The following is a 144,179-nucleotide window of genomic DNA, read 5'->3' as shown; positions in this document are numbered from 1 at the left end:
TAATCCACAATACATGCAAAATAAACATTGGTTACTAAATGAATGATCGATATCGAGTCTTAACCTAGAGCAGACTTTTCTAGGAGGGAAGAAAATCTCCAGAGGTGGATTGATCACACAGCTGGTGAAAGGTGAGCATTAGTGCCCCTCGGTTTGCTAGAAGGAACCCTATCTGTGCATTCACTTGTCACATGTTTTTGCAAAATTTGTAAAAGTCAGGTCTTTTAGTCTTGACAGGTCAGACTTCTGTCTCTTTCTACTCCAACCTGCTCTCCTAGCAGGTGGCATCAGTCACTTGTGGGCCTTCGAAGGGGGGCAGCTAAGGCAAGTAGACTTGGAAATACATTAGTTCTGGTGTGGCAGGATAAATTTATGTGATTCCCAATCACTTGTACATAACGATACTTCTAGCCTCCTCCTTGTGGGAGTGGATTTCAGGAATATTCCCACAACCTACTGGAAACACAGCTGATGTCTTCACATAAAGTGGCAGATCTAAATGTTGTGTCACAGTATGAACGTGTTCTGTGACCTAGTGGAGGAAAAGAAATGTTTGAAATGGAGCCAGAATTGAGTCTGTGGAAAATCTGTTGTAAACAAGGCATTCAGTTTTCATTGACATCTAGTCAAAATGGAGTTTTCTTTTATTGGGAATACACATGAAGATGCAGTATATACTTTTGTGGTTTTGTACCATATAACAAAATAATTTTTCATAATAGACTCAAAATGGATGAAGGACCTCAATGTGAGAAAGGAATCCATCAAAATCCTTGAGGAGAACACAGGCAGCAACCTCTTTGACCTCAGCCGCAGCAACATCTTCCTACGAACATCGCCAAAGGCAAGGGAAGCAAGGGCAAAAATGAACTATTGGGATTTCATCAAGATCAAAAGCTTTTGTACAGCAAAGGAAACAGTTAACAAAACCAAAAGACAACTGACAGAATGGGAGAAGATATTTGCAAACGACATATCAGATAAAGGGCTAGTGTCCAAAATCTATAAGGAACTTAGCAAACTCAGCACCCAAAGAACAAACAATCCAATCAAGAAATGGGCAGAGGACATGAACAGACATTTCTGCAAAGAAGACATCCAGATGGCCAACAGACACATGAAAAAGTGCTCCACGTCACTCGGCATCAGGGAGATACAAATCAAAACCACAATGAGATATCACCTCACACCAGTCAGAATGGCTAAAATTAACCAGTCAGAAAATGACAGATGCTGGCGAGGATGCGGAGAAAGGGGAACCCTCCTCCACTGTTGGTGGGAATGCAAGCTGGTGCAACCACTCTGGAAAACAGCATGGAGGTTCCTCAAAATGTTGAAAATAGAACTACCCTATGACCCAGCAATTGCACTACTGGGTATTTACCCTAAAGATACAAACGTAGTGATCCGAAGGGGCATGTGCACCCGAATGTTTATAGCAGCAATGTCTACAATAGCCAAACTATGGAAAGAACCTAGATGTCCATCAACAGATGAATGGATAAAGAAGAGGTGGTATATATACACAATGGAATACTATGCAGCCATCAAAAGAAATGAAATCTTGCCACGTGCGACGACATGGATGGAACTAGAGGGTATCATGCTTAGTGAAATAAGTAAATCGGAGAAAGACAACTATCATATGATCTCCCTGATATGAAGACGTGGAGATGCAACATGGGGGGTTAGGAGGATAGGAGAAGAATAAATGAAAGAAGATGGGATTGGGAGGGAGACAAACCATAAGTGACTCTTAATCTCACAAAACAAACTGAGGGTTGCTGGGGGGAAGGAGGGTTGGGAGAGGGGGAGGGGGTTATGGACATTGGGGAGGGTATGTGCTATGGTGAATGCTGTGAAGTGTGTAAACCTGGAGATTCACAGACCTGTACCCCTGGGGATAAAAATACATTATATGTTTATAAAAAAAAATAAGAAATAAAAATTCTAAATAATAATAATAATTTTTTGTAAATTTGCAAATTATGTTAATAGAGATTATTCTGGCCTCTAGACGTGAATTGTAACAAAAAAATAGATGATTCCAAAAGTGGTAAATCATTACGAGGAAGAGATAAATTGCTAATAGAAATAATAAATAGGCTCTTAGATTATTTAATGATCCAATTAATGAAGAGTGAGTTATGTGAACATATTTGAAAAATATTTAAATTTCTTTATGATTTGACAAGAATTTCATATTGACAATGATAACATAACTCATACACCACTATAGTGAAGACATTGACATTGACAACAAATTTTTTCAGAGTGAGCACCACTGACTCAAAACATTTAAGATTAGGCACCAAAGAACAAATCCTGGAAATGCTCTGAAATCTTGTAACTCTTATGTGACAAAATGTTTCCCCAAATTGACTATAAGACTGAACATTTCTGCAATGGTACCAATAATGAGATAAGGAGCTCACAGACTTTTCTAAATTATTAATGAAAGATAAATTTGATCAACCATGTACAGGAAAGATTGATTTACACTTTCTAGATAACAAATATTACAAAAATCTTTGCCATTTGAAGTGGTAATTCAGTGTAGAGAGTTAAAAAAAAGAATAAAAAATCATATAGGGGTTGTAGATAGTCAAGCAACAAATATGGTAGAATAGTATATGTGTGTTGAGCATGGAATTCAGGAACCCTCTTAGAGTTTCTAAAGTGGAAAAATAAAAATGAGAGTCACTGCCCTGAGCAATGGTATCTTACGGAAAGAAAACTGACTTTGGACTTCGGGTTTAAATCTCAGTTCCTCCACTTCCATAGTTGCGTGACTGCGAGCCTTCATTTCCACATTTGCAAAAATAGGCAGAATATTAAGTGCCTTTTAGAGCTTTTGTGCAAATTAAATGCTACTACTAAAATTAAATGAAGTTATAAAAAAAATAAATGAATAGGGCTGTCCTAAAGTCAGTGTGCTCAATAAGAGATGTTCTGTAAATGTTAGCTTCCTTTTGAAATATATAGAGGAGGATGTCAACTTATGCAAAGAATGTAAATTTGTTCTGGTTGTAAATGTCAATGCATTTTCTGACAAAGCCAGTGAATTTGTACAGACCATATGGATTATGTTTCACCTTTTTGCCTTATCCTGAAGCTAATACCAAATGGGGCAATGACATGTACGGGCAATTTATGAAAGAAGAAATAAGAATGTCTGGTAAAATATAGCAAGAATTGTTTGACATACCCGGTTATCAAACACAATGTAAACAATCAAATAGCATTTAATCACTCAGATTGGCAACGAGTAAGAAGAACAGAAAACCCTGCCCGCAGTCGATAAGGGTGTGAGGGAGGGATGCTCTCAAAGCACTGGATGGCTGGAGTTCAAATCGGTATAACTGTTTGGAGGCCAATTTAAAAGTACAGTTGACCCTAGAACAATGTGAGGGTTAGGGGCTCCAAGCCTGCACTTCCCACACAGTTGAAAATCATGCATAACTTTGGACTCCCCAAAAATCTAACTACTGGTAGCCTACTCTTGACCAGAAGCCTTACCCATCACGCAGGGAGTCAATTAACACACCTTTTGTATGTTGTTATGTATCATCTACTGTGTTCTTAAAATAAAGTAAGCTAGAGAAAGGAGATTTTATTAAGAACATTGTAAGAAAGAGAAAATATATTTACCTCAGACTCTACTACAAAAAATCTGTACATACGTGGGTCTGTGCGGTTCAAACCTGTGTTGTTCAAGTGCCAACTGTAGAAGGAAACAAACAAAACCCTTTAAAAAATATTTACCCAGCATTTAAAGCTAAGCATGCCTACCCAATGACCTACTCATTCCACTTCTAGTTTGCTTTGAAATAATATGTATGTATGTCCTCCAAAAGGCGAGTACAGAAGCATTCATGGCAACTTTATTCCTAATGGTCAAAATGTCCATCAACAGCAAAATGAATCAAATGTAGTATATCCAAAAAATAAAATACTGCACTACAATATAAAGGGTGAATTACTGCTGTAGACTACAGCCTGGATAACTATTACAGACATCAGATGCCAGAAACAACAGAAGTACGCACTCTGTCATTCATTTATAGGAAGTTCAAGGACACGGAGTAGCTACCGATAGGAAGGGCCCACAGGCGCAGTCTGGAGATCAACAAATGCTTAATACATCAAACCTAGGTAAAGGTTAGAGTTGTACACACGTATGTAAAATTGGACTAGCTATATACCGAAGATTTATTCATTTGGTGTAGGTATGTTCTGCTTCCACTGCAAAGTTTTATGAAAACATACCCTTTGATTTAGCAATTATGTTTTCATCCAAAAGGAAAAATCAGAGGAATATAAAAAAAGGTTTACATGGAAGAATGATCACCACAGTGTTTTTTACAGTAGCAAAAACCTAGAAATCAGTTAATAAGGAAGTAGCTCAATAAAGTATGTTACCTTCAAATAGTAGAATGCTGTGTAGTCATTAAATAAGATGAAATAGAGTAGTTAAAGATAGGGAAAGATGTTTGTAATATATTGTTGGGAAAGGGCAGGTTAACAAAATGGTATTTAAGGTTGAATACTATATTCGGTTAAAAATATGTGAGATAGATATATATCTCTATCTCTCTATACAGAGATCTCTATATGTGTGTGCATATAACGATATTCCCATGAAAATGTATATACCTACAGAAAAAGCTCTGTAATATACAAACCACACTCAAATCTCTAATGGGATTTTTTGCTTTCTTTTGCTTTAAACCATTTTCTACATTGATCATGTCTTATGTTTTGTAATATGCAAAAAGTTAAAATTTAGAAAGGGAAAGAAAAAAGCAAGAGCAAGCAAACTGTCACCTGTTACTTACATTCTGCATTCTAGGTGTGCTCTTTTTTTTTTTTAATTTTATTTTTATTATTTATTTGACAGAGAGAGAGAGAGAGATCGAGATCACAAGTAGGGAGAGAGGCAGGCAGAGAGAGAGGGGAAAGCAGGCTCCCTGCTGAACTGGGAGCCCAATGTGGGGCTCAATCCCAGGACCTTGAGATCATGGCCTGAGCCAAAGGCAGAGGCTTAACCCACTGAGCCACCCAGGTGCCCTTCTAGGTGTGCTCTTAACGAAAGTGGGTTAACCTCTCCAAACCCAGTTCCTATCTGTAAAATGTGGATAATAACAGCACCTGTCTCATAGCATTGCTACCTGCTTGCATTAAATAACCTATATAAAATAATCTATGGTGCTTAGCACCATGTGTGATGGCCACACCATCATCAACACATTCTCAATACTAGCCATTGCATTACTTGGGCCATTGGCCAAGATGCCTAAGTTACCAGCACTGACTTAACCGTTCTGTTTACCTCAGTTATCTGCTGACCTGATCATCACTTGCTCCTTTATTTTTGTTTTAAGATTTTATTTATTTATTTGACAGAGAGAGAGAGATCACAAGTAGCAGAGAGGCAGGCAGGGAGTTGGGGAGAAGCAGGCTCCCCACTGAACAGAGAGCCAGATGCGGGACTCGATCCCAGGACCCTGAGTTCATGACCTGAGCCAAAGGCAGAGGCTTAACCCACTGAGCCACCCAGGCGCCCTCACTTGTTCCTTTAAAAGGTAAGCAGAACACTGCTGGCAATGGGGTGGCAGGTCCCATAGCATCGTGCCATCTGACAGGCCCTGGGGAGACCCCGTCTGCTCAGGGGTGTGCATTCTGACAGCCCAGACTCAGCATTCTTGGGCAGATGCATCAAATCCCAACTGAGAGCAGAGCCTAGAGCCCAGAGCTCAGCTCGAGCTTGTGAGTGCCCCCCAGAGAGGTGTAGGGGCCCAGGTGCCTTAGTTAGGAGCCCTACTAAGGCAAGCAGAAAGTTAGGAGAGTGCTCATTGCTTTCTGTCGGGTTCCTCCCACCCCCACTCCCATCACCAGGGACTTGGATTGCACGGTCAGGTTTAATTTCCTTTTTCTCAACGTATGTCCTCTTTCCCTTACTCCTGCTTTCCTTGCTTTCTGTTTCTGTTTCTACTTTTTTTTTTTCTAAAACATTCATTTCCCAGAGCTGCCCCTGTGCTTTCTTCTCCCCACACCAATCCGCCCCACCAGTCTCCTTTCTCCCCTCCTTCCTTCCCTTTCTCTCGCTTCCTTTGCGTCTCTCTTGAGACAGGTCTAGTGGCCTGGTTGCCATCTGCTGCCTTTTTTTTATGAGGTTGAGATCAGATGGCATCTAATCGATCGTCATGGTCTCCATGGTTACCAGGGTGACAGAGCACTTGGGAGAGACACAGTCTCCAGCCTGAGGCTGTCAGACCATTCCTGCGAGGGGGAAAGAAAATAAAACCTCTTCCATCATCTTCACACATTTACATCTTTCTCAAAGGCACCAAAACACAGACCCTGTGTATGTTTCACATAGCTACCTAGTGGCTTGAGGCCAGGGAACGCAGAGTGACTTTTTACTGTCAAAAAAACCCCACAAAAAACAAAACACACAAGCACAGGACTTCACTTCTGGTAAAGATCTTTTTTTTTTTTTTAAACCCCAGGGTACCCCCTTATACACCTCCATATACACAGAGTGTCACCTTTTTTTCTTTCCCTTTTCAACGTTTGGACAGTAACTTAGTAATTCTAATGAGTTGTTATTCTTACAATAAATCACAGAGTAGGTCTGCAGCTAACCACTGACACCTATTTGCGTTAGAGAAAAGGAAGAACAGCTCCTCCTCGGATGACCCCATGTACTTGAACCTTTGATTAGGATCAGCGGTAACGTTTCCTGTGACTCGTTCTTTGGCCAGGAACCATTTGTAGTACAGGATTTTTGTAGTACATTGTAGTACAGCCATTTTTCCCACGAAGAGCGGTCACATATAATGAAATGTCAACAAAAATAACACTTCCTAAAGCAAAAATGGTGCGGGGCATGACTGCGGCAGGTAACGCTTTACTGCTCTAGGGCAGCCCATAGACAGAGATGCAAACGGGCCTTAGTAGAGTAGATACAGCCCAGGTCTGGTTGAAAAAGACAGGAGACGCGTCTTGGTCGTCAGGATGTATATAACTAATGGAACGTGTCCTAGATTTTTGGAGAAACTCAGAGAAAAGAAAGCAAGCAATCTGCATATCATTAAGTCATGGTAAAACCGCAAATAGAATCCTTTGATTTATTCACACACCTTGAATAGCAGGCACGGATGACCGGGGGCTATAGGCTCTTTTACTTCCTTTCCTGGTAATATTTTATGCTTCATACTGATTCTTAAAAATTCTGTTCTGTTTTGTCTTTGTCAGAAAAAAAACCAAAAACAAAACAACCAAACTTAAAATTATGGCACAGGGAGAGGGCCTCTCATTCTTTTTCATTTGCGGAAACGTGTCACCCCAAAGATGGGCAGGGCCTCCTTTCTGCTTTCTTTCCTTTGTCTCCGACGTCCCCTCAGACCTCCTCCACCTCCTTCTGTACAGTATCTTGGTAAGATTCAGATATACTCATCCGCAGTGCCTCTGGCTGTTAAGCAAATATCACACTGATATTTGAAATAGAAATGATGCCATCAATTGGAGGAGAGACTTTAATATAAAGGGAAAGTAATTTCTCATGAACATGAACCCTCTTACTCACTTTACACCTCGGCATCTTCGCTAATGCCTGTCTCTCCCCCTCGTTCCCTGCAGCTCTCTCCACCCTCCCCACCCTCCTGTCTTTGCTGGCTGGCACCTGGAGGGCTCCGTAAGCAGGGCCATGGGGGAATTGCTTTGAAGGCAAGTCCCACCTCCTCAGAAAATCTCCCTCCCACCCCCCAACTCCCCATTGCACAAAGGCCTGAACTCTGAATGTTCTTAAGGTCGACACCCATTCACAGCTCAGCTCTGCTGCCTGTACCCTTGCTGATACATTTGTTATGTGTATCTCTTGCCTGTCATTTCAGTGTACGCTCCAGAGGGGGAGAGACTGTGTCTCTCTGACTGTGTGTATAAGTCAGGGCTCTTCCCTGACTTTCCACCTAATCAGCTCTCACCAAATGTTTGGGAGAGGTGGTGTTACCTCAAGACAGCCTGTGGTGTCTACAATAGCAGGCTTTCCCCTTTAGGGAGTTGGTTCTTAGCGTGTCTTGACCCACCGGGTGTTACTTTGTGTCAGCCAGGAAGCTTTCTCTACCTCTTTGTCTCCCTCTCCCCCACTCTTGCGTACAAGCATGCTTTTCAGAGAAGGTGGGTTCCACCTTGGAATGAAATGAGTCATTTGTTCCCATCAGGACAACTGCCACAGCATGGTGTCAACTCAGTCTTGCCTTTGGTAAATTGAGTTTGTCAGTGCTCAGCCACACAGCTGAGTGAAGTGTTGTGTGATGCGAACTGTCTCCTGGGAGAGAGAAACTGGCATAAACCACATCCTAATGGGATCCAGAAACAAAGAAGCGTGAATGAAGTGTTAATTGCATTCATAAAGACATTAACAAAGGAATTAAAATGGCAGAAGCTTCCGTCCCCCACTCAAGATTCACAGAAAAACACGTTATCCAAAGAATGTTTTAACAATAATCACCCAAGTTTATTGCTTGCCCACTGCAGAGCTAACTCTCAATAAATATTAACTTTTCAAAGGACAAACATTTTTTGTTCATTATCTCGAGGATATTAACCAGCAGACAGTTTATTCTATCCCACCTCCAGTTCTTTTCTTGCTCCTTCCTGCCTTTGTATGATTTAAGTTTCCAGAGAATCGAGAGGTATTTTCAATGCTGCTTCATTAACCATAAGGATGTCTGTTAACAGTTTGAACCTAATCAATCCCACAGTTCTTATTAGAGCAAAATGCTCGTTATCTGGAAGCTTTTTTGCTTTTCGAACGAAAATTACAGGACTGGGGGTTTATTTTATAGTCCTTCAAAAATATTCCCCAGATAATCTGCAATGTAGGCAACCTGGGGCTCCCTCCGCCTGCCCTTTGGCAGGGCCCTCAGCTGCCGACAGCAGGGCTAAGCTGGCAAAAGGTCAGACGGTTGCATTTGACTGAAGATAGGTCACAGTGATGAATACCGCGCCTGCCTAATGAAGTTAAGGCCATGGATTTGGGGCATTGATGCTTCTTCTCATTTCACTCAGTTTCACCCCCACAGACTGCAGCACTAATCCCAGCCAGTCATTTTGCCTCCGGTGACAGAGGGACAAGATAAAAGTCAATGAATCTCATCTGGAAAACGGTGACCAGAAATCTCAGTCTCTACAGAATGGGAACTACAAAGTGCCTCATGTAATTCAGACAGCAACTCCATGAGATACAGGGAGCAGACACGCCTACCCTCATTCCACAGATAAGAAAAAGAAAACCCCAATTCAGCCAAATCCCAGGATTAGAATTCGGGTATTTTTGATCATCCGATGGCTCTTTCTATACAGCAGGAGTCTAACTCTCTAGGGATGTCATTTGACTCTTGCAAGAGTCCTGTGAAGTAAGGCAGGCTGTATAAACAAGCGGGTTGATCTGCCAGGAGCCATATTCATGCAGCCAGGGGAGCAGCTGCTCTCAAGTTCATGCCTGGAATTTGGTGGAAGCCTCTGGTGACCTAAAAAACTTAAATTTTCCAGTCTAGTCTAAACCATATTCATGGATAGTGGCAGATTTAAAAGTGACAAAATGCTAGTGACCCAACATGGGTCAGAGGAAGGGGGCTCAGGGGTGCTTACTTCCCCTCTTCCAAATCAGACCCACTGACTCGCCAGTGGCTTCTACTTCGTTGCAGATATTGGGGGCGCGTTCTCTCAGACATGAGCTGTGCGTTAAATTTCAGGACATCATAAAACTTAAAATAAAATGGTTTGGATTCAATGCTGCTTTGTATTAGTTGTGTTTAGTGTCCTATCACCATACCCTCAAGAGCTGGTTGTCTTCATTTCTTCTCATTAGAACACATCGACAGTACTTGACGCCGTAATTTTCAAGTAATGGCAGATTTAGTTCCAGTGTAGACATGTCATCAAGTTATTCAGGAGTCCAATCTAAACAACCCTTAAGGGTAATTATCTAGAAGTTATTACTATTACTTGTATCTACTGTATTTCTCTTTTCAGAATTTTTTGTCCTGGTTAGAGGACCTTAATGTTGCTTCTAAGATGGGAGACAAGTAAATTGCAATCTTACTTGTCTGTGGCTAGGCGTGGGAGACAAAGATGCATCATGGGGGAAAAAGAGCAAGTAGTTGGTCAGTTACATATTCAATCTAGACAGCTGATGTTAAAGCTTCACTTTTCTTTATCAAAAGCAGAAAGCCTGAATATTTTTCCTTTGAATTCCCTTGACCAGAATGCGTAACTCTCAGTTGCCTATAAATGCTGACCAAGGACATGAACGAGTCTAATGCTATAGTTCCCTACTGATATTCCAAACACCTAGGTAATCATGGGGTAAGAAATCTAGTCTTCTAAATTATTTTCTTTTTATCTTGATATTTGGATATTGAGGAGACACAGCCTGAGATGCCATCTGAATACTGGGGACAAAAAAATCTTTCAGACACTTATTCATTCTGTTTATGTCAAAAATAAAAGAATTAGTTCATGTTCCTAAGTCAAAGCTGTGTCATTGTCATAGGGTGGTCATTTATTTGCTTCTATTCATAGAAATCCAAGTAGATGAAGTCATTTTATAAGGGCCGTGCAGGCCATTGTGGCCGCTACTAGCCATAGGTGGCTATTTCCATTAAAATTAATTAAAAATAAAATTAAGACTTCAGTTCCACATTCCAGGTGCTCCATAGCCACAAGTGGTTAGCAGCTCCTGTATCAGAGACTGAGATATACAGAACATTTTTGTCACTGCAGAAAGTTCTGTTGAGCAGAGCAGTTCTCGAGTGAAAGCTCAGAATTCACACCAACCGCAGAGATACATCCCATATCCAATCATATAGTTATCTGTAAAACAATAAAGTTTCAGCCACAGTGACTTGCGGGACCAGGATGCTGGAGCATGGGCATCCAGGAGGGGGTGGCCAGCAGCCTTCTTGCCGAGTGTAAACTGGCCTTCTGTGTCATGGGAGAGGATGAGCCAAATCTCTGGAGAAAGGGCAGGTGCGGATGAGCCATTTCCATTTTCCACTCCTGCACTCCCAGAACCTCGAGTCCAGACCTGCCGCCAAGTCACACTTGCACAGAAGCCCAAACCAAAGTGCGTTTTGGATTAATTTTCTGGCGGATATTTCCTTGCAAAATCTATCTTGTGCCTTTGATTAAGGACTTTCCTTTTTTTTTTTTTTTTTGCCATGAATTTCAATGAATCTGAACCTAACAGTGTTTTCCACCAACCATGACTTTTAGCATAGGCACTGACCAATAGAAATAAGTCTTCGGACAAGCCAGAATTTTAAAAGAGACTGAACTAAACAATCCAGAGCTCCTGGACTGACCATCTTTACGCGACTGACATTCACTAGCTCATCATCATTGCTAGTCAGCGAGTAAACAGATCTATGGGCGGAAGAAAGGTCTCTTCCTAAGGTGGAGAAAGTGAGAACAATCTCTAGTGTTCACTGCATTAGCCACTTTAAACTTAAAACTACTGCATCACCAGTCATATATCCTTGTCTCCCATGTATCTCACTATCTCTGCGATATATATTCAGAAATCGAGTCACGGTGTTTCCATAAGATTGTTCAGTCATTTGCAGCAAGCACATGAGAAGTACAACGTTATTTTATCAGGTTATTCATCTGATTTGGGCTTACTAGGAACACGTTTTGTTATCTTTGGACTATAAGCCCCTTGAGGCTGCTGATCATACATATTTGCATCCCACAAGTACTTGATATGGTGGGAGGTGCTCAGCACCTAGGTTCAAACCCATCAATAAGTAAGTGTTGAACAAATTAATGAATGAAGGATTACCGATAACAAATGTGTCCAGCCCGTGATAGGGTAACCTTCAGCTGACAGTTATAGAAAAGAGGGCAGGGGTGCCTGGGTGGCTCAGTCAGTTAAGCGTCTGACTCTGGATATCAGCTCAGGGTCCTGAGTTCAAGCCCATGTTGGGCTCCACCATGGGTATGGAGCCTACTTAAAAAGGAGGGTGGGGGGGGTGCGCCTGGGTGGCTCAGTGGGTTAAGCCTCTGCCTTCGGCTCATGTCATGGTCTCGGGTCCTGGGATGGAGCACTGCATTGGGCTCTCTGCTCAGTGGGGAGCCTGCTCCCCCCCCCCCACCCCGCCTGCCTGCCTCTCTGCCTACTTGTGATCTCTCTCTCTGTCAAATAAATAAATAAAATCTTTAAAAAAAGAAAAAGGGAGGGTGGGGCAGGAAGCAGAGATGCAAAATTTGAGAAGAAACGCAGACTGAGCTGATTGAAAGTGGATCACTTCAAAGCTTCCTTTGAATCTCCGTAGAGATGCAGTGGGACAGAAAACATCTTTCTAAGGGCAACTGTGTGTTGCCGTTGTGCATTCGGTCTATCGTCTCCTTTACGGAATTTTTTTCTGACATTCTGCCTGAAAGAAGGGAACTTAAAGGTATCCTGTTAGCTTGTATGGGATTGTTTTGTATTAATGGCTGAATGGCACAATAATGGAGCTAGCAGACACTGAAAACACAGTTGAGCCCCAACCCCTGCATTTCCAGATAAAACCAAAGGAAAATGAACCCTGAAACAGAAGTGACCACAGGAACATCTGGTAATCTACCCCATATTTCAGATCATCCCTGAAAACCAAGGCCCAACCCAATCTTCAACATTTCCAAGAAAAGAGACCCAGAGTAGTATGTGTAAGGCCATAAAGAGGAGTTTTAAAAAATGTGTGTTCAACCTCTTTTGGGTTTAGCAATGCCGGTCACTAACAAATTTTGCGATGTAGCTTTTTAGGTCATGCATCTTTAAATCACCACGACTCCTATTTGTCTCTCGTTCCAACTGTTTTCTGGTGTCTCTCTTGCCGAAATGGTTTCAATTAGAGCCTGGAAAGGCTTGATATCGAACTCTTGCACAGTGCTTGCCAACATGGGAATTGGTTTTAAACATTGCTGTTTTTCATCCAAAAAAAAAAATCCCCCCTTCCTGCTTTTGAGTTAGAAGAGATTATTCTCAGACAGGCGTTTAGCTGATTTTTAATGTCAAAGAAACTTAATTTGCAAACTCGTTAGAAACTCTTTAGTAAAAGCTGCCTAGTAAAACAGATGATTAATATTGGTAAGCTCTTCATTTGCATATTAATTAGTCTCCATACTCAACTAATTAAAACTGCACTGCCTGTTGGAGGACTTTTCTCTAGACTGGTGGTCTTGTTTCAATGTATAAGCATGTCTCTTAACTAAAATAAGGATACTAATTACGTCTGTCCTTTTCTAATGTACTCATTTTCCCCTGTGTGATACTTAGGACTCATTGAGAGGTCAGAACCTTCCAAAGCAGCCATTTCATTGGCCCGATCACTTTTGGGCTAGAATTTGTGTTTTCCTTCAGGTTTTGGTGAGAAGAAAACAGTTAGATTATCCGTGACTGGTAATAATTGAAGATAAGTTAAAAGGCACCAAATTGTCGGGGCGCCTGGGTGGCTCAGTGGGTTAAAGCCTCTGCCTTCGGCTCAGGTCATGATCCCAGGGTCCTGGGATCGAGCCCCGCATCGGGCTCTCTGCTCTGCAGGGAGCCTGCTTCCCCTCCTCTCTCTCTGCCTGCCTCTCTGCCTACTTGTGATCTCTGTCTGTCAAAAAATAAATAAAATATTAAAAAAAAAATACCTATGTAAATAAGCAACCTTTAAAATGAACGTTAGGAGAAATTACATTAGTCCCAATAATCAAGTGACATTAGTCAAACAGCTGAACTTCTCTGTGATCTGTAACAACCAAAAAATAAATATGCATTGAGTGTCTATATCAGGCATTTTCCTTCGATGCTTTGTCCCCACACTGAGTTATGTGTCACTGCTAGGATCTTCCACAGCACCCAGAGTTTACCCTTCAGATAGTCCATAAGTCATAGTACTATAATCATATCTTTATTTTTCCATATCTCTTACTGAATGCTTCTCTATGACAGAGCCTTTTGTCTTGTTCATTTATATCTCCCCGTGGTATCACAGAGTCTGTGCTATATAGCATATGCTAATTAAATCATTGCTGGATTAATGAGTAAATAAGAAATACATAGATACAATAATAAATGAGTTATCTTTCAATATCTATTACGACATACAAACAGCCCCAAGGCTTAGAGACTAAAAACAATAATTTACTATTTCTTATGACTGTGAGCTGACTGGACAGTTCTTCTGCTCTTCTGTGTGGGCCCATTCATGGTGTGGCACTCAGCAGGGGGTCTGTAAAGATTGGGCTCAGTTGGGATGGCAGAGGGTCTGGAATTCTCTCTCTCCCTCAAGATGGCACCTTAGACTTCCTAACATGGGTTCCAGTGTTCCCATGCACAAAGCCTTACTGAGCTTGCATCAAGTGTGCAGACATCTCATTGGCCAAAGAAAATAATGTGGTCAAGCCCAGAGTTGGTGTGGGAAGGGATTGAACAAGGGCATGAATATTTGGGAGGCCCTGAATGTAATAATCAACCATAACATATCTCTACCTTAAGAGAGCTCTGAATCAAGGGAAGTGAGTTGAATATATAACTTACCCAATGTGGTAAATGATGTACCAGAGATACCAACATACTGCTAAGTATATAAGCACAGACAGCATTAGAGACAGAGGTATTAATTTGAATGTCTTGCCTTTTATGAACTGGTACACAACCTTCCTTGGGTAGGCTCTTTAACCTCTCAAAATATTTGCTTTACAAAAATGGGTATCATTCTGCTTGACATTTGTTGCAATTTCCTTCCAATATGGCTTCCTGATTTGCAAAACCTTTTTTAAAAAGCTAAAAACTATATTCATTAGACTCCTTGCAGCTAAAGATCTTGATGTGACTTGGCTGCAACCAGTCTGATGTGCAACCTTCAAGCCAACTTTGGGAATCACGGACAAACAGGCTTGAAGGGCTTCAACTCTTACTGCTGGGATCTAGCAGCTCCAGCACAGCCCTGGGGCCAACCATTGTTGGAGTCCTGTCCCAGATGCCCTGCTTGGATGGAAGGCTCTGAGAGTCTGCAGTAGGGGGGCAGCTTCCAGACTACTACTGCGGTCGAGAGAACAGTTCCCATGGCAGGTTAGTTCAATGATGGTGTTGGGGAGTCATTATTCCTGGTGGTCTTGTCTGAAGCTTGCTCACTGAGGCCTTCCAGTACTTTTGTAGGTACTACAGATTCCCTTTCTATTTAAAATAGCCAAAGAAGTTTCTGTTCTCTGCACCGAACCCTGATGGGTATATCTTCTTCGAGGATTATTATGGAGTTCACGTGAGATGTTTTTACATAGAAGTGACTGGCACTTAGTGGGTACTTAGTAAATACTAATTTTCCTTCTCTTATAATCTGTATACTAAAAAATGCAGATGAAACATCTGGATGCTTCAAAGATTTTGATAACTCTTCCTCTCTCAGTTTTCAGTTGATGGATCTTTATTCAAAAGTCTAAAGTCAGGGCATCTGTGTGGCTCAGTTGGTTGGGCATCTGACTCTTGATTTCTGTTCAGGTGATGATCTTGGGGTGGTGGGATAGAGCCCTGAGCATCAGAGTCTTCTGAGATTATTTCTCCCTCTCTCCTTCTCCCTCCCCCCAACTCGTGCCCCCCGCAAATAAATACTTTAAAAAAAACACCTAGAGTTGTGCCAATATAGAGATAGAGATGCAAACTAGATCCCTCCCTTACATATTCTTCTAACCAAGTCTGATTGACTATGTACTAAAATTAAGTACCTGATCTTAACCTTGGGCAAGTCATTTTATCTCCCTTGGCCTCAGTTTCCTCACTTAAAAAATTAAAGATTTGGACTACATAATTTCTAATGTTTCTTCCTTCCTTTCTTCAGTATCATGTGTTCTTTATATCATTAAGCAATCAACTCCCATTTCTGAGCTATACATAGGGATGTTTTCAATTATGTGAGAAGAGTTGTTACATCTTTATATACTCCTTATGTCTCAAACCAGTTAAAATAGCCATTCCCTTATCAATAATAATACATTTTCTTAATCAAATGGATTGTGGATCTGACTTTCCTAAACACAATTCCTCTCTCCCTTCCACTTTAAAGAAAACATTCCACTGAGCCTGGGTGGCTCAGTGGGTTAAAGCCTCTGCCTTTCGCTCAGGTCATGATCCCAGGGTCCTGGGATTGAGCCCCACATCGGGCTCTCTGCTTGGCAGGGAGCCTGCTTCCTCCTCTCTCTCTCTCTCTGCCTGCCTCTCTCCCTACTTGTGATCTCTGTCTATCAAATAAATAAATAAAATCTTAAAAAAAAAAAGAAAACATTACCATTATCATCACTGATAACATTTATTGAACAATTACTATTCATCACTTTATATTTTCTTATACCCGTGACTTATTGCTCATGTAACATCCACAGTGCTCCATGTACTTTTTTGATATCATGAAACCAAGGCTAATAGCAGTTAAGCAAGTTACCTGGAGTTGCAGAACTAGTAAGTGGCAGACCTAGATCTTGACCAGGTTTATTTGAACTGGAGCATTCTTTCTGAATGATTGCATTAGATGGTCTGTATAATAAAAAAAAAATAATAATAGTAATAATTAACAGTAGTAGTAGTTTTGAAATAGTGTTATTTTAGCTCCACTTTATTGAATATTTACTATATACCACATGCTCTACTCTTTTAACCATGTTCTGAATTAATTCTCATAATTCACAGCTGAAATTTTTTATGATCTAAGTAATTTACAATCCTATTATAACCCCCATTTTATAGATGAAGAATGGAGGCTTATTAATTTCAATTGTCTTGACTAGAGTTGTTCAGCTTGTCTTTGGTGTAGCTTGGCTGAGAGCTTAGGGAGTACAGAACCAGAGTATTCTTATGTGTCATGCCTTACTGCCTCCTGTTTCCTCCAGCAATGGCATTGCAAAGTACCTCGAGCTACCTTAATTTATGGAAAAAGAAAATTATCTGTATACTTAAAAGCCATATAAGTAACAAGTACACTTGATGCTCCCCACAGCCGACTCTGCCCAAGAGTGTGCGGTGACTGATGCCATGACACCACAGCTGGGAAGCACCAGCGGGGGGACTTGTGAGCACAGATGGAGGGAATGAATCAGTGACCAGTGTACGTGAGAAGGGCTGGGGTCTGGATACATTCTCCTTTTTCTCACATTGGTCGGGAAGAACCATAACAACCCTTTTCATTAACCTCCCAGAGCTGGAGTTTCTAACCCTGTTTCTATCAGGCTGGTGGTGACTATGGGACACCACTTTATATTTCTGTTTTAAGCATAATTTCTAACGTAATATAGATTGTGTGTTTAAAATTTATGTTGTTTGGGGAAAGAATATGGTTATTTTAAAATCTGAATCAATCCCTATAAGTGCCTATTAGATTTAATAAGGAGAAAAATTGTAAATCCAAGTAATTAATTATTAAACCCCTAACAGCCAAATATAGTACCCATGGGCAGAGAGGCCCTCTCCTTTGAGGAGGTAAAAACTAACTGCAAAAACAGAGTTGCTGAGAAGTCACACTGGGAAGCATGGGGTGCCCATAACTGTTGTTGCTTTCTGTGTGTTGAGCCACATTAGAAGAAAGGTGGAGATCTAAGAAAAAATATTTAAACCCTCTTGGAGAATTTATTCAATAACTACACATGACAAAGAATAGGTGATAATGAGAACCAATGAGAAAGACAGTAAAAGGATGTCTCCTTGGGTTGCAGTGAGCTCCGTGAGTCCTAAGGATTTCAATCCCTGAAAGAGCGAAGATCTGGCACTTAGTAGGTGCTCAAAAATAAAATGAAAATAACCAGCTAATCAACAAATGCATGGATGACCTTTTCCCCCCAAGTCTGAGAGAAGAGGAACAATGTTTATATTCTTAAACTTTATTGAAAGTGGGGCCTGTTATGTTTATGTCCCCCGTCCCCAGATTCATATGTTGAAGCCCTAAGCCCTATTGTGATGGTATTTGAAGATGTGGCCTTTGGGAGGTCGTCAGGGTTAGAGGTCATGAGCATGGGACCCTGGTCTAATGGGATGAGTGCCCTTGTAAGAAGACACACTGAAGCGCTTGGGCTCTCTCCCCATGAGGACACAGCCAGGAGCAGGTCATCTGCAAGCCAGGATAAGAGCTCTCACCAGGAGCCAGAAAGGCTACCCCCATGACTTTGGATTTCTCAGCCTCCAGAACGGTTAGAAGATGATATTTAAACATTCAGTCTGTGGTATTTTGTTATGGCAACTTTAACACCCAAGTTCTTATGCATTTAAATACTGCTCTACTTGGGGACACATATAATTATACCATACATAGAAATACATACACACACGCGTACGCATACACATGCATGCGCACACACACACACACATACACACACATGCATAATATATATATGCTATATATTGTAGACTATTTTTTTGTATTAATGTCTTATTTTTTAATAAGTTGTTAACTTTGAATGTAAAATAATTTCTTAATTGAATGAAAATCGCACTATTCTCTGACTTGGAGGTCCACATCTGAGAAGGAATTGGTATTTTAATCATGGGCCCCAACATGTAGGCAGCATATCAAGTAAAAAATTCAGATTTCTATAGTGTGGGTGACACCCAAACCCACACGATGCAGCTCACTTTCTCTTGTTTTCTCTCTTTTTCTTTTCTCTTTGTATTGGGGCTTTGGGATACATAATAGATAGAAAAAAGCAAAAAACACAGACCAGGTGGTCCCAAGATGGCATGTGCTGGGGGCACCATGGGGCTGCCGTAACAAGAGCTTTCAGAGGAGGTTCAAAGCCCTTGGGGCCTGCTTCCTGAGGTCAAGTTTCTGGAGCTAGAGAGCAGCAGGAGATATATTTCTCTCTCTCTCTCAGACCTCGCAGTGAATACAAACCACTTCCGAACGTCACATAGACAGAGTTCAAACAAAGCCTCAGTTAGGAGAGCTCTCCCTGCACCCTTCCTTGGGTATCCATCGCCAGGAGCGGATAGCTTTTTCAAAATTTATTGTAAAGGTGAGTCTCTCTCTGGGAGTATGGAAAATAAAAGACTAGCAGATTCTGGAGACTAAGGTCAGATCTAATCTGATTAACTGTGTTCCATAATACATTGCTTGGTCCTTCTGAGACTTTCTCCTTCTCTGTAAATGGGGCAAATAATTTCTTCTCTACCTGCTTCAGTGGGTTGGTCTCAGAAACAAGTGAGGTATGTTTGGGTATATGAAATCCTTTTGTGAAATCTAATATCGTACACCAGTGTGTGGCAACGTTTGGCCCACAGGCCAAATCCCTCCCACTGTATGTTTTTGTAGGACCTACAAACTAAGAGTGGTTTTTTTTACATTTTTAAATGGCTGAGAAAGAGAATAACATTTTATGATGTGAAAATTATATATGATTCAAATTTCGGTGTCCATAGAAATGAGCATAATTGCATATTATCTATGGCGACTTTAACACTAATGTCAAAGAGGAGTATGACCCACAAAGCCCAAAATTGTTACTCTCTGGCTGTTCCCAGGAAAAGTTTGCCAGCCTCTGCTGTATAATTCAAGGGATTATTATCTTTTTGTGAAATGTACGTACCTTCTTTTACATGATTTTCCTATCAACCTGGCCTGCCCGTCTTTGATCAGCGAGAGCTGACCTTCTCCTAGCCATGAACTGGGCTTGCCGAGCAGCTCCGTATGTCAGGAGAAGTGGTGTCATGTAGAGGGCAGGTTGAAAGACCCTAAAGATACGAGAGTCACAGGAACAGAACCTTTTCCACGATAGGTCTTTTTCAATCCACTCCCATGGTCTTGGATGAGGAGGGGAGGGGGAAAGTCTTTTTGAGAGACCGCTCTGCATGTTCCAGTGACATCAGTGGAAGTGGATGGCAAAGCATAACAGCCCTGTTTGGGGTGGTCCTAAAGGACAATTGGGAAAGAAAATCCCCATATTTTCCAGAAGGCAGAATTTCAAGAGGGACACCAGTGCACTTTTCTTAGGAGGAGATGTGGCCTGAGGTCAGGATCTATTGTTTTATAAACAGTAGTCAGTGATATGATTGGATGGCCAGGAACTAAGAAAGCACAAGATTGGAGGATTGATTACAAGAAGGTTTGGAGAAGTGGATGGTAGATCCCTGAGAAGGTTCCAGAAATGTGAGGCTATCAGTGCGCCCTGTAAATATTTACCCAAAAGTCCCTTCCAAAGAAGAAAATTTTAATCAGGTGGCTGAAATTACTTGCTCTGTGAGTTAGTCACCCTCCTCCCCTCGGTACCCTAGGGCTTGTTCAACAGGCTCCTGAACAACCATCACTGGCTATGATGGTAGAATCAGAAATATTCCTAAGCTTAACATCATGAGCTGCCCTTCTCTCCTGCTGTTGACTTTAGCCATTTCTGAGTGCCCAGCTTGCTCACAGTGTTCACCAACTTGGAGTCCTAATATGGTACCATATCCTCAGGAGCCCAAATGACACGTCCCTCTTCCCCCTCTGGTAACACCGGACTCCAGCCTTCAAATGCAGAATCAGAAATCTGTCCTCTCTGGAGTAGATCTATGCTCTGAGTTCAGAATTATTTCTCCTGTCCACCATGATTCTGCCCTCCTTGTTAGATACAAAGGTACCTGACATACTTCCATGGCATCCCACGGAGCATTGGTTCTGACCAAAGACTTTGCTCTTCTCTGAAAGAAGTAAGCAGTGAGACTCACAGGATTTATTTCCCATTACCCAGAAGCAGTTGGCCTTATAGAATAGTAATGACAACTAACATTTACAGATCTTCCTTGACTTACGACGGGGTTATGTACCAATAAACCCATCGTAGGTCGAAAATATCTTTAGTCAGAAGTGCATTTAATACACGTAACCTTCAAAACATCACAGCTTAGCCTTGTCTACCTTAAGCCTGCTCAGAACACTTGTATTAGTCCATGCTTGGGCGAAATCAGCCAACACACAGCCTGTTTTATAATAAAGTCTTTCATATCTCATGTAATTGATTGACTACTCTACTGAAGATGAGAAATGGAAGTAGTGTGCAGGACAGAATGGTGGTCGGTGTATTGGCGGTTCACCCTCGTGATCACGTGGATGACTGCGAGCGGCTGTTGCCCAGCATCACGAGAGGATCGTACTGCATGCCCTTAGCCCAGAAAAAGGTCAAAATTCAAATTTCAAAGTATGGTTTCTACTGAATGTGTATCGCTTTTGTACCATTGTAAAGTCAAAAAATTGTTAAGTCGATCCATCATAAATCAGGGGCCATCTGTACATTCCGGACACTGTTCTTAGAACCTCCCATGTACCAACTCATTTAACCCTTACAACTAAGCCCTCCGAAGTAATTACATCATTACACCAATTTCTAAAGATGCTTACTAAATTGCTTCTGGTCACCCGGTTGGTAAAGGGGGACTGAGATTTGAGTCCAGGCAGGGTAGCTGCAGAGCCTGTGCTCATAACCACGACCATATACAGTCTACAAGAGAGCAGTGGAACAGTACGGCAAAGGCTTGGTTATGGAGGACAGTGGAAACTAAAACAGGTGAGGTTAGAGCATCCCCTTGCAGGACAAAGTTTATTCTCTAAACCGGGTGCCATTTCAGCCGCGGCTAGGATAAACCTATCTGGGAATCGGGAAGGTAGGAGCAGGAATTACGCCTCCCTACCACTTGTAAAATTCTGCTTATGCTCCCCATAACTTAGGGCCCCACTGATGTAGAGAATTGTAAATCCAAAGAAGGAACAGCCCTGGGGGAGGAAGCAATAGTCCCACTGAATCAGACGCTGAGACTGTCACCTGGCCATTTTAAGCTCCTCATGCCAACGGTGAACAGGCAAAAAAGGGAACTCTGCTGTAGGCCAGTGTGCTTGAGCCCAACTATTTAAGGGGAATATATCAGGGTTCATCTGGTTCTAAATAGCAACGACGGCGGTACTCTTAAAAATGATTTAAATCACAACAACCTAAAGCATGGGAAGGCTGGTGGGAGGGCTCAGAGGGTGGATTCAGCCACTCAGCAATGTCATCGGAGAGTCAGTCTCTCTCCAGCCTGCCACTCCTCCAACCTCAGCTGCTTGGCAGCGTCTCCCCGCATGGCATCAAGATGGCTGCCACCCAGCCTGGAGGGAGGAAGTGAGGGAAGCAAAGCACCAGGCAGCAGGAGGCAGAACGCAGGGGATTTTCAGGGCAGTGAAAATACTCTACGATTCTGTAATGGTGGATACATGTCATCCTACGTTTGTCCAAACCCGTGGGATGTGCAACCCCAAAAGTGAGCCTTAGGGTAAACTAGGGACTCTGGGTGATAATGGTGTGTCCAGTGCAACAAATGCACCCCTCTGGTGGGGGGTGTTGGTAACGGGGAGGCTGCGCAGGTGTGCAGGTACGGGTTGACAGGAAATCCTTGTACCTTCCTCTCATTTTTTCTGTAAACTTGTAACTGCTCTAAAAAAGACAAAGTCTTGAAAAACAACAACAACCACCCCAAACCACGGAATAGAGAACCTATTTTGCAGCTGGCCCTCGCAGTTTCCAGGCCAGCAGGACTTTGTGGCTGCATCAAGGTCCAGTGCTGGTGGAGTGCTGGCCTAGGCACCCCCACTGAGCTGTGCAGGCGGTCCTTCAGGCTGTGGCTCTCCCTTCCCGCCTCTGTTCATCCCCTGTCATGACCTGATTCTCCAGCTTTCCCCGTGAGTCAGTGAGCTCCCGGTACCTCTGCGGGGTACCTTCTTTCTGCTTCTACCTGCAAGAACTGCTTTCTGTTGTTCGTAGCTAAGATGTCTCACTGATAAGCTGGCTATTTAATCAGTAGATTGAAAATGAAGAGAGGTTTTCTCTTTTGGTTGTTGTTCTTTCTGGTATTCTCAAGGGTTTTAAAAGATAGCCAGAGAATAAATATGCTTTACCGAAGTATAGACCCTACAGACTTTACCAAGTCTCTATTGTCATGGCCCCTCCGCAGTCAAGTTCAGGCCAAAAAGTTGTCCTCGGGAAAGGGGTATAGCTGCTGACAAACACCATTTACTGAGTACCGAATATGAACCAGGTACTACAAAAAGTACTTTAGTACATAAAAGTACTTTACTTGCTGGGCACCTGGGTAAGTCAGTCGTTAAGCGTCTGCCTTCGGCTCAGGTCATGATCCCTGACCTATGTGCATTCTCTCTCTCTCTAACTCACTCTCTCTATCTCTCAAATAAATAAAATCTTTTTAAAAGTACTTGTAAAAGGGGCGCCTGGGTGGCTCAGTGGGTTAAAGCCTCTGCCTTCGGCTCAGGTCATGGTCCCAGGGTCCTGGGATCGAGCCCCGCATTGGGCTCTCTGCTCCACGGTGAGCCTGCTTACCCCCCTCTCTCTCTGCCTGCTTCTCTGCCTTCATGTGATCTCTGTCAAAAAAAAAAAAAAAAAAAAAGATCTTAAAAAAAATCAAATCAGGCTTTTTTAAAAAAAAGTACTTGTAAAAAAGTACTTCTTAAGAAAAGTACTCCTAACAGCCCCATGAAGAAGACATACTGTGCTACCTATGTTTGCAGATAAGAAAGTTTGTTTGGAGACTGGTCACACTTGGTACACATGGCAAATGACCCAGGTCTGCCTGATGGAAAAGGCCCTGGGCTCTCTTCTGTGTACCAGACCATTATTTTCATCTCTTTATGCTCTCAGAGGGTAAAACAACAGATTTCTCCCTACCCATCTTCATAAGACTGCTCAGCCATAATACCAAAAGCATCTATCATGGAGTCCATCCAAAGGATTTTGTTCTGGAAGGACCATAAAGACACTGATCACCATTAAATACAGAGGGAGGTCAGCGACCCGGACACTGAGGTTACCGTGAAAGTGTGGCTGCAGGCAGTGTGCTCATTTTAACTCACTTCCCCTGCCTGTCCTGTACTGGTTTATGGGGCATGTCCACCCACACGCCCTTTAAGAGAAACTTCCCTCCACCATCCATCCCTGCAGCCCAGGCAGACGCATTTAATACTAATTTCCACCGCTGATGGGCGATGGACAACTGACCTAAAGGCCACCAATCTGGAGACAGACTAGCCTGTGGCTTATACAGCCTGTCCTGAAAGGATGGGTGTCTCAGAGCGCTCTCCTAGGAATTAGGAACGGGAAGCGGGAAGAGCGAGTGAGTTAGTGGAGCTGAGGTGAAGGGTGCTGGATGCCAAACAGATTAGAAAATTCACACAAAAGCTGATGTTATGAGGAGGTAAAGTCTATGCCCTGGGAAATAAAAGGCAGGGAAGCTGGCTGGCAGAGAGAAGATGACTGAGCAGATAGGCAGAGGCACGCACAGAAGCTCCGAGAGAGGACAGGGAAGGGGAGAGAAGGTGGAAAGCAGAGATAACAAAAGAGAGACCTGGCCCCAGGGCTTCTGGAATCTTCTGCATTTCCTAGGAAACTCTGGCGGAGATCTGTCGATCACAATCACATGATCCTGTTCAAAACTCTCATTCTATCTACTTTTAAAAAGGAAGCATACAAACTAATTTGTCTTTCCTCATTTTGGTTTTACTCCATTCTTCTTACTGTGACTTGCCTCATGGTTCCAAAGGCTGGAACCTGGAGAGAAGGGAAATGGAAGCAAGCCGTGGGGATTCTCAACAGACCTCAAAGCAGACTCTGAAGGGAAGAGCCTGATTATGTGGGCTGAGACCGGGGCTTTGATAACTCCTCTGCTCCCCTCTGGGGATTAAGGTAGAACTGAGAGCATTTTTCATTCTATATATTCTAAAAGCAGAAGCAAAATGGAATTCTTTCTTTCTCTTTCCATGTCACGACTATCAATTCAACACACAGGTCATTTCCTTATAAAAGGTATCTTTTTTTCTGATTCAGTATTACCTGCTGTACTCAGACTAAGGTGGTGCAGCCACGCACCCCAGATCATACCTCTGCAAAGCCAGGCGGGCAGTGGGTGAGAAAAGGCATAGCGGCCATTTGCTATATTTGTTACCTGAAAGACTAACATGTTCCTCTTTCACATGAACTTGCTTCAGAGCAGAGGCGTCAGCTAACAAAGCCCGGGGGCCTCTCTTGCTCTCTGAGCCCGCGATACTGATCCCCTCCCTGGAACAGCTCAGGAGTTGATGGAGACACGGAGGGTGGTGCCATCTTGGGCTGCGGGGCTTCCAAAGCTTCTTCGCCAGTCCACAGAGACAGGTCTCCTGGCTCCTCTGTTTCTATTCCGTCTTATAGGCTGTTGTCTTCCTTTGCCTGCGAGAACACAGAATATGAGTTAGCAAAGAGGGAAATTGGTGCAGCACTTAAATCCCCGGACTCTGGACACAGACTTCTCACGTTAATGTCTTGCCTATGCCACTTAGAAATAGATCTTTTTGAATCTCAAGCTCTTCATCTGGAAGATGTAGAACTATTATTAGTTTCTGCTGTAAGAGAGAGTTCATATTTGTAAAGGGTCTGAATAATGCCTAGTACATTGTACACCATACATTCTATGGTGTACGTAGTACACCACAGAAGTGCTTGTTAAGTCAATCAACAAACCTGCTCCAAGGAAAGGAGACTCCTCCCCAAGCAGAATAGCCAGGCGGGTAGAAACAGAGCTTGGCTTCCGAAGAACTGAATTGTATCACTTCTCGGCCTTTTGGCTAAGATCAAGTGAAAAGAAAGGAATTGTGTTTCTTATTATTGAGTGATTTTTTTTTCTGTGCAGGAAATTTCCATTTGCTAATTAATCTTCACTAGGCCAGTGAATATTCTAAAGTAAGACAGTGTTTCAAATGATAGGTAACTTGTTTTTAGAAAAAAGGAAATTAAATACAGAAACGCACCATTTAGGTTGAGGTTAATTAATTGGCTATTTAGAGCATGGAAATCAGTGATGCTGCCAAAGAATGGAGGACTTGAGGGAGTTGTGCCAGAAGACCTGGGCTGAATCCCAGCTCTGCAACTTTTCAGGGGACCCTTGGCAAGCCTTTTCCCTCCCCGAGCTTCAGCGTCTGCAAATTGGGACACTTTGACCCAACTCAACAGGGTGGTCCCAAGGATGAAGTTAGAAACGCAGCACAGGGCAGGCCACAGTGTACGGCACTTACCGACTTCAGTGTTTGGCTCAGGACCTGCGACTTCTTTAGACGCTCTCCTACCAAGCTGGGCCATCTCATTCCCTAGCCACAACCCACTCATGAAGGGGGGCAGCTCAAGAAGACCTCAGGGGAGGAAACACACCGACAAGTGATAAAGGAGACAAGGCCAAAACATACAGTTAATACACAAAGAAGGAGAAGACGGAACATTTTATAAAAATAAGAAAACAATTCCAAAGGGGAGTAGTCAGTCCGGTTTTTAGTGGAGACAAAAATAGCCTTCCAGACCAAAGTCACCTCTGAGGGACTCACTGCCACACAGCCCACTGGGATGATTGACAGTCACATTGCCTCAAGCCTGCTGGTGTGCACAAAGATACATAAAGGGTATCCCTGGAAGATCCTGTGAGGGCTGAATGTGACCTGCACGGCAGGGCAGAGGGAGCTGGAGGAGGCGATCCCCATATTGTCTTGGGTTATTTGAAAATGAACCTCGAGAAGACTAGGAAAGGGGCTGCTTGAAGTCCCAACACCTCACCACAGGACCATAAGAATTTGAAAGGTCTAGGAGGATAGGCTTTCCCTAATTAGGTAGGAGAGGAATCACTTGGAGCCTAGTTAAGTTGTGCTCCTATCTGCTAGATGGGAAACTGTTTCCCCTTGAAGAAGAAATGAAGTCCCACAACAGAAAAGACGAGCTGGAAAGCGAGGGGAAATGGTCAGACCACAGGGCAGGGCTCTGGGAGAGACACACAGTCCAGAAGGCAGGCAGCCCCTTGTCATCAGCTGCTGGAGCCAGATGCCTGAGTTGAAACCCAGCCCTGACTTACTGTTTGCACGACCTCTGGCTTGATCCCACTCAACCTCTTTTGTGTACTATAAACACTTTATAACATTGTTGTGAAGATAATTGTGTTAAGACACATGAGGCACTTAAAAGACTGCCCGGGACACTGCCACCATTTGGCCAGTGTTAGCTGTTGTCAAATACAACCCTCCCCTACCATTTACTTTCCTGTGCTTCTAGAAAGAGGTGATTGGGTTGCCTCGACTCGACTTCACCAAAAACCATGTTGTGATGAACAGCTTCAAACTTTCACTCAATATGCACTTACTGCTGAGCAATATTTCCTCTTGGTTGTGGGCAAGAGTTTCCCAGAGGCGTATACCCAGGAATTGGTTGCTTACCTGAATGTTGACCCCTGCACACACAAGGGCTTTTGTTTCCTTACAGTTATGTCAGCAGACCTTGTTGTCTCTTTTCATCTCTGCATAAAGTGAGATTAACTGTGTCTTCATCTATTTGTTAGCTATTCCAATGTCCTCTTCTGAGAATTGTCTAGACATACATTTGCCCATTTTTCTGTTGGGTTTCCTGTTTTTGTTGTTGTTGACTGGAAGTTGTTTCTGATTTTTTATAGGTATGGTGGACATTAGAAATATCTTCTCCCAATTTATCACCTTTTAATTACCTTTGCTTAGATTTTCTTTATTGAACAGAAATCCTGTGATGTACTGAAGGCAACAAACTCAGCTCAACTCCTGGCTATACTGACTTAGGCCTCCATCTCTGGGGACAGTCAGAAAAAAAGCAGCATACCTATTTCTGGACATAAATACTATTTATCTCAGTCTCGACTGTGTTTTTACACACAATGACCAGCATTCAACCAAAAATTATAATACATATAAATATCAAAGGGTAATAACATTTTCAGGACAAAGCAATCAAAGATCCTGACTCAGAGATGACCCAGATAGTCAACATCAGACAAGGAGCCTAAAGAACTACAATTATTGCCCTTAACGATCTAATGGGAAAGAAGGACAAGAAGCGGGAGGGAATTTCAGCAGAGATAGAAACTACGATGAAGCGTCAAAAGTCACACACTTTCTGTCTTTATTCTTATGTTTATTTTTTTCTCTCCTCTCTCCATATTTTTATTTGTTTTGTTTCTCTCTTAATGTTTTGACAGTGTGGCCAATTTGTCAACATCTCTCTCCCTTCTTTGGCTTCCATAGGGCTGAGGCTGAGAGATGAAACAAAGTTTTCCCTCTTGTCAGGGATCAGAATCCTTCTCCCATGCCTCAGCTGTGATCTTTAAGCTCTGAGAAAAGTGGTTTCAGTGAAAATACCAAGAAATCCACCCAGAGCTTAAATGGAGTACCTATATCATTTTATGAAAAGTGTTGATTTTTTCTGTTGTTCCAGTGGAATATCTTATTCTCTGATAAGGCCACAAAAAGGAACATTGCCTACATTTAGAATAGTATTACTAATAGGCAGTCACATTAGAAGAACAAAACAATATATAAGCAGCTCGTCAGCCAATGATTATTTGTCCTATAATTAGGTCCATTTTTTTTCTCTCAGTAATATCAAAGTCGGACACTATTATGTCCACACCCATGTGGACATATTATGTGAACATAAATATAAAACATAAAAACATAAATGTGAAATATTCAGATTTGGATCAGATATTTTAATGTTTACTGAGATTTCATTCTATTGCAATTTTTATATAGCTCATATTTCCATTCATTCATTTGCTGATGGTTTATATCCTAAATTAACTCTTTTTTTGTATTCTAACTACAAGGCAGGAACTCTTTGAAGCTAAAGAAAGGTTGCCAGAGGAAATGGAGGGTTGGACATATTGGTCAGTTCTGCTCCATCTTGTTTCATCACCAGAAATCAAGAAAATTGGATCCTTGGAGATAGGACACTGAGACACCTCCCCCAGGCCATTTATCCATTATAAGGTTTTATAGGCGAGATAAACATGACACCAGGTGAGGTAGGCACTGAAGGCATTCACAGTGCAATTAGCCTCTGAGTTTTTAGGGACTTTCAGAAATGTTTGAGATCTGAAAATATATATATATATATCTCCAATCCCAAGAGAAACTTACATGTTTGATATGCTATAGGATGGGGGTAATGGGGCTCCATAGGAAAAGTGCTTAGACCATTTGTGAGTCCCAAGGCAGCTTTGAACCTGCATAGATCCATCTACCTTGTTGTTGTCTGCTTTGTTCTTTTTCTTGTTGGTTGAGAGCATTGGCCATAGAGTACAATGGTGGATAATAGAGAATTCAAATGTTAATGCTGAAAGCTACAGTGAAGACCTTGTAGCCAGAGTTTCAAAACTGTGCTTCAGATGCAAAGGGATGGTTGAGGCAGGGGTCTCTGGTCCATCCTGCTCCTTTTGTACCCCCATCTCCTTCCATTCCCTGTTCTTCCTGCCATCAGAGTAGCTTCCCTTAGATGTATTTAATGTATTGAGATTCTCTGTAGAGCTGGAAACAGAGCTCATGGGTGCCTAGGTGGCTCGGTTGGTTAAGCGTCTGACCGTTCATTTCAGCTTAGGTCTTGACCTCAGGATTGTGATCAAGCCCCACGTTGGGCCCCACCCAGGGTGTGGAACCTACTAAAAAAAGAAAAAAAAAAAAAAGATTTCTGGAAACTGAGTTCACTGCTTAGTATGAAAATACCACTGACCTCTCTGACTTCATTCTGATTCTGATTCTCATTCTGATGAGTGCCCTGAGGCTCAGAGAATTTAAGTAAGTTACCCAAGATCTCCCAACCAGCTCTTATCGCCAGGTTTCCTGATTGCCAATTCAAGACTATTTCTTTAGGCAGAGGAAGTGTGTTCCGGAGCCTGACCTGTTGCAAAAAGGTGTGCCTGCTGCCTCGGGAGGAATGTTGGCTTTGCTGGAGTCCTGGTGAGGTAGTCCGTCACCCTCCCAGCACCCCTGTGCTGCCTTTCTGGGCCTACATCACATTCTGGACATTTTGTCTCTTCTGTAGTCCATGGCTTATTCTCCAGCTTCTACCCCTTAGGGGAAAATTCCCATTTCCCCATTGAAGAAAATAAAAACCAAGACTTACAGCTAACAAGAAATCCAATAAGCAAAAAGACAGCAAAACCAGAAAGTATAAAAAAGAGTCAAGAAGTGCATCTACGGTGAAGTGTCACTACTGACCAAGTACAGTTTTCTTCGTCACCCCAAAAGGCCAACACTGTAGCTGCTAGCTACACGTGGCTTACCAAACCCTCCAAATGTGGCTGGATCAAACTGACATGCACTGGAGGTAAAAATAACACACCAGAATCACGATTTACTGTGAATACATTTTTAAAGATTGTACAAATCCCTCAATAATTATTTTATTGATTCAAGTTGAAATAATGTTTTGGATATATTTGATTAAACTATCGTTACATTTAATTTCATTTGTTCTTTTTTTGCCCCCTTTTTAAAAAAGATTTTATTTATTTATTAGAGGGAGAGCACAAACAGGGAGGAGAAGCAGGCTCTCTGCCAAGCAGGAACCTGATGCCGGGCTCGATCTCAGGACCCCAGGATCATGACCTGAGCTACAAGTAGATGCTTAACTGATGGAGCCACTCAGGCGTTCCTGTTTTTGCTTTTCTTAATGTGGTTACAGGAGAAATTTAAATTCCGTATTTGAGTACACCGCTTAGGTCGTATTCCTATCACAGGGTACTTTACTGAATGTCACAAACACCTGTCTGTTGCAACCAGGCCGAGAAGACTGGGGTTCCTTCTAGGAGCAGCTTCCTCTCTGCTGGCCTGAGACTAGGGTCTCCTTCAAAAAGCAGCTGCAGGCTTCCTAACTCAGGCTGTCTCGAATTATGTGCCCTTGGAGAGTGATCATTTAAGTTAAGGATGATTTGCCTTTTACCTGGGGATATGTAGTTTAGCAGGTTTTCGGGAGTTGGAGATAATGGCCTGGAGCGACAACTCATTTCAGTTGATTTTCAAGCACCAGTTCAGTCAAGTCAACATAAAAAAGCACAAGATCCTCAGCAGCAAATTTTTCCCTCACCTAGGAGGAAGGAGGGGCTGGGTCGGCTAAGATCGAAAACACAAGAACGTGTTGCTCAGCACTTTGCCAGCCAGAAATCTCTGGGTATTTTCTTTTCTGACATCTCTAAAACAGATCTTTAATCAGACAAATGTTTATTTAAGGTTACTTTCACTTGCCTTTCCAAAGAGATGCCCAATGCAAAACAAGACTGTTGTGTTGCTGGTTTATGAAACATTTGCTCTTGCTTATAAAAATAAAGTTTTGGTCAATAAGAAATGAGAGCACTACCACTTAGAACCAAAGCTTGTTCAGCATTGAAAATCGCTGGAGATCTGAAGAATAAAACAGGTATAAAGAACCTGTTGAGTTCTAAAAATAAACCCCACACCAAGCGAATAGAGTACCTGCTTTTTAACCCACTGAGCCACCCAGGTGCCCCCTAGAGCACCTGCTTTTTAATAGATGCCGTAGGGTAGAAATTCAAATTTGAGATGGACCCGCCACAGGCTAAATTAAGGATTTTTAAAAAAATTTTTTTTAAATTAAGGATCTTGAGAAAGAAAGATTATCCGTGGTGTAGGAAGAGGATCCCGGGTTATCCAGGTAGACCCTAAATATAACCACACATGTCCTTGCAAGAGGAAGGCTGATGGAGACTTGACCACAGAAGGGAAGGCAGTGTGAACAGGAAGCAGAGACTGGAGGGGTGTATCACAAGCCAAGTCTGTGGCAGCTCCTGGGAGCCTGAAGGGGCTTGGAACAGACTCTCCCCTGGAGCCTCCAAGAAGGAGGCTGCTGACACCTGGAGTTTAGCCCCATTAGATTCTTCCAGACTTTCTGACCTCTAGGACTGTAAGAGAGTAAATTGCTGTGGTTATTCAGCCACTACCTGGGTGGCAGTTTGTTATTTGTTATTTGTTACATACAGCAATAGGAAACTAAAATAGGACTCCAGTGACTTCACAAAATTAACCAGGGCTGAATAATTTTTTCCTTCATTCACATTCGTTTTTGCAGGCTTAAGTCGCGGAAAATAGAAATCTCAAAGGGAAAGATCTTGGGAGAATACAAATCTAAGGCTATTTGCTCCCTCAGCTTTCCTGTCATTTCCATTCTCCAGCTCCGGGTTCTCCAGCCCCTGCCCTCCACCTCCCAGTACCTTCCACCCCTGGTTCCAGGGAACCACCGAAGTGCAACTTTGGGGTTACTTTTATGTCTGACTCACCAAACCTTTGCATTTTAACAAAAACATCCCGATTCTCCTTACGAAGCTCTGTATGGTATAAGAGTTAATAGCCGTCTAACTGTTAGCTTGTGGTTTATTATACATATCAGTTTTTTCATTTATCAAATACTTACTGAGTATTTGCCCAAATACTATGCCGGAGGATCTGGGCTAGATCCTGGCAGAACATAGGGAACAAGGTCCACGTGCTCCCTGCCTTCACTCACAGCTTAGTAGAGAACACGGGTCGAAGGAAGTAAATATACAAACGCGTAAAATCCCCACCCCACCCGGAGTCAAACGCCCCTGCAGAGACAAAGCGCTGAGGGAACTATGCACAGCGACAGGGACCAGCAGAGCCGGACAGAAACCACACTGGTGCTGTCCAGGAGCTCACTTCCTGAGGAGCAAGGTCGGGGAGAAGGGAGCATCCCGCAGAGAGCACTTGAGGACCTGGGTGTGGGGAGAGCTCAGTGGGTTTCAGGACCAGAAACAGAACCCCTGTGGGCTGAGCACCATGGGAGGGGAGGCAGGATAGAGAAGCAGGTGGACAAGGACCTAGGGATTCAGAGGTAATAGCAGAAGGTTGGCTGCCTTTCCTCCTAGTGAACAGCAGCCTGGAAGTGTCAGGGGCTCAGAAGGGTCTCCCTAAACAATATGCCAAGAGTCCAAGCTTTTCTAGGACAGACAGGCTCCTTTAAATTTATCAGAATATGCTCTAGGCCAGCACCTAAACACTTTGTTAATGCATTGGTGCGAATTAGCTTTCTGGACTCCTTTCCTTCACCCAGCATTTCTTGCAATCCTTTTTGTGCCAGACTGCCCCGTTTGGGGCATACCAAGTGCCCTGGGTATGGAGGGTAAAAGACCCCAGCCCTGCCCTCGTGGAGCACAGTGAGGGTCAAGCACAATGAGGTAACGGGGCAGGGAGCAAATGTGAGAGGCTCGAGGAGCCCCTGGACTGACTGGGACGAAGGAAGAAGCGGGGAGGAGTGGCCTTGGAGCCAGGAACGGAAGGATAGCGTATGTGTGCAGGGGACCCAGAAGGCACATTCCAGGCAGAGGGAGGCCTGTAAATTAGCACCCCGGAGGAGCTGGGAGAGGTCCAGTGCAGGAGAATGAAGGCGAGGTGCCCCAGGGGTAACTGGCAAGACAGTGCAGGGCCTCAAAGACCTGGGTAAATGGATAAGGACTTCATTCTAAAAACCGAAGAGAAGCTATTAGGATTCTTTTTTTTTTTTTTAGATTTTATTTATTTATTTGACAGACAGAGATCACAAGTAAGCAGAGAGGCAGAGAGAGAGAGAGAGAGGAGGAAGCAGGCTCCCTGCTGAGCAGAGAGCTCAATGTGGGGCTCGATCCCAGGACTCTGGGATCATGACCTGAGCCGAAGGCAGAGGCCTTAACCCACTGAGCCACCCAGGTGCCCCAGAGAAGCTACGAGGATTCTAAGCAGAAGAGTGATAGGGTCAGGTTTGCATACTAAAAAGATCACTCCTGTTTTGGTGTGGAAAGTGAGATTGGAGGAAAGCAAGAATTTAGGTGAGAGAATACTAAGGAGGTGATTATTGGTGTTCAGGCAAGGGATGACTGTGGCTTGGTTGAGGATGATGGCAATGAAGATTGCCTGACTGCAGAGCCTACTTCCTCTTTGCACTTACACTTGGTCACAATGTAGGGCAAACCGCAAGTCTTTATCAGCGATGTTGTTCATGTACTGGGTATGATTTTTATTCCTTTGCAAAGAAGGAGAATATTATTTGGCATATATGTGAAGTTTATTTCGTCGTCAAGCTCTCGTTCTTCTTGAAGTTAGAAATCTGATTTCAGTCAACTTGAGGGTCTTCCCACCTCCTTGGTATTGATCTGAATTTGGGGAGGAAGGTATGCTGTGATCTTGCACAAGGTGAGTGTAGGGTGTAGGGAGAACAATCTGGTCTCCTTGATTCTGTTGTACTGGGAAGCCCTTGGTCCCATTTGACCTATGGTCAGAGGTTCACCTGGCCTTCTGCTGCACCCTCTTTGTCCCATCTTGAAAACTCCGAGGGTCCCCTCTTCCCTATACCATGTCTAATCAGTTCTCCACGGATATAGAAAATGTTCTGCTCTGAGATTGTTTCAACCCTGCCGTATCAACACTCCTGTGTCTCCCTTCTGCTCTAGAACCACTCTTGGTGTGCAGGCCAACAGATTCTTGTGGGGTCTTGGAGACAGATTCAACAGATATCTAGAAGGAAAAAAAAATGATTGTATTTGGTATTCATATACATCAAGGGTAAGGCTATAAGGATGACTCAGGGGGTTTTTTTGTGTTTGTTTGTTTGTTTGCATGAGAAACTAGGTAATGCCTTTTCACAAGGGAGAATGTTGGAAGAGAAGCAGGTGTGGGACAGTGGGCTGGAATTATGAGGTCACTACAGTACATGATGTGTTTGAAATGTCCCAAAAGAGATACTGAAGATGAGGTTGGTAATGGGGAGTCTGAAGGGTGGAAAAAGTCAAGGATTGAGAACACACACACACACACACACACAATTTTTTCCCCTGTAAGCTAGATGGGAGTGGAGGTCATGGGGCAGCATGAAATCCTCCAGAGAAAGAGAGAATGTAGAGTGAAATGGGAAGGGGGCTTCAGGGAAACACTGAGGAATATTGAAAGATTAGGTAGAAAGAGCACCAGCAAAACTGTTGCAGAGCTAAGAGCAAAACAAGTAAGGTATGGAACCAAAGTCTCAAGAAAAGAGTGTTTTAAGAAGGTGGGAGTGGCTAAGAGCGTTCAGTGGCACTACCAAGAGATCAAGTAAGATGCAAACAGAAAAGTCTCATTTGGATGTCAGAGTTATTGGCGTTCCATTAAAGACCATTTCCAGGATATAGGAAAGGCAAAGCCCAATTGGTGTGAAGTCACTACAATGAACACCTGGGGTAGGACCAGACACTTCAGAGGAGTCAGGCTTTTGTTGGAGGACTAAATTAGCCCTGTGGTAAAGGCTACTCCAAACCCGCTCCGACAAAGCTTAAGAAAAAGCTTCAAAAGGTCAAGCTGATGCACAAATAGATTAACTGCCTGCTAGAATAAAACCTAATATGCTTTAACTAAGACAAACTCCAGGGCTCAATGACCAAAATTCACAATTTTCAGCATTCAGTAGAAAAAAATATATACCAGAAGCAGGAAATTAGGACCTACAATCTGGAGAAGAATCAGTCAATACAAACACACCCACAGAGTAAGAGATAACAGAATTGGCAGATTGTCAGAAAAGGACTTCAAAAGTTATTACAAATATGCCCTTGTATTTAAAGGAAAGCATACATATAATGAGAAGTGGAAGCTATAAAAAATGAAAATATAAGCAATCACATCAAGATTTGTTTTTCAGTTAACCTCTGTCTCCTGCACCACCCTCCCAACAGCTACAACTAGCCGGTCAGCATTTTTGGAGGAAAGATACTGTTTCATGTAAGTTTCTCCTTTTGTTTCCCTGTACGGAAGAATTTTCAAGTGGTCTTGAGGAACGTATCATATATAATCCTGAAGGAATAAACTGACCTTGCAGGTGCTGGGAAGCCCGGAAGTGAGTACAACTGCCATAGAGTTCCAGTGCACTCCGGCCCAGAAAGGACATTGTTTGCAGCAAATACAGGATTTCCGGGTCTCTGAGCACAGAGCAGCTGGCTAGGGCGGAAGGGCCCAGCAGGTTGCTTGTGTCTCAGGTGCACCTGCCTTGTGGTTCATATGAACCTGAGGTCTAACAGTCCTGAGCCTATTACAGCAGATCTCTCTCTTTTTCTTAAAGATTTATTTATTTATTTGAGAGAGAGAGGGGAGGGGCCAAGGAAAAGAGAGAGGAAGAGAAACAGACTGCTGAACATGGAGCCCGACACAGGGCTCAGGACCCTGAGAACATGACCTGAATCGAAATCAGGAGTCCTTTTTTTTTTTTTTCTTCTTCTTCCTTTTTTTTTTTTTTTTCAAGATTTTATTTATTTATTTGACAGAGATCACAAGTAGTGGAGAGGCAGGAGAGAGAGGAGGTAGCAGGCTCCCCGCTGAGCAGAGAGCCTGATGTGGGACTCAATCCCTGGACCCTTGGATCATGACCTGAGCCGAAGGCAGAGGCTTTAACCCACTGAGCCACCCAGGCACCCCCAGGAGTCCTTTTCTTAACCAACTGAGCCACCCAGGTGCCTTCAGAGTTCTCTTTAATTGCTGGCTGTATTATCTATTCCTTTTTTGTTTTCCCTCCTTCTAACCATCCTTTGGGAGCTTTAAGGGTATTTTTTAAGGTACCCTTAAAATTAAAAAGGAACTATTAATGAAAAGGAAAGCATTAACATTGAAGAGCTCATTTGAAATATTTGTGAGTCTTCAGCATGGCTTTGCTGATTCTAGGTCAAATCAGGCAATTTAGGGTCAAGAGAGAATGGCTGAATCTTCTTGCTTAGCTCTGCATCCCCATCAAGATGGTGTAGGTTTCCCAGAAAGATATTCATCCCATAAACACTGCACTCAAGGCTGAATTTTCAAATGTGAAATCTCTCATATCATCAGCCTTTTCAAGTGTGTTCCTAGGGTGGAGAATGCATGGGCCCCACAAGACTTTGGTTCATAGATCACTCAGTTCTTAAAACAGGACTACCAAGTGTCAGCTTGAAAATTCTGTTTGCACATATTTTTATTTAGAATCTTTAACTCAAAGCTCATTTATTTCTGCACTGCCCCATGCCAGTAAGGGAATTAGAGATCATGTTTTTAGCTATTCCCTGGATGAAGGAAAATAGAAACGTGGGTCTCAGTTGAGTGCACCAAGCTGTCATGCTTGTCTCTGGTGCCAGCTGGTCACCTGTTGGCAGGGCCAGAACAGAGCCCCAGCACGACATCCATCCTTGCCTTCTGCATCCAGCTTCCGATAGGACATCTCCATCAGAATGCCTACTCCCTGTGCAAGCCACGCCACAGAAGAGGAAACCTCTCTGCTTAAGTGATGTCTGGTTATCAGATTGTATTTCAATATCCCACAAAGTAAAAACTAAATGAACTCTGGAAATATCTTTCCAGTGTACGTTGTTCGAAGGGACACCCATCTCCTTGCAACCGAGCACGTTTTAATCTCACAGATACACACCTGGGAAAAAGCAGGGATAAAAATAAAGACATAGACTCCAAAGGACTCAGGGATCTTTATTCAATTATTTCTCTTATCACTTGGGTTGGTTTATTTTATGCCATAGCCATTGCACTCCTAAAATTCCGCCTTCTTTCACCTATCTTAGTTCTTCCTTTGACCCTCCACGTATGGGCGTGGGAGGAAGATGGAGAGAAAAGGAAAGCTGGTCACCAGGACACTGTCATGACAAGGACACATCGTTAGGAACACAGCCATTTGACAGACAGACAGAGAAGGCATCACTGACCACTGGGACGGAAGATCGTCATCTCCCGGCAACGTCCAAAAGAACCAGTTGCTGCTTTGTCTGCAAAAGGTGCTTGGACAGTGCACCAAAGAGACAAAACAGCCTTTCATGGATTGGTAGAGGACTTAAGGAGGTGTGAATTGGAATCAGCTATATGCTACACATTCACAGCCAAACAGGAAATATGCCTGATGGTGCGGGATCTCTGTGGCCCAGTTTTCCCAGGTCGAAAGCAGAATTGCTGTTGAGTGAGGAGTAATGCAAAAAGGAAAGCTGTAACACGATTCCATTCTTTGGCTGCAAACACAACAGACGAGAACTCGTTCTGCGCGTGTTTGTGATGGCAGTCACGTTGCTGAGTTATTACACACGCCCAACTCGAGTCTCCGGCTTGGGAGACAGGCAGGGAAGGGCCCTGTTCAACATCACTGTGGATCTGGGGGCCATATTTACTGTTTAGAAAAGAATCAGAGCTCAGATGTGTTACAAAGATAACATTGTGCTACATTCATATTTCCACGTGAGAAAAAACGGCTCAGAGATGGGGTCTGTAACCTGAGAGCAGCCTCCGGTAGTTTCAAAAAAACAAAAAAAGCCCAAACTTTTGAGAATTGGGGTTTTCATGTACCTTTCTACCAAGCGTGTGACTTTCTCAACCTTCCTTAATCATTCTGAACATATAACATCCAATAGCCTTAAATTAATGATTTCTATCATGTTGGGGTTGGACTCGGTGTTTTGTTTTGTTTTTTAATCATATTCAAAATACGTGTGTGAGTGCGCCCTCTCCTGTATCCTCCTTTTCCTGAGAAAAACCGTTCACTTGCATTAGATTTGCTGGCGAGCACGTGACTAAAATAAAGGTGACTGAAGCAGCGTCTCAGCCCTGGTAAGAGCAGAAAATGAAGCCAAGAATATTCAAAATCTTGCGCTGGAAAAGACAACTGACAGGATTTGATTGGTTCTGTTCGGTTGTCCGTAAGACAGTCTTCTCACACAAATGAGGACGATCAAGAGGAGTTTATAGTGTTGAAAATGCATTATGATCTTTTGGCTCAAATGGCTGTATGTCAGTAAACGAGGGATTCAGGGATTCATTTCGTTCTGAAGATCATGCAGATTCCTTTGTGAATTTGTGCATTATTGTAACTTTCTACTGAGTGACTTTCATTACTGGGGATGATGTTTGGCTACATTCTTCTTAAGGCAGATAAATACAGGGACTGAAGAAGATGGACTGGATTGCAAAGTGCTTTATGATTTACTTTGTCCACATTGTTACGTTTGGATTTGGGGTTGGTTTCCTGATCAGATAGTAGAGCAAGCATGCAATTTACATAGTCGCCAACTCTTCCTCCTCCACCCCGGCCATCCAGAATTGCAACCAAGAAGGAAGTCTTCACTGGAATACAAGTGCCCAGGCAGAGGGAGAGGGAGAAGCACTGCTGGCTTAATGCCGTATTCCTCACACCCGGAACATCCCCCAGGACAGAGGAGTTGCTCAGCAAGTGTTTGTCGAATGGATCTAATACTTGAATTTTCGGAATGGTTTAGGATTGGCGACCTCTCCTATCTGAGATTGAGTACATCACACTTGATTCTCTGAAATCTACTTTGGTTGCCTATTTTCTGAAAGCAACGTCAGTTGTTGGTTTTAACTGGAAGAACCAGTTGTGGTTAAAACTCTCCATGTGCAGGTTATCATCAGCTTCGAGCAACACTCGACAGCTAAGGTGGGGAACACAGTTCCAAGAACATCCAGATTTTAATCTGGGGCAGCATGGAAGCACTTGTCCTTGTACAGGGTAAATGTTCACCCGTCCTACCGCATTGTAGTCCCAGTTAATCGACCCCATGAGTAAAGGAAATTCTTCGTTTCGGGCTCTATTCCCTTGTTGGGTGACTCCCATGTAAGAAATAGTAGCAGTAGCCCCAGGAACAACAACATGAACATTTTCATTCAAGCTGAGCACTCAGGAATGAGTTTGTTGAATTAAATGAATGTCCTATTATCTTAGCTCAGTGCCTCTTGGGACAGCATGTAAAATTGGACTCAGCAAGCAAAACACTCTACTATCCAACTTCACACACAATTAATGGCTGATTTCCCTCATACTTCATGTCCCTCTACCATAACCTCCTGAATTTTAGACCTAACTCTACTTATCCTCATTTGCTTTTGTTTTTAATTTAAATTCAATTAGCCAACATATAGTACCTCATTAATTTCAGATGTGGAGTTCAATAATTCGTCAGTTGCATAGAACCTCAAGTGCTCATCACATCACATGCTCTCTTTAATGCCCATCCTCTTTTCCTGTATTGCTAAGGTTTAAGACACGGGAATGGCCAATTTCTCTCCACTAATTTAGATTTATTTTAGTGTATACTTGTCACCCACTAGAGAATGGTTCTGAATAATAGTTGTTGGCTTGGGGGGCTGGTTAATGGAGACACGTTCGTCTCCCTGCCAATTCCATCTGCTTTTTGCTTTTCCTCCCTCAGTCTTCTTGCTCTTTTCTCCCAGGAGGGAGGCTTCCTTGTGATCTGGTTATTCCCATCATATCTGTGGTGTTTTTATCAACTTAATGTTAACAGAAGTATTTGTACTTCGGTTACTTTTATTAAGGTATGTTGCCGTGAAGTACTAACAATGAAGGGTTATCACAGCATGAAGGTTTATGCAGAAGGGAAAATATTCTTTAGATTTTTAAGGAAGATAGTAATTCTCGGTGTATGTAGGAGGATCTACGACACTGATTTCCCAGGACTTGAAACAATACTTGACATGCATGAAGTCTTATCTTGCACACCAAATTTCAGTAGCCCTCCAGGACACCAAATTACCAATAGAGCAGAAGACATGATACAGTTGGTAGGTGTGCAGCTTTTAGAATAAATTAAAAAGATTATAAAAATTGAGTCTATTTGCCTCAAAGTTTTATATAATTTACCAGAAAAGTTTACCACTTTTCTCCTCAAACCCCCCAAAGTGTGTATTGACAGACACCCTCTTCTAAACATTATCTTAATTTTTTATTATTTAAAAAAAAACCCACAATGCTCATCACTCCTGATAAAGGAAAGATTCAGGTACTATAAAATTATGGTAGGAAAGGGCTTGAGAAAAATGCGAAAAGAAAGTCAGATGGGGAAAATATCCCCTCGAAATGGAACTCTTTGCTGAGAGCCACAGATGCAATACCTTGAGCCTCAGGAGAGCTTTAATTAGTCCAGCTCTTTCTTCAGCGCAGGCTCAGAAGCTTTGGTGCTGACTGTAAATTAGGACAAGGAAATCCAGCAGGGGCCTGGGTGGGTTAAGGGGGAAGGGCAGGATCTTAAAGGGGCAACGGCCATTTAAAAGAGCAACGTCAGTCGGAGCCACCATTCCTGTCGTAGGCCCTGCAACCCACCACTACCAATCTACTCCAACCTCTGTGTTCCCTACCTCAGTTAAGAGTACGTCCATCTTCCCAGTCATCAAGGTCAGAAACATAGGAGTCGCTTCTGATTTCTCTCTCTTTCGCCTGTGCAAAATGCAGTCACTATCAATTTTTGAAATTTTACTTGAAATTTGACTTCACTTCTCCATCTTTATTATTACTGTTCTGGTTTAAGCCCTCAGGTCCTCATTTGTTTCTTGCCTGGGCCATTACAGCAGTGTTTCAACTGGTGTCACATGCTTTTAACACTGCTGTCTAGTCATCTTTAAAAATCATACCACTCTAGCTTAAAACACTTCGGTGGCTCCCTATCACCTGTAAGAGAAAGTTCAAGCTCCTTAGCACTGCATACTTGGCCTCTATCAAGCCATCAGATCTTATTTCTGACAATCCACAGGTTATACTTTCTGTTCTCACACTTCCCAACTGCTTTTAGCATATATGTCCATATACATCTAATATAAGATGAATTAATATATACTTTTTTTTAAAAATTTTTTTTTAAGATTTTATTTTATTTATTTGACAGAGAGAAATCACAAGTAGGCAGAGAGGCAGGCAGAGAGAGAGGAGGAAGCAGGCTCCCTGCGGAGCAGAGAGCCGGATGCGGGGCTCGATCCCAGGACCCTGAGAACATGACCTGAGCCGAAGGCAGCGGCTTAATCCACTGAGCCACCCAGGCGCCCCATTAATATATACTTTTAAGAAGATAAACTATAAAAAAAAAGAAGATAAACTATACTAACCCAATTTCTACTTAACAGTTTAAGTCAGCTATATATGAGTATTAATTTATAATTTTTCATTCCCCATACATCCCCATACATCATAATGTCAAAGAAAAATTTTCAAAAGTTAAACTGTGACTCTCTTACCAATAGAGAATGAACCCATATCAAGGATTTTATTTTATATTTTAACTGATGAAAGAACCAGTACTCTGGAAAAGCTGGTGCTAAGAACACCTTCGAGGCACTGGTAATTTCTAGAAAAAAATAAGTATGTTAAAATGGGATTTCTAGATTTGTACAAAACAAGTGAATGCTTTATAGGGTACCGAAATAATAGGTTGTCTTATCTATTGAACATAATCGTTTACATCTCTACCAAACAAAAATTTACATGGAACTGCAAAGTATCTGGACTCTAATTTGTAGTAAACACAAAGTTAAACACAGGTAAATTCTCTTAGAGTATTAAATAAGCGTGGGGTGGGCCTGTTAAATGATGCTTCATTACTGCATTAGAAGCACACATAGTCTTCTTCTTACTTTCTTATTATTTCCAAGTGCAGGCTAATTTTTCCTAACAATAGAAGTTTTTTAATAAAGCCCTTCAAATTTTCTCCATCAATGTTTTAGCACCACAACAGTAACTTCTTGAGTCACCTAACAAAGTTTTCCAGAATATAACATCTTTATGTCCTCCTATGGTTTCTCAGATAAAGCTTTCTTGGAATTGTTGGGGAGAAAACATTTTTCTTTAACCATTCTAAGTTCTTTGGCTGGTCTAATAACATAAGGTAGACATTTAATTTTTTTTCATACAGGGAATATGAACATGATATCCAAGGACAAGTTGGGCATTTGGGGCTTCTATGCTATCCTGAACTAAAGAACAGGATAGGGGCCTGGGACTTCAAGGGGTGAAGGGTAATTCATAGGACAGTAAGAAGAGCAAATGTTTGGTAATTAGACGTTTATCCTGCCATACAGATAAGTCTTTCAGATAAAAAAAGTTATCCTTTAGTAATCATTCTCTTTCTGGGATAGGCCTCCAGTCTAGATTCTTTTAGGTAGTTTAAAGGAGAGGAAAATTTTTCTTGAGTCTGCTGTGCCTCTACTGCCTTCTGCTAAAAAGAGTCAACATGCGGAAGTGACGTATTTTGGGGAGACTTGTTCTGCATCCCTTCAGAATCTTTTGTAGGTTCCTGTGAGTTTGAAAAGAGAATAGAGGTAATTTTAAATAACTATGAACGTTATAGAGTGTACGGTCATGTAGATGTTAAAAATATAGGTGTAACTACCGAAATAATGATGATGATGATGATGATGAAGATGATGGTACAATCTGTAGGTCCCCAAAACAGCAAAACGAAGAGAAGGGCAGGATAAAAATGGCTTTTGGATTCCAACAGATTGCCAAGAAGGGGGAAAAAAAAGATGATGGGAAACAGAAAACAGAAAATGAAATGGTAGAAATAATTCCACATATATCACTCACAATAAGTATAAATGGATTTAACTCACATGTTAAAAGACAAAGACTATCAAACTGGATGGACAAAAAGACCCTCCTTCCATAAACATGCCTAGACCATAATGAACAAAGAAGGATGAAAATAAAGATTACAAGAAAAATAATACCAAAAACCCCCTGATGCAGCAATATTAACATTAGACAAAATAAAAATCAAGACAAAAAGCATTAAAGAAGAGCTATTTTATCATGATAAAAGGAACGATTCAACTGGTACTTTTATGAACCCACAGAAATAAAAAGACCTTGATAAAACTCAAACTCAAAAATGATAAACACGTTGGAAGATTTTGACACATTTATTAAAAATTGATATATCCAGTGGTAATACACATTATTTGAATACTACCAACGAGCTTGATCTAATTTATAGAGAACCTTACACCCAAACAAATGGAGAATATTTTCAGTACACTCAGTCCAATTTTCTAAAATGACTGCATACTCGGTCACAAGAAACCTCAAACAATTTGCAAGATTTAATATAATCTCTGTTCAAAAAGCATTTAAATACTTAAATTAGTAATCAACAATAAAAGGATTGTTAAAAAATAGCAATAACATTTACTCGGAAACAAAAGAAAGAGAAAGAAAGAAAGGGAGGGGGGAAGGGAGGGAGAGAGAGAAAGAAAGAACCTTAACAAATAGTTCATTGGTTTAAAGAGGACAGTGCATGGAATGGAATATTCCAAACTAAAAGCAACAAAGTCACATGACAACACTTGTAGATCAGAACAAAGAGAAATGCATAACCTGAAATAAAATTATTCTTAAAAAAGTAAAAATAAAAGCAAAAAAGCTAAACTTTCAAGTCATGTAGCTAATAAAGGAATTATACAGTAACAAAGGTAAGGAGGAAAAGAATCCACATAATCCACAAAATAGAAAACAAATACAAGAAGAAAAACCGCAAAATAAAAATTGGGTTTGTTTTTTTTTTTTTAAAGAGAAACCTGTAGCATGACTGATAAGAGTGAAAAATAATCAATAAACGATGTTAACAATGAAAAATAGGGCATAAATAGAGCCAGAGCATGGCTTTATAAAACCTTAAGAGAACAAGATGAACAAGTTTATTACAGAACAGGAATAAAAGTCGATAAAGTAGAAACATTTTTAGAAAAAAAAAGTAATTTAAAGAAAGAAAGCCATAAAAATTTATGTAATATCTCCTTCTATCTACCTCTGTAATAAAAGGGATCGCCCTGCAAAACTAGCCAATCCAGATGGTTTAAAGGAGAGCTTTATCAAACACTTTCACCTGGTTTCAGGAAACCACTGTGAGCTTCCTGCCAAATATAGACGAGGACAGTAGGAAGAAACGAAAACCATAGGCCTCTCTCACTCTCTTAGATGTGAAAGCCTAAATAAAACGTTAGTTGGTCACCTCTTCAGTCCACATTGTGTTGGGGGTCATGGCCCCGACTAGGGAATAGTAGGCAGCTGTTAAAACCAAGCTCAGGAGGGGCGGGAATGAGGGGACTTCAGGCAGGCGACCGGTCACTCTGCCCTGCCTCACCAATGCTGCTGATCCTTCAAACACCCTGGCATCCATCACCTCCTGTCCCACACCTTCACCTTCGCTCTTCTGTACTTCCCTTTTCCCTCCTGCCTATTTCTGTTTGCAAATGAATCTCGCAGCTTTGCAAGAATTTGTTTACCGGTGACCTCTACAAAGCAAGCACAGAGTAGGACTGCAAAGAAAACCTGACCAGCACTCTTCCCTGAAGGCACCAGAACCTCCCGATTTGTGCAACAGGACAAACAATGCAGGGCCGCCCCCAGGTCGCCCAGTTATCGCGCCCCCGCCCCAAGAGGGCTCGGGTGCCAACTGGCTGCTGTTTCCGTGTTTCTCCATCCGCGAGGATGCCTCACCCGGAGCCCACTTCCTCTTCCCTCGCCCCGAGAGCTGCGCGCACTGCCAGCCCTCTCGGACCCAGATCCCCACCAGAAAGCCCCGCGGCCCCTTGCAGGTGGGGCCGCGCCCTGCCCGCGCAGACGCCCCGCCCCGCCCCGCTCCGCCCGCACGCTCCCGCTCCCGCCCCCGCCCCCGCCCCTTTCCCGCTCCGACCCCGCTTCGGTTCCTGCTCCGCTCCCTGGGGCCGAGCCGGGGCCGCCGGGCCAGGCCCGCCATGGAGGTGGAAGAGGCGTTTCAGGCGGTGGGGGAGATGGGCATCTACCAGATGTACTTGTGCTTCCTGCTGGCCGTGCTGCTGCAGGTGAGTCCCCCGCCGCCCTCCACCTCCAGCGCCCCGCTTCCCCGTCTCCCGCGGACCATCCTCCCCGCCCCCCCGCCGCGTCCCCGCAAACCCGCAGGGGCCGCGAGTCCCACTCCAACCCGCGCGACTGCCGGCCTGGGCCGCAGCCCTCCAAGGTCGCCGGCGGGCCTGGCCTGCGGTGCCCTCCCAAGCCTCAGAGCCTGCCCCCTTGGGCGTTCCGCCAGGCCCACCCATCTCGCAACCTCGAGTGGGAGAAGGATGAGGGGGTGTACTTCAGCCCTTGGGCTGGGGAAGAGATGATGCCCAGTTCCGCGGTAACCTGGACTACACCGTGAATGCGCGAGGGAACTGTTTCTCCCCTGTGGCTACGTCACCTTGGAATCGAGCACAGAGCGAGTTCTGATCACAGGCTCGCGAAGGTCCGGTCCAGAGCGGCCTCCTGCAGGTATCTGGGTATCTGGATTCCAGGGGGCTTCCTGGCCAGATGCTTTCTGTGCAGAGGCTTGCTTCCTCTCCGCTTTAAGTTCTGCTGGGTCATTCTGCCCAGAGGCCAACCTCGGGCGGAGACTTTTCTAAGTTGAATAATGCCATTTTACACCGTTCTTCATTGTACAGAAGTCTTGGACTGCTTTCCCACCCAGCCTAAAAATGCGGGTTTTCGTGTGCTCAAGGTCACTATAGATACACTTTGCCAGGCAAGAGTTACTCCTCCTTTGCCCGTCTAAATGGCCCATTTAACATCAGTTCCTGCTCCCAATATTTTAAAAGCAGTTCATTCACAAATTCTTTATTACTGTCTGCTGTGAGTCAGTCATTGTACTACTTCTTTCGTCAACACATATTTAGTGAGTGCCTACCTACTGTGTGCTTAGCAGGGACTACGGTGATAGACGAATGAAAGCCCCTTTCCGGTGAAGCTTGCCTTCTAGGCGCTGAGGGAGGTGGACAGGTAAATAAGTACAATGACTCTGTGATGATAATTATCCTAGGGAAAGTACCAGGAAGTCCTGAGTCTAACCACCACTCCACCAGTTGCTTAAACCTGGCATAAGGCAACGCTCAACAGGCAGATGGGAGTGTGGGGGAAGGTACAGATTGTCTTACTGATTCTGTTTCCTGTTAAAATGTTTGCAAGTTTTGTTGGTTCTATCACCAGCCAGAAGAGCTGTTCCAATGATGGACAGATAGATGGTATGTGTCCTTTTTCTAGCAAAGCAAGTTCTCAGTTCACAAATACACAGTATTCTGAAGTTCCTTTAAGTTCATTCTTTCAGCGTTAAAAGTAATTTTCCTGCAGGAGAAAAACTATTTTCCTAAATCACAAAAGAATATTTAATACCTAGAAAATAGAATTGTATCAGTGATGCCTGTTGTTCATTTATAATACTTTTTCTTTGAGAAAATTCTTTTTCTTTCCTCTTCTAACCAAGAATTCCAGGCACAGGACTCCTTTTCCGAACAGTGCCATCCCTGCCCCTATCCTTACACTCTGACTGCTGTCATTATCTTCTTACAGGCCTACAGAGAATAAGTTTACCTTGAGGGTGTGCAGCACTAAAAAGGCTACTGATCTGGGCTCAGGACCCGTTGTTTCCCTCACTTACTTTTCTTTATGGCTGACCAAGTTGGTTGGAGTGTTATACCAAAGAACTCGAAGCCTGGAAACGTGACTGTTCACTGATGCCTGCCTGACATGTGGTCAGTATTTGCCATCAAAGAACCAGGTCTTCAGAGTGTTGGGAATGAGTGGCTTTATCTTTATGTGTGAGCTGGAAGGTGCCCTGTTGTTGTCTGTCCCAACAGAGTAGGTGTGTCACTCCGGGCAGAAGTGACTCCTTCCCAGCGGTACCTGTTTCTGAGGACTTAACCACCCTTTAAGATATGTAACCCACAAGATCCTGGGGTCACCTAGAGCTATCCTGGATGTGAGAGTGAATGGTCACCAAAGATCTCTCTATCAAGTCTGTTGTTGGAGATGGTTTTGGTGAGGGTTGGCCTGTGGAGTGGGAGTCTGGGAGCCCCATTACACAGTTGTAACATGATGCTTTCACCGTCTTGTGGAGGTTGCTTCTTCCAACAGAGAAAAAAGTTAAGAAGCCCTTTTCAGAGTAGGCTTAGATGGGAGGTTGATGTTTGCTTTAAAACCCAAAAACCCCGGGGTGCCTGATTGGCTCAGTTGGTGGAACATTGATCTTGGCATTGTGCGTTCGAGCCCCATGTTGGGTGTCAAGGACTTAAAAAAATAAAGTCTTTAAAAAAAAAACAAAAACAAAAACCCAAAGCCCTGGTCTTCTGTTGCCCAAGGAACGTAGAGACCACTTGTGCAGCAGCCCTGCCAGGGAGAGGGAGCCCTGCCAGGGAGAGGGAGCCCTGCCGGAGAGTGCTGCACATTGTGGATCGGACTGCCAGACAGAGTGTCTCGCTATGGCAGGAGCCTTTCCTGCATCTGTGGTTTGGTAATGACCATCCCCAGCTGAGAAACATGGAACTAGAGGGACAGAGATGGCAAGTTTATATCCTCTTGAGTTTTCTTCCTTCTGGGGCCATTAGTATTATTTTTAATGGTTTAACTCCCTTTCCTTCGAACATATCCAAGTGCAAACTGAAAGGACAAAACCACATTACAAAGCCTACTCTTAAAGGTCTTTAGGTTAGCTGTTTTCTTGGAATAGTGATAGCATCACGTGGCCCATCAAAAGTTACGTCAATATCCAGTTTCCTTTAGCTAGGAGACTCATCTTCACACTCTTTGCAAACCACAATCTTTGGAATCTCTATAGTGGTCAACTTTCAGATACGAAAAGAACAGAGCAGATTTTGTAGATTTCTCTTCGTATGATAAGATGCATATGCCCCTCATAATAGTGCTGTGTGTTTTGAAAATACATGAGCCAAAAGCTTAAAGGAAAAAATAATTGCCTTATGTAAAAATAGTTGTCTTATGAACAAGCAGTAATAGTTTGTTTTGCAGTTAGAGAAATTCTTACTCTCCAGATATATGTGCCTTCCCTCAGGTAACAGCTATTTGTGGTGCGTAAATATGAATGATTCTACGTACTTTATTTCTGTTTCTATTTCCTGACAGTGATTCAGACTTGACGCCATCATCATTATTTGGTGTTTGTATCTGTGTATATTCCTTTGCCAGGCTGTCTGGAGGAGGAGTGTTGGAATACAATTTTTTTGTTTTTGGATCCTTTTAGACACAAAGTGAAAAGGGATTCTACTTCTTTGTTCTGAGCCATAGACTCCAGCTCGTTCATCTTCCTAGGGATCATGAATCACAGATTGTAGTCTGATTTGCACAGAATTTAAAACATCCATTAGCCAACATGTAACCTGTAACAAGCATTAGTTTCACCAGCAAAATTGTGATGACATTGTGGACCCGAGCTTGAGGTACAGGCATCTGGTATTCTGGAATGCATTATTTTAATGTAAATGCTTAATAACCCCAACCTTATTTATCAGATCCTGGAGCTATCAGCACATTTAAATCATTCACATAACAAATGTCTTTCTGAGGTGTCTTAGAAAGCGGACTGATTGACCAGGTAGTGTTGCCGAAGAGGAAAGTGCGTCAGTCAACACGTGAAAAGATGTTTATCTTCACTGGCCATTTGGAACAGGCATATTCAAATGACTATGAAATATCATTTCACACTTACTAGATTAGCAAACATTAAATAGTCTAACAGTCCAGGTGTGATGAAAATGAGACGTGGGAACTACCAGTTTAGAGAACTATTTGGCATTGCCTAGTACGATTAAAACCGAGCGTTGGACTCCTAGGTGTGTGTCCTCCCAATGTCTCTTAAACCTGGCACAAGGAGATCTGTCTAGGATGTTTATTGCAGCACCATTTGTAATAACAAAAATGAGTAACCACCTAAATGACTCTCGGAAAGGGACCAGATAATTAAAGTGTGGTATAAATGTGATAGAATATACGAGTTAAAGTGAATGAACCAGATCTATAAACAGCTACAGGAGTGAATTTCTAAAACACAATGTTAAAGGAAAAAAATAGCCATCAGGATGTATACAATGTGACACATAACTTCATAAAACTTTGTAAAAACAAGGGAGACAATACCATATTTGGTTTGTGAGTGTATTTGGACAATGAAGAAGTATAAACCTTTTGAGTAGAAGGCTCTACACCCAATTCTGAGATTGGTTACCTCCAAGGAGGAAGGGATGGGTGGGCTGCAAAGGAGATTTGCTCCGTGTTCATAATATTGTAGTTTAAAAATCTGAAGCCTATGTAATAAAGTGAAACTAGTTAGTTGTGATGGCGGGTTCATGAATTTTATTTTGTTTTGCTTCTCTTGTTAAATTTTGGGGAAAAAATGTGGTATAGAAAAGAAGATGTGCTTACTCAGAAGAAAATGCTACAGTTCACGGTATGAGATTAACCGTCCACTCTCCTGTTGCTATTCCTTTAACCAGTTAGCGCTGGGAATTGTGGTCTGTGAGTTTAACATTTAGGAGCGTGAAGTCGAGGGAGTTTTGTTCAGGGTGCTTTATTAAACTCTGTGTAGAACCGCTGTCACAATGAATGTGTCCCACCGCTTGCCTTTGCCTCCGTGTCTGAGTCTCCCCGGGAGATTCACGGAAAGGCTTCTCTCCGTGAGGGGTCTCTGAGGTGGTTTCAGCCTCTCAACCACAAGCAGGTAATGAAGTTCCTACCATCCATATTAGTGAAGACCTCACCGGGTTAGTCATTAGGGCCAGCCCTTGTGCCTCAGGGGCTTCTCACCAGCACCAGGCGGTCAGCCATGATGAGAACGTAGGGCATTAGAAGGAGCTGCTGTGTCAAGACTCCAGAACAAGGGAACCCCTACCAGGGTTCTCTGCTAGTCTGACCAAGTGTTACGCTGCCCTCACCCTCAGATTTCTGTCTGCCGTCAGAGAGTGGCCGTGAGTTTGGGTGATAATCCGGGGAACCTTTGCTGGTGTTCTTCCATCCCTTTAGATGAGTGGGGCACCATAGTTCAGAGAGACCAGAGCTATGCTTGCCCCCCAGTTCTGGCCTCAGGAAAGCTGTTGTCTATAGACAGACACTGCCCCCTGGCGTAAAGCAGATGAAGTTGCAAACTGATCAGACCGGATTTCCATCCAGGGAGTTGGACATAGAGGAGCCCCAGAGAGGTTCAGCAAGCTCCTCTGAGCCTTGGGCATCTCAAGAATTGGGATATGCCTTGGAAAGCAACCAGCTTGACACCTCTCCAGCACCCAGATCCCCAGCAGCGTGCCTGCTGTGGCCTCCCACAGCACAGCTGCTTAGCCTGGGCCCTGACAGAGAAGATATTCCCTTAATAAGATAGTACACACACACACACACACACACACACACACACACACACGTCACTGGAAGTGTGAAAACAGGCAGTATGTGACAGAAAGAATGCTAGACTGGAATGCTGTGACCCTGTGCTGTGAGATGGCCAGGTGAATTCAAGTATGGGAGCCCTCACTAGCCCAGAGCACAATTGTGCTCTGGGAAATGGCTGGATGGGAAGGTTTAATTCATTTGTTCTGCAAGTTCAGGATTTCTTCAAGTTGCCCAGTGCCCGGCAGTTGGTTGGCATTGTGTCCATGTCACCTTGAGGTCTGCAGAATAGGAGCTTGGTTCATCACCATGGTCAGAGTCTGCCTTAGGAGGGAGAGCCAGCAAACCCCAAGACACATGCAGCTCAGGAGTCTCCTCTCTGGTTTCCTTAACCAAATGCTCAGACTTCAGACATCTGCACTCATAGGAATCTTATGATGCTCATCAAGTAGTATATGGTGATTGTACAAAAAGGAAAATACAGAAAAGAGAAGAGAAGAGAAGAAAAAATAACTTCGCCCATCCAGACATGAAACGTGCTCACATTTCGGTAGATTGCTTTCCAGGCTTTTCATTATACAAATGCATACGTTTGCCTTTTGGGCATAAATTTGGATCTTAACCTGATTTTTGTCTCTCAACAGTATTGTGAATGCCTTGCTATGCTCATAAATGAGCAATCACATATTTTCTAAAGGCTATGGCTCAGTGTTCCAACATAGGGCTCTACTGGAATTTGCTTATTTCATTCTCTCTTGCAAACATAGGCTGGTTGGTTCCTCTTTTCCACAGTTCTGAAACCCATGCTCTTAGGCCACTGTCTGGCTCTGGTACGCACTTCTCCTACTTGGCTGTTGACCATGCTTCCCAAGCTCAAGTTTCTCCTGACTGCTTTGCTCACTTTCTCCCCAGATGTTCTTTGTTCCAACTTTATGGGTGGAATAGAAGTGTAAACTTCCTAAAATTAATTTTGATCCTCACTTATTATTATATTTCTCCTCATTGTCCAAGAGGAAGACATCTCTCCCCTCCTTCTAGGGATATCCTCTCACCTTTGTTCTGGAGTCCCTGTTACCCCACCAGTCATTTCTAATCTTTCCTTTTTAATTTAAATTTTGTTAGTGAGCATATAGTGCAGTATTGGTTTCTGGAATGGAATTCAGCAATTCATCACTTACATTCAGTATCTGGTGCTTGTCACGAGTGTCCTCTCGTCATTGTTAACCTTCTGTCTTTCTGCATTCTCTGGTGTCCCAAAGAATGGCTCGCATGGTGGATTTAGGTGGTATATGAACGTAGTATTAAATATAGCATTAGCTTATAAAGTGAGAGGGTTCTTCCTTCCCTTCTTACTTAATCTGTCTTTTTTCTAAGAAGAAAGTTTCATTTGGTGCTAGCACCTCCCAAAACATTTGCCAGTATTTCTGTTTTAACAAAGGGAATGAACTACAAGTAAGAACTATAGAAGGGGTCAATCCTTGGCAGAAGACATTGCCTGGTTGGAATGTAAAGACATTTTTCTGTTTTCATTGTATTTATTATTCATTTTCTTTTAAAACTTCTTTTTAAATTATGAAACATTTCCAATGAAATACAGGAAATAATGTCACAAACACACATGTACCTACTTCCAGATTTGGTAAGTGCTAATATTGGGCCATATTTGTTCAAGATGGTGTCAGTCACAGTTCAGCCAGAGAGGCAGGAAGCAGAACTCCTGGGATGGGGACCCATGTCTGTGTGTGTATATGTGTATGTGTAGCATATATATTTATAGGTATAGGATTATACATGAAGTCGGTGAATAATTTACTATAGGAATTTGACAATATGGGAGTTGGCTAAGCAGTTCCTGTAAGGCTGTTGTCTTTGTGTCTGCTGTTGGAGCTTGAAGTCTGCAGGGAAGGCAGTCTGGAAGGGAAACTGTGATCTGGAAGCCATTGGAAATGACCAGAATCTGTGTCATTCTCACTGCCTCCAGCCTTGATGAAGCAACTGCCTTCCATCATGGAACTAAACACACACCTGGCCCAGGAGTCAGAGATGCTGAGGGGGCGTTCAGGGGAGTGTGGCTCAGTCGCAGGCCCAGCTGCCCTGCTGCACCAACAAAGTGAGCCAACAAAGAAGCAGCAATGTATGTGAGGCACAAAAGCACCTGCTCCAGGCTTCTGAACAAGGAAACAAGATGGCTGCTCCTTTGCTTTCGCCCCTACCCCCCAAATCTTGCTTGAAAATCTCTCTTGTGACCACCTTAAATAAAAACATACTAGCCAACACTTGGCATTATGACATGGTGTTTATTTTTATAGTTCTATCTAGCTGACCATATCTCTATTGATATAAAATTGTATTTCTCTGCAAATTTACTTAAGTTAAAAATTTTGAATCGAATTTGTAACTGACATATCTGGTAAAGAACTAATATCCAAACTATAGAAAGAACTTATAAAACTCAACACCCCAAAAATGAATAATCCAGCTAAAAAATGGAGCAGAAGACATGAACAGATATTTTTCCAAAGAAAACATCCAGATGGCCAACAGACACATCAAAAGATGCTCAGCATCTCTCATCATCAGGGAAATGCAAATCAAAACCACAATGAGATACCACCTCACACCTGTGAGAATGACTAAAATCAACAACACAAGAAATAACAGGTGTTGGCCAGGGTATGGAGAAAGGGGAACCCTCTTGCGTTGTTGGTGGGGATGCAGACTGGTGCAGCCACTCTGGAAAACTGTATGACGCTTCCTCAAAAAGTTAAAAATAGAGCTACCCTATAACCCACCAATTGCACTAGTAGGTATTTACCTGAAGAATACAAAAATGCTCATTCAAAGAGATACATGCATCTTGATGTTCATAGCAGCATTATCTATATTAGTCAAACTGTGGAAACGGCCCAAGTGTCCATTGGTTGATGAATGGATAAAGAAGATGTAATGTAATACACACACACACACACACACACACACACACACACACTATGGAATATTACTCAGCTATAAAAAGGATGAAATCTTGCCATTTGCAATGACATGGATGAAGCTGGAGAGTATTAAAATAAATCAGAGAAAGACAGATACCGTATAATCTAACTCATATGTGAAATTTAAGAAACAAAACCAATGAGCAAAGGGAAAAAAAATGAGGCAAACCAAGAAACAGACTTTTAACTCTGGGGAACACACTGATGGTCACCAGAGGAGAGGAGGGTGGGGAATGGGTGAGATAGGCAGTGGAGATTAAGAAGGGCTTTTGTGATGATGAGCACTGGGTAATGTACAGAGTGTTGAATCACTCTATTGTAGACCTGAAACTAATATTACCCTGTCTGTTAACTGGAATTTAAATAAAAACTTGAAAAAATTTGAATCAGTTTAAAAGACTATCACCTAAATAATAGAAAATAAGCACATAAAATCCTCGGAGGGGTATTCAGATGACTGAATTTTGGGAAAAGGTGAGCTAATCCTGTAATACTTCTTCAGAGAACATTAAACATAGTTTCTTTGCTTTCCTGACTCTGATTGGCTTTTTTTTTTTTTTTTTTTTTTTTTTTTTTTGCCTAAAAATTCCTTCCCCTGAGTTTGGTTTCGATTAACCCACTACCAGCCTTTTACTAGTGCACTCAAGTATCACATTTGCAATCTTTTCTTCTTTTTTTTTTTTTTTGTTTTGTTTGCTAGTATTTTTTATTATTATTATTTTTTTTTATTTCTTTTCAGCATAACAGTATTCATTGTTTTTGCACCACGCCCAGTGCTCCATGCAGTACGTGCCCTCCCCAATACCCACCACCTGGTTCCCCCAATCTCCCACCCCCCACCCCTTTAAAACCCTCAGGTTGTTTTTCAGAGTCCATAGTCTCTCATGGTTCACCTCCCCCTCCAATTTCCCCCAACTCCCTTCTCCTCTCCATCTCCCCATGTCCTCCATGTTATTTGTTATGCTCCACAAGTAAGTGAGACAATATGATACTTGACTCTCTCTGCTTGATTTACTTCACTCAGCATAATCTCTTCCAGTCCTGTCCATGTTGCTACAAAAGTTGGGTATTCATCCTTTCTGATGGAGGCATAGTACTCCATAGTGTATATGGACCACATCTTCCTTATCCATTCGACTGTTGAAGGGCATCTTGGTTCTTTCCACAGTTTGGCGACCGTGGCCATTGCTGCTATAAACATTGGGGTACAGATGGCCCTTCTTTTCACTACATCTGTATGTTTGGGGTAAATACCCAGTAGTGCGATTGCAGGGTCATAGTGCAACCTTTTCTTTATTCTTCCAGTTGGAATTCCTATCCACTTTCTTTATGTTCTCATTAACCTCATTTCTACCATGGCTAATACCACATTTGTCAAAATCGGCCTTATGTTTGTAGCTTTGTGTGTATTTGTTGTCCTGACATCAATGTATTTGCCTAAAAGGAAGTAATTATTTCTTATCCATCCTTGTTATCACCTGATGCTCATAATGCAATGTGTTGCAAAGTGTTGTTACTCGCTCAAATTTTTTAAGAATGAAGCTGAAGTAACAGAAGGAAGTGGTCAGGTGGTGGTATTCCCATTTTGTTTGGGATAAAGATTGAGAGAGAGAGGGAAAGAGATGCAGGTTAAATTACTGTTTACCCAAATGCTTAATTTGTCTGAAGTCTTTTTTTTTTTTAAAGATTTTATTTATTTATTTGACAGACAGGGATCACAAGTAGGCAGAGAGGCAGGCAGAGAGAGAGGAGGAAGCAGGCTCCCTGCCGAGCAGAGAGCCCGATGCGGGGCTCGATCCCAGGACCCCGGGATAATGACCTGAGCTGAAGGCAGAGGCTTTAACCCACTGAGCCACCCAGGCGCCCCTGTCTGAAGTCCTAATGGTTGGAACCAGGATTAGATCCTGGAATTACTGGGTTGTCATCCATCATCATTTTTTTTTTTCTCCCACACCATTCTGCAAGGAATTGGTTAACAAAATACATCATAGGTGTTATATATGCAGTGATGTGTTGGGTTTACTTGGAAGGATATAGAAATGTAAATTAGGGTTTCTTTCCTTCAGGAGAGAATCATTAACAAATTAGAATTTCACTATACCTACCCTGTTAAATAATTTTACAGAATAACATTTCCCCAGTAACAGTGTGGCCACTAAATGGATGCTTTGGAAATGAAGAAGGGAGCCATCAGTGTGGTCTGGAGTGATTTGTTGAAGATTTCAGAAGGACTGAGCTTGAGCTGAACTTGGGAGTTTGGATTTAAAAGTCATTTCAGATGGCAAACCACAAAATTGGGAAAAAATGTGTAGTAGAGAGAACATCTGTATCCTTGCTACAGAAATTGTGACCCAGACCTATAGCCTTGAGCTCATGAGAGCTTGCAAGAGATGTGGAACCAGGTCTCCCTCAGCCTATAGGATCAGACCCCACCCAGTAATGTTTGGGGTGCACCGATAGATACCATTTGTATGGGGCTGTACAGTTTATGGTTGACTAAAGAAGCATCCCATTTGAACCTCAGAATAGGTTGATTAGATATGAATGAATGAGATAAAGAGATGGACTACTAGTGTTCAGTTTCACTGAAAGAAAAGTTGAAGTTTGGAGAGGTTTTGAATTGCTCAAAGTTTCCTACAGAGTCTACATGCTTTTCACACCATGTGATGAGAAGTCACATTTGCAGGGACACCTGGGCAGCTCAGTCTGTTGGCTGTCTGCCTTCGGCTCAGGTCATGATCTCAGGGTTCTGGGTCCAGCTCCCTGCTCAGCGGGGAGTCCGCTTCTCCCTCTGCCTGCTGTTCCCTCTGCTTGTGCGCACTCTCTCTATCTCTGTGACCTATAAATTGAAAAAAAAATCTTAAAAAAAAAGTCACACTTGGGGATTTAAGTAGGCTAGTACAGAAAGCTGGGATGTGGATTAGGTAGCAGCTGGGCCATACAATGGAGATCTGGAATGCTAGGACATTTATCGCTAGGATAGTTATGCTAGGACATATCCATCAGTATGTTTTGGCAGAGGAGCTTCATGAGGAGTGTCTTAGGGAGCCCTATCTGGTGGCACTACATGGATGAATTAGAGTTGGGAAGAAAGAGGACTCAAGATACCAGTGATTCAGGCATAGTAACTAAATATTTTAAATTTAAAAAAAAAGTGGTATCAGTAGTCACCCAACAAATATTTATTGAGTACCCAATTGGTGCTGGGCACTGGACATTTGGTCCTGTTGTCCATGATACACTTGCTCAGGTCATGCTACTGGCTTAGTCAATTACATAACTGAGTCTAAGTGCAGAAAAGACTAACAGTAATGACAACAGTAAAGTCATCTTTGATTTTTCCTGGTTTGTTTGTTTTTTCCTCTGAGGAGCTCTGGCCTCAAAGTTAGATGACTCTCATTCTCATCCTGGTTTTGCTATTAGTGTCATACGTGACCTCGAATGATTCACTTAATTGCTCTGTTGTCCATTTTTCATGCTTAAAACATCAATGTCACACTTACAATGACTTCACAGCACAAGATGTTGTGATGAGATCATTGATGGGGATGTTTTTGGTTTCCGGAGTATCATAAAAGCTTATAACGCTGTCGATATAAAATCATTTTTAAAACCTTCACTTTTTTTGCGACTTCAAAAATTTCAGTCCCCTGGTGCACGTTAGTCACTTTTCTAAGTATTATGACATTGAAAGGGGGGAAAGTGCAGCCGTCTGGGCACTCGTTCTTCCCTGGAGGTAGCGTTGGAGAAGATAATGGTCTATTTGCGATGGGGTGGGCTCCACTCTGAAGGCACGTGGGTGGTGGTTTCTGATTGTGGCTTTCAGGCCCATCTGCTGATGGGTGCCATCGTTAGGTAGGAATATGTGGACGAACATGTGCACTGTTGTCGTAGAGTAACATAAGAGACATGATCGAGAGACTATCTGGACTTGGGAGGGAGAAGCAGGTAGTGCCATCGTGGTGTTCCAAGCTGCGTATGCCTGACTCTTTTGGTGCCAGAAAGCCATGGCCCTGGGTGTGCGGTGTAGGTCCCTGGTGGAGGTCACGTGTGCGTGCATGGGAGGGGCGGGCACTGGCAACGTTGTGAGGGGTGGGAGGAGGGCAGAGAAGATGAGAAGGTGAAAGTGCTTAGTGAGGCAACAGGTTGCTGGGGAGGATACTGATGAACTAAGTATCACTGGTCCCTTCTGTGAACAGGCTCCGTATCAGCACCACCTCTTTGTGTCTGAACTGCTTTCTTTTTTTAATTTTTAAATTTGAAATTTTAATTCCACTGTAGTTCACATAAAGTGTAATGTTAGTTTCAGGAGTGACTCAGCACTTCCATATATCACCTGGTGCTCATCGCAAGGGCCCGCCTTAATCCCCATCCCCTGTTTCACCCATCCCCCATCCACTGGCCCTCTGGTGACCATCAGTGTGTTCTCTGTAGTTAAGAATCTGTTTCTTGGTTTGTCTCCCTCTCTTTTTTTTTTTCCTTTACTTGTTTGTTTTCTTTCTTAAATTCCACATATGAGCCACGTATGGTATTTGTCTTTTTCTGACTTATGTTGCTTAGCATTATACTCTCTAGTTCCATCCATATTTTTGCAAATGGCCAGATTTCATTCTTTTTTATGGCTGAGTAGTAGTCCTCTGTGTGTGTGCACGCGTGCACGCGCGTGTATGTGTGTGTACACATATCACATCTTCTTCATTCATTCATCTGCCAGTGGACACTTGGGCTGCTTCCACCATTTGGCCAGTGTGGATAATGCTGCTATAAACATCAGGGTTAATGTAGTTTCTGAACTACTTTCTACACACTGTAGCTATTGCTGAGAGTGATGGTTTCCATGAGAAAACACACCTCAGGTTATAGGACCCTTTGAGCATTTCCTCTCTTACCTCATCTTAGAACAATTTGGATAAAAATATGATGCGTGAACAGTTCCTGGCACAGAGTTAGCATCAGAGAAGTGTTAGCTGTTGTTACTAGTGTTCTATCCTGCTTATTTATTCATTCAGTCAGTCACTTGAGTGTGTGCTACCACGTATCAACGCCCTGAGGTGTTTGCTTTGGAAGCTCAGGGATGGATCATACAAAGATCCTGTCCTCAGGGACGGAATGTTCTGGTAGGAAAAATAAGATAAGCAGACACGTCAATATCACGGAGTGAAGAAAGGGATACGTCTCTAATAAAGGTGGAGCATGGAGCTTTTGGGGGGGTAGGCAGAAGCTGGAGAGGGCTTCCGGAGGGTTGGAGAGGAAGGCAAGATGGGAGGAGGTTGTACCTGAGGTGCTTCTGGGAGGATTGGGAAGGATTAAAGATTCTGCTGAACCTCGTGAAGCAAAGCTTTCCAGGTGAAGCAAATGGTAAGACCAAAAGCAGAAAATAGCACGTTTAGAGAGAAAATATAACTAGTTTGTTTTGCCCGATTGAAGGCTGTGTTCTGAACATGGGTTTTGCCTCATCTCCAGAGTTCCCTTGCCCCATATTTTTTCATTTCTTTACTCACCAATTAAGTCCAGCAGATTGTAATAAGGAGGGCCAGTTACTAAAACGATGCAAGCGCGTTGTACTTAGAGTGGCTGCTAAATGTGTATCTCTCTGTTCTTGTAATTATTCAGGTTTTTATTTTTACAAAGTGATGGCTGCTTATTCCAAAACTTCCTTAATAGTATGCAAATAGGGGCCAGGAAGCAATAGAAATCCAGAAACATGATTTCCTTTGCATTCCACAATAAATCACCCATGACTTATGGACTGACCCGTGGTGGCTTGGTACATCTCCGGAGGCCCACTGTCACTCGCTTCCAAAATAGATTGGGGCTGTCTTCCGTCCTCGCAGCCTTTCCCAGAGTGCAAAAATCACACCTTGGGTTTTACATTAGCTTTCCACTATGACACACCATGTCATGACTTCTTTTCTCTTTCCTTGACAGTAATTCCATCATCTGCTTATGATAATTCATTCCGCCTTTGGCGGTTTGGCTTATCCACTTAACAGCTGAATAAAAACTGCCCCTCCAGAGTGATGTGGAAGAAGCTCGGGGTTCCCTGGTGGATGGAGCTGAAGCTGTTGGCAAATCTCCTCTTCTTTGTGCCTCAGTCAACACATCCATCCAGTGGGGCTGTTACTGTAGGCTGTGGAGAAATCACAGCCTTGTATTTCATAAACACTTGTTCTGCTTAAAGGTATTTTAAGATGCCAGGTTCTAAGTTAATAGGGGTAATTTCTTAAAATAAGAGTGCCTCACTTAGGGAGATAGTTCTCACTGCAACAGATGAATTCTGTGTTTTCCTAATTCATTTGAAGCTTGAAATAATCATCCAACAACGAGAACTAATATAAATGGAAATTTATGGCATAAAAAGGCTGCATAGGGCTCAACAGCTTATAAACCCGAGTGTGAATACCTATAAGGCCCAGAACAATCAAAGACAAATGGCATATGTGCTCTATAAAGATTTCTTGAATGAATTTTCCCCCCCTTGGGAGAACAACTGTTTAGATTAAACAATGATTAAGTAGGACTAAGGGTTATAAAGTGAGTATCTCTTTCTGGAATTTGGATTTCTTTACATCTTACTGGTTGCGTACTGTGTTTTAAAATAGTACCTACTCAAGTACATATTATGATTACCTGCTCTAATAAAGTATTTTCGTTGGTGCTCACCCTCTGTATTATCTAGATATAGATACTCTGTCTATATACTTTTTCTCTGTAGAGATACTCTCTGTACTGTATGTTCTCTCCATGCATACACATTGTATATACTCTTTATGATAATGTATATACTCTTTGGATATACTGAGTATATTCTTTTACTATGTATATAACTATATTCTCTTTCTATATGCTGTTTGCTGGGACATTTGACTATGCTACAAAAGACATAGTTTAGATTGTGACTCCAAGGCCATGATACTCGGGGCCCTGGTGCCTGCTTATCTGAACAGAGGGTGTAGTGTTGAGGGGAAGTAGCTGGAATGTCAGTGTTATAAATCACAGCTAGTAATATCCCCCCCCCAACCCTGCCACCTTTGCCAATGGCATTGAACCATCAGTGTGCAGTTTCCTGAACATTGGAAGTACCTCAAATGCAGAAGGAGATCCCTCTGGAAAAAGACCTTGGGTGCTTTACAAGGGGGATCGCTGATGACTTTGTCAGTGGTAGATCAGAAGGAAGCTTCCTTGTCATGTTTCTCTCCTTTGCTTTGATGTGCCCCATTTTCTGTAGCTCAGAGAAACACAAAAAGCAGGACACAGATCTCGTGAGGCTTATAAGCCTGCTGATTGTGATTCTGACACAGTTGGGTTTGTGTGTTTGCTCCTTCAGCTCTACGTGGCCACCGAGGCCATCCTCATCGCCCTGGTGGGGGCCACGCCCTCGTACCACTGGGATCTGGCGGAGCTCCTGCCCAATCAGAGCCAAAGCAACCGGTCAGCAGGGGACGACCGCGCGCTCGGGGACTGGCTGCTCACGGCCAACGGCAGCGAGGTCCGGAAGCACGTGCACTTCAGCGGCAGCTTCACCTCCATTGCCTCTGAGGTAAGGGAGGAGGGTACGCAGGGGAAACAGAGGCAGGCCCATTCCCATGGCGAGATGCACCTTTCTCCTGGGCCACGTGGAACCACTTGCCTGTCTGGTTGATTTCATGTCAGCCCCATCTTCAAGTAGCTGCCTGGTAAATTTGAGAGTTAAAGGAGACTATCCTAGGAAAGCACATTCTTTTTCCTTCTTGCTACAAACGGGAAAAGCATGAGCCTTCCCAAACTGGTTAGGTGAAATAAGACTGAACTCCAGAAGAGAGTGTGTCCTTTGAAAAAGTGAATGAAAACTTTCATTTTTTTTTTTTCTTTTCTTACCTACCCCCAAGTTAACAAAGTCGAGAGAGAGAAGTGTGATGACCATCCACAACACCCACAGTTCGTGTGGTGTAGACCCCATGGGGTCCCTTCCCCATACAACACAGAAGCCAGAGGGTAGCACTGCGTGGGGACAGGAAGCTTTGCTTTGAAGGGAGCTCTGTGGTCAAGATGGTTTTGGTAAGGACAGTGCCTTCTAAGCCATCTTGAGGGAAATAAGCTGAGGCTGGATAGTCAGTGAAGGGAAACCCTGGGGTCAGAAGGGCAGGGATCATGCTCAGGTGGCCAGCATGTGTACTGGGTTTTCAGAAGTGGGAATATTCAGTCCTTTGTGTGCTCCCTACAAGCTATCCATTTTCCCATTGCCACCTTGGCCCAGCTCTTGGACCCAGTGATCCAGTAACTATAGGATTAAAGCCTGGTGCACACAGGGCCTCCAGAACCCTTTCCAGCTCTCAGTGCTGACTTCTGTGCTGGGTAGCTCCCCCACATCCATTTGGCTGCTCCCCTGCACTGCTCCCGGGATACTTGCCAGAAGCCCTGCCTGTATCCCATGTCCACCCTCCTTTCTGCATGTCTGCATGTATGTCTCCCGTGTGTGCATGTGTGTGTGTGTGTCTGTGCATGTCTATGTGTCATGTGTGTATGTGTGTCTGCACCATGGTATCGGCTAGTCTTACCCACTGTTGACTGTTTTAATTACCACCATTTGAATGGGACGTGCTAAAAAACAGAAGAGCCACAAAGGCCCTGTTTGCCTGGCCTTTCCTTCAGAGTTTCCATTTGAAGGAATAATTACTGGATTAGTTTTCCAAACTACTGCCTCGGCAGTCTATTTCTATGACAACAGTCCAGTCCTGTCACCCCTGACTCAGGACCTCCATTGATTCTCCCACTGCACGCAGGAAGCAGTGAGACTCATTCCATTGCAGTGGCACGTTCAAGGCCCTCCCCCCCTCCACAGCTTGGCTGAGGCCCCATCTGCATTTGCCTCTGTCTCCCCCGTTTCTCATGCAGGCCCTGAGTGCTTGGCCTGCCTGTGTCCTCGGTAGGTAACTCACCTTGGAACGTCCTCGCTCACCCTTGCATCCACTGTGTGAAATCCTTACCTGCCCTCTAACCGCTCACCTTCACTCTCACCTCCCCGTGCAGTCCCTCCCAACCACTTCCCAGAAGAAGTAAAATATGCTTGTTTCCTCTCCACTGCCATTTTGTTCACACTTACGTTACACACTGTAGTTTGTGGTTCAGCTCTATTTTTAAAGTCCCTTGAGGTCAGAAACCATGGTTTGGACATCTTTGTATCTCGTGGCCTAGAACAATAGCCACCATCACCACAGGTGCTAACCAGGTACCACCACCGCTAACCTACTGAGACAGCAAGTAGCCGTGCGGAATGGTGACCACATGTGGGCATCGGGATGTTTTATGGCCCTGAGCTCATTTCATGTTCAAGATAATTTTATGAGATAACATTATTTTCCCCATTCTACAGATGATGAAATTGAGACTTCTTGAGGTCAGATCAGCTAATAGGGGCAAAGCCAGATTTGAACCCAGATTTGTCTGAACTCAGGCCTATGCTCTTAATTACTGTACTTTTCCAGAACCTGTCTTATCCAAATGGGTATGCACATCTCTTGGTTCCTTTCGATAGGTAACAGTAGCCAAAGAACTTAATTTCTTTTTTAATTTGGAAATAATTTCCAACCGACAGACATTTCAACACTCATACAAAGAATACCCTTTTATCCTATAATTTCATGAATCATTACCATCTCAATTTTCTGTAAGCCTTTTGAAAGGTCCATATACAATTCTGTTGTTCTTTTATGCCCAGATACTTTAGCATGTATTTCCTAAAAATAAGGGCATTTTCTTATGTAGCCGTACTATAGCTATCAACTTCAAGACATTTAACATTGATTGATTCTTTTTTTTAAAGATTTTTATTTATTTATTTGACAGACAGAGATCACAAGCAGGCAGAGAGGCAGGCAGAGAGAGAAGGAGGGGAAGCAGTCTCCCTGCTGAGCAGAGAGCCCGATGTGGGACTCGATCCCAGGACCCTGAGACCATGACCTGAGCCGACGGCAGATGCTTTAACCTACTGAGCCACCTAGGCACCTCCATTGATTGATTCTGTAGTTAAATAGACCACCCATACCCAGTTTTGTCACTTGACCCTATACGGTCCTTGATGCAGTGGTTCCCCACATCTTATACTCATCTCCATTTTAGGGTCACAGGTGACACTTAGTTGTCATGGCTGTTAGGGTCTTGTCATGTTCAGCCTTTTCCTTTTATCAGATTGATGCCTTTGAAGAAGACATACTCCCTCTGTTTTAAAAAATGAGAATGTTCTTCATTTTGGTTCTGATGATTTCTCATTAAGGTTGCGTATCCAAAGTCAGAATAGTAATAAGTAATGTTGTGTCCTTCTGGATCACGTCTGGGTGTACACTATCCATCTGCCCCTTTTTGGTGATAATTTTGACCATCCACTCCAGGGATTGCTGATTTCTCCCCTGTACAGTTAATAGTCATTTCATTTCAAGGGACAATCTATGGAAAATTACTTTAAGAATATGCAAATTTACGGGGCGCCTGGGTGGCTCAGTGGGTTAAGCCTCTGCCTTCGGCTCAGGTCATGATCTCAGGGTCCTGGGATCGAGCCCCGCATTGGGCTCTCTGCTCACCGGGGAGACTGCTTCCTCCTCTCTGTCTCTGCCTGCCTCTCTGCATACTTGTGATCTCTGTCAAATAAATAAATAAATAAATAAATAAATAAATAAATAGAATATGCAAATTTACTATTCCATTTCAGAACACCCCACCCCAAATTTAGCATCTTTGGATGATCTTTTTGTAAGCCAAGCGAGACTATGGTGGTTTCTTTACTGCAGCTCTTTCTCTATATTTACCAGTTGGCATTCTGCCCTTTTTTTTTTAAGTGTAATTGACAGATAACATTGTATCATTTGGGGGTTATGACATGCTCCATATTTGTATGCATTGTGAAATAATCAGTGGTTAACATCCATCACCGTACATAGTTACAAAATCTAGTTAATATCCATCTGTAACTATATATAGTTACAAAATTTTTTCTTATGAACTTTGAGGATATAGTCTCTTAGCTTCTTAGCATTTTTCAGATCTCCAATCACAATATTATTAGCTATAATCCTCATGCATCCCCAGGACGTATTTATTTTATACCCGTAAGTTTGTACCTTTTGAACTCCTTCACCTGTTTTATCCACTCCCAGCCCCCACCTCTGGCAACCAATCTGTTCTCTGTATCTATAAACTTGCTTTTTGTTTGTTTGTTTGTTTGTTTTTAAGGTTTCCATGGCATTCTGCTTTCAGCTGTAAGCAAAAGCCCATGTCTGTCTGTATGCCTGCCTGTGTGTATCTGTCTACCTACTTACGTATTTACATATTTATCATTAGTATGTATTCATGGATTCCTGTTCTTTTCAATTATTTATAACTGTTTATAGTCTTTAATGATTTTGATGTTCAGATTTTCCCCAGGTTATCAGTGGGAACATCTTCAAGCTGGCTTTTGTGTCCTTTTTTTTAAATAAGAGTTTTTATTTTGAGATAATTGTAGATTTACATGCAGTTGCAGGAAATATTATAGAGAAATTTTGTGGACCTTTACCCAGTTTGTCCTAATGGCATTTTGCAAAACCATAGTATAATATCACAGCCAGAGTAATGACACTGATATGGCTAAGGCACAGAACATTTCCATCACCAAAAGGGTCCCCCGTGATGTGCGTGTATGTGTGTGTGTGTGTGTGTCTAGCCACAACCACTTCCTTGCCAGCCTGTCTCAACTCCTTGGTAACCACTAATCTGTTCTCCTATACTTGTGTCATTTCAAGAATGTTATAAAAATGGGATTGTATTGTGTATAGCCTTTTGGGGTTGGCTTTTCTCACTCAGCATAATTCTCTGCAGATTCATCTCAGTTTAGTTATATTATTTTAGTTATATAATACATTCTGGAATTGGGTAGATTGATTCCTTTTTATTCTTTCAAAGTTGTTTTAGCTATTTTAGTTCTTTGGGCATTCCATATAAATTTCAGAATAATTTTTTCTATACCTACAAAAAATCTTTTTGGGATTTTTGATAGGAGTTTCAGTAAACCTATATACATCAATTTGGGGAGAATTGACATCTTTACTATGTTTTGTTTTCCAATATATGAAGACTATATGTGTTAGAGATTTCAGTGTTTTGTAGTCTTTAGCATATAAGTCCTATATGTATTTTGTTAGATTTACACCTAAATATGTTCTTTTTTGGAGTGTCTGTAAATGGTATTATATTTTAAGTTTTGGTGTGCACATGTTCATTGCTAGTAGATAGAAATATAGTTGATTTTTACATGTTCTTCTTGTAGCTTGTGACCTTGCTGAACTCACATATTAATTCTGGGGGGCCCTTTGGGATTTTCTAGATAATCATGTCAAAATCTCCCTTTCTAGTCTATATGCCTTTTATTTCATTCTCTTGCCATATTGCTCCAGCTGGAACCTCCAGCACTATGTTGAATGGAGGGTGAGAATGGACATCCCTGCGTGTTTCCAGCCATAGGAGGGAAGCTTTGGTCTTCTACTGTACAGTGTTGCCTGTAGGTTTTTTAGAGTTCTTTATTAAGTTCAGGAAGGCCCCCCATTCCAATTTTTTTTTTTAATTTTGAACATGTATTGAATTTTGTCAAATAAATCAGCTTGCAACTTTCTGCATCAGTTGCAATGATCATGTGGAGTTTTTTTCCCCACCTTCTACTATGGTGGATTGTCTGAATTAACTTCAAAATACTGAACCAGCTTTGCATCTCTGGATGGTATATCCTCTTTATATATTGCTGAATTCTATTTGCCAATATTTTGTTACGGAGTTTTGCTTCTGTATACATGAGGGATATTGATCTGTTGTTTTCTCTTTTTTGTACCTATGTCTGGTTTTGGTGTCAGGGTAGAATTGGTGTTCTTTAAGTATTTGGTGGAACTCCTAGTAAAATCATCTGGGCCTTTTTTTTTTTTTTAAGATTTCTTTTTTGGGAGTTTTAAAATTATGAATTCAGTTTTCTTACAGGTTATAGGGATATTTAAATGGTTTGTCTTGAATTGTGAATTGTGACAGTTTGTGCTTTTCAGGGAGTTAGTCCATTTCATGTAAATTGTCAGATTATGTGTGTTGAGCCATTCACTATATTTATTATACTTTTGATGTCTGCAGAGTAAATCAAATTACTGATAATTATTACCAGTAGGTAATTTGTGTCTTCTCTCTCTGATTTAATTACTTGTCTGTCATGTGGGTTTGTCAATTTTACTGATCTTTTTAAAGAACCAGGATTTTGTTCATTGATTTTTTTTCCCTATTATTTTTCTATTTTTAATTGTATTGATTTCTGCTCTTACCTTTAATTATTACCTTTCTTCTGCTTGCTTTGGGTTTCTTTTTCTTTTTTAGGTTATAAACTTGGTAGCCTAGATTTTTAATGAGTCTTCTTTAAGTATTTAGTGCTATAAATTTTCCCCTCAGGACTGCTTTAGCTGTGTCCCACAAATTTTGATATGTTGTATTTTTATTTTCATTTAGCTCAATGTATATTTTTTCTCCTTATGACTTCCTCTTTGACCCCGTGATTATTTAGAAGCCTCTTGTTTAATTATCTAGTATTGAGGGATTTTCCTCTTAACTTTCTGGTTTGATTTCATTATGGTCAGAGGACACTCTTTATGATTTCAATTCTTTTAAATTTGTTGAGGTTTCTTTTATGACTCAGGATGTGGTCTCTCTTGGTATATGTTCAATTGGTGCTTAAAGCAGTTGTTGCTGTTGGGTGGAGTGTTTGATAAATATTACTTAGATCCTGGTTGGTTGATAGTATTGTTGATTTCTTCTGCATCCTTCCTGATTCGCTGCCTAGTTATTCTAGAGACTGTTGAGAGAGGAGTGTGTATGTCTTCTATTATTACTGTAGATTTGCTGGATTCTCCTTATACTGCTCCCAATTTTTCCTTTATATATTTTATAGCTCTGTTGTTTAGTCTATACATTTTGGTGATTGCTGTATCTTCTTGGTGGATTAACTTTTTAAAAAATAATTTTGTAATATACCTCTATGTCTCTGGTAATTTTCTATGTTTCTGTGTTCTATATTTTGTAATATACCTCTATGTCCCTGGTAATTTTCTATGTTCTATGAAATGTGGTTTGATACTAATCTAGCCACTCCTGCTTTCTTCAATTAATGTCGTTAGCATGATATATATTTTTGTCCTTTTTACTTTCAACTTGCCTATATCATTATGTGTGAAGTTAGTTTCCTATAGACAGCATAGAATTAGGTCATTTTTAAAAAAGATTTTATTTATTTTAGAGAGAGAGAGAGCACGCACAAAGGGAAGAGTGGGAGGGAGAAGCAGACTCCGTACTGAGCAGAGAGCACAACGTAGGACTCAATTCCCGGACCCTAAGATCATGACCTGAGCCGAAGGCAGGTACTCAACCGACTGAGCCACCCAGGTGCCCAAATTGGGTCAAATTTTTAAATCCATACCATCACTGTCTGTCTTTATTTGTGTTTTTAGATAATTTACATTTAATATAATTATTTATGTGCTAGACCTTACCTCTTCTGGTTTATTTTTGTTGTTGTTGTTTTCTATTCTCTGTTTTTTCTTCAATTTTTCCTTTTTGTGTAAGTTACTTGAACATTTTTTAGTATCTTATTTTCACTTATTTGTAGTATTTTTGAGTGTATCTCTTTGTATAGCCTTCTTAGTGATTGCTCTTGGCATTGCATTATATATACATAACTTACCACAGTCTACCGATGTTGTCAGATCTCCAGTTTGAGTGACATACAGAAATTCTACCTCACTTTACATTCCTTTGCCCTCTTCTGTTTATAATTGTCCCAGATATTTTCCCACATACTTTTTGAATTACATTACACAGTGTTATAATATTTGCTTCAGCCATCAAACATCATTTAGAAAACTAAAGAGAAGCAAAGTCTGTTGTATTTACCTCAACTTTTCCTTCCTGATGTTCCAAGATCTTAGAGAACCTTTATTAGCCACTGTTTGAGAGTAATTGTGAGGTGACACATTCTCTTAGTTTTCTTTCATCTGAGAATATCTTGATTTCTCCCCATCTCTTGTTTTCATTGGTAATAAAATTCTTGTTTGACAGTTCATTTCATTCAGCATTTAAAAACTCCAGTACCACTTTCTTCTGGCCTCCATGATTTCTGATGAGAAATATGTTGTTTATCTGAATTGTGTTTTTCCTATAGGGAAAGTGTTACTTCCCTCTTGCTACTTTCAAGATTTTTTAGTGTTCTAGTCACTAATGTTTAGAAGTTAGATTATGATGTTTCTTGGTGTGGATTTCTACAAGTTTATCTTCTTTGGGATTTACTGAGCTGCATAGAGCTAAGGTTTATGGCTCTTGACAAATTGAGACATTTTCAGCTATTATTTTTTCAAGTACCCATTTTTTAGCCCATCTCCCTTTCTCCTTTCCTTCCAGAACTCCAGTGAGAGAAATATTAGTTCTTTTGTTATAGCCCCAAAGAACTCTGAAGCTTTGTTCATTTTCTTCTGTCTGGTTTATCTTTGTATTCATATTGGATATTATCTGTTGCTTTATTTCCAAATTTATTGATTCTTTCATCTGTCCCTTTCATTCTGCTGTTGAACCTACTCATTTTTTTTTTTTTTTTTAGTTCTAAACTTTTCATTTTGTTCTTTTTAAAATATATTCTCTCTATTTGGTGAGACTTTCTGTATTTTCACTGAGTCTATTTTGTTATATGTTCGAGGTGCTCTTCGAAGCATTATTGTGATGGCAGCTTTAACGTCTTTCTCAGATAGTTGTAACATCTCCAGCATCTCAGCAGTCTTTTTTCATTCTACTTTGAATTTTCCCAGTTGTTGGCATCATGAATTACTTTTGTTTGAAACCCAAAGTTACGGGGATTATGTTAAGAGGTTCTGGGTCTTAGTTAAATCTTCTGTTCTCTAGGACGCCTGGGTGGCTCAGTTGGTTAAGCGGCTGCCTTCGGCTCAGGTCATGATCCTAGTGTCCTGGGATCGAGTCCCGCATCGGGCTCCTTGCTCGGCAGGGAGCCTGCTTCGCCCTCTGCCTCTGCCTGCCACTCTGTCTGCCTGTGCTCTCTCTCTCTCTCTGACTAATAAATAAATAAAATCTTTAAAAAAAAAATCTTCTGTTCTCGGACACAGCTCTGGCACAGAAAGAGGGGAGAGGTGCCTCGTTACTACCTTGTGATGGTGGAGATCCAGTCTCCCAGGTGCTCACACTGAATGGTGTGGTGGCGGTGATGGTATGGAGGCTTCTTCACTGTAGGCAGCAGGGATGAAAGTGCCGGCTCCCTGCTTGTCTTTTTCTGACACATACGAAAGGAATGAAGTGGGGTGACTTGTTACTGCCCGGCCAGGGAGGGGGGGATATTTAGGTTCTCCACTTAGCCTTTGTTCCTGTGAATGGGGTTGAAGCCATAGCTCTTTTTGGGTTTGTTTTTGTTTTGCGGTGATGAATGGCTGGCATAAAGCAGTTCTTGTCTAAAAAATGTTCTGTCCTGCTGGGCTGCCCCTTTCCTGGGCCTTTGGAAAGGCCCTACCAAGCATGCTGTTGGTAGGGGCTTCTTTTGTCCTTCCTCTTGGTATTTCTGAGTTGTTGTCTTCTCCAGCACCGAGGCTGGATCAGGTATGTGAGGCAGAGAGAAGCCCAGGGACTCACAACATTCCTTGGGTCCCGGGGTCCTAGCTGATCTTCTCTCCATCTTTCAGAGTTGTCTTATGTTTGTTTCGTACATGATGTCCAGGGTTTTTAGTAGTATGTAGTGGGAGAAATAGGGAAAAGTACATTTATTCCATTTTCCTGGAGCTGAAAGTCCCCCTGTGTCCTTTTGATGTGCCCATCACTTTTGGGTTTTTTTGAGCATTAAAAAATTTTTGGCATAAAAGATATTCCAGATTCATCTTTCAGCTCCCCTACTCCAACTGTGGAATTAGCCATTTCTCCAAAAGGCTCTTGTTCTTTTATTGCCCCCATAGGATTTTGCAGTGGTGACAGCCGTAAGTCTGCACCTCCAACAAACCCATTACCACATTACAACGAAAGATCAAATTCCGCCACATGTCGAAACATTTATTAACTCAATTCTTATTATCAGAGAAGCAAAGAATAAAATATCTTGCATGCTTTAGAAGTCCTAGCTCTGTGGTTTTATTGGTGTTCTGAATACTGTTTACACAACAGGTCACTACAGAAAAACTCCCAATTTTCCATAGGGAGGTACTGACGTTTCCTCTCCCCACCAGATGCAAGCAGGCAGATTCTTCCAGAATTCATACTGTCTCAGGACCAAGGAGGGAATTTAGTCTAGGGCATCACTCCTGTATAAAGAATGCAGAGCACTGTGGATCACCTCACAAGTTCACAGAAGGGCACTGAATGTCTCTAAAATATATTGAGCTAATTCATGTATGTTGGGTGTCTTTAATTTCACCAGAGATCGCCCTTTTTTTTTTTTTTTTTTTTTTTTTTACAGTCATCATTGCTAGTCAGCAGGCCACTATTTTAATCGGATAGAAGCAAACAAGATTGGCTGATAGAGACTGGGATGATGGAAGTCCTTGCAGGAGCTCTCTGTGGAGAATGGGCTTTCTAAGAGAAGGCCAGCTGACCAGCACTGGACAGCACAGCCTCCATTAGAATGCTCCTACATCAGCATGGGAGCCAAGTAATGTTTATGCAGAATATCCCACAGTTTGTGCTTCGTACTGGGAGGTAAATCTGATCCCATAGCAACATTGTGCTTCAGCACAGCAGACCTCAGTACATTTCAATGGCATTGAATTAAATTAATACTAGTGAAATCTATAATTGGGAGCCCTTTTACCTATCACCAGAGGGACACCATTATTAGTAAATATTCTCTGAGCACCTACTGCTTGCCTGATGCTAGAGAAAACCTTTGTGCCAGCCAAGGAGGGAGGGTGCCATCAGACCCAACACTCCAGGACAGCAGGAAAGGGCACCCTGGTCCCCAGCCCACGTCCTGTGCCAGCACCCAGGGGCTCACCCATTATAGTGCTCAACTGGAGGCTGAATATGGAGACAAGGGAACCCGGAGACCTACTGCTCCCCAGATAAAGATTGGTAGATGCAGGAGAAATAGGATGGAATAGCTTTCCCAGCAAGGGCTGATGTTTAAAGCAGCTCTGAGGAAAAAAGCGTAATGGGCTAAAATGGTCTCAACTTATCCTCCTGTCATGTCTCCCTGATCACAGCTGGGGCGCATCTGTGAGTCACTGTCCTTCTTGCCATCTGGCTTTGTCGTCACACTGGGACTGTGTGTCTGTCTCCCTCCCTCCCTCCTCTCCTCTCCCTTGCTCTCTCTTTTCTCTCCTTTTTTCTCCCGGTCCCTGTCATTTTGTCTTTTGGCACCTGGGTTTCTTTTCCCGCACCCCTCTCATTCTGAGTCTCTGGCTTTCTCTTCTGCCCCCCATTTGTTTCTCTCTGCCTTTCTCTGTGTTTCTGTCTCACTCGCTCTCTCTGTCCTGCCTTTCTGTCTCTCTCCCATGTTACTGCTTCATTCTCTGTGTGTGTCTCTGCCTCGTTTTCTCTTTGTCTCTCACTTGTTCTTCCCCACCCCCTCACCCTCCTCCTGTTACTCACCTGCCCTTTCTCATTCCCGAGATGCACAAATACTTGGATGTATATGCCACTATCCATCTGGATCATACATCTGTCGTTATAGATTGATTGGTGCCCACTACGCTCCTCCCAGGGTGGAGAGGCACACTTTGGGCTCCCATACCATTAGGAGGTCAGGCAGTTATCTACCTCGGGTGGATCTCAAGGCACAGATACTCTCTATGCAGATTAGGATCCTCAGTCTCCAGCAGGTGCCCCAAGACGTGTCCAGACCGGAGGGTGCAGGTGGGGGTGGGTGGTCCAGTTACACAGCTGGGGATGTCTGTACACCACTGCTCTGTGGGATCTCCAGGGGGTGCTCCACGGGGATGCTGGCGTCATGATTTGGGGTGAGTTATTTTTGGAGCATCGCGGATGCTAAACCAGCTGCTTCTGGCCTGCATGGGTTCATGATGTTTTGTGAGGGTGGTCGTGGCCTGCTGCCCACTCTGTGGATGGAAGGGTACAGACAGAGGCCCACAGTCCCCCTTGGGATCCTCAATGGCAGTGAGACCATTCCATACCAAGAGCTTGGGGCTGCAGATGAGCTTCATGAAGCTTGGTAGGGAGAGGACAGGGAAGAGGCAGATAACCATGACTACTTTTTCATTTGGTCTCTTGTGAGAGGCTTCTCCCAGAGATCTCCCCCACTTGCTGCTTAGCATGTCCTGCCAACAGCCTGAGCTGTAAATGAAACAACAGGCATGGAGAGAATTTAAAGAATTTGCCCTAAATCACATATTTAATAAGTCGCTGGTCTGGGTTCAGTGGGCTCATATTTTTTCTACTACCTCAGTGATTTTCAGACTTTTTTTTTCCCCCGTAACAGAAGCCTTTAGGTTTAATGATATCTTAGCTGGCATTTCAGGATTTAAAAGAGCTAGGTGTGGGCACCTGGGTGGCTCAGTGGTTTGAAGCCTCTGCCTTCGGCTCGGGTCATGATCCCAGGATCCTGGGATTGAGCCCCATGTCGGGCTCTCTGCTCAGCAAGAAGCCTGCTTACCCCCTCTCTCTGCCTGCCTCTCTGCCTACTTGGGATCTCTGTCTGTCAAGTGGATAAATAAAATCTTAAAAAAAAGGAAAAAAAAAAAAGAGCTAGGTGCTTCACTGCTGTCAGTGAAGAGGAGTGGGGTCTGGGGCTCCAGGGTCCCCCAGCAGCTGCCAGCCATCCTGGGCATCCCTGAAGCACCTCCGTGCAGAAGAGGGGGAGGAGCTTGGCTCCTCCTGGGAGGAGTGGGTGCAAGCGTGGGTCAGTGGATTGATGGGAACGAAGGTTGGCCAAGTGACTGTAGGACAATGGCACATGAGCAAATAAATACCTACCCTGGGCTGCCCATCACCTGCTTGCATTTGCCTCTGACACAGTGAATTCTAAGGAGGAAGGGTAATAGTCATGATGTTTGTTGCAAGTGGAAACATACCAGAATGTGTGGGCTCAGAGTAGCTGGTGATTTCCTCAGTGTCACACAGTAAATGGAGGAGCCTGGCCACAGATTCCTGGGGCATGTGACCCAAGCAGAAGGAAAGAGGGAAAGAGCCTACCTGTGATTCTCTTGCTCCACAGCTAGCTTGCCTTCCCCAAGGTGATCATGCAACTCACAGGATGTTTGTTTCTATCCGGTGAGGATCCTGGCTAGCAAACCCCCCCCAAAAAAATCCCAAAACCCAAAAACACACAAATACTACTGGAGTAGTAATGATCCCATTAAGCTTTAGTAATTGTCAAGCCCAAAGAAACTTGGCAGTTTACTGATAGAACCAAAAATAGCCAGGGAGAATGAGGTCTGACAAGCTGCAGCCCCTGAGCTCCATGGAGGTTTGCCTGCATCAGGCTCAGCAGCCCGCTGCCCTGCAGGGGCCGGTGCCACCCACGTCTCTCCTCAGGCAGACCCAAGAGGATGCTCGTCTGCTTTACATTTTTAGTGTAGAGCTCATCTTTTCCTTAAAGTCATTGCATTTTATTTCAAGGTAAAAGTAAAGTTTCCAGCTCGCGTACCCTTATGCCCAGCACGCAGGGTGTGTGAGCCCCGTGCAAGTTCCCGCACTCTCCTTCTGCCTTGGATATCTGAGCCTTGTGTGAGTGGTGTTCCAAGTCCTAGAGTGGTTTAAAGTAGGTGGTATGGGTGGTTTCCAAGTTTCCTGCTGCCACTACCAAACTGACAGAAGCAGCAGCGGTGGAGGAAAGAATAAAGAGAAGGAGGCTCAAGGAGCCGCCGGATCCAGCCGTGCCAGGTGGGCTGGGAACCGCAGCCGTTCCTTAGTCCCCGCCTTTTTAAGGGCTGCCTGTCTCTGCACCCCTCATTGAGCTCATCTTTGTTTTAGTGGACGTGGTCCCCAACCAAACCCTTCATGAGTTTCTAGCATTAATTCAATTTCCGTGACCTCTGTAGTTCCTCAGTTGTTCTTTCAAATTTCCGAAGTGGTGGCCTTGAAACTGGCCCTGGAGCCATCGGTAGCTTATCCATTAGTTGGTAAATATCCTTAATATACAGATGTGTGGTCTATAGACACTATATGGTTTTTATGGAAATTATTTAGTATGAAATGAGAGTTAAAAAAAAAAGAAAGCAAGTGTAAAGCCCATTGACCTCTCACATAAGACCCCTGAAAATAAGTATCAAGATAGAGCCTATAGAACCCTATAGTTGAAGGAGATTGTGTTAAAAACACATATATTAAAACTACTTCCCCATAAGCTTCCCCCCACCAGCCCCTTATTACATTCAGGTCAGGGCTTGCAGAAGTTATTCATGGAGGGTTTGGGGAAGGGTGAATAAAAGGTTATGTAGATGTGATTAACTTGGTATTAATGCAAAAAAGAACCCCTCTGATCTAGAAGTCTTGACTATTTTAAAATGAGGTAATAGCCATTGGGGTGAATTTATGTAGCAAATTGCTGTCTGCCATATTCAAATTATTCCCCGAGCTCTGCCTCATTCAGAAAGTACCAAATATCACGGAGGCACACAATTATCATGCTTAATTAATGTTTGCAACCAAAAAGAGTAAGGTTGGAATCTTTAATATCATCGTTGATATTGAAGAACTGAAATTGACTGATTATTATCTTGAGATTAATATAGTTTCCCCAAGCCATACCCTGGGGTCAAAAGACCGAGTATTAAAACTATTTGAAAAATTCACTGCAATAATGGCTTTAGGGGCTAATTTTTTTTTAATGTCTTGCTTCCTTATGCCAGTACCACTGATTGTTATAGCGTGCACACTTCACCCATTAAGTGGTAATTCAGAGTGACAACTACATTGAAATGAAGCAAGTTAGTTAATCACCGTGAAACCATCCCTGAAATGCCCTGTCCAAGCACTCCTGAGTCACTGGAGGCCTCTGATTACCTGATTTTCTCCTGAAGCGAGATCTTCCCGTACAAAGCGGTGAATATGTTTATGGGGCGACAGGACGGGGGAGGGCTGCAGCTTGGTTGGGCTTGTTATCGCGCTCGAGAATCTTCCAGAGAGCCCGTAAGCGGCCTGCTGCTTGCGTGCAGATTCCCTGAGGAATGGCCTGTAGGCGCATGGGGGACACCGTTGCTTGCTCCAGCCCTGCAGCCTCGAGACACGGACACGCTGAGGGTCTGGGTCAGGTTCCGGCCCTTGTCCTCTGACTTGGTTTTCACCAAAGCAGGACTGGGGGTGGCAGAGATCCGTGTGTTCTGCACATTTTGGTTGGGCTGTCTGGACTGCGGGGGGGAAGCTTCCTTTGTCTTCCTTCTTTAGGATCAAGTGGCCTGTGCCATGCGGTCTGTCCCCCGCTGTGGGGAAGTCTGAGTCAGGGCTAGTAGTGGGCCACAGGCTTGTGAACAAGTTCTCCTTTAGGAGGGACCCAGCAGCCATGCCAGGGGCTTGGGTGCCCGTCAGAGACCTGTCATGGCTCCCACCTGGCTTGCGGGCTCCATGATATTCCGTGGGTCGTTGACGGCACTGTTCTTCCTGCTTCTCTCAGTGGGGTATCTCTGGGCCCGTGAAAGGGCTAGCAGGGGCCACACTGCTTCTGTCCCACAGGCTTTGGGAAGATATTTCAGGGGAACAGATGCTGCCTTTCTCACCAGAAAACTGCCATAGTTCTGTGGGGGCTCTTTTTCACCGTAGTTTTCTTTCTCATTAATGTAGAGGCAAAAGATAACGCCAGAGGATTCTAGATGTCAGACAGAAAAAGGAAACCCCTCTGATTCCAGATCTCCCTCATTCTTCCTGTTAGAACAGCCCTCCGTGGCTCCCAGGGGACTCGGGAGGCAGTTCCTGCCCTGCCTGTCCACAAGCTCACAACTTGATCCTCGAGGTCGTGACACTGAGCTATTGGATGTGAAGATGCCTGTAAACCAGAGCCCTCACTCTTGTTACAGAAAGAGTTCGGCAAACATCTCATTAGTGCCGGCCCCATCTCATAAGCACTCAGACGCCAGCATGTCCAAAAGAAGCTCACACCATTGTACCTGAGAGACAAGTCAACGTGTAGCTCACCGAACATCATATTTGAAGCAAAAATAGAGAGGGAGCTGGCCGGATGGAGAATGTGGTCAGCTCCAGTGGGTCAGGTAGGGCCGGGGAGGGTGAATAGGAGCTCACTGGGGACGAAGTGGGGCTGGGGGCACAGTCTGAACCGAGGGCAGCCAGTTCCTGGAGGTGTCCCACAAAAGTGGATGTTTGCCTTCCTGTGAGGAGCTGTGCCCTCCCCGGGGCTCTGCATGCCAGTGGCCTCCATTATTCACTTGTGAGTGAGGCGTCATTCGCATTCACCTGCTGTGGGCCCAAACAAGGACAGGCATGCACAGCCTCCTCAGGAAGGGAGAGGACCACTGCTTGGATTGCTTAGGGTGCACGGTTTTTATTTACCATGCACGCTCTCTTCTGTTAGAGTGGTCTGTGGCTACTGCATGTTTCTCAGCTCTTACTCCATGAAATGTCACCATACCTTGGCGGGATGGGGCAGGGAAAGGACACACAGTTCAGGTCACAGGAAGAAACTGAAGCAGAGCCAGACAGCTCTGTGACATTGACAGAGCTGGTGAGAAGTTGCTCAGGCAGAGGCTGGGTCTGCATCTGAATTCTCAAGACTTCGATTAAGGGAGGGTTCCTCTTGCTTTTTCTTTTTTCTTTTTTTTTTTTTTTAAGATTTTATTTATTTATCAGAGAGAGATCACAAGTAGGCAGAGAGGCAGGCAGAGAGAGTGAGAGGGAAGCAGACTCCCTTCAGAGCAGAGAGCCCGACGTGGGACTCGATCCCAGGACCCTGAGACCATGACCCGAGCCGAAGGCAGCGGCTTAAACCACTGAGCCACCCAGGCGCCCCTCCTCTTGCTTTTTCATCTCTTTCATGATCCGTTTAAAAAGCATCTCATAATCTGTATTCCGGTGCCTTAAGGAAGGGATAGCATTGTGCTGTTCAGCAGAGGGAACAAAAGCAAACAAGCTGGGGGTGCGTTTTTGTGTCGTGTGGGTATACGAGGATGTCAGATAGTACCTAGAAGTTCAATTAAAAATGTGGAAATTTGGGGCGCCTGGGTGGCTCAATGGGTTAAGCCTCTGCCTTCGGCTCAGGTCATGATCTCAGGGTTCTGGGATCGAGTCCCGCATCGGGCTCTCCGCTCGGCAGAGAGCCTGCTTCCTCCTCTCTCTCTCTCTGCCTGCCTCACTGCCTACTTGTGATCTCTCTCTGTCAAATAAATAAATAAAATCTTTAAAAAAAAATGTGGAAATTTGAGGGGGGCATCTTGGTGGCTCAGTCGGTTGAATGTCTGACTCTTGGTTTCGGCTCAGGTCATGATCTTATGGGTCCTGGCATCGAGCCTGGCATCTGGCTCTGTGCTCAATGGGGAGTCTGCTTGAGATTCTCTCCCTCTGCCCCACCCCTCAACTTGTGCATGTGCATGCACGTGATCCCTCTCTCTCTCTCCCTTTCTCTCTAAAATAATAAAAAAATAAGATTTATTTTAATTAATTTTAAATAAATAAGACTTGTTTTAATTAAATTAATTAATCTTTTAAAAATATAGAAATGGTAGGTATTTATGTTTAAAACCTAAACTGTGGAATGTGATAAATCTCTCCCTCCCCTCCCAAATAAAACACTTTGGAAGCTGATTTTTAAGTGCATTATTCAGTTCTCTGCACTCCTAGCCTTCTCGTGTTCCCAAGCACAAGGCCCACGTGGTTTAGCTAATTCAAGCATATGGTACTCAGAGAAGGTGGTTTTGAGACCAGTGTCCGCATCGGGCACAGACTCCCTGGTTTACTCTAGGGTGATTGTGTCTGAGCTACGGCTGCATCATCTATAAAATGAGAATAATAATAATAATACCTGTTATAAAAGGTGGTTGTTGGGATTGGGGAGAATATTATGTGAAAGTTTGTTGTGTTTTTTTTTTTTATACTATATTTATTTTGGGGGTGGGGAAATTTGGGGTACAACATTTTATTTTTATTATTTTATTTTTTCATAGATTCATTGTTTGTGTACCACATCCAGTGCTCCAGGCAATACGTTCCCTCCTCAATACCCACCACCAGGCTCACCTAAGCCCCTACCTCTCTCCTCTCCAAAACCCTCAGTTTGTTTCTCAGAGTCCACAGTCTCTCATGGTTTATCTCCCCCTCCAGTGGTTAGTTTTTAATAATCTGGTTATAAGGTGCTGAGCCTTCCCATTTGATATATCTCTGATACATAGTTTTCATCACTTGGATGTTAATTTTGTTTTTAGGATTGTATAAGCACACAGTCCACTTTAAAGCATTAATTAATTTTTTTTTAGATCTCCCTATTTCTGCCATTTCAGAAAAGCTACTGCTTTGACTTCTGACATTTCCTTAAAGCTGAAGGTTTGATGATTTCAAGGGAGATGCTAAAAGACATTTTGTTACTTCCTTTAGAACTTATCTTCAAGCTTCACTCAGTCTGTGATTGATCTGTTTTGTGTCAAATAAGAGCTATTCTGGACAGCTCAACCCATGTCTCGATTTCCAGCTTGAATCTATTCTCTTCTCTGAAGCCCCCCGCCCCATCCAGGCTGGTTTGGATCACCGTAATTACCTTTGACGTGTCTGTTCCACTCTCTGTGTTGTAGCTGGAGCACCTTTTCTTGACATCCGCAGTACTGTACGGAGATGCCATCTTATTCTTAGCGTCTGAGCAGTGAGAGTCCAAATATTAAAAAACCTCCCAGATGGTCCCCTCCTACCCAGTCAGTAGTCAACACTCTTCACTTCTGCTTGCGTGCCTTTTTTTTCTTCCTTAAGAGCTGGATGGTTCTGCGTGGCACCTGGCTGTGTACTCAACACCAGCATTTGCCATATCTGTGTTCCTTTCATCTTTCATTTTTAAGACACCTGCTGCAGATACCTGATTTTCCCTCTGGTCTGCTTTCTTTTGATGAGTGAATGATTGTGCTGATGTCTTTAGTTCTAGCCCCCTCAAATCCTTTTTGAGAATACAGTATAATACATGCCTGGCTTATGAACTTAATGATTCTGATAATCGTATGATCAAAAATACAAATGCTGGTTACAAGATGAAAATAGATTTAGCTAGGTCATCCTGAAAGTATTTTGTTTTTCTATTCTTCCTCTGTGTTAATGTATGGGAAAAGAAGATCTCCAGCTTTTCAATTTGCAAGTGATTTTTCAGTTTGGTATGAATTACTATAAAAAGGACATTCTAGCTTTAGAATTTGGCTTGTCATTTAAAAAAATAATAGGAGAGTCATCCCTTTAATAATCTCTAGCCACTTAAGGGTTCAAATGACTTAAAAATTTATGAATTTTACAATTTAAAGTCTCATAAAAAGTACATTTTTCAAGAATGTAACAGCCATCACGTTTAGTTTTATTATAGTTTAGTTTCCAATGTCCGGGTGATATCCTGGTTTGGATTTTATCTTGGTACTAAGTAGTGACCAAAGGTACAAGAACATGGGCTAGCAATGGAGTCTAGTCTGGCAGGTGACCTCTTTCCAAAACTTTAAAAGTAAGTCATACCAGTACATCTTTTGAAATACTACAGGGACCACTGTCCTAGTGTATCTTGTCTGAGCCTGGACAAAATAAAACTCTTTAGATCACGTAGTAGGTATGTGATAAATACATAAAGTATATTTGAAAGGTTTTAGAAGTTGGAAACAAAACACATAAACCAAAATCTCACATGTTGGGGGATGGTGTACATGGAAAGCTGGTTATAAACATACTGCCCTAAGTCTTTGACTTGACGTTTCTGAATCCACCATGCCCAGTTTACCTAGATTAGTCAGGGAGTTCTGCATTTCAGCTTTGCATGCTTTAATTTGCTTTTTTAAAAATTTAACAATGGCTTTAGATTTTTTTTGTCCACTCCTGAATGTATTCCAGGAGAAATAGGAAGTGTATTACCCCAGTCAGCATTGGCATGAAGAACAATTACTAGAAATTACTTTGACACATGAAACTGGCAGCCCAAGGATCAGAATTTGGAATTTGCCAGTCAAACATCCCGTGGGCTACTTTTTCCTAAAACTGCCATCCAAGTTGACAGCTTTCTGGTTGTTGGAAGGATGATTATTATGGCCTTTTTTGTGGATTTGAGAAGTTCTGCAGATGTGGTCAACAGAACAGTTGATTATTGACAAGTCACATTAGCCATTTTTTATTAAATAAGCAGAAGACAGACCAGTATGAGCTTAAACATCTTGGCCATATAAACAGACTAGCAAAAATTGAGGTGCAGGATAATCAAAGCTAAAGGTGCTGGCTACATTTGAAAGGCATGAAAACACCAAAGCAGACACTAACACCATGAAAAACATAAAGAAGTTGTTTGAACTTCAAGGTATTAAAAATGAATACAGTGAGGCCTTGTTTATTGACCATTGTAGGAGAAGGAATATCGCTGTGACAAATACAGTCCTCCATTTTCTAGGCCAACCAGATATCTAAGATTTGATTATTTTCAACCTGAAAAATGTCACCAGACATTTCTCACGAGTTGAAAATTCTACCACAGAACTGTCTATAATCCAAAATAATTAATTTTTCACAAAATAGAATTTCTCCTTCAAATTTCAGAACTCTTCTAATCTCTTTTATGTGAAATTTTACAATATACTTTACCCTTTTCTCTACAGATCCTTAAATCTTCTTACCATGATTTAATCCTTTTTTGCTGGCTCAGGCCATACTTACTGTAGAGTGTGGTGACCAGGGGTCTTGAAGAGGTTCAAGCATGTTTGGAGTAGGGTACTGGGGGAAGTGAGCTGGAAGAGTAGGGCGCGGGAGGACAGCTAGTAGGATGTTCAAAATCGAGATTTTAGAGATGATAACAGCTGTTGAGGATGACCAGGTCTAGGACAGGGGTTCTTAACCTGATTACCTATGAAAATCACCTGGAGAACTTAAAAAATATGTCAGTGCCCTGGTGCTACCCCATTGTTCTCAGGTTCCCAGGCTCCTTAAACTTTTAACCCTACCATCCTAATATGTGGCACTCTCCATCATGGCCCCAGGTAAAGCTCCAGCTTTTATTAGACACTCTAAGCAGTAGGAGAGAAAGGAAGAAGGGGCAAAGGGTAAATCAGCTGTCTCTTAAGACAAAGTCTTTAGACAAAGCACCTGCCACACGGTGCTTCTGTTGGCATTCATTGTGCAGAACTTGATAATGTGTCATACCTAATTGTGAGAGAGATTGGGACATTAGTCTTCAATCTGGGTAGCCGTACGCCAGCAACATACTATTACTGTGGAAGAGAGGAAGAGTAGTTATTTTAAAACAAGCTAGCATCTCTGTCAGCTCTAGAAGGGTAGTGGATTATACCATCTTGTAATGTGATCTTCAGGCGATTTGATGATTTTGAAATTTTGGTTGTCTTCTCCCATCCCAGACTCTCAGGTCCATGGGTGTAGAAGGGAAAGCAGCCTCCAGCTGAGAGGGATCTGGTTCACTGAATGATTTCTACAGGGGATCACCAAGTTTCAGTTTAGGGCGAGAATGGGAAGTCCAGGAAAGTTAATGGTGTAGGGGATGTTTCTGATGGTGACATTATTTCTCTACCCACCATTCCCCTATGTCTGCCCTTTCTCCTTAAATAGCACATATTCCATTATAATAATCACTCCTTTGCAAATCCCCACAAAGCCCTGCGTCTCTCTCTTTGTAGTACTTCTTGGAAGTCCCCAGCTCCATGTAAGCTTAACTCCCAACAGCCTCTTTACAACATCAGTAGCCACAGAGCTTAAATGTCTATTTACCATGGCTTGGCAATCCCACTGCGTTTCCCTTGAATGGGTCATGTCCCACTCCTGAGAGGAGTCAGTCCTATTCCTCCTGAAACCTGAAATCCTCCCCTCCACTTCTGCTCTCCTTCAGCCAGTGACCTCACTTGATATTTCAATGAAAAAGAAATGAAGCAACCAGATGGGAGTTTCTTCACTCCCTGCTTCTGAGCCCGCTTTCTGCTTTCCTCTCTTGCTAGTTTTACTTGGCAGTGACATCTCCCAGCTTCTGTGAAAGGCTAAGCTCTCTATGCCGTACCCTCAAACCTATCCCTTCTTGCTTTTCCAGATACTTTTCTCCTGCAAGAATATCCTCTGTACTGGCTTGGTCTTATCAACATGCACACATGTTTTTAAAAAGCCAATCAGGGGCATCTGGGTGGCTCAGTGGGTTAAAGCCTCTGCCTTCGGCTCAGGTCATGATCCCAGGGTCCTGAAATCAAGCCCCACAACGGGCTGTCTGCTCAGCAGGGAACCTGCTTCCTCCTCCCTCTCTGTCTGCCTCTCTGCCTACTTGTGATCTTTGTCAAATAAATAAAATCTTTAATAAATAAATAAAAATTTAAAAAGCCAATCATCTTTGCCCCAGATAACCTGTCCCTACACTGTCCCATTTCTTGGCTCCTCTTCACAGCAAAACTTATGGAAACCATTTTGTAAACGACGGCTGCCAGCAATTCCCCAATTCCTCCAATTCCTCACCTGTCTCCAATCTGGCTTCCCTTCACACTTCACTGAAATTGCTATTTTTAAGTGTCCATTTGTTTCTAAATATAACTGCTCATCTCTGTCCTTATCTTACCTGACCTCTAAAGCAGCATTCCACATGCTTGATCACCCCTTTCTCCCTGAATCAGATTTCTTCTTAGAGCGTTTGTGACACCACCCTCCCCCGCATTTTCTAGCTAGCTCTCTGAGTCCTATTTATGAGTTTTCTATAATGGGTTTTTCCTACTCAACCTCTGAACATGGAAGCGTCCTGGTCCCCAGTCTTGACCCTCTTCCCTCGCTATAGGTACAAACCTCATAACCTCTCCCTGGAGCTCAAGACTCATGTCCAGATATCTGCTTGGTGTCATCTCTTGGCTGTTTCATAGACATCCTAACCTCTGCAAGTCCAAACAAAGCTTCTTCTTTCCCACCATATACGTGATCTCCTCTTGCACCTTCCTCATCTCAGTCAAGGTCATCCACCAAGTGGCCACAGTTAACTTCAGTAAAACCCTTGATTCTCTGTCCCTCACCATCTGCCATTCATCAGCAAGTCCTGCCAGTTCTGCCTTCAAAATCCATCCTAAGTGCTTGTAATTCTCCATCCCCTTTGCATCCACCCTCATCCAAGCCGCCATGGTCTCCGGAGCTAGTGCGCTGGCCTCCCTGCTCCCTCGTTTGTCTCTTGTAATGCAGTCCCTAAGAGTGGCCCCAGTGATCTTTAGAATCTTACATCCAGTAACCCAGGACTTTCCCTTTGCACTGGAATAACACCTCAGCTCCTCACTGTGGCCCAGGCCCTGTGTGATCTGACACCGGTGCACCTGTCTGGCCTCATGATACCAACCCGACTGGGGGTGCACTGGGGGCGCTTCACCTGAGGGTGGGGCACTTATTCTCATGTTCTCTGGACAGCTTTCTGGAGGAGAGGGTCACTCCTTATCATTTAGGAGCAAACGTCACCTCCCCAGAGAAGCCTTCCCTGAATACCTTATTTGAAGAGGTGCCCTCCCAGTCTCTCCCTCTGTGTTTATTCTCCTGGCACTTACCCTCCCTGAGGGAAGGGACCATGTCCAGCTTCTTCACATCTGTATTGCCAGTGCTTAGTGTAGTCATTAACCTTCGATAGAAATGAATCAATTTATTGAATACCTGAGTGAAAAACTGTCTGGAACATTTCTCAGATTTTTGTCACACTGCTTCCGTCCCTCTTATTTGTACCATGACTGCCACCGGGAGCTGTAACATCCTGATTACTATTTCTAAAAGCAGTGACACCACAGTTTATGATTTCTCAACCATGACGGGCTGGGAAAAGCAGTTAACTAACCTCGTTAAGAACTGCGTGTGAAGGGCGCCTGGGTTGCTCAGTTGGTTGGGTGACTGCTTTTGACTCAGGTCATTATCCCGGAGTTCTGGGATTGAGTCCCTCATTGGGCTTCCTGTTCAGGGGAGAGTCTGCTTCTCCCTCAGACCTTCCCCCTCTCGTGCTCTCTCTCTCTCTCTCTCTCTCATTCTCTCTCTCAAATAAATAAATAAAACCTGAAAAAAAAAAAAAAACTGTGTGTGAAGAATGGGGAAATTTAGAAGTCGAGTCCAGCATTAGTGAGGGGGCATTATCCTCATTTATTTTCCAATGACTATTATTGTCCTAGTATCATGAATTTTGTTATTGGTACTGCTGCAGAGAGATGTCCAGAAGCTTGTCTGGTCAGGATCTTCAGCATCACAGTCTGACAGGAAATACAAGAGAAGTCAGCTGTGCTCTGAGTCTTAATGACTGCTTGTTGGAGCCTGGGAAGGGAGGTCCAAGAGGTGAAGGGACAGCCAAGGCGGGCACCTTTTTGCGTGTTGGGACTCTCTCTGAGCCTGTCTTTACAGACTCCAGGAGAGGGGGCTGTGAAGGGGGATTGGTTTTACTTATTGTGGTAAAATATACATAACATAAAATGTAATACTTTAGCTATTTTAAAGGTACTGTGGTGTTCAGTATACTCATGTCATGCAACCGTCACTGCTGTCCATCTCTAGAACTTTCCAAACTGAAAATCTGTACCCATGAAACAATTAACTCCCCAGTCCCCCAACCCCTGGGAGCCTTTATTTGACTTTCAGTCTCTGGATTTGACAACTCCTGTTGAAGGAACCGCATTCCCCCCGTGCCTCCTTCACTGTCAGCTGTCTCACTGCTGAGCCTTCTCTCCACCAGACGTGTGAGGTAGGGTTTGTGGGGGCAGGTGTGGCAGGTTCCCCTGTCACACAGCTGTGCCACACCAGCTGGGTATCCTACAGTTGGACTCCGTTCTGACACCTTCTACCTGGTGGTAGCGTTAGATCCCACCGATTTCCGGGCTCAGTCCCACGAGGCTGACCCTGTGCGTGCCTTCAAATGACAGTTGCAAGTCCACGTTGTTTCCTGTGCTTCTGAGCGACCAGAGATCAGAGGTTCCTACAGTCTCCTCCTCGGGATAGATTAATTTGCCAGAGCGGCTCACAGAATTCAGGAAAACCTCTTATTGCATCACTGGTTTATCATGAAGGATAACTCAGGAACGGCCAGATGGAAGAGACGCACAAGACAAGGCATGTGGGAAGGGGAGCAGGCTTCCACTCCCTTCCTGGGCCCCACACTCGCAGCACCTCCACTATGTTCACCAACTGGGAAGCTTCTCAAACCCTTATCCCTTTGTGGTTTTAGGGAGGCTTCATTACATAGGCATCATTGATTAAATAATTGGCCATTGACAATTAGTTCAACTTCGGGTCCCTCTTCCCCTCCCCCAAGGGCAGGGCAGGGATCCTCCCTCCCGCATGGGTCTGAATTTTCCAACCCTAGTCTAATCATGGAGTTGGTGCCCCGGCAACCCGCCCCCATCTAAGGGATTCATTAAATAAACTCAAGTGTGGTTGAAAGAGGCTTGTTATAAATAACAAAGGACACCCATTTTTCCTTTAATACTCTGAAGTTATTTCAGGAACCTGGATCAAAACTTAAATATCATAACCAAAGATGCCCCCTATGACTCTTCTATAGGAAATTACAGGGGTTTCAGGAACATCAAATACAGATTTCTTACTATAAATTAGAATATCCCATCATAAGCAGAATCATACCATATTTGTCCTTTTTTGTCTGCTTATTTCTCTTAGCATAAGGTTAAGGTTCATCATGACCTCGCTTGCCAAAAATCTCATTCCTTTTCAAGGCTGCATAATATTCTAGTGTGTGTGTATACCACATTTTGGTTCGCCTTCATTGGACATCTGTGAATATGCTGCCGTGAATGCTAGGGTGCAAATACCTGTTTGAATCTCTGCTTTCACTTCTTTTGTGTATATACCCAGAAATGGAATTATTGGATCATACCATAATTCTATGATCAATTTTTTAAGAAAAATGCTAAAGGGGCTTAAAACCTATTAACTTATTGGTGAAAAGGACTATTCATTGATTGCCTCATATATGTCCTGTAGTATATTAGGGCAGCAGAGAAATGGAAATGGATGGGTCACAGCTCCTTCTCTCAAGATCTATAAGGGGGGATGTGCCAAAATAAAAGTAGCTATTATATACCATATTTAGTGCTGTATTAAGATGTGTATTACGGGAACATATTATAATAATAATGATTTCTAGTGTTTCTGAAGACAAAACCTCCTTGGATATTGTCCAGGATAGATGTTCTACTACACTGTGGTTGGTAGTGGGGGATGCGGTAGAGTTTCCAGTGTACAGGTTTTGGTTGTGCATTTGTATTTTTTTTAATAGCTAACAGTCCATCCATCTTTTCTGTGATCTAAATGTCTTTTCTGTTTTCTCTTCCTTTAGTGGTTTTTAATTGCCAACAGATCTTACAAAGTCAGTGCAGCGAGCTCTTTCTTCTTCAGTGGTGTGTTTGTGGGAGTCATCACCTTTGGTCAGCTTTCAGATCGCTTTGGAAGGAAAAAAGTCTATCTCACAGGTAATCAGTTAAGAGTGTTCATGCACTGAATAGGAGGACTTACTTCCTTAAGGTTCTCCGGAAATTGCCATGTGGATACAGAACTGATTTTTAATACACTAGCAAGAGGCCACACTGCAGCTAGAATTGATTCTGGCCAAGTGTTTTCAAGGGACCACCAGCATACCTGGGGAAGGCCACGTATTTGCGTCTAAGCTTTTCAGAGATGATGGTCCTTTTGGCAACTCTGGAATTCTAACTTATGCTACATTTCTAAAGAGAACAGGGACTGAACCAGTGTACGAGATCTATTTCCTTGTATCTTGTCTGTTGGTTCATTTCAAATATGCTCTATAAGAACCAGCATAGTTCTTTTTTTTTTTTTTTTTTTTAAGATTTTACTTTGACAGAGAGAGATCACAAGTAGGCAGAGAGGCAGGCAGAGAGAGAGGGGGAAGCACGCTCTCAGCTAAGCAGAGAGCCCCATGCGGGGCTCGATCCCAGGACCCCGGGACCATGACCCGAGCCGAAGGCAGAGGCCCCAACCCACTGAGCCACCCAGGTGCCCCCAGCATAGTTCTTTTGACAAGCTGAGCATGAGCTGGGATTTTTCCACTTCCCACACTGTTGTGAATAATTGAAAACTGTGCATGATTGACAGATTATCAACTTGTAACAAACAAAGATAAACCTTAGTTATTCTTTATAGTTTTTAAGAGAAAATTTTTTTTTTTTTTTTAAGATTTTATTTATTTATTTGACAGAGATCACAAGTAGACAGAGAGGCAGGCAGAGACACAGAGGAGGAAGCAGGCTTCCCGCCAAGCAGAGAGCCTGATGTGGGGCTCGATCCCAGGACCCTGGGATCATGACCTGAGCTGAAGGCAGAGGCTTTAACCCACTGAGCCACCCAGGTGCCCCAAGAGAAAATGTTTTTTTAAAAAAGCATAGCTTAGAAAAATTTAAGTTTACAGAGATTTATCTTTACAGGTGTAAAGTCAGTATAATTTATTACTTTGATCAAATGCTGTTTTATGTCCGGGTTATTGACTGCTATTCCTCTAATTCTAGGTTTTGCTCTTGACATCTTATTTGCTATTGCAAATGGGTTTTCCCCCTCCTATGCGATCTTTGCAATAACTCGCTTCCTGGTGGGCGTGATGAACGGAGGAATGTCGCTGGTAGCCTTCGTCCTGCTGAACGAATGTGTGGGCACCGCCTACTGGGCACTCGCAGGTACTGCTTCACTCCGTGCACATGACAGAGATGGTGAGCTGCCCCAGAAAACCTCGCAAGGAGCCATTTGAACCCCAGAGGCTAAAATGCACTTGGACTTGAGGCGCTCCATCTTACCATTAGATTTGCTTTCCAAAGTTTGTGACTTTGAACAAGTCATTTTACTCATATCCCTCTGTAGACAGTCTCCCCTGGGGCCAGCCTCGTAGATGGTGAACTTGCCTCCAGATTGTTCCAGGAGTGTCAGTTTCTTCAGAAGGATTTTAACTGTTTACACCTTAAACTGAAAAGTGGCACAGACGTAAGAAAGCCTAAGCGTTCCTTTCCCAGTGCCTTCTTACTGTATTTTTCTTAAAGATTTTATTTATTTATTTGTTTGTTTGTTTTTTAAAGATTTTATTTATTTGACAGAGATCACAAGTAGGCAGAGAGGCAGGCAGAGAGAGAGGAAGGGAAGCAGGCTTCCTGCTGAGCAGGGAGCTCATATCCCTCATATATTGAGCCCTCTGCCTTCGGCTCAGGTCATGATCCCAGGGTCCTGGGATTGAGCCTCATATAATTTACTTAAGCCAGGAGTATATATATATGGACATATATATGTGTGTGTAGACATATATATGTGTCTACACACACATATATATGTCCATATATATATATATATACCCCTGGTTTAAGTAAATTATATGTCTTTTCATTTCATAAGCTCAAACCCACCAGGTTTTAATCCCAGACCCTGGGCTCAATCCCAGGACCCTGGGATCATGACCCAAGCCGAAGGCAGAGGCCTTAACCCACTGAGCTACCCAGCTCCCCCTTACTGTATTTTATTAAATATTTATCCCCTGGGTAGGGGAGGGACAAGTTGGGAGGACCAGTTGATATAGGGCCAGTGCTAGGCCAGATGAGAAACTCGTTTTTATTTGAAATGCATTAAGAAGCCAGCGGGTGAATTAAATAGTGGAGCTATAGGATCAGATAGGATACAGACGGACAGCTGTGGCAGAGGTGTGGAGAATGGACCATCGGAGGAGGAGAAATTGAAGAGTCATAGAGGAGGTGGTTGTGGTTGGCCTGTGAAACACAATGGGGGCTTGCTCAGACACAGTGCGGGAGAGGAGCAGAGAAGAGGGCCATGTGAGCTGGATTTTGGTGGGGCAGCGACTTGCTGAAGGGTCAGAGTGGGGAGAGAAAGAGGAATCAGCGGGACCTCATGGCTTTGCTTGCAACTGGGTGGATTGCTAGTACACTTTACGAAAATGAAGTCTAAGCTACCAAAATTGAGTTTTTACTAAAAGTGCGAACCAAGCAAACATAGCAGACTTGAAAATGAAAATGATCTAAAAGAAACAGACAGGAAATCTGACAAATAGGATCAATATCTAATAACCTGTAAACAGAAGACCACCAGTGACACTCCAGAATTATAACATGCAAAAAGCGGTGATTTGAAATGTTCACTTAATTAATTTTTTGACCAAATAATCTAGAGCCTTCCCACATCTGCATCTCCACACCACCTCTGTTGTCATTTCTAGGCAAACATGTGCAGCTTCTTGCCGGACATGAGATCTGAATGTCGCTTGGACCCTCAAATAAAAAGTATTGCTTTCTTTCACCTAAAACCTTCACCTTCTGGGACCTCTACCTATGGTAATGTCATCACGGCATTTACGGTCATTAAATGAGATGCCTTCAGATCCTGTCCTCTTGTCCACCATACCCAGTCGATACCAACTTATACTGATTATAGGGGACAGAGCCTCAACTCTGATGCGCCTCTGTATATAAAGGGAAATTATGTGGTTAATATAACCAAACCCCTGAAGGTCCAGACCTCAGAGATGCCCAGAACCAGGAAGTCTGATGCTTCTTGTCTCTGCCCCCCAGTCCTCCCTGAGAAGCTTTCTCTGTGCAGTCAGGGATGGACCCCTGTAGCCCTCAGCCCTTACTACCAAGTGTAGTATTTAAAATCCAGGCTCAGAGCTCAGACTGGCCCAGCTGAGGCCCTGCAGTGAGTGGAACTGTGATAGGCAGCCCCGTCTTGAACCACAGGGATAAAGGAAGGGGAGGTCCGCTCTCTAGAAGAGGGAAGGGGTGTTCTTGGAATTAGATGGGGTTCTAGGTAAGACAGTTTTTTATAATAGGTACTCACCCTGGGAGGCTTCCCAGTGGCTTTTTGGAGGGAGGGTACTAGATGGGTATAGACAGCTATACCCATATCACAGTAGGAGAGTATAGCTAGTATTTGTATATTTGTATAGCAGGCATTATTTCATCCTAAACTAACAACTACCCTCGAGAAAACTGAGGCTCGGAGATGTTTAGTGATTTTCTTGAGGTCACACAGCAGCAGGTGGCAGAATTAGGGTCTGAACTCAGTCCCTCTCGAACAGTCCCATTCTGTGGGCTGTCTTCTTTTTGCCTACATTGTTGTCAATGGATACCAAGTGCTCAGAGCTGTTCTGAGCAACGACAGAAAGTGTTCTTCTTGGAAGCCAGGTGCTGTCTGATGCCCTGTAATGAAGCTGTAATAGCTATTGATTATCTTAAATTTCCAGGGAAATCATAGCATCCCCACTTCCTTACTTATCGGACCGCATGTTTGGATTTGGTGTTCTGAACATGCTGTCACTTCAGCCCTCCCCTCTGCTCCCCCCTTTCCCTCACTAGGGCACAGAGTAGACATGTCATTATGGCTAGAGAGTTGATCATCTCTGGGCAAGAAAATAAGAACACGTTTCTTTTATAGAATTCTTGTAGAAAGTTCTTGTAGCAAGATCAACAAGGTCCTGTTGCTGTGCGTTCCCCACAGAAGCCTGCCTTTCCCTAGGAGGATAAAGAGGGCGGACGGAGACAGCTGGCAGGCTTGCCCCACCCTGCGCACAGCTCCGTGTCCTGGACAGCGCCCCTGACCCCTCTGTGTTGTTTCTTCTTTGTGTATGGCTCTAACCGCGCCTGCTCTGTAGGACGACGTATGTCAAAAGTGGAATGCATGATAAATGGTAGCCGGTACTACTACACACCATGGTAGTAGCAGTTATAGAAAGTGAGTCAGAGGTATAAATTCACATGTATATCAGACAAGCCAGGGGGACCTAATACCATCTCAGCATTTATTTAAAAAAAAAATGGGATTTTTCATAATCCCATGGGTGATTTTTTTTTTCCTTTAAGTGTGCTTGCAAAAATTTAGGCTTCATGGAGACAGACAAGAACCAGAGAGCTATAAAATGTCATGTATCTGGTGCTGATCCACCAAATAGGGAAGGGCAAGAGCTGAGGAGGAGCCTGTGATTTAAGACGAGGATTTGATAAGATGAAGTCCCAGCATTTCGATAATCTCATGACCTAAAAACGGTAGGGCCAGCCAGCAAAGCACCTCTCCGAGCTTCAGCGCATGCACAGGCGGACGTCAGCACAGCCTTTCATGTGGAAAGCACTTGGGCAAACCCTTAAAATTCATCATGACCATGTGTGGTTTGTGTTTCTCACCTGTCCTTCCTCCTTTTCCCCTCACTCACTGGCCTCTCTGCCACTTTTCTCTTCTGATAGTCTCTGTGTGTAGGTTCTTTTCTGCTGACGCCCCCCCAGGAAGGCATTGCCTCTGTGCCTTGGGTGGGGAATGGTGGTGTGGAAGGTGCTTTCCCCAGTAACAGGCATCTTTTCCGGACTTAGGGTCGATCGGTGGCCTCTTCTTCGCAGTCGGCATTGCCCAGTATGCCCTGTTGGGGTACTTCATCCGCTCCTGGAGGACCCTCGCCATTCTGGTGAACCTACAGGGAACGGTGGTCTTCCTTCTGTCTTTGTGAGTAGTTTTTCCTCTTAGAGGTTTAATTTAAGACGCGGAAGGAATGTCTAAAGAGGACATGGGTCAATGAGCGGCGTTACTCCCTTTCCGCAGTTTGCCTGAGCTGACCTTGGTGAAGAGCTGTCCCGCGGGCAGGCACCCCAGTGCCGGGCAGCTGCTGGGAAGAGAGGTGCTTGATTAATTCAGGGCACAGGTGTCCCTTGTGTCAAGTCACCTCTCCACAGCCTGCATTTTAACCTTCAAGTTATTGACTTGGTAAGCCTAAGGCCTCGAGCCTGAAGATCTTCAGGCTGGATCAGGTTGAGGGCTGGGCGTCCGGTTCAGGTGTGATGCTGCGGAGATCGCAGTCCATTCGTGGCCCGTGTGTAGCTGTAACTGCCCACCTTCAGGTAACTCTTACTCCAGGGCCTCTACTGTGGACACAGGAAGACTCTCAGATACGGGAGAAATCCTTGGGGTGGATGGGCTCGAAGCAGTAAAAGGGTGATTCCCTGGTCAGGGCGGGATGCTGCAAACAGCTCGCTCAGAGGTCACACTGTGGTGCTCTAAACACTGTAAGGCAAGCCACCAACTTGGAACCCTTTTACCAGTTCTTTCTTCCCATAGCAAATACTTGATTAATAAGGTTATTAATAGTGTTTGTTCTATGATATGTATTACATAATACATAACAGAATGGTGTTATTTATTAATATTCTTCCCTAAATAGCCTCAGGCTCCAGGAACAGTAAAACAAATATTTAAGAGACATTTACAGAGTTCTTCATAAAATTAACATTAAATACTGACCATCTTGTTGGGACCTAGAAGCCCAGTTTCAGTCATAAATACTATACTAGATTCTGATCTATAGTCGCAAAGAAGTAATACTGTTCCATTTCTTATTTCATTGTTTTAATGATGTTTTTAAGAAGTTTGATGTCACCTGGGTGGCTCAGTGGGTTAAGCCTCTGCCTTCAGCTCAGGTCATGGTCTCAGGGTCCTGGGATCGAGCCCCACATCAGGGAGCCTGCTTTTCCTCTGCCTCCCACTACCCCCACTTGTGCTCTCTCTCTCTCTCTCACTCTCACTTTCTTTCCCTCTAGTAAATAAAATATTTAAAAGAAAAAGAAGTTTGAATTTTTAGTTTTTTGTTTTTTTTTTTTAAAGATTTTATTTATTTATTTGACGGAGAGAGATCACAAGTAGGCAGAGAAGCAGGCAGAGAGAGTGAGAGGTAAGCAGGATCCCTGCCGAGCAGAGAGCCCGATGCGGGACTCGATCCCAGGACCCTGAGATCATGACCTGAGCCGAAGGCAGCGGCCTAAACCACTGAGCCACCCAGGCGCCCTGAATTTTTAGTTTTATTTCACCAGAAGTTTTAATGTGCTATGAAGGGCTTTCTCCTGAGGTATCAGACCTCTAATTTTAATCATTAAAATCTTGGGAATAAATAAAACCTTCAGAAGCTGGTACCAGCTTCTGTGCCATAAAGTGAGGGATCTCTGTGGTAGAATTTTCCCTCAGATGCATCTTTAATGTAGTCATTCTTTATTCAAGTTCTACTAATTGAGATTTGGTAGATTGAGGATTGAACTGAAATCTGTTTCTGTATTCTCTTTGAAATAAGAGAATTAAGTGCAAAAATGAGTATAATAGTAGGGTACCTGACTGGCTCAGTTGGAAGAGCATGTGGGACTCTTGATCTTGAGTTCAAGCCCCACGCTGGGTATAGAAATTACTTAAAAATAAATAAATAAACTTTAAAGAATGAGTATAATAGAAATAGTTTACCTGTACTTAAAAAGCAAAATGTATTAAATGCATTTAGTTATATGAATTGGAATGAGATAATTCTACCATAAAGGGAAACTGACAATATTTTATTAGTTTGTGTATTACAAATTTTTAGAGTAAATGGGTGCCTACTATCATCCTTGAATTAATAAGCTGTCATGTAAATGTGGGTTAACAAATGAATTTTCTTTTTAAATAGCTAATAAGTCTCCTTTAGAGTGACTGATGGATGGCATGAGCGTTCTGCCTGTCTTTTCTGAATGTGGTCTGAGTTTGTTATGGCCCCAGTGCTAGGTGGGGACATCCACACCCTGGGAAATGAATTCAGGTCAGGAAAAAATAGGAAACAGAGAAAAAATAGCATGTGGACCTGAAATATATATATTTATTCCATTAGGCCTTCCAATGGTCAGCCTACAGTTTATCTCCTCTGATCGTCTCTCAGCCCATTTCCCATATCCTGTGCCCTGAGCACAGCGAGCTGCTTGCGGTTTCTGGCATCAGCTTGTCCTGTCCTGCTTGCATGCCTTGCCCTTCTCACTGCTGCCCCTGCCCTTCCCACATCCCACCCTCCAGTCTTCCCAGTTAACTCCTAGCCTTCCGGGTTTGCTCAAATGCCACCCCTCCAAACTTCCCCCATCACACCTCTAGTTACCCGTCATTTGTTTTGGCTTCTGAATTCTCCAGCACTTGCCCCACACCCTTTGAGAGCTCTCTTTCCACCTCATGCTGAGCCCGTCGCCTTCTGCACTAGGAGCTCCCTCCCTGGAGGCTGCTCAGCTCTGTCAACGTGTCCCCCAGCACCGATGCCCAGGGCCTTCTGCACGATGATCCTTCAGATCCACTGGACAGGTGTGGGCACAAAAACAGCTGCAGTTAGCCTTCAGAAATAGCTGTCAGTAACATAAGAAAAACTCATTATTTTAGGATCCTACTTTGTTTTTTTTTTTTAATTTTACTAGAAACATTAGTGCGTAGTTTAAAAAAATCCTCATTTTCACAATACGTGTATTTAAACAGTTTTCCTCTACAGATCAGAGCCCATAATTTACAAAGATTTTCCACCTTCTGAGAAATTTACAGGACACGTTTTGAGCAGAGACAACATTGTTAAATTAGCCGTGTAGCTTCCGAAGATGGCCCTAGCACCGTGCAGTGGTCAGCATGTTCAAAGACTGCTCTTTCTTTTAAAAGCACGTCTTGCTGTTTCATATGCAGAATCGGCATACGTTGGAATTTATACTCCCAAGTCCATCCGTTGGCAGCTAGGTGAGCCTTTGTGTAAGGGAGCTTCCTGGCTTCTCCAAGTGTGGGGATGTGTCAGGTCGTCGGTTCGTGTGCAAGACAGACCCTTTCCACGCAGAAATGGTTTAGTAACAAATTTCCAAAGCGTGACTATCTCTCAAGTACAAAAGTGATTTATAAACATTTAACAGTAATGTAAACATTTATGTAACAGCAGTTTACAAACATTTTAACAGTGATTAATGCTTATCAACAATTCTGAAAGCAGGGAAGTTGGAGGGAAAGGGGGCAGTGAGCTAAATGACCCGAAGATAGTTATGACTGTTAGTATTTTGGCGGTTCCCTTGTCTCCTTTCTCTCACCTCCCCGTCCCCCTCGGTTTTAATTTTTATTATGACAGACTTCTGGTGTCCCACTTCCTTTTCCCTCCCAGGGGTACTCTCCGTGCTCATCACAGTGGGCTTTGTTTATGTTCTTTGTCTTCGCACTTAAGAGTCCATCACGTGGTTTACATGGTGGCTCGTCAGCTGCCTGGTGAACAGGGCCATCGGGTCCACTAGATGATCCGCAGACCTGACTTCCAGCAGAACACGATTTTGCTTGATTATCTGTTTGTGTATTAGTAACAATAATCGAACGGTAATGAAGTCGTAAATCAAGGGATTTTTTTAGGATGTCGTAGAAGGTCTGTGGCCCTGCTTTTGTTGACGACCAGATGTGCACGAATGTTCTCTCCCCAGCAGCAAAGCTCTGGGAGGATTCCGGCCTTCTTTTTTCCTCTGAGCACCCACTGCATTGCTGGATACAGAATGAAAGTGCTCAGTAAGTGGTTCTTGATGGATTGGCTGTCCATGAAGTTCCAAATTCTGTGGTATTTGTCGCCACGTCACTATGCCTATGGGAAGGCACGGAGAATTCTAGAAGGCATCTTCAATGGCCAGTGGTACTCATAGATAGAAGCTTCATGTTAAGCAGATAATGTCACATTAGATCAAAGGTACTCGATGCTATATTTAGTAAACGAAGTGTCGCTGTTCCTGTCCCCATTTGTCTTTGACAAGTCCTCTAGCCGTGTACACAGAAGTGTGCAGAGGAAAAGGGCACATCAGAGAGCCAAGTCTTAAAACTACTGGGAAATATTAGTGACAATATAACGGTTCAATACTTCGTAGTTGTAGCAGAAAATAATTATTTGGTACCTGGACGTTAACCAGAAGATGACTTTAATTCTTTAAGATCTTAGGGGCAGGAAATACCCTGAGGACATACTAAAGTGAGCATGTCAACCGATTCGAGCATTTTGAAGCAGGAAATGCTTGAAAGTAGTTGAGATGTGATGAACCCTGTTTGATTTTATGCAGAGTCTTAAAATAATCTCTGCCTTCTTAATAACGTATTGCTACGTTAAAATCATGCTTGAAAAATATTTTTTCTGATGAGACAATAAAAATTACCTTCTTTATGAGGCTTTGTCAGAACTTAAACACCTGCCATCTCTGTAGTAGTAGTCTCACACTTGGCTAGGGTTTTGAAAAATTTGTGTCACTCAGTATTCGAGCCTTGCCATTCATCTGTTTAAATTTGTTTAAAAGGAAATGCATACTGCTTACTTTTTTTTGTTGTTTATTTGTTTTTTTGTTTTGTTTTTTACTGTTTTTGAAGCATGTTCTTGGTTTCCATTCATAAAGCTGCTGCCTTTTAGCCCTGGCATGCTGTTGAAAGTGGCCCCTCTCTCTTTCACCTGTCACTGGGAGAGGTAGTTTTAACGCTCACAAGGAATCCGGTTGTGGTGAGGGAGTCCGCATACTCCTAGGCGAATTGTTCCTTCCTGTATGAATATACAGCCTTTACTGACGTCTCTTTCAGATTCATTCCTGAATCACCTCGTTGGTTATACTCCCAGGGTCGACTGAGTGAGGCTGAAGCGGCTCTGTACCTCATTGCCAGGAGGAACCGCAAGCTCAAGTGTACGTTCTCACTAACCTACCCAGCCAGCAGGAGCCACAGAGAGACCGGAAGCTTCCTGGATCTGTTCCGTTACCGCATCCTCTTGGGGCACACGCTGACCCTGATGTTCATCTGGTAATTATTCCCGAGGGGTATTGTCCCAATCTTCAACTCAGGTTGCTAAAGGGCTGTTGATGATGTGTTCCTTCTCCAGGCTCACAGAAAATTTTACCTGATTTGTCAGCTTGAAGTGGTTTTCGCAAGAACAGGTCGGTCCTCTGCCTCTTGATGCCCGTGTCACGCTCCGCTCCACTTTCATGGTACCCTCCCGGTCGAGGAGGGACCCACGGTTTACAGATGGCAGGTTTACTGAACTTGAGTAAATAGACAGCAGAAACACATCTTTGCTCCTGAGCTCTTTCATGTAAATATTTAAGTACCCACACCACCAGCCTCCCCGACCCCTGCCAAAAAAGAGGAAAGCAAGCATATTAGAAGAATTTCTAAATGGGAATTTACAGTACCTGCCTTTGCTTTTAGCATCAAGCTGGTGGGCTAGCACGCTCTGGTTGTCATGCCCCGTCCTGTACTCTGTGTGGCATTCTCACTCGCTCGCCCACTCCCCGGCGGGTGGGCAGTATTGTTCCTTGTACAAATGGAGTCCTGGGAGTGTGAAATGATGGACTGCAAGCCACCTGTGCAAATGAGGGCGTGAACAGATAGTCTCTGAATCTGATTTTCTCGCTTAGTTTATTCCTACCCGCCTCTCACCATGCTCTCAGCATTCATGTGAATCACACCAAATGGTTCAAGATGACTCCGCTTAAAGAATGAAGCAGAAAGGGGGGAAAGTGGATGGGCAGTTCATACAGAGCATGAAGTGCACGTGTGTGGCCGTACTCTGTAGGCGCTCTGCGTTTTACTGTGCTTCTCAGATACTCTGTGTTTCATGGTTGAAGGTTTGCGGCAACCCTGCATCGAGCAAGTCTGCTGGCATCATTTTCCAACAGTATTTGCTCCCTTCGTGACTCTGTGTCACATTTTGTTAATCCTCGCAATATTTCGAACTTTTTCATTAGTATTCTGTTTGTCGTGGTGATCTGTGATCAGTAATCCTTGGGGTTACTATTATAATTGTTCGGGGATACCACGAAGCACATCTGTATATGACAGTGAACTTGAAATATGTTGTGTGGGTTCTGACTGTTCCACTGGCTGGCCATTTCCCTAGCTCTCTCCCTCTTTGGGGCCTCTCTGTTCCTGGAGACACAACAATATCAGAATTAGGCCAGTTAATTAGGCCTACCATAGTCTCTCTGTGTTCAAGTGAGAAGAACAGTCACATGTCTCTCACTGCAAATCAAAAACTAGAAATGGCTCAGCTTATCAAGGAAGGCATGTTAAAAGCCAAAGCTAGGCCAAAAGCTAGGCTTCTTGCACCAAACAGTTGGCCAAGTTGTTCCTTGGAGGAAGAGTCACCTTCTTACAGATGAGCAAAGAAAGTGGTTTCTGGAGACGGAATCTACTCCTGGCGAAGCTGCTGTGAAGTTCTTAAAGGAAATGAAAAGCGCTACTCTAGTGAACACATGGATGATTAAAAACTAAACAGCCCTATTGCTGATATATCAGGAGACAGTTCTCGTGGTCTAGTTAAAAGATCAAACCAGCCATAGTATTCCCCTAAGCCAGAGTCTGATCCAGAGCAAGGCCCTAACTCTCTTCAATTCCGTGAAGGCTGAGAGAGGTGAGGAGGCTGCAGAAGGAGAGTCTGAAGTTCACAGAGGTTGGTCCATGAAGTTTAAGGAAAGAAGCCGTACCTGTAACAGAAAAGTACAAGGTGACAGCAAGTGCTGATGCAGCAGCTGCAGCGGGTTCTCCAGAAGATCCAGCTCAGACAACCCATGAAGGTGGCTCCACTGAACAACAGATTTCCATGTCGGTGAAACAGCCTTCTTCTGGAAGAAGATGCCATGTAGGACTTCTATAGTCAGAGAAGAGGAGTCAGTACATGGACAGTCCGACACTCTCGACAGGGGCTGATGCAGGTGGTGACTTAATGTGGAAGCCAGTGCTCACCGACCATGAGCATGCTAGGGCCTGTGCTCTCTACAGGGAACAACAAAGCCTGGATGACCGCACATCTGTTTACAAAGATTTGAAGCCCGCTATTCAGACTACTGCTCAGAATAAAAAAGATTCCTTTTAAAATATTACTGCTCACTGACAATACATGTGGGTGCCCAGGAGCCCTGAGGGAGATGGCCAATTAGATTAATACGGTTTTCATGCCCCCCAACACGTCTGTTCTGCAGCCCATGGATGAAGGAGTCATTTCAACTTTCTAATCTTATGATTTAAGACATACATTTTGTAAGGGTATGGGTGCCAGAGATAGTGATTCTTTCGATGGAGCTGGGTAGAGTTCATTGGAAGCCTTCTGGAAAAGATTCATCATTCTAGATGCCATTGAGAACGTTCATGTTTCATAGGAAGAGGTCACAATATCCACATGAACAGGAGTTTGGAAGAAGTTGATTCCAGCTCTCATGGCTGACTTGGAGGGGTTTGAGACTTCAGTGGAGGAAGTAACTGAAGATGTGGTGGAAACAGCAAGAGAACGAGAATGACAAGTGGACCCTGAAGACAGGACTGAACTGCTGTGATCTCATGATCGAACTTGCACGGATGAAGAGTCACCTTCTTACGGATGAGCAAAGAAAGTGGTTTCTGGAGATGGAATCTACTCCTGGTGAAGCTGCTGTGAAGACTGTTGCAATGGCAACATCGGGTTTAGAATATTACTTTGTTGACAAAGCAGCAGCAGGGTTTGAGAGGACTGACTCCAATTCTGAAAGAAGTCCTACCTTTCAAATAGCATCACATGCTACAGAGAAGTCGCTCATGAAAGGAAGAGTCAGTCAACGCGGCAAACTTCAGTCTTGTCTCATTTTAAGAAATTGCCTCAGCCACCGCAGCCTTCGGCAACCAGCACCCTGCTCAGCCAGCAGACGTCGGCAGCGAGGCAAGACCCTCCACCAGCAAAAAGATGATGACTCACTGAAAACCCACATGATGGTTAGCACTTTTTAGCAATAATATATTTTAAATTAAAGTATCTACATTGTTTTTTTAGACACAATGCTTTTACACACTTAACAGACTACAGTATAGTATATACATAACTTCCCTATGCACTGGGAAACCAAAATATTCACCTGACTTGCTCTACTCTAATGCTCACTTTATTGCAGTGGTCTAGAACCCACAGTATCTCCTAGGCATGCTCGTCCATTGTGCTTGGTTGCTGTAGATTGGGCCCAGGATTGGGTGTGAACAGCATATTTACCAGCTCGAAGGACTGTCTTGCTGTGGTTGGCATGTATTTGCCATGAAGGCTGCGTAGAAACCTCCATTTTCATGTGGGGATTAAGGAGAATCATTGTATATGAAAGTGATCTTCAATGTAAACCTGTTGAAAACGGCAGATGGACAGGATGAAGCTGTGAATATATTTTGCTATATCGTGATTCTCCTTTTCCACCCAGCCAGGCATGGCTGCCATCTCTGTGATTAGGGGCCAGGGCATCCCCTCTGCCGCCCTCCCCACAGACCCAGCACCGTGCTGGAATATCTCAGATGCAGAAGAAATGTGGAACAGAGGACGCACGGTTGGAGACATGGAGATTAAGGGAACTTTGAAAAGCCAGACCCGAAAACCCAGTGTAGGAGCTACTCCTCTGGGTTCGGCTTATTCCAGACATTTACATAATACATTCAGGTGCTTTGGGCTCCATAAAACTCCGCATTTGCATGTCATATAGACAGTCAAACCCTCTGCCTACTTCTTTTTTTTTTTTTTTTTTTTTTTTTTTTTAAAGATTTTATTTATTTATTTGACAGAGAGAGATCACAAGTAGACAGAGAGGCGGGCAGAGAGAGAGAGAGAGAGGGAAGCAGGCTCCCCGCCAAGTGGAGAGCCTGATGCGGGACTCGATCCCAGGACCCTGAGATCATGACCTGAGCCGAAGGCAGCGGCTTAACCCACTGAGCCACCCAGGCGCCCCCTCTCTGCCTACTTCTTGAGGATAATTTACTTCTTGTGTTTAGGTTTTTGGGGTTTTTTCGTTTTTTGTTTTTTTGACGCAGATTAACTTTTGGATTCTGGCCTCCAGGGGATAAAAAACAGCCAGGGAAAACATCATTTATTTTCTATCTTACACAGCCAAAGGAGTTCTTCTCAAATGAACCTCTTCTCCCTGGGCTCCAAATGCTAAAATACACAATTACAGAGACAGTGTCATTCCACATAACGGCTGTTGTTTTTGAAGATGCTGTAAAATTCTGAAGTCTTCTCTGTGGGTCTGTCATTGAAGACAGCCCTTACCTGGGAGTAAAATGGTACCTCCGCAGTTCACATCTGTTCCTTTGGTTATTTCCCACACTAGTTCCTTTTTAAATAGTTCTTTGATGCCCTAAATACACTGTTAAATATTATGCAAGCATTCTAAATTTTGCTTGGGGCCCGTAAAAAGGATTGAAATGATTTTAATCGCTGTAATTACGCATCTCAATGACCAACTTGCCATTAAGGAACCTCGCAAGTGGAGTCCCTGCCTTGGGACCATCGGCCCATGCTCCCCCCGTGTTCACCCACTGCTAGTGGCTTCTGCTCACCTCTCGTGTCCTAAACTGGTTTAGTTTATTTGTGCCTGAGTTGCTACCATCCCAGCTATGTTTAAATATGTGTGTTTCCACAGCTGGAACTACTTCACTGGGATTTCTCTTTGATTGATTGATTGAGCATGTGCAAGAGTGAGCTTGGAGAGGGTGGATGGAGGAACAGAGAGAAAGAAAGAGAGAATCCCAGGATGCAGGGCTCGATCTCACGAGCCTGAGATCAAGACCTGAGCTAAAATCAAGAGTTGGATGCTTAACCCACTGACACCCTCCCCCACCCCCGGTGCTTTCTATTTTAAGCACAGAGTAGAGACACACTGCTGCATATAATGCATAGCAGAGGAGGATGTCTACTGCGGGAAGATAGGATTTTTTAAATACTTTAGAAAGCTGCATGGGTTTATATTTGTTTAGCTTACTGCTTGCAGACAAGGTAGGTGCCACAAGCAAACAGCTCAGTGTCACCTTGCATCCTTACACATGATGTCATGGCTCCGACACCGCTCATCATCCTTAGTACACAAGTGACAGCTCCACGCAGTGAGCTATAATGGGACGTAGCTGCTGCGGCCAGCTGTTTGCCAGGGAGGGATGCCCCTCTAAGCAGTCCAGCTCCAGAGGTCCCTCTCCTCTCCTCCCATCCCTCTCCTGCTCACTGCAGCGCCTTCTTAGTAGCCCAGGGCACCTGGCCCATTTGGCTGTTTTGGCAAGATGGAGAGAAAACTTTCCCCTCTCCTGTTTGATCTCGTCGTAGCAACAGCTCATCCGACGTTTCCTAAGGAAAACAAAAGGGAAGCCAACGGAAACTTCCCTATAATAAACACCCATCAGGTGAATTGCAAAAATGTGAAAACTGATGGACTTCCAAAGCCTGTAGTACATTGTATAAAAATGTGTGTTTTCCAAAATGCACCTATGGAACCAGCAAAGCCTACTTTTGGTGGTTTGTTTCTGTTTGTTCTGTTCTATTTCATTTCGTTTTTAATAATTCAGTTTCCTAGGCACAGGTGTTTGTTTTCTTCTCTTCCCTCTGCTTGAGAAAGCCCCGACCTGGAGCTTCAGGGTGGCACTTTGGTGGCTTACGACCCCCTCCCCCCAGCTCCTTTGTTCCTGGCCCAGTGCCTGCGACCTAGGAGCCTGTCCCCAAGTGTTGCAGAAACAGTATGCAGAAATAAACTGATGGCTTCTCCGAGGGTCCTTCCTCAGCTGACCCTCATGGAGGATCCTACCTCCGCTGGGCTCCCGGTCTTCTCTTTCCTGTCTGGGTGGGTCAAGAATCTGGTCAGGGGGTTGGAGGGCCAGTCATCTCTGGCCTGCAGGTGACCCACCGACCATCTGGACACTTCTCAGTGCATGCTGTCAACACCACGCCCTGTTGGCTTTCCCCTCGGGAGCTCTTTCCTAGAGTCTTTTGGACAATAAGACAGCAGTCGCCTGCGGCCAGTGTTCATAAACTGCTGGATTAAATAAAGTGAGAATAGTCATTGCCTTCTGTTACATGCAGGTGTGCTTGATGGAAGGACAGACGATGTCTGCACTCTTCCAGGAGTAGCCACTCATCTGCTTTAGAGAGCATCTAGCTAGGCATCACTCAGCCACTTCCAGGGCCCCTAGAATACATTTAGATTGGGATGGAAAGGTCAGTGGGAACGTCAAGCTGATTGCTTAAGACAGATGACATTATACTGAACCAGTGACTGGACCTTCTCCGGCAGATTCTCATGTGCTTTTTCTGTTGGCCCTCTTGTCTTTCACCCCAACTGCAGGTTCGTGTGCAGCTTGGTGTACTACGGCCTCACTCTGAGTGCAGGCGATCTCGGCGGAAGTATTTATGCCAACCTGGCCCTGTCTGGCCTCATAGAGATTCCGTCTTACCCTATCTGCATCTACTTGATTAACCAGAAATGGTGAGTAGAGTTGAGTATGAAGGGCCCCACATAGGATCACACTCTCATATCCGTAAATACCTAAGTATCATTGTCTTTGTCGACAGGCAGTATCCGCTCAGCACTCCAGGGTGATTAGAATTCTTTTCAGACCAAATGCAGTTGGAATTTACTTTTTTGTATGATATCGCTTGGGTTTCATATTTATGTAGGTTTTCAATCCAGTATTAAAAGGCACTACCACCGGGTTTTGGATAGTCTGTGTGCAGTCTGTTATCCCCAAGAGAAAGGATTATTGGCTCTGTATAGATGGAGCTCGGTCAACCCAGCCCCTATCATGTAGAGGTTCTTATACAAGCCATAGAATTGGAGGACCTGAAAAGACTTTTCTTACCTCTTAAGACCCATTCGACTTCAATGAGGGGAGGATTCACCCTGCTTTTGCTACTTACTAGTGGGGTATCTTACAATAATAGAGAGCTCCATTTCCTCAGTTTCCCTATTAGGTCACTTCTGTTACTGAGCCCTGACCAGGGCAACTGAAAATCCCATTCAGTGTGAATCAGCTGGATTGTGCTATTTCCCGTTCTCCAGAAATCATCATTTTCACCAAAACAGCATTCCTTTTGTCCTACCCTTGGGGCTGTTGTCATGGGTGGTGGGCTCAGGGCATTATGAAGGGCGGGTGTAGAATCTGTTCAGCTTTTCTCTGGGGGCAGTCCCGATCGTCTGTGCTGCCACCTCTGTGAAGGACTGAGCTTGCTGTCACCACGGTCCAAGAGCCGAGTCAGGCTGCGTATTCAGAAATCTGTCCCCATCACCTCCAGTGAGCCAGTCGCCCCTCCCTTCTGTTGTCACAGCTTCCTTGCCCACCTCTGAGGACCCCTTACAAAGGGTTTAGAAGGGTGTCGTCCTGGGGAGCAGCCTCTCTGGCTTTGCATCCCCCATGCCCGCCTGCCGTGGCACCTGTCCACTGGAAGGTTCTCAGTACTGATGTTAAATGAGGCACAGTGACCCAGAGACCCACGTGTCATCCTGTCTCCCAGCCACTACCCACTGAGTTCAGATCTAGTCTCAGCCATGTGTTACTTCGATGACTTCGACTGATGATGGCTTCGACAGGTAAGCTTCTGCGTACTTATCCCTAAACTTGGGCTTCTAAAATTCCCTGGCAGAATTAATATACAGGTTACAAGTACGGTGGCAGTTCCTACAGGGGACCTGGCAAGTCACAGGCCCCTCGTGAAGGGGGGCTCGTTAATGCCAGTGCTTTTCATCCAAGCCTCCAGCAATTCTTTGAAAATTAGTTCCCTTGATGAAGTGTGCAGTACATGTCACTTAATTCTGACATCCTCACAAGAAATTTTTTTTTCAGTTTGTATTTTTAAGAGAGAGCCTTATTTTACAGTGTTTAAAATTTGCAACGACACAGATAGCACTAGAGGTTATTATGCTAAGGGAAGTAAGTCAGTCAGAGAAAGACAGTTGTATGATTTCACTCATATGTGGAATTTAAGACACGAAACAGATGAACATAGTGGAAGGGAAGGAAAAATGAAACAAGATGAAATCAGAGACTCTTAATCATAGGAAACAAACTGAGCATTGCTGGAGGGAGCGTGTGGGGCAGGCGGGATGGGATAATCAGTGGATGGACATTCAAGAGGGCACTTGATAGAATGAGCACTGGGTGTTGGATGCAACTGATGAATCACTGACCTCTGCCTCTGAAACTATTAATACGCTATATGTTAATTGATTTTCAATAAAATTTTAAAAATGAACTGCCGGAGATTCAGGTCACGAGAAGAAGTGAGCTAAAGACTCAGTTCTCCGTGGTTCATTTTCATTCTCTGGAAGATGGAGAGCACAGCGCATGCCTTACAGGTTTATTATGAGGACTAAGTAAGATGGAAGCATTCAGCACCGCCTGGCACATGGTGAACCCTCACAGAAGTCGGTAGAATAACGATTCTGTGTTTTTTCCCCGCACACGTCATTCAATCCTGCCATCCGGCCAGTTTTCCCCGGTTTTGTGATGGCTACGTATTTTATGTCCTGGTCAGTCACATCTGCCACCCATTCCTCAAGCAACGATAAGCATATATAATGAAAGCAGGGACATTTCAGGAAGAAGGTTCAGGAGACAAAGCAGATGAATTTATAAGATCCTCAACAGAAATGTGTAACGTCTTTCTGTTGTTTAGGTTTGGTCGGAAGCGGACATTAGCGGCGTTTCTGTGCCTGGGAGGACTGGCTTGTCTTATTATAATGTTTCTTCCAGAGAAGAAAGGTATGCCTTCCAGATTTCTACAGAAGGGTTTTGAACAGCACTTTTATTACAATGAATCTCAATATCATAGAGAGATTACCATATGCCATGCTTCATTTCTGTGATTGCATATTATTTAGCGATTGTGTGGGCTATAATGGGCCAGATTCTTCCCATTGCCTGAACTATTATTCTCTCGGTGAATAATGTGCTTAGAGGTGCACTATTAATTCTTTCAGGCGATTAAGCGACCATCTGGGGTGTCTGGGCTGCAGCACTGGTGATGCCAGAGTTGTTTATTTGATGATGGGAGGACCATTTAGCTCTGCAGAGGGAGAAGCTCCGTCCAGGGCTGCAGATTTGCACACTCCATTCTCCCCAATCATAGATCAGAGGTCAGAGTCCCTGGTTCTCAGAGGCAGCTTTGGCACCCTGGGCATATCCAGCTAGACCTCTGGGACCCCCCCGCTCATAACAGCAGCCACAGTAAGAGTGCTGTTCTCTGTTGGTGACAACAGACATGTTCCCAGTTAAAACTGTGAACAGGGGCGCCTGGGTGGCTTGGTGGGTTGAGGCCTCTGCCTTCGGCTCGGGTCATGATCTCAGGGTCCTGGGATCGAGCCCCCGCATGGGGCTCTCTGCTCAGCAGGGAGCCTGCTTCCCTTCCTCTCTCTCTGCCTGCCTCTCTGCCTATTTGTGATCTCTGTCTGTCAAATAAATAAATAAAATCTTTAAAAAAAAAAAACTGTGAACAAAATATCTTTAGGAAACTTTGGTGTGCATTCTTCTCTAACTTGACTTCTGCCCCTCTGTAGAAATTATGTTAGAGAAGGATAGTTCTCAGCCTTTTTTTTTTTAATTTTATTTATTTATTTGACAGAGAGAGATCACAAGTAGGTAGAGAGGCAGGCAGAGAGAGAGGAAGGGAAGCAGGCTCCCTGCTGGGCTTTAACCCACTGAGCCACTCAGGTGCCCCTGTTTCTATTTCTTAATAGCCATGAGAACGGGCCTCTTCCGCTACAACTGAGCTTTGTCACTAGAGACAGAGAGATGACCACCACCATCCCCCCACCTTTTTTTTTTGCATAATCCTTCCTATATTTGCTGGGAGTCAACTATTCCTGAATCTTCTCTTCTTTGAGCTGAAAAATTTGTTCCTTTAACTTTCTTTGAAGCTTTCATATTTACTCCTTAAAGCATGTCAGTGGCTCTCTTTTATTTTTTTTTTATTTTTTAAAGATTTTATTATTTATTTATTTGACAGAGAGAGAGAGAGATCACAAGTAGACAGAGAGGCAGGCAGAGAGAGAGAGGAGAAAGCAGGCTCCATGCTGAGCAGAGAGCCCGATGTGGGACTCGATCCCAGGACCCTGGGATCATGACCTGAGCCGAAGGCAGCAGCTTTAACCCACTGAGCCACCCAGGCACCCCAGTGGCTCTCTTTTAAATCTCAATGTGTTCAAAGTTCTGAGCCTTAAGCTACTTCTTACAAAAGTTCTGATAAATATTGAGAAAGAGACCTAGTAGTTTGAAAACTCTATTAGCATTGTCTTCTCAGTGCTTTTTGTACCTGTTTTCCCTCACTTTTCCCCACCAAATGCACCTTCACTCTCTTTCTGCCAACGTAGGTGTCCCAGTCCCTGCCAGCTTTTTTTTGGTACCTGTGTTTGATTGTGGTTCTCTATGTCTGAGGCACAGGCAGACAGACAGACAGACAGGTACACCTCTAGAAGAAACCACAAGTCAGCTAGTAAACACATTGTTTGGCATTCCTCAGGCTGTGGTTTATAATTATTAGGCAAAGTGTCCTGCCCGGTGCATATTCGCACATTGGTTGGCCTCCAAGTGAATGTTCTCCCTGGGGGTAGTATTACCAGGTGGCCACTAATATTTCTGTACAGATTTATCATCATTCATTTTGATTTCTATCCTTGCTTAAAGGATCCTGATTAAACCTCCAATACTATCATTTCTGAAGAGTTGACTATATCCTGGGTTCTCTTCGTATACGAAGATACTGCATATTATCCACATTTGATGAGAAAACTAAAGTTCACAGGGGTCAAGCAACTTGTCTATGTTGGCACCGCAAGGAGGCAGCACACTTAGGATTCAGATTTCAGGTCTGTCTGACTTTACAATCTGTGCTGTTCGGGGAATGCTGTTTTTGCCCTCTTAGAGTTTTATAGCCAAAATATTCACTGCACATGGTGAGGCTATTGTCTTAGAAAATTAATGCTGCCTAATTAGAGCCACTTCTTAACTCTTCAGTAGACAGGTCTGTTGGGAATTGGCCAGGGTTCAAGGACTTGGGTTGTCAGAGTGACGCTGGGCTCTTGATGGCAAGGAGGTTCCTGGCAACAGCAGTCCTGCCAGAGACTGAATACCGGGGAGTCACAGCACACGACCAAATCAGTGAGTTTCACAGTGGAAAGAGTGTCCTCAGACTCTACTCCAAGCACCTTTATACCTCATTTCTTTTATCAACCTTGGTCTGCCCATTCTTTTTATTTATTTATTTATTTATTTATTTATTTATTTATTTATTTTCAGCGTAACAGTATTCATTGTTTTTGCATCACACCCAGTGCTCCATGCAATACGTGCCCTCCCTATTACCCACCACCTGGTTCCCCAACCTCCCACCCCCCCGCCCCTTCAAAACCCTCAGGTTGTTTTTCAGAGTCCATAGTCTCTCATGGTTCACCTCCCCTTCCACTTTCCCTCAACTCCCTTTCCTCTCCCTCTCCCCATGTCCTCCATGTTCTTTGTTATGCTCCATAAATAAGTGAAACCATATGATACTTGACACTCTCTGCTTGACTTATTTCACTCAGCATAATCTCCTCCAGTCCCGTCCATGTTGCTACAAAAGTTGGGTATTCATCCTTTCTGATGGAGGCATAATACTCCATCGTGTATATGGACCACATCTTCCGTATCCATTCGTCCGTTGAAGGGCATCTTGGTTCTTTCCACAGTTTGGCGACCGTGGCCGTTGCTGCTATAAACATTGGGGTACAGATGGCCCTTCTTTTCACTACAACTGTATCTTTGGGGTAAATACCCAGCAGTGCAATTGCAGGGTCATAGGGAAGCTCTATTTTTAATTTCTTGAGGAATCTCCACACTGTTCGCCAAAGTGGCTGCACCAACTTGCATTCCCACCAATAGTGTAAGAGGGTTTCCCCTTTCTCCACATCCTCTCCAACACACGTTGTTTCCTGTCTTGCTAATTTTTGGTCTGCCCATTCTTTAGTCACTTGACTTCTCTGGTGCTCCTGTAGAAAGGACCCTATTCATAAACAAGACCTAGTCCCTGGACTCAAAGAGTTTACAATCTGGTGAAGAAAATGAGTGATTAGAGAAAAACAACAGCGACAGTAAAAGTCAGGAGATACCGTATGAGAATTGACCACAAAATGCTGCAGGGACTTTAACTTCAGACCACGATCATAATGGAGACCAGCTGTCCTCCTGCCTTAAACAAGCATAAAACCAGAGAAAATAAAAGAAGTACTAATTTTCATACACTGGACAGGAGGCTTCCCAGGACAGACAGTGATCCCCGAGTGGAAGGAAACCACGTGCTCCCTAACTGTGACCTCACTCAGCATCTCTGAGTCACGGTGCAAGGACGGAGAGCCCAGCAAATCCTGGTGCTTTCCTAAATTCAGAAGACAGTGATATTAAAACTTGGAGAGACCAAGATTTCTAGAATTTGCTAGAAAATACACTGGAGAGGAATAAGATACAAGAGGAAGAACTCCAGAGATCTGCAGAAGGGGCCTCCGAGTCTTCTGGCTGCTTACTGATCTGTGCATGCGTTTGAGGAAGCTACTGAGGCTACTGAGGCCAGAGAGAGAGGACTGCCAGGAAGCAGCATTCAAGACAAATCTTGGAACCCAAGGCCATGCCTACATTGTGTTCTTTTCAGCCAGAGTGCTGCTCTGGGTAGAGACCTGGTGGGTCAAAGAAGCCCTGCACCAAAGGCTGTTCTCTGCTTGCACTCAAAGTGCTTTAAAAAGCTCAGAAGGATAAAGTGATCCCAAGTAACTTAACTGCATCCCAGAATAAGGAGCAACAGTATTTAAAGGAATATGATAAAATCTAGCACCTAGCAATGTAACATCCACAGTGTATGGCATCCTGCCAGTATTACCAGGCAGGAAAATACCACTTATGATCAGGAGACATGGCAGTAGAAACAAAACCAGAAAGGACCCAGATGATAGAAGGAGGAGATAAGAACTTTAATAAAACAGCTATTATCAATATATTCCATGTTTAAGAAGATAGAGGAAAGCATGATCATCATGAACAGAATAACAGAGGCTGTAAAAGACACACGTGTGACATCTAGAGATGAAGCATACGTTGTATGAAAAACAATGCAGTGGATGAGATTAATTACAGAAGATCAATAAAAGCCATAACAGAAGAAAGTACACAAGGGGTACCTAGGTGGCTCAGAAGAAGCCCCTGCCTTCAGCTCAGCTCATGATCTCCCAGTCCTGGGATCTGGAGCCCCACATCCGGCTCCCAGCCCAGCAGAGAGTCAAATCTCCCTCTGCCCCTGCCTCTCCCTTTGCTTGTATTCTTCTCTGTCTCTTTCTCTCTCTCTTAAATGAATAAATAAAGTCTTTAAGAAAGAAAAGAATGTATTCAAAAAGAAGCAGAAAAAAAGAATTGGGTGAAAAGTTAACAAAGCATCAATGAGTTGTAGGACAACACTAAGCCTAATGTATTTGTAATTGGAATCAAAGAAGGAGGAAGTAAAGAAAAAATTATTTGCAGGAAGGATGGTCAGATCCTTTCCATGTTTGATGAAAGCTAGAAACACCTAACAAGAAAGTCTGTTCATCAAGAGGATGTAACGTACTGACTGTAGCATCTAGAAACAGATTCAAAATACATGAAAATTGGATAGAACTGAAAAAATAAATAGACAAATCCAACTTAGAGTTGGATATTTCAGGATCCCTGAACAAGTCATAGAAAAATCAGACAGCAAGTAACTACAGATATGGAGACTTGAACATAACCTAACTGCCATTTTTCAGATGCTCTCGCCTGACACAGCAGAACATGCATTCCCTCTGGAGCACACATGAAATACTCACCAAGAATGACCACATTTGGGCCATAAAACAAGTTGCAATAAATTGAAGAGGATTGAAATCTTCCAAAAATAGTTGTTTTATGAGAGTGGAATTAAGCTAGAAATCAGTAACTGAAAAATATCAGGGAAAACCTCAGATATTTGGATTTTAAAAATCGCTCTTCTAAAAACCCATGGGTCAAAGAAGACAGGAAATTAGAAAGTATACACATATTTTTTAAAGATTTTATTTATGTATTTGACAGAGAGAGAGCACAAGCAGGGGGAGTAGCAGACAGAGAGGAAGAAACAGACTCCTTGCTGAACAGGAAGCCCCATGGGGGTTTCAATCCCAGGCCCGTGGGATCATGACCTGAGCTGAGGGCAGATGCTTAACAGACTGAGCCACCCAGTGCCCTGGAACCTTTTTTTTTTTTTAATAGTTTTTGGTGGTTGTTTTGTTTTGTTTTGTTTTTTAGATTTTACTTATTTATTTATTTATTTGAGAGAGAGAGAGCATGAGACGGGGGAGGGTCAGAGGGAGAAGCAGACTCCCCACCAAGCCGGGAGTCCGATCCAGGACTCGATCCCGGGACTCCAGGATCATGATCTGAGCCAAAGGCAGTTGCCTAACCAACTGAGCCACCCAGGTCCCCCCCACACCGGAAATGTTTTTAATTAAACAGTAATTAAAGCATAACCTAAGTTTGTGGGATGCAATAAAGTAGTGCTTAGAGAAAATTTAATTAGAAATGTGTCAGAATAAAGGTGTTTTCAACTGAATGATCAAACTTCTTTCCTAAGAAAATAGAAGACAAACTTTAAAAAAAAAATGACAAATTAAGCACAAAGCAGGACAAGAAAGCAAATAATAAGAGCAAAATCAGTGAAATAAAAATGGGAAAATACTAGGGAAAAACCAATGAAACCAAAAGCTGGTTGTTGAGATCAATAAAATCAATAAACCTCTGGCCAAACTAACATAAGAAAAAGAGAGAAGACACACATTGCCAATATCAGGAGTGAAAGAGGGGAACCTATAGAACCTGTAGGCATTTGTAAGGGAACACTGAACATTTTTATGCCAGTAAATTCAACTTCGGCAAAATGGGTCAATTCCTTGAAAGATACAAGCTGCCAAAGTATACTCAAAACCCAGATAAGCTGACTAGACCTCTATATTCAAGAAATTGAATCTGCGGGGACAAACATTCCTACAAGAGAATTCCTGGCCCAGATGGCTTCACTGATGAATTCTCTGATATACTTAAGGAAAAGGTAACAGCCATTCTATATATTCTTTCAGAAAACACAAGAGGAAGGAATACTCCCCTAGCCTCATTTGTGAGGCCAGCAATTACCCTGAAATGAAAACCAAACAAAGACTTTACAAGAAAACCACAGACCCATATAGATGCAAATCCTGAACTAAATATTAGCAAATTGAACCCAGCAGTGCACAGCACGGGCAACACATCATGACCAAGCAAGAGAGATGCTCCCAGTGCAGGGCTGATTGGACATTCAAAAGCTAAGCAGTGTTATTCACCATTTTAAAAAGGCAAAAGAAAAAAAAATGATATGATCATTTCAATACAAGTCAAAAAAGCACTTATGAGAATTCAACATCCATTCATTGCAGAAACCAGCAGCAAGTAGTAGTAGTTGATAAAGGGTATCAAGGGGGAACCTACAGCTAACATCATTTCATGGTTAAAAAGCAAATACTTGCTCTCGAAGTTCAGGACAAAGGCAAGGATGTCCATTGTTATCACTTCTATGGAACAGTGTACTGGAATTACTAGTGAATACGATAAGGTAATACAAAGAAATTAAAGGGGTCCAAATTGGAAAGGAAGAAGTAAAACTGTCTGTATTCACAAGACTACTTGAGAGTGTCCATAGAAAATCCTAGAGAATATACAAAAAAATCTAAAATTAATAAATGAGTTTCACAGAGTCATGTGACACAAATTTATTTGTATATAATAGCAACAATTTAAAATTGAAAAAATATCATTTTTAATAAAAATGTGATATATTTAGATAAATTTTACAAAATAATGTTTAAGACCTGTGCAAAGCTATAAAATGCAAAACTGATGAGAGAAAATCAAAGAAGAGACTAAATAAATGAATTGGTGATATTAATAATAAAATAAATGAAAAGATTACCATTCAGGGTTGGAAGATCTTCTTTAAGTCATCGGTTCTCCCCAGATCAGTCTTCAGCACAATCAAACCCAATAAAATTTCCAACAGACCTTTTTTTGCAGGCAGATGTTGACAACCTAATACCAAAAGTTTTATAGAGATGTAAAGCACCTAGAATACCCAAAAATAACTTTTTTTTAAAAAGATTATTTATTTATTTATTTGACAGACAGAGATCACAAGTGGGCAGAGAGGCAGGCAGAGAGAGGGGGGAAGCAGGCTCCCTGCTGAGTAGAGCCCCGATGCGGGGCTCAATCCCAGGATTCTGGGATCATGACCTGAGCCGAAGGCAGAGGCTTTAACCCACTGAGCCACCCAGGCGCCCCCCAAAAAATAACTTTTATCAAGAAAAATAAAGTTGAAGGACTTATCCTACCTGATTTTAGAACTTACTACAAAGTTACATTAATCAGGACAGTATGATATTGTCAGGTAGGAATGGACGTATGAATAATAGGATAGAATTTAGTATGAAATAAACCCACAGATATGGTCAGTTGATTTTTATTTTTTGAGGGGGACTGAAATTTTGATCACCTTTTAAAAATGTTTTATCCAATTATAACATACATAGAGAAAAATGCACACAGTCAACTGATTTTTAGCAAAGAAGACAAATCAACTCAATGAGGAAAAGATAATCTTTCCAGCAGTTGGTGCTGGGAAAATTGGATGTCTTTGTGCAAGCAGTTTAACTTCAACTTGCCTGTCGCATCATATGCAGTTATTAACTCCTTGGGAGACTCTGACATAAAGCCTAAAACTACAGAAGTTCCATAAGAGAAATGTAGGAGAAAAATCTTAGTGACTTTGGTTTAGGCAAAGATTTCTTATATAGGACACACAAAGCACAAAGCAAAAAAAATTCATTACTTAGACTTCAAAATGAAAAATTTTTGCTTCTTGAAAGACATAACTAAAGAAAAGCAAGATGCAGACTGGGAAAAATAATTGCAAAACATATACCCGATAAAGAACTTGTACCCCGAATACAGAATGGACTCTTGCAACTTAATAATGAGAAACAAACAAACAAAACATGGACAGAAGATTTGAACAGACACTTCTCCAGAGGGCTAAGAAAATGGTCAATAAGCATGGAAAGAGATATTCAATTACTTAACATTAGGGAAATGGAAATCAAAACCACAATGGAGATATACCACTATGCCCCTGTTAGAATGGCTAAAATTAGGGTGCCTGTTTGGCTCAGTCAGTTAAGCGTCTGCTTTTGGTGCAGGTCATGATCCCAGGGTCCTGGGATCAAGTCCCATGTCGAGCTTCCTGCTCAGCAAGAAGTGTGCTTCTTCCTCTGTCCTTTCTCCCTGCTCGTGGCTCTCCTTTCTTTCTCTCAAATAAATAAATAAAGTCTTAAAAAAATAAATCTAAAAGACCAACCATACCATCATTGGCAACGATAAGGAAGAATTGCAACTCTTATATCCCACTGATAGAAATGTAAACTGAAACAGACCCTTTGAAAAACATTAGCAGCTTATTTAAAAGGGAGACATACACTTGCCATATGACTCACCTTTACCCAAGGGAGGTAGGAACACGGATGGACACAAAGACTTTGATGCAGATGTTCATAGTAGCTTTATTAATAATGGTCCCAAACTGGAAGGAACCTAAATACCCATCAGCTGAGGAATGGATAAACAAATTGTGACCTATTCATACAATGAAATATTGCTGAACAACAACAAAAGGATTGAACTGTGACCTACTGATTACACACAACAACATGGATAAATTTCAGAATCATTCGTGCTAACTAAAAAAAGCCAGATGCAAAAGTCTACAAACTGAATTATATCATTCATGTGAAATTTTAGAAATGTTGAAACTGTAGTGACAGAACTTTATGCATATATAGTATTTTTCTTTAAAAGGGGGGAGGGGAACAAATGAATTCTAGGTTCTTTTGCCCACCTGTGTATCATAACAGAGGGCATACTGCTGTCTTAAAGATTTTTAACATATGCATGAACAATCAAAAATTTGTCATAATCATCCAACGAATGAAGCAGATGATTAAGTTGAATTTTTACTATTTAGGATCAATGAAATGTGACTATAACATGCTGAGAATTTTTGTTCTGGCAACCTCCGATAGGCTCTGAGAAAACCTCTAGATAGCTAGTGCCAAAAATGATGTCCTTACAGCTTCATCGTTGGAATAAACTTATAACCTCTTGAATTCAGTGCTTTGAAGGATACAAGATACAAGTGTTTTGAGAATTATATTTTTTCCCCTCAAAGATAATTGAGTTTTGTTTCCTTTTTTTTTTTTTAAGATTTATTTATTTGACAGAGAACACAAGTAGGCAGAGCAGCGGGCAGAGGGAGCGAGAGCACAAGTTGATGGGGGTAGGGCACACAGAGGGAGAGGGAGAGGGAGAAGCAGGCTCCCCACTGAGCAGAGAGCCTAAAACAGGGCTTGATCCCAGGGGATCATTACCTGACCTGAAGGCAGATGCTCAGCCGCCTGAGCGACCCAGGTACCCCTAGTTTTCCTTTTTTTAAACAGTCACTTTGTATTTTTGCTGGTAGTAGCCAGTAATAATCTGATTTTATATTCAGATAAAGAACCAAAGTCAGATGTCCAAGGAACCAGCTCAAGGGCTGCCAAGCACTCCTGAACATTGACTCAGGATGACCAACTGCCCAATAGCTGCCTCAGAAAGAATAAGAAATAATTTTCTAATAAACAGAGCTACTGAAATTGACACAGGCTACCTGGGGATAAGGTGAATTCCCCGAGTTTCGGGTGGTGACTAGACTCCAGGGTCAGGAACGCAGGAGAGAAGTTACGAGCATCTCATGAGTGAGAGGCCGATGGGGGTGCTCTGTGGGTACAGAGCTGGGGCCTCGCTCCCCAAATGGCTTCCAGCCGGAAATGTCCTGAGCTTCACGGGAAAGGCTTCTTCCAGCTTTAGTGTCTGTGAGTGTTTGGATAAAGGTCTTCTGTGGTGTGCCATTTGAATTCAATTTTCAGGACAGCAATCCCGTACCCTGTTGTTAAAGATGTTACAGAGCGTCGCTCTACAGTTCTGAAAGATGCCATCCCGTACCGGTTGAAAACGGTCCCAGAGATCATCTGCAGTAAAGCAAATGTGCAGATTCCTGTTTGCTTCAAGGCTACCGATTACCTTTTCATGACACACTAAGTTTTCTGGAAAATAACTGAAGAATTGCCCTTATTATTGGTTTAATGGAAGAGATTTTAGATCTCTAGCGCAGACCGGGATCTTGTGGTAAATGCCGAAAGGCAGCGTTCTTTTTCCAGAAGCACTCGTGGCTTCAAATAATATATTCAGTACTTAAAAGAGCTAGCATCTTCTTCCAAATTGCCTGGCAGAAGAGGAGAAAGCCCCAGATGGTCGGGTTTGGCAGTGCCTGGGCCGCTGTGCTCAGGACACCATCTTTAAAGTAGATGAAGATTTATTTCATAGTCAAGCAAGGAAGGGGAAGCATATTTTAGGATGGAGTATTTAAATGCCTCCCTCCTTAGAAGTTGAGAGAGCATGAACACAGATTCTTTGCACTAAATTAATCCCTATCATAGTCCTTCTACTAATTTGTTCAGCAAATATTTAGCAAGCACCACAGAGTATTGTCCCATGGGAGACAGTGCGAGAGGCACAGACACGAGCGGGATACCAGACTTAGCCTGAAGTAGCTCGATGCAGACAAGATGGAAAAGGAAGCAGCTCCAGGAGTGTGTCTGAAGCATGCCATTTGAATGGATCAGGGACTAGGGAGAGTGGAGGTCAAAGGAAGGAAGGAATATTGCTTTTGAGTTATTTAAGGAAAGAGTGGTTTCTGTGGGCCATGCAAGTAGCCCCAAGGAAGGGCACAAGCGTATCCTATTTGGCAGAAATGTCAAGGAGAACGAGAGGCAATTACTTTGGTGATTAGGACCTTGCTGTTGACCTTCAAGAGTAGGACTTTGAGGAGAGCGTGCTATCAGAAGCCAGGTTGTAGTGAGCTACAGGGCAGGTGTATTTGGGGAAATGGAGAATTGGTCACTCATTGAAGATGTCTACTAGTCAAGGGGGTAAGTACAACACAGTCGATGAGATTTTGTTCCTCAGAAGGATAAATTGTTATTTTGAGAGCAGAGTCTGGCGGGTTATTGAAGGGAGAGGTTGAATATGTTTGAAAGGGAATAATTGCATTGCAAGATCCTGGGGAGAAAAATGTTAATAAAGGAAAGAACCACAGGATAATTGATAGTATTTTTGATAGGGAAATTAACTGCCGTAATCTGTAGTTTTGCATTTTATGTAAAGAGATAACATTAAGAAATACCTGTAACATTAAGAAATTATCTATTCAGAAACTGAAATATCATTAGTGATTAGTAATTCAAGTAAGAAGTTGGGCAGGAAGAAAAATTAAAAGTAGTTCCATATTTAGAGTCTTGTTCTTTAAAGAACATTAATGATTTATACCCTCTGGTGGTCATTTAATGGGGTTATTCCTTATCTTCCAATGGAACACCAAGAAATGCACACTGAAGAGAGTGGTTTTCCTGGACCTCCCCTCTGTCTTTTATATCCGTCAGACTTACTCCCCGCACGCACCAGAGCTTGTCATGCTAACCACCATTTCACGTCACTGGTTGTTGAGCCACGTTGGAAAGGAGAGGCATGTAGCCTCCGTGCTGGGTGAGACTTAACATCCCTACGAAGCTTGCTTTACCGCAGGATAGTTTTCCAAGAGCTCTGTCACTGAGGAGGAAGCAAGTTTAATCCCCACCATGACCTCCACTGTGGAAGATTTCAGGGGGTTTGGCAAGACAGTGGGAGAATATTTGCATGCATGCGTTGTGTGCGCTCACTCAACCTGAATGGGTAACCTGTCATACTACCTCCTTACTGTTCGACATCAGTACTCGCGTCTCTGGCTCCTTCAGAAGTCAGTGTGTCACTTGAAGGCATTTTTCTCCCTGAAGGACCTCACGGTGTTTTACCCTTGTCCTCCTCAGACACAGGTGTGTTTGCAGTGGTGAATAGCCATTCCTTGTCTCTGCTTGGGAAGCTGACGATCAGCGCGGCCTTTAACGTGGTGTACATCTACACCTCCGAGCTGTACCCCACGGTCATCAGGTGCGCCTCACACACCCTGCATGTTTTGCGGTAGACGCTTGCCACAGCAGAGGTATGGTTCTTGTTCCACCGGGACCATAGTTAGGGTGGACCGGCAACAATTCAGCAGGCTGGCCTAAGCCCAGAAACTGCCTGTGTGGACTGCACTCAGCCCATTTGGCGGAAGAAAACGTAGCTATATTTTGAGCTAAATTCCCTCATGTAAATCGTGAGAGAAGTCCTCTACACTAAATGCATCCCATCACCCAAAGATTGCTCAGATGCCATCTTGATTTCAGTGGACTGGATTTATTCAGTCACCCATCCTGTGTCAGGCACCTGTCAGGCAAGGGGACTTTGTCCCTGTTGTCACAGAACCTACATCTTCACCCAAAATATACACATTGTTGAAAAGGTAATTCCACTTAGGAGTGAAGATGAGGTTTCCATATTAGTTGTTAAATGTGACTTCTAATGAGTAGGACACGCTCCTATCAAAGGGAACATATTCTGTCTGAAGTTTCCCCTCATAAAATAAGGCTGAAAAGCAAATGCGGAGGGCAGGGATGTGGCTCAGTCTTCCTCAAACTGCCTCTGTGGTCCCGGCAGGGGTTTCCTAGCTCAGCACTTCCCCAGGCTTTTCAGAGATCATTCTAAATGTTTCCTCATCCCTGCAAACTTAATGATTCTTTCTGCCTATTAATTTTAAATCCCTTTCCCCCCAATTTTTCCCAGGCTGGCTGTGATGGGCTAGTCATTTCCTCATTATTCCTCTGACCTGTTTTCTCTGGCTGCTAGCTGTGATGTTAGGGTGACCATTTTGTCCAAACTGGGACACTTTTGAGAGCAATTAGGCTGGGGCAAAAGGGTGATGTCTGGCCACCTCACCTGTAACCACTCTCATTCCCGCTCCCTCCCATCACTTGCGTGGCTGTACTCCTAACAAAGGTAATGTTCCTGGTTTCCTGAGAATATGTGCTCAATTCCTGTTCATATGCCTGACCCTTGAATTGTCAATTAGTTGAATTTAAATAAATGGGAAGACTTTTCAGATCATAAAACCCTGGGTCTCCATGGGTATATCAATTCATAGGAAACCTCACACACAAAAACCCATTAAGAACATTGGACAAGAAATATTCGCATGGTCATTTCTGCACCGTCCTCTGTGATAACTGCACTGTCCAGTATGGTAGTTACTAGCCTCGTGTGGCTATTTAAATTTAAACTAATTAAAATGAAGTAAATGAAAAACCCAGTTCCTTGTTCTCACTAGCCCCATTTCCAGCGTTCGTAGCAGCAGGTGTCTAGCAGCTTTCATATTGGACAGTGCGGTTACAGTACATTTCAGTTCCAGTTCCAGAATGTTCCACTGCTCTAAAGGAGACCATGCTTCTTCCACCTTGGGATTTATTATTATAGGCCCATTACAGGGTCTTTCCCCTCCCCACTCCCCCGTCCCAGAACTTACTGATTTTCCGCCTTTTTTATGCTTTTCAGGAACGTTGGGCTTGGAACTTGTTCTATGTTCTCCCGAGTCGGTGGGATTATTGCTCCCTTCATCCCCTCACTGGTTGGTTTGTACCTCCTGGTTTTGTTTTTCTGGATTCTCTGCTTTGGAAATGCTTGTACCTTTGCTTACAACGTGGTAACAAACAGTTGCCACTGAAGATCAGCCTGCCCCGAGTGTGAAGCTTGTCTTAGATTACGTATGGCTCAGAGCACAGGGGCTCTGACCCAGGATGCTCTCACCCTCGAGACTCTGAGTGTCTGCTTTTCTGCATTCATTGGAGAGTTAGCTAATACCAGCATGCCCCTTCCTGTCTCCATTCGTAAGTCAGTCAGTGAATATTTGTGAAGCTTCCACAGTTTGCTGGGCTCTGTGCTGAGCGCTTCAACATCTGTCGCAAGCTTCACAAGAACCATATGAGGCAGGGATAGTTAGTATCCTCTATTAAAGAGGAGAAATTCAGCAGAAATGGGCTACATAACTTGCCCAAAGTCATACCACTTAGACAAGAAAATTAGAAGAGAAACATGCCTAGTTGTGGGTCTATTAAGAGCTTTTTAGTGTTTTTTATTTTTTTTAATTTTTATTATTTTTTTTAAAGATTTTATTTATTTATTTGACAGAGAGAGATCACAAGTAGGCAGAGAGGCAGGCAGAGAGAGAGAGGGAAGCAGGCTCCCTGCTGAGCAGAGAGCCCAATGCGGGACTTGATCCCAGGACCCTGAGATCATGACCTGAGCCGAAGGCAGCGGCTTAACCCACTGAGCCACCCAGGTGCCCCTTTTTAGTGTTTTTTAAATTTCACAGTCAAGAGAAAGAGGGTAGACTTAATAGCTGCCCTGAAAATCCTTCCAGTCTTGAAATGTTCTGGTTCTGTGATGGATTAATCCACAGAGCCCCTGCGCATGTCTCTGCTGGGTCCAACCCGTGGCCCTCCCAGCCAGTACTCAACAAAGGGTGACTAGAAGTGCTTTGCAGACAGCTGTTCTCCCTACTTCCTAGCCATGCCGGCAGGCCAGGTCCAAGGACTCAGGGGGTTCCTGCAGGACCAGTCAAGAGAGTCCTTGGCTTCACATAGCATGGAAATCAAGTAAGCCAGCCGGAGGTGAAACAGTTCAATGAAGATCCAGAGAAACCAGATACAGACGGAGTGACTGGGAGGCTCATAAAGGAAAGGAGGGAATCTCATCTTCGTCCAGAGGGCTGGGAGTGGTCTGGTGTACGTGTCCTCTCACGCATCCAGGCATCCAGGCACGGTGTTATTCCTTGGAGCCAAGGGGTCTTGGCATGGAGATGTCTAGAATGTCTCCAGTGGTCTGGAATGTGCATATACAATAGCTTCACGTGGTGGTCATTCTCTCCTGGTCCTTCCTGAGATGTTATCTGCTCTAGAGAAATCATTAAGTCTTGGCCCCTGCAAGAAGGACCTATGTGATTTGCATTACAAGCCTGTGTAAAGTCAGGCAGGGTGCAGGTCTGAGCAACTGGAGAAGCAGGAAAAGCAGCAAAAGGGAAAACCAGTTTTTTCTCTCACAGCATCTCTTCGGTTTCCTGGTCTCCCGAGTACAGGAGGGTGTCTCTGAAATCCCACCGTGGCCTTTTCTTTCTCTTTCTTTCTTCCTTTCAGTCTTTCTGGTCTTTCTGTCTATCTTTGACCTGCAGTACACTTCCTTTTCATGAGTATCTCTTTCCATGTCTCCTGCTTAATTTTACACAGTCAGACCCTTCCTCTAATATATATTTGTTCCATTCTCTAAAGTGTGTGGGACCTTAGGGGTTATCTCCTAGAACATTAGACTACCTAGCCCTGGGTCTCTGTTCCTGCTCAGTTGAGAAGAGGTGAGAGCGTCGTGTCCCCCATGACTCAGCAGCACACCCACAGTGTTGGACCTGTGTGTGGATGTGGGATCCAGAAGTGAGATTCTGCCCGGCCACCTCCGTCCCCTGCCCTGCCTTGCCCATCATCTCTTTACTTCTGAAAAATCAGGCAGAGGATATCCGAACTAGGAGGGGTCCTGTCCACACAATTTGGAAGCCCAAATAAGATGGTAAAGCTAAACAAGTCCTAACAAGAACTCAAGAATGTTAATGAGCTCAGAAAGGCCACAGAGCAGCACACAGTTTTCTGTGCTGTTATCTCTGAACCTGTTTGTGTTTGGAGAAACTCTGTACGTTTTCCTGAGAATGTCTGTTGGATCTCTGAAGCAAAGCTGTGTCTCCCTGTTCAGTTCGGGTAGTTTCCAAGCCACATGGACGTGCCAGGGTTCTTTAGGTTTTTCTTTTTCTTTTCAGGGCATTCATACGTTTAACCCTTGTCCTCCCAGGTATGTTGCTGAAGTGGGAGAGCGGGGTTCTTGTCTCACGGAGTTGAAGAATGAATGTTGTGGAAAAAGGAGAGAGGAAAGTGATAGATTTTTTATTAAACAGGGATACAGGGGAAAAAAAAAAAGCTCTCAGGAGGGAGAGGGGCCCCAACAGGGTTGCTGCCCAGATTGCTGCTTTTAGGGTAGGTCTTTTATTGAACCCTAGCTAACCAGGGAACTTAAATCTTTTTAATTTCTCTACTGATAGCACCTTTGTGTAAGGACCAGTGATAACATCTTTAACAGCTTACTTTTTTTTTTTTTAGGGTCTGGTTATTCTCTGATAGATCCCAGTTGACTGTCATAAAAAAGACCCCTTCCGGGGACACCTAGGGCAGGGCAATCTGGTGTTTTCCCTTATCTCTGGTTTCCTCACACCTCCACATTTTGGGGATTTCTGTGAACCTGATCACAGAGCCCCTCCTGTCCCTTACTCAGTGCTAAGTAAATCAGCAGCTTGGTGGGTGGGGGGATGGTTTGACTGATACGAGTGTGGAGAACTTCAAAGTTTATGGTGCGCAAGTCTTTGGGATACCTCCCAAACAAAGTGTATGTGGAGATCCCTGTGTTCTAAGGGAGTTGCGTGCAGTGAAAGCAGTACCCACCCCCCACTTCCACTCTGGTCCGCATACCTCTGAGGCCTTTCTGTGTACTCATCCCCACTTCTCCGTGCCTGAGCAACCACTCCATGATTTTCCAGGGTAACTCTCCATGGGGAAGAAGTGGCTTCTAGTGGGAAGGCATGACTTGGATAGTAAGCATGACCATGCCTCGGGCACAGACTGCTGATGTCACGTGTTGGGAACCGGATACCGAGTTTTCATGTTTTTGTTCTACTCCCTGCCCCCACAGAGATATGTGCAGTGGTCTTTACCCTTCATTATCTTTGGAGCCACCGGCCTGACTTCGGGCCTCCTGAGTTTATTATTGCCGGAAACCCTTAACAGCCCGTTGCTAGAGACATTTTCTGACCTTCAGGTGTATTCATATCGGAGACTGGGGGAGGAAGCGTTGTCCTTACAGACCTTGGATCCCCCACAGGTATGGTGTGGTTTTCTTAATCGTTCATAAGTACCACTTGGGAGGATGACAGTTTGGGGGGCGGGAGGAGAGAATGTTCAGTTACTTTTTTTTTTTTTTTTTTTTTTTATTTGACAGACAGAGATCACAAGCAGGCAGAGAGGCAGGCAGAGAGAGAGGAGGAAGCAGGCTCCCTGCAGAGCAGAGAGCCTGATGCGGGGCTCGATCCCAGGACTCTGGGATCATGACCTGAGCCGAAGGCAGAGGCTTTAACCCACTGAGCCACCCAGGTGCCCCTTCAGTTACGTTTAATAGAACCAAGCAAAGCTGTTGGAAAACAAAGGTGTGGGATTAATAGCAGCTGGTTTTTTTAGAGAAGTGAAGATGGCCAGTGAGTCATTCACTTTCGTAGAACACTTTAGGGTAAAATCTTAGGGGAGATGTCATAAAGATTCATTTGTCCGTTGAGTGCTAGTTAATAATTTTCATTTTAGAAATGTCATGGTGTCATGTGACCCTTCTGGTTCTCCTTTCCGGTTTCAGTCCGAGGACAAGGACGACACTGTAGGCAGTGAGAGTGAGGAAGAGGAAGAGTTCTTTGATGCGGACGAAGAAACCCAGATGATTAAGTGAAGTGGCCCCGGATCCCGCGTCACAGGCTGATGATTTCCTCGCCTCTGGCGAAGGCAGGCTTTCCCGGGAAGCGTCGAGAGTCGTGGAAGTACAGGCTTGCACACACACGGAAGATCCTCAGCACGGCTCGGCTTTTTTCAGGCGCAAAGGAGGATGGAGAAGAGATTTCATGAGTGAGGACATCGCTGTACTGAGCGAGTAGTCATTCATTAGTCAGCAGTTCAGGTTCATTTCTGAACCATGACTTCTGGCCAGATAGCTGCAGTCCACATGCCAGAGTGGAAAGCTAATTTGTTTCTGGAAGTCTGATCGTGTTGCTTATCCTTGATCATGCCAAAAGGCAGACATGTAAAATTCCTTCTGCCCTCTTAGTGGGATAAGATAAACCATCCTTAAGATTTCATCCTAATACCACATTTGACATCTACCCCTTATCATTTGTGCCTCACCAGGAATCTCAGGCCGACTGGTGTTCGCATTCCAGTTTCATGCCAGAGGAAAAGCACTGAGGACGTTGTGTGTGGCCCAAGGCCTCCAGCTCTCCCCTAACTGATGAGAGGTGGGTCACCCCTTGCTTTCTGGGCTCAGGGTTGGCTCCCTGTGACTTGAGCCCCACAGACAATCCCCTAGAAAAAGCCAACTGTACTGAAGCGATTTTTCTCAGAGCCAGAGGTGTGGCTGCAGCTCCCGGTCCACTCCCTTTGACAGGCAGCTTGTGTCACTTCCTCCATTCTGACTTGGGCACATCTCCAGAAACCGGTCCATCTCAGATTCCAGTACCAGCAATCACTTCAGAACTGTTCACCGAGGGATGAATCTTCGTGAAGGTGGAGGGCAGCCGCAGAGTGACAGACATGTCAAGACCTTGAAAAGGGGCAGCTTTTATAAGGAAGAAAAGAAAATGATCTGTCCCGGGTTTTCGTTCTGTTTTCTGCGTTGTGCAATGAGGCACTTAGGCGACTTAGGCGACCGTTAAGAAACTTGAACACTTCTAATCCCAGGTCAGTCCCGGCCTCTGTAGTCAGAGTGGAAAGCAAGTAATATAGGAAGTGTGGTTTTTTTCATGAAGTACTGCCAACTTTCAAATAAGTCTGTCACACATAGTTTTCTAAAATCATATGCTGAAAGTACCTGTTTCCCTCAACACTTGAATGCTATCTCAAGTAGGAGTGTTAACCTGGAGTCAACAAGTTTGTGCAATATGGCTTTAGGCCACTTTCCCAACCAGGAACTTTACTGTGTCTTCAGAATTTCCCATTTTACCAACTCTTGGAGAAAGAAGTTGCATTGGAGGTAAAGAAAAGACGTCATGGGGCCTGCTTCTGGAAATTTCGGAGGCATCACCCCCAACTGGCTCTGACACTTCCTGTCTGCTTCTGCGTTAAGCTCTTAGTTTACACTCTGTCAGTCTGTACCTTTGTATGGGTTAAAGTATTTTTATGTCCTTTAAGCCTTTGATGATATTTTGAGCTCTTTATACATAGGGGCCATCTCTCCTGCTGTGTTTCTCTCTGCTGTGTCCAGAAGAATATGGGCCTAGACACAGTAAGGACCTAATATTACTGTTTCTAACCATCGAGAAAACTGTGGATGTGAATGGTACTTGCAATATCATTTTTATAAATCCCAGGCAAATGTCACTCCCACCCCCAAACTGCGGAATCCTGCTTGTCTATCTCTGGCAGATGGAGACCCTGCCCACCACCAGGAGAGGAAGAGAGGAGGAACTCACAAGGACACTTAGAAGATCTTCTTAGTAGTTGGGCATTAAAAATAAAACAATGAAAAAAAATAATAATAAAATAAAACAATGAACTAGCAGATGTGTGCTCTTTGGTCAGTTAGAGCATTCTTTGCATTATGAGGATAATATGTCCCATTAGAAAAAATTTGGAAATTGGAAGTTAAAAAAAAAAAACCATAGGCCCAACACCCAGAGGCAACCAGTGTTATGGCTTTGTTCTAACTGAAGACCAGTTGGGAAACCATCTCTCTGCTGGCACCGGGATTCCCTCTGCTCCCGGCTAAATAAGCAAGGATTCCATTAGTTTTATCCTTGGGTCTCCTGCTTTCCCAGCTGTGGGCTGGAAAAAGGGATGGGGATACACATGTCGCTTAAAAGGCCAGGCAGGATATCAGCTGCTTGAGTCAGTTGTCACTAGTAAGGTCACTGGTTCTTTCTAGATGGTCTTTTGGTGAAGTTTAATAATCATAATTATTAAATTTTTCATTCTACCACCTTTTATAATTTAATTTTTTTTACGATTTTTATTTATTTATTTATTTGACAGACAGAGATCACAAGTAGGCAGAGAGGAAGGCAGAGAGAGAAGAGGAAACAGGCTCCCCGATGAGCAGAGAGCCTGACGCAGGGCTCGATCCCAGGACCCTGAGATCATGACCTGAGCCGAAGGCAGAGGCTTTAACCCGCTGAGCCACCCAGGCGCCCCTCTAGCACCTTTTATAAAAAGATTTTTTTTTCTTTTGAAAAAAGGAAACTGTTGAAGAACTGTGATTGTAGAGAATGTGTACCTGTGTATATTTGCCCTGATTAAATGATTAGAAATCTTTTAATTTACAGGGAACATGATTTGTGCAGATGATTTGTAAAAAGCATCTTTTTAAATTTTTCTTATTGTATTCCAAATTAAATTTCTTTTCTTAAAAGCATCAAGAAAAATGTAAGACGCATAGGAAACCCCCAGTTTCTAGGGTCAAAAGTCTTAGAACAGCTTATTCAGAATCTTGTTACTGATATGTTAAAAGAAACAGGGTTGTGGCTTCTTGATCTGGGGGGTTAAAACCAGTGCCCATTGAAAGTACAGTATTTGTCATTTGGCTGCTTTCAAGCAGTATAGACATTCTTTAGTATTTAAAAATGAGCAAGTAAAATACAACAAATAAGCAAATGAAAGTTTCTGAGGCACTGTTTAAGAGAATATAATCTGGGCAGGTATTTTTGTGGAGGTCAAATTGATGAAGAAACCATTAGTATCTTTAGTATCTAATATCTAGATTTATATTCTTAACAAAAACATTGAAATAATTGTCACTAACATACCAGAATTATTTTTTTAAAAAGATTTTATGTATTCACTTGAGAGAGAGAGAGGGCACATGAGTTGGCGGGGGGAGGGCAAGGGAGAAGGAGGGACAGAGAGAGAAGGAGATGCAGACTCTCATGCTGGGCGTGGACTCTAACTTGGGGCTCAATCCCCTGAGATCATGACCTGAGCCAAAGGCAGATGCTTAACTAACTGAGCCACCAGGTACCCAAATACCAGAATTAACATACAGCTTTCCAAAGGACTTATTCTTCCATTACAAATTCTTACTATATCATCAGTTCTAAAATTAGAAAAGTATCTATAAAAGTCTCTTGCAAAGGCTTCTAGGTGTGATTTAGTGTCCATCAGTCCGGTACAGCTGGAATTTGGAAGGTGGGAGTGACATGGAGGCCATGCTTGTGATGTGTCGGTTTTTCCAGCTGGGGTCCAAGGTCACAGAGGCATTCGGTTTTGCTGAGGCCATTTTCAGCAGCAACATTGATAGGGGCAACATTGATTAAAATCTTAACAAGATTTTAGGTAGAACATAGATTGAACAATATAGGATCTAGATAGAGCAAGATTTTAATGTATAAACTGGCAAAACAATTCTAGTATTCATATGGAGAAGTGAAGATCCAAATCAAGACAATCCTGGAAATTAAGAGCAAGCAGAGGGACTTGACTTTCCAGATATCAAAACTTGTAAAGAATCTATAGTATTGGTGTGGCAATAGACAAGTAGAACAAATTGAACATAATAGAGATCCCAGAACAAGACCAAGCATGTAAAAGATTGGGCATTTTTCCAAAGATGGCATCGCAAATCAGGGGCGCCTGGGTGGCTCAGTGGGTTAAAGCCTCTGCCTTTCGCTCAGGTCATGATCCCAGGGTCCTGGGATCGAGCCCCGCATCGGGTTCTCTGCTTGGCAGGGAGCCTGCTTCCTCCTCTCTCTCTCTCTCTGCCTGCCTCTCTCCCTACTTGTGATCTCTATCTGTCAAATAAATAAATAAAATCTTTAAAAAAAAAAAAAAAAAAAAAAAGATGGCATCGCAAATCAGTGGGAAAAGAATGAACTATTCAAATGCTGTTGTGAGAACTACTGGGTTTCCATATCAAAGAAAATAAAATTAGGTCCTTTCTTTTTACCATAACAAAAATAAATTCCGAGTGAATTAAAGATCTAAATGGAAAAAAACAAAACTTTAAAACAATTAGAAAGTAATATAGGAGAGGGGTGGCTCAGTCAGTTGGGCATCCAACTCTTGGTTTCAGTTGGAGTTCTGATCTCCAGGTCTGGGAATCGAACCCCATGTTGGGCACTGGGCTCAACATGGAGTCTGCTTGAGAGTCTTTCCTCCTCCTCTCCCCTCCCCCTCTGCTTCTCTCCCCACTCACGGGTGCACGTGCACACACACACACACTCTCTCTCTCTCTAAAAGAAATAACAATCTTTAAAAAAAGGAAGTGATACAGAAGAATGTTCTTATGACTGACTTTGTCGGATAGATGGATTTCTCAGACAAAAAGTGAAAATCACAAATCATTTTTAAAAACTGACGTTTGATTATATCTGAATTTTAAAGCTCCTTCTGTATGACTAAACATACCACAAAGTTCGAGGAAAAGCAGTAAGTTAGGAAAAAACATTTGCAACTTCTGTAAGAGATAAGGATTAATATTCAGAATATATCAAGAGTAAGTGCAGTAAATTACCAACATCAAGAATAAAAGCATAGGGCACCTGGGTGGCTCAGTTGTTAAAGCATCTACCTTTGGCTCAGGTCATGATCCCAGAGTTCTGGGATTGGGTCTCACATTGGGTTCCCTGTTTGGCAGGGAGCCTGCTTCTTGCTCTCCCACTCTCCCTGCTTGTTTTCCCTCTCTCATTGTCTCTCTGTCAAATAAATAAGTAAAATCTTAGAAAAAAGAAAAAGAATAAAAGCGTAGACATCACTAAGATCCTACAGGTGATAAAACATTATTATGAATGACTTTATTCCAGTAAATTTTAAAGTTTAGGTGAAATGGAGAAATATTTTGAAAGACACAAACTATGAAGCTCACCCAAGGAGAAATATATAATCTGAAGAGCCTTTATCTTTGAAAGAAATTGACGTCATAGTTAAAAAGCTTTTCACAGAGAAAGCTCCAGGCCCAGGTGGCTTTACTTGTGAATTCCAGCAAGTATTCAAGGGAGTAATATTATCAATTCCACACAGTGTTTCAGAAAACAGAGGAGAGGGAACATCTCCCACCTCATAGAAAGATCTAAAAAATTTACAAAAACACTACTACAACTAAAAAGTTGTACAAGGTGGGTGTCTGTGTGGCTCAGTTGGTTAAGTGTCTGACTCTTGATTTTGGCTCAGCTCGTGATCTCAGGGCTGTGAGATCGAGCCCCATATCTGGCTCTGCACTTAAGAGGGAGTCTACTGAAAATTCTCTCCCTCTGCCCCTCCCGCCTCCCACTCCCTCACTCTCTCTCTCTAAAATAAATCTAAAAAAATGTTCTACAGGTGTAGAGAGTTTAGCAAGGTGACAGGATGTAGTCCATATATAAAAATCAATTGTATTTCTATGGCCTGGCAATAAATAATTGGAAATTAAAATGAAATTTTAAATTTAAAATTTTAAATGAAAATGTACCTCATTTAAGTGAATTACAAGCAAAAGAGTTTTATAATTAGATTGCCTGGGTGTAAATTAGAACCCTGTCATTAATTAGATGTTTGATCTTTAATAACATTTAAGATTTTTCTTAAAAAAATACAAATCAGAAAAGTAATAGGAAGTTCACAAAAATATTGTTAGGCAATTCACAGATGAAAAGATGCTCCACTTTATCAGCAGGTCAGAGAAATGTAAATTGAAACAACATTAAGATATTTAAAATCCATTAGATTGAGGGGGAAGTTATAAAATTGAATTATAAAGATATGAAGAAAAAGGAATTTGATTACATCCTCATAGAAGCTAAATTTATTCATCAACTGGATTATTAATAGTGAGGTTGAAAATGTGCATATTCTATGATACAGAAACTGTGCTTCTGGATATTTATCACAGAATAGTTTTTAGATATTTTGTCTGTAACTCATTATAAGGAAAATGTTTTACACTATGACACACATAGTACCCACATCTGCATACATATCCATATATATAAAAAAAGTTTCGCCAGATAATCCTTACCCTTTGTACATACATTATTTTGTATTTTCTATCTTATTTTACTTTAAAATGAAAAGAATACTGGTAAAGACCCAGAAAAGTGATTTCACAATTCATAGGCAGGTCAAAACGTGGAGCTGGTAAAAGTAAAACTTGATAAGCTTAATATTGGCCTTAATACTTTCCTAGGGCATGTGTGCAAGAAGATGGGCATGAAAATGTCCATTGTAGTAGTAGTAAAACAATGAGATTAAATACCTTAGTAGGGAAATGTATAGTACAATTTTATACTCAGAGAACATAATGATACAGGAGTTTTATGTATTGAGGTGGGCAGATCGCCACTTTCTTGAACAAAATAGTGTGGGCAGGTTTTTGCTAGATCCAAGTCATTTCGTCATTAAGTTCTTTAGTGAGCGACTGGTGTTTGATTGGAATGTTTTTTATGCCGTATTTACAGTCAAGACTATTGATACTCTGTGGCAAAAAGAAAATAAAGAAATTTCATTGTTACTCTCATTTATCCCTCCTCTCAATAGGGTGAAATTTCTTTTGAAAAAGAGCTTTGTGGGGCGCCTGGGTGGCTCAGTGGGTTAAAGCCTCTGCCTTCCGCTCAGGTCATGATCCCAGGGTCCTGGGATCGAGCCCCACATCGGGCTCTCTGCTCCGCGGGAAGCCTGCTTCCTCCTCTCTCTCTGCCTGCCTCTCTGCCTAGTTGTGATTTCTCTCTGTCAAATAAATAAAATATTTAAAAAAAAAATTATAAAAAAAAAAAAAAAAAAAAAAAAGAAAAAGAGCTTTGCATCTGTGGAAACATTTAAACAACTTCTCAGCTGAGACCCCAGAGCTCTGTGGTATAAAGCTTAGAAGAGATTACTTATTTATTGAAACTGTCAAAGGCAGATGTAGCCAAATCAGTATTAAAATAACTTCAGTCTAGACCCCACAGAACATTTGATTTTGAAGAGAATAGATTCTGATGGAATTGCTTTGCTTCAAAATATAACTTCAAGAAATTGAATGAAATGATTGTGTAAGAAGGGCCAAAAATACACACTCAGCTCAGAGGAGAGTTTAGTAAAGGAGTGATTTACCAAGATGTGGGCAGAGCTTCCAGAAACTAGGGAAGAGGAGCCTGTATGCGCAAGAAAGTGCCTTGATAACAGTGGACGCAGTTCAGCCGTCTGGGGCTCAGCACAGGGGAGGAGTGGATCCCGAGACTCGGACTGTAGTTACTCAGCCCCAGTGGCACTGGAGAGTTGGTGAAATACCCATCACGTCAGATCATCAGCGTTTTAAAATCATGGAGGCTTGGGCGCTTGGGTGGCTCAGTGGGTTAAGCCTCTGCCTTCGGCTCAGGTCATGATCTCAGGGTCCTGGGATCGAGTCCCGCATCAGGCTCTCTGCTCCGCAGGGAGCCTGCTTCATCCTCTCTCTCTCTCTCTCTCTCTCTCTCTCTCTCTCTGCCTGCCTCTCTGCCTACTTGTGATCTCTGTCTGTCAAATAAATAAATAAAATATTAAAAAATAATAAAAAAAATAAAATCATGGAAGCTTTAAGCTGTTCTTGCAGGTGATGGTACAGCAGATCCATTGGCTTCCTAGAGCCCCCTTAATGATTATAGATGCATTTCATATTACAGGATGTTTGCTTTCCTGTTTGCCATCGTAGGCGGTATGCATCCATCTAATTGTGCTGCACAATCGAGTTACCTGTTTATGGATATAAATGTTCATGGATTCATTTATGTAAAAGAAGAGACTGGAAAGTATCTTTCTGTCTACACCTGCAATGTGATCTGCCTCTCTTACCTCCCTTCCCCATGCTAATTCAGTGGGCACTGAAGAAACACTGGTAATATCAAGGTGGGGATCTCGCCACGTTGCTGATCCTCTTTGAGGCAATAAAGATTGATTGTCATCAGCAATAATTTAAAGCCTCCTGCCCCCCGCAACACACACACACACTAATCTCAATAATAACAAATAGAAAAATAGTAATCTGAAATGAACCATTACGTCTCCAGTATACCTGCCTCTAACACAGCCTAGACCGGAAAGCAGAAAATTCTCAAGTTTATCAGGAAGGAGATTGACAGACAGCAGCGGTTCACTTTTGAGTAATCTTCCTGTATTATTTATTGTAATTAATCTTTCCATTAGAATTGCCTCTGAATGGACACTATAGTGAAGGGAGAGGAGGAGAACGAAGAGTATTTTGCTTTTACGGGAGGAATGGCAGCAGAAAAGACCAGTGGTAAGGAAATGCCAGTCACACTCACTTTTCCGTAAAGACTCCCAAGGTCCTTTTTCATTGACGTAAGTAATAGGGTATCGTATTAGTTTCCTGTTGCTCTAAAAAGTTACCACAAACTTAGTGGCTTTAGACAACACAAGTTTGTTCTATTATAGTTCTGGAGGTCAGACTCCAAAATGAGTCTTCAGGGGCTAAAGTGAAGATGTGGGCAGCGTGGTTTCTTCTGAATTCTCCAGGGACAACTCCATGCTTTGTCTCTTACAGCTTGCAGAGCCCATGGCATGCTTGGTCTTGGCTCAGCACTCCAGTGTCTGCTTCTAGGGCCATGTAGCCGCCTACTTCTGATCTTCTGCTTCTGTCTTAAATAAGGATCCGGGGCCCACCTAGATAATCCAGGCTCATCACTCCATGTCTAGATCCTTACCTTAATCACATTGTAGAGTCTCTTTGGCCATAAAGGGTAACATTCACAGGTTCTGGGGATTAGAATGTGGGTGTCTGGGGGCAATTACTAGCTTATCGCAGGTGTTTTAAGTATACATTGTCAAGGGCTCCCAAGTAGACAGACGGGACCTACTGGCTCATTAGTGTATAATTTTAAGTTTTATGGAATAACCTCATCATCGTTAAAGAAGCCAGACCCAGACCATGGGTAAGAACTTCAAATGTATATTTATTGCTCATCTCATTGACCCTGTTGGCTAAGCCAGGAGTCTTTAAATTACAGTTTGAAAGAATGAACTGCTAACAAAAGAATTTAGATCTACTAGAATTCGTTTCTGAGTTTTACTTGCTGCTGTGTCTTCACAGTTTCCAGCAGTCTCTTATCAAAATCAATTCTATTATTACTTCTACCTTTGTTATGTGCTCTTAGGCATCCTGTGCTTTTCCATTATAGTACTTATCATGTAATTTAATAAATGATGATGTCTTCCCTCAGCCGCTCATAGGCCATAATCTCTATGAAAACCAGGTACATGGCTTTCTTCAGTTTTTACTAAAGCTGGCTCATTACGCTGGAGCCCCTGTGTCCGAGGCATTCAAATATTTTTGAAGGAATGCATAAATATCTCGCCACTCCTCCACATCAGCTCTGTTGCTACACTGCATTCAAAAGCAAACAAGGTCTATATCTTATTCATCTCAGAACTAGCACTGTATTTATGACACGGTAGGAATTTAACATTTTAAGTGAATGCCCAGGCACAAAACAGTCAAGATTAGCGTAACTGGTCTGTCAAGTAAGGTACTCCAAATGGATAGTTCTTCCCCAGAATTAACTTGAGAAGGGGGTCTATGGATTGCTTAACTGTGAAAGCTACTTGGAGATAACCAGAAAGACCTTCGTTCCACTTTAATCTTGCTACCTAATCTCACCATTTTGTATAACATTAGAATTCAGAATAGAACACATTCCAGAGAGAAATGATCCCCTTTAACAAGAGATGTCTGTTTCGAAAACAGAAGTAAGCAAAGAAGGGTTGACTCTTAAATAATCTTGACCACAAAATAACAATTGTTGGAGAGGCTGTGGAGAAAAAGGAACGGTCGTGCACTGTTGGGAATGCAAACGGGTGCAGCCACGGTGGAAAACTGTATTGAGATTCCTCAAAAAATTAAAAATAGCAATAGAAAAATAGAAAAAATAGAAATAGAAATACCAATAGAAATATTGGCCCAATAATTCCACTACTGAGAATTTACCTAAAGAACATGAAAACACTAACTCAAAAAGATATGTGCACCCCTATTTTTATTGGAACATTACTTTTTTAAATATTTATTTATTTAATTTAGAGAGAAGGAGGGGCAGAGGGAGAGAGAGATTTCCGAAGCAGACTCCCCACTAAGCGAAGAGCCAGACACAGGGCTCAATCCCAGGACACTGAAATCAGGACCAGAGCAGAGTCGACTGTTTAACTGACTGAACCACCCAGGCACCCGGAGCATTATTTACAATAGCCAAAATATGGGAAGATGTGGTATATATGTGTGTGTGTATATATATATATATATATATATATATATATATATACACACACACATATCCCATATATATATACACACACACATATCCCATTTTTTGTGTGTGTATACATATTTACACACACAAAAAATGAGATATTACTGAGCCATAAAAAAAGAACAAAATCTCTTGTTTGCAACAACATGGATGGAGCTAGAGGATATTTTGATAAGTGAGATAAGTTAGGGAAACAAATACTATATGTGAAATATAGTACTTTACTTATATGTGAAATCTAGGAAATGAACAAAAACCAAAAACAGACCCTATAATGCAGAGAACAAATTGATGGTTGACAGAGGGGAAGGAGTAGAGGGATGGGTAAAATGGGGGAAGGAGAGTGGGAGATACAGGTTTTAGTTATGGAATGAAGAAGTCAACAGCATAGAGAATATAGTCAGTGGTGTTGTAAAAATAATAAAAAAACTAATAATAATCTTGTCCATGTATTTATAGACTTATTACCAAATACCATTCATCCCGTTACAGAATAAATGAAGGTTTTTTAAAAAGATTTTATTTATTTATTTGAGAGAGAGAGAATATGAGAGCATATAAGCAGCAGAGAGGGGGAAGCAGGCTGTCCATCGAGCAGGGAGCCTGATGTGGGACCTGATCCCAGGACTCTGGGATCATGATCTGAGCTGAAGGCAAATCTTAACTGACTGAGCCACCCAGGCACCCCACAGTAAGAGTTTGGTGATTTGTTTTTTTTAAAGATTTTATTTATTTATTTATTTGACAGAGAGACATCACACGTAGACAGAGAGGCAGGCAGAGAGAGAGAGAGAGAGAGAGGGAAGCAGGCTCCCTGCTGAGCAGAGAGCCCAATGCGGGACTGGATCCCAGGACTCTGAGATCATGACCTGAGCCGAAGGCAGCGGCTTAACCCACTGAGCTACCCAGGTGCCCCTTGGTGATTTTTTTTTAATGGAGACATTTCCCTGCCCTCATAGAGAGTATTATCTTAATTCCTAAATTAAGGAATTTTTGGTATAACCATCAATGTTGTAACATCCAGGTCTCCTAAAATAGTTCATCTAATGGAAACAGGCAAAAGGTTTAGAAAAGGTCTCAGTTTGATTCCTGGCATCAGTACATTCAGGGGAAAAAATCATTAGGAGCTGAATCAATGTCTAGGTTTTTCTGTTTGCTAGGTAACTGAAAGACTGGCTCTTGTGTGTTGACTAATATGTAGGTCATCTTTGATTTATTAGAGGAATGCTTTGTCAGAGGGATGAAGACATACCTGAAAACAACTGGGAATAAAGCCTTAGGGGGAAGTTGGACAATAAATAGTTGTCTTTATTTCTCCAGTCTGCCACAACCCAGAAGGAGCTATTCATTAATTTGTAAATAGATTCCCAAACATCTTCACGCAGAGACAAATTTCCCACAGTGAAAGAATTTATAATCTTCCCAATCCAGTCCATCTGGAGAGGGATGAGGCTGGGAGTGGGCTGATGAGAAGAGGGACAGGCCTAGGGAATTTGGGGGAAAGGTTTTTCAAGGAGTAGAGTTTATGTTGGTTTGGTCTTGTGGAACAAGGTACTTGAGTTAAGAACAAGAATAGAATCAAGTTTAGTTGAAAAGGTGTCATAAAATGGCATCCAGTAAGAAACGGGGTTGCTACCCAAGCTTTGTGTGTCGCAGTTTCTTTTCAAGCACTTCATACCACTCCAGATAGCTTCAAGTTTATCCTGGGAAGATGTGCACAAAACATCAAAAGATTTCCTTAACTAGTTTCTAGTATTCTAGGGATTATTTCAGGAAGGGAAAAAAAAATCACACTTATTTATTCATCAAATATTTTGAGTATCTACTAGGTACTGTATTCTAATCTAGGTTCTAAGTTAAAAGAAATAACACATATTGAGTATTGTTCTCCCATCCAAGTACTAACCAGGCCCGACCCTGCTTAGCTTCCGAGATCAGACGAGATCGGGCGCGTTCAGGGTGGTATGGCCGTAGACTGTTCTAAAAATGTATATTCCTTGGCAAATCTAATCCTCAGAAGAAAATTTTGGAATGTATGTTATTGATTCCATTTTATGGATGAGAAAACTGAGGCTCCAGTTGAGTAACTTTCCCAAGTCATGCAAATATTAATTGGCAAAGCCTGGATTAGCTGACTTCACTTCTTAAGGGATTGCTATACTACTCTGATTCTTGCAGGGTTCTTGATTTTAGCCAGGCCTTATGTTTCCATGAGCTGCTGGCTGACAATGTTGGCAGTGGGGATGGCAACCTTTGTGCATCAAATTCCATCCGCCATGTCACCATATTAAATACATTCTATGGTGATGTCATACTTCTCAGAACAACCTCTTTTTTTTTTTTTTAATATTTTATTTATTTGACAGAGAGAAATCACAACTAGGCAGAGAGGCAGGCAGAGAGAGAGGAGGAAGCAGGCTCCCTGCGGAGCAGAGAGCCCGATGTGGGGCTCGATCCCAGGACCCTGGGATCATGACCCGAGCGGAAGGCAGAGGCTTTAACCCACTGAGCCACCCAGGTGCCCCTCAGAACAACCTCTTAAGGAGGTTTATAATCCCTCCTCAGTTGATGAAGAGAATGGACTTGGAGTCATTCAGTAACTTTCTCAAGGGCACAGCTAGGAGGTGACTGTGCTAAGTCTAGATCCCCCTTGGTCTCTTGCCAACGCCTTTGGGCCTGCGAAAAGTTAATTCAAGGGAAAGGGGGCACTTCTCTTTCAAAGACTTTGAGGACAAGCTTCAGGGCAAGAACAGTTAAGCTGAGAAGAATAGACTTGGGTCTTGAAACCAAGACTCAGACTTTGCGCACGTGTGTGTGTGTGTGTGTGTGTGTGTGTGTGTGTGTGTGTGTGTGTGGATGTGTGTGTGAATGTAGTTGGCATACAAGGTATAAAACTTCGTGATTTGACAAGTTTATACATTATGCTGGGTTCACCACAAATATAGCAACCATCTGTTCTATTATATTGTAATTATAATATCACTGACTGTATTCCTTAGACTCTGCTTTTTATTCCTGTAACTTACTCGTTCCGTAACTGGAGGCCTGTATCTCCCTCTTCCTCTCCCCCATTTGGCACAACCCTCTGGCAATCAGCAGTTTGTTCTGTGTACTTATAGTTCTGATTCTGCTTTTTGTTAGTTTAATTTTATTTATTTTTTATTTTCTATTTTTTTGAGAAAGAGAGAGAGAGAGCATGAGTAGAGCAGGACAGAGAGAGAGAATCCCAAGCAGGCAATCATGCTCACCTTAGAGCTAGACAAGGAGCCCAGTCTCATGACCCCAAGATCATGACCCGAGCTGAAGATAAGAGTTGGATGTTTAACCAACTGAGCCACCCAGGCACCCCTATTTGTTATTTTTTTACATTACATTTATGAGTGAATCATATGGTGTTTGTCTTTCTAGTCTGATTTATTCCATGTAACATACCCTCTAGGTCCATCCAGGTCTCAAATGGCATGACCTCATCATTTTTATGGCTGTGTAATATTCCACCATATATATACAACACATTTTCTTTATCTAATTGTCTGTGGACACTTAGGTTGCTTCCATGTCTTAGCTATTGTAAATAATGCTGCAGTGAACATAGAGATGCATATATCTTTTTGAATTAGTGTTTTGTTTTTCCCTGGTAAATACCTAATAGTGAACTTATTGGATCATATAGTATTTCTATTTTTTTGTTTTTTGAGGAACTTAAGTTTTGAGGAAAACTTACTGTTTTCCACAGTGGCTGCACAAATATACATTTCCACCAACAGTGCACAAGTGTTCCCTTTTCTCCACATCCTTGCCAACGCTTGTTGTTTCTTGTCTTCTTGATTTTATTTTATTTTATTTTTTTAAAGATTTTATTTATTTATTTGACAGAGAGAGAGATCACAAGTAGGTAGAGAGGCAGGCAGAGAGAGGAGGAAGCAGGCTCCCTGCTGAGCAGAGAGCCCGATGCGGGGCTCGATCCCAGGACCCTGAGATCATGACCTGAGCTGAAGGCAGCGGCTTAATCCACTGAGCCACCCAGGCGCCCCGTCTTCTTGATTTTAAACAAAGGCTCAGACATTTTGATTGGGCTCCTTTTGTAGGCAGACCATTTTAAGAAAGATTCTAGTTATTATATTTTAGAACCATTGAGATTTTTTTTTCTCCAGAATTAAATGAACGGAGGAATACATTTGTCAGTCAATAATATGGATTGAGAAAAAAAATAGTAACATGGATTGAAAAGCTTGTCAAGATTCAGATTCTTGGGGCGCCTGGGTGGCTCAGTGGGTTAAGCCACTGCCTTCGGCTCAGGTCATGATCTCGGGGTCCTGGGATCGAGTCCTGCATTGGGCTCTCTGCTCAGCAGGGAGCCTGCTTCCCTCTCTCTCTCTCTCTGCCTGCCTCTCTATCTACCTGTGATCTCTCTCTGTCAAATAAATAAATAAAATCTTAAAAAAAAAAAAAGATTCAGATTCTTCATTAATGGGCCAAATCCAGTTATGAGCTCATAGAGGAGATGCAAAAGTTCTTCTTGTCTCTTGGGTTGCCCTTTGGCATTACTTTTGATACTCACTCTAGAGCTACTATTAACCTGCTATTCCACCAAGTTCATTCAGGAAAGATTTATTGTGGCCTACTGTGTGCCTATTATAAGCTTGGCATTATCAAAAATCAGTGAGGGGTCACATGGGTGGCTCAGTTGGTTAAGCGTCTGCCTTTGATTAAGCTCACAATCCCAGGGTCCTGGGATCGAGCCCCACATCGTGCTCCTTGTTCAGTGGGGTGCCTGCTTCTCCCTCTCCTTCTGCCTGCCTTCAGCTTGTGCTCTGTCAAATAAATAAAAATCTTAAAAAAAAAAAAATTAGTGAGGGTTGCCAAACCAGTGAGCCTTCCCAGAGTCTTTGACCTACAATGGGATGTGGGAGGGGTTGAAGTACAGCAAAGGTGAAAAGGCCTGGGGGAGGGATTAAAATCTCTGGGATCCAAGTTTGGGAAACTGGCTAGTAACAGAAAGGGTTTCCTTTTTAAGGAGGAATTTCTTGAGAAGTGAGATCTGAGGCTGAGATTTCTGCTGGTGATTTCAAGGGAAGTCTAAGTCATATAGCTTCTAAGCTCTCAGTGTATGCCTTTAATTATGCCAATAATTAAAATTAATTAACGGGCTAAAACCTGTCATCTGGGGAGCAGCAGCTTGCTGCTAATAGCAAAGGGAAATGTAAACATTTTCTCTTACAAATACTCTCTCCTCTTATCAGATTAGCCACAATTCAAACCCCAGAGCAAACCAACTAGGACTTCCCAACTGCCACAACTACCCCCCCCCCCAATTTGTCATTAAACATCTTTATTTGATGTTTAATAAATTTTAGCTTTGGAATATCAAAATATTCCTCAAAGATATTTCAAGTACATTTTACAGTCTTCATAATACCACATGAATATGGTTTTAGAATCAGATAGACTTACTCTCATTTTCTTCTTGTTTACATGGAATGTTAATAATACCATCTTTATTATATCTGTATAAGTCCGTTGTGCTGATTATCACACAATATGTATGTACAATTCCAACTGCCAATTAGGAGGGCTTCAGTAAGTGGTACCACTTAGGAACTGCCAAAGACAGTCCTTTAAAACAAGGACTTAGTACACACATTTTTAAAAAGTGATGAAAAAAAGAAGTAAACTCTCATGGTGCCATATTTTTTCCAAAAATGTAGCTGATCTAGAATGTTTCAAGAAAACATTATCTTCATCTGAACCACTTTATTTGGCAACTAATCATGTAGCTCAGGAGATAAGACTTTTGTAAAACTACTCCCCTCTCCTTTATTGTACTTGAAGATCTGCATTTCTCAATGAGAAATGTCTAGAAACTGTCTCCCTCCCCCCACTCCACTTTTCTGAGGAGTCTGGGGTCCGGAGGAGGTTGTACCCTCCGGCGGGGATGAGGGGAGAAGGATTATAAAAAATCACTTACTCTAACCCTGCTCAACCCATCTCATTTCTTCCCCTGTTGGAACCTGCTTGGAGGGATAAGTGTGAGAGAGGTCATTGGGAAGGGTCTGTGTGTGTGTGTTGTTTCATCTAGACCTCTACAAGGGAACTGCAGAGAGGAAGCCAGGGACCCTGGTTTCACCAAGGTCTGGGCCACAAGGGAGAGAGAATGATCCTTGAGGATTCTTTGGGTGTCCTTAGGAGAAGAGTTTGCTCGGCTCTGGCTATGTTCTGCATTTAAATCGTATAAACCTAAGGAAGCCTTAGATAATTGGCCAGGAAAACAAATTCAGTTACAAATTCAGTTACATATTCTAAGCACCACCCTTCGGATTAATGGACAGGTCTCCTTGTAAGGACCAGGCTTTAACACCAGATTCACTCTTACCCAGTTGTTCAGCCTGGGTCCTAGCCTTTACCCTTTCACTTCATACACTCTCCCTGAGCTTTCTCAACATCATCTGCTCTGAATATTGAGTTTGATTATATGCATAGTGTATCTTTTTTCTGATTATAAAAAGAAATATATTTTTTAAAAGTTCATATAATGAAAAAACAGCTAATATGAGAATAAAAATTAGATATAATCCCATCATCCAGAGAAAATGATTCCTAACCTCCACATAGGGGTAGGGTTTCATGACCTGCTTCTTTCTCATTTGTCAATACATTCCTAATATTTTTATGTTACTAAAATGTTCTTTTACTATGTAATTTTTAAAGGTTGGATAGTCTTCCATCAGACTTGTTATTAACTTACAGCCAATGTCCAATTACTAGATACGTAGTTTTTGTTCATTTTTCCTATTATAAATGAGACAGAGAGAGTTAACATACCTCTCATGTTTCCTTCAGATAAATTTTAAGATGTAGACTCATTGGGTTAGCGGCCATGACTTTTAAATTTTAATGAAAATTGCCATATCGGTTTGATGTGGTTTTGGAATATAGGTGAGGTTCGGTGGGGTGTGGTCCAGAGACAACAACCAAGAAAGAATTCTTGAGATACCTTTGAAGCAAACCGGTGGTTTTATTAAAGCTCAGGGACGGGACCTTTGGGCAGAAAGAGCTGCTGCCCCAGGGTTGTAAGGTGTGGCTGATTATGTAGTCTGGGAAGGTCAGGAGAAAGGGGAGGTTTCAAAAGAACTTTCACACGCTAAAGAGGATCTACAAGATAATGGAGGCCTTGCCATTGTCAAGTTAAGGTCGCTGGGCACTTCCTGGAGCAACAGTCCTCTCTGCCCTGCTTCTATTATCTGTCAATGGGTTGCAAGTCATAAGGACATTTAACTGTATCTACATTTCCTTCTGGAAGCTAGGTTATTGATAGAAATGCTTTATTCTTGTAAATTGCTAACACATTTGTAAACTGAGGGAGACTCATGGCTTACAGAATTGTGATCTCTCCAAGTTAACTAATTTTTTCCCCCTTTCCTTAGCTTTTGGGTGGCCGGGAGTGCCTGAGGAATGTCACTTATGTCCTGTGGGGGGTGGAGGTTGTGGGGTGTCAGCTTCTGCTTTGTCCTCAGTTCTGCTTCTGTTCCCTCATCAAGCTTATACTGCAATTGTTAATATATGCGGGCAGACTCCTCACTGCCTCCAAAACACTATTATCTTTTTCTGATTTTTGCCAAATCACTAAATTGGTGGGGAGATGAAGGGTGTATCTCATTGTTAGAATTTAATTTGCATGTTTTTGGTAACTGGAGGTGCGGTAGTTTTTGTGTTTGTTAATCATTTCTTTTGTGGATTGACTATGTAGGTTCTCTGCTTGTTCTATACTGTGAAACTATGTTTTCTAATTTTGAAGTTTTGAATCTTCAGTTGAAATTTTCTACACCTTCAGCATGTATTCCTCACACACACAAGCTTAGATAAATGTTCACCTCCTTTTTTTTTTTTCTGGTTCCTTCTATGATTTGTTTTTATATTTAACTCCTTAATTTACTTGGAATTTATTTTGGTATATGGAGGAATGTAGGGACCTGACTTTATTTTCCTCTGAAGAAGTGAGGGTGTTCCTTTCCATCATTTGCTGGGTTGTCAATCTTGTCCTTTACTGATTAAAAATGCCATCTTGATCTCAGAGCCTGTAAGCTTCCAGAGCTCAGGAGGGGACAAGGTTGTTTGGGTGGAAAAAGGGAAGTGGGTAGGAGGGAATGGTGTAGGGAAAGGCAGTAAGGAAGGAGACTTCTTATGAGTAGCATTTTGTCAGTTAGATCAGCAGCAAAAATGACAAATGCTTTCATTTGTAAAGTCTGGATGTATGCCAAGGAGTATTTTCTGTTTTTCTGGGGCTCTGTAAAAAAATGTATGGGAACTATATATTCCCTGGAAGTTTAAAAGAATTACCAGTAAATTGAGCCCTGGACCTTCTTAACAATGTTATCGTCTCCTCTATAGCAGTTTCCCTTGAAATGTTACTTCTTTTGAGTCAATTTTTCTAATTAATTTTTTTCTAAAACATCATCCACTTTATTCATATTTTAAATTGATTTAGCGTATGGTTTAGCAGAGTAATCTTTCCATATTTTGTGCCTGTGTCCGATTCTTATTTTGTATATTGTAATTATTTATTATTATTATTATTATTTGTATATTGTATTTTTACTTGGTGACATAGGCTCAAGTGTCCTATAAGTGTCTCTGTTGTTTTAATTATTTAAAAAATATTTCCAAGTGGTTGGAATTGTTTTGTATATGATCACTATTTTTTTTTTCATTGTTTTTCACTGGTCAAAAGATGTAGCCAGGACAATTTCTTTTCAGAACATTTAAGATTCTCTTCACCATGATTTTACACAATTTTACACAATTTTATTTTTAAGTCATTTCTTCACCCAATGTGGGGCTCGAACTCACAACCCCGAGATCAAGAGTTGCATGCTCTATGAACTGAGCCAGCCAGGTGCCTTTTACACAATTTTTATGAGCACTTAATAAGATTGCCCATGTTTCTATTTTATTTTTGCCTCGTTGATCTGCCAAAGACTGAAAGAAGCATGTTAAAATTTCAACCACCGTTGTGTTTTTGCCAACTTTTTTTTTTTTTTCTTAGTAATATATGCTTCAGATGATTGTTCTTAATGTTAGTACTGGTACAAAAGATTTGTACCAAAAAAGATTTGCTTGACTATTACATCGTCACAGTGTTTACTAAAAAGAGGAGAAAATTGAAGTCATTGCGTTCTAAGTGGGAGTCTTTAAGGGAGTTTAACTCACTAACATTTATTGTCATAATTGATATTTTGAGCTTCTGCCATCTTATTTTTCCAGCTTGTATATTTCCTTGTTATGTTATGCATAGTCTATGTTTTTCTATACTGATTATGTTTTTATGTGATAAAATATGTATAACATAAAATTCAGCATTTTATGCATTTTTAGGTGTATAGTTGTGTGACATTATGTACATTGACATCGTTACACAACATCACCACCCATTCATCTCAAGAACTGTTTTATCTTCCCCAACTGAAACTCTTTTCATTAAACACTAAATCCCCATTCTTTCTCTCCCTAGCCTCTGAGAGCTACTGTTCTACTTCGTATGAATTTGCCTACTTTAGGTATCTCATATA

The 144,179-nt window shown here is 42.8% G+C and overlaps 1 protein-coding gene across 1 annotated transcript; it reads left to right on the top strand.

Annotated features, from left to right (window-relative positions):
* The first annotated feature begins 45,341 nt into the window (after window positions 1-45,341).
* On the top strand, window positions 45,342-125,895 carry SLC22A15 (solute carrier family 22 member 15). Its single transcript, XM_045982142.1, has 12 exons — window positions 45,342-45,476; window positions 61,132-61,344; window positions 87,217-87,349; window positions 88,400-88,564; window positions 92,240-92,369; window positions 97,260-97,475; window positions 103,784-103,924; window positions 106,111-106,196; window positions 118,487-118,607; window positions 120,087-120,159; window positions 123,312-123,500; window positions 124,023-125,895. The coding sequence occupies exons 1-12, from the start codon at window positions 45,390-45,392 to the stop codon at window positions 124,110-124,112; spliced, it is 1,644 nt and encodes a 547-aa protein (XP_045838098.1). The 5' UTR covers window positions 45,342-45,389; the 3' UTR covers window positions 124,113-125,895.
* Window positions 125,896-144,179: the final 18,284 nt, after the last annotated feature.

Source organism: Meles meles, chromosome 1 (assembly GCF_922984935.1).
Source record: "Meles meles chromosome 1, mMelMel3.1 paternal haplotype, whole genome shotgun sequence".
NCBI classification, from domain to species: domain Eukaryota; kingdom Metazoa; phylum Chordata; class Mammalia; order Carnivora; family Mustelidae; genus Meles; species Meles meles.
This window is presented reverse-complemented; position numbering and strand designations above follow the sequence as displayed.

Bases quoted from the DNA above. Each gene is read 5' to 3' on its own strand.
- SLC22A15 (XM_045982142.1), top strand. From the start codon at position 45,390: ATGGAGGTGGAAGAGGCGTTTCAGGCGGTGGGGGAGATGGGCATCTAC. The intron at 61,345-87,216 runs GTAAGGGAGGAG...CTCTTCCTTTAG, and splicing joins TCACCTCCATTGCCTCTGAG to TGGTTTTTAATTGCCAACAG. The intron at 118,608-120,086 runs GTGCGCCTCACA...TATGCTTTTCAG, and splicing joins CTGTACCCCACGGTCATCAG to GAACGTTGGGCTTGGAACTT.